The 143,000-nt window shown below is 48.2% G+C and overlaps 3 protein-coding genes and 1 long non-coding RNA gene across 12 annotated transcripts in view; 2 read left to right on the top strand and 2 right to left on the bottom strand.

Moving 5' to 3' along the window:
* LOC119846113 (cytochrome P450 4F22) overlaps positions 1-11,939 on the bottom strand; it is a 20,445-nt gene extending 8,506 nt beyond the window's left edge. Inside the window, exons 1-4 of one of the 4 annotated variants that reach the window (XM_043506772.1) lie at positions 11,801-11,939; positions 9,978-10,200; positions 8,404-8,548; positions 2,547-2,600 (exon numbers count right to left, since the gene is read on the bottom strand). In XM_043506772.1, the coding sequence (XP_043362707.1) occupies positions 2,547-2,600; positions 8,404-8,548; positions 9,978-10,199 (421 nt within the window). In that variant the 5' untranslated portion in view covers position 10,200; positions 11,801-11,939. Of the gene's footprint in view, positions 1-2,546; positions 2,601-4,499; positions 4,645-4,838; positions 6,690-8,403; positions 8,549-9,977; positions 10,201-11,800 lie in introns of those variants that run through there. The other 3 variants (XM_043506773.1, XM_043506775.1, XM_043506774.1) reach the window with 3 other exon arrangements.
* Positions 11,940-80,204: 68,265 nt separating this feature from the next.
* LOC119846037 (IgGFc-binding protein-like) lies at positions 80,205-89,826 on the top strand. The gene is made up of 7 exons (XM_043506771.1): positions 80,205-82,281; positions 84,231-84,307; positions 84,899-84,988; positions 85,524-85,707; positions 86,682-86,798; positions 87,699-87,898; positions 89,118-89,826. The coding sequence occupies exons 1-7, from the start codon at positions 81,222-81,224 to the stop codon at positions 89,370-89,372; spliced, it is 1,983 nt and encodes a 660-aa protein (XP_043362706.1). The 5' UTR covers positions 80,205-81,221; the 3' UTR covers positions 89,373-89,826.
* A 6,531-nt stretch (positions 89,827-96,357) lies between these two features.
* Positions 96,358-128,805, bottom strand: LOC119846000 (adhesion G protein-coupled receptor E1-like). 5 transcript variants are annotated; one of them, XM_038379061.2, is made up of 16 exons: positions 128,652-128,804; positions 126,685-126,762; positions 120,112-121,341; positions 118,086-118,162; positions 117,404-117,493; positions 115,500-115,683; positions 114,409-114,525; positions 113,313-113,512; positions 111,923-112,093; positions 103,167-103,361; positions 102,224-102,459; positions 101,437-101,503; positions 99,983-100,074; positions 97,738-97,906; positions 97,524-97,628; positions 96,358-96,747 (listed from the first exon to the last, which is right to left on the bottom strand). In XM_038379061.2, the coding sequence occupies exons 1-16, from the start codon at positions 128,680-128,682 to the stop codon at positions 96,712-96,714; spliced, it is 3,078 nt and encodes a 1,025-aa protein (XP_038234989.1). In that variant the 5' UTR covers positions 128,683-128,804; the 3' UTR covers positions 96,358-96,711. The 5 variants fall into 5 exon arrangements, with proteins under 5 accessions (XP_038234989.1, XP_043362695.1, XP_043362696.1 ...); XM_043506760.1 differs by lacking the exon at positions 128,652-128,804 and adding an exon at positions 127,929-127,951; XM_043506761.1 differs by lacking the exon at positions 103,167-103,361 and having other exon boundaries at positions 128,652-128,805.
* A 1,560-nt stretch (positions 128,806-130,365) lies between these two features.
* LOC122458373 lies at positions 130,366-142,579 on the top strand. Of its 2 annotated transcripts, none has more exons than XR_006278393.1 (2): positions 130,366-130,387; positions 142,397-142,579. It is a non-coding gene; the product is annotated as an uncharacterized LOC122458373 (long non-coding RNA). The 2 variants fall into 2 exon arrangements; XR_006278392.1 differs by lacking the exon at positions 130,366-130,387 and adding an exon at positions 141,309-141,326.
* The last annotated feature ends 421 nt before the right edge of the window (positions 142,580-143,000 follow it).

The raw sequence follows: 143,000 nt of genomic DNA, 5'->3' as shown, positions 1-143,000 counted from the left end.
AGATCCTGCAGCACAGGGACCCTGCAGCCCACTGGGTCACAGCCAGCTGGGGTGCTCAGTGAGAATCAACCTCCCTGGTGTATGTTGGGCAGGCACGAGAGTGTGTGCACGTGTGCAATGCATGCATGGCTGGGGGCGTGAGTGAAGCATGTGTGTGTGTTTGTGGGGGCACATGTGGGCATGAACATGCAGCATGCGTGTGTGTATGTGCAGGTGCGTGGTGGTATGTGCATAGAGGTACGTGTGCATGCGAAGGCATGTGTGTGATCTTGTGCACACCCATATGCTGGTGCTCACAGCTATGGCATGAGTAGCTCCAGCTCCACACTGACATAAGAACGGACAGACTGGGTCAGCCCAATGGTCCATCCAGCCCAGTGTCCTGTCTGCCAACAGTGGCCATATCCCTCCTTAGTCGTCTCTTTTTCCAAGCTGAAAAATCCCAGTCTTTTTAATCTCTCCTCATATGGAACCTGTTTCATAGCCCTAGTCATTTTTGTTGCCCTTATATGAACCTTTTCCAAGTCCAATATATCTTTTTTGAGATGGGGCATCCACACCTGCATGCAGTATTCAAGATGTGGGGGTACCATGCATTTATATAGAGACAATAGGGTATTTTTCTGCCTTATTATCTATCCCTTTTCTAATGGTTCCCAACATTCAGTTCGCTTCTTTGACTGCCGCTGCACATTGAGTGGATGATTTCAGAGAACTATCCACAATGACTCCAAGATCTCTTTCTTGAGTGGTAACAGCTAATTTAGGCCCCATCATTATTTATGTATAGTTGGGATTATGTTTTCCAATGTGCGTTACTTTGCATTTATCAGCATTGAATTTCATCTGCCATTTTGTTGCCCAGTCACCCAGTTTGGAGGGATCCCTTTGAAACTCTTTGCAGTCTGCTTTAGACTTATCCTGAACAGTTTTGTATCATCTGCAAATTTTGTTACCTGTTTACCCACTTTTCCAGATCATTTATGAATATGTTGAACGGGACTGATCCCAGTACAGACCCCTGGGGGACACCACTATTACCTCTCTCCATTCTGAAAACTGACCATTTATTCCCACCCTTTGTTTCCTGTCTTTTAACCAGTTACTGATCCAGAAAGGACCTTCCCTCTTATCGCACGATAGCTTACTTTGCATAAGAGCCTTTGGTGTGGGAACTTGGCGAGTCACCCCCCTTCCCTTGGTCAGTCAGGGACTGGGATGAGGTAATGCTCACCTGACCCTGAAGGGGTGGGGTGGCATAGCCAAGAGGGAAGAAAGAACATAATAAAAGGTTTCAGAGTAGCAGCCGTGTTAGACTGTATTCGCAAAAAAAGAAAAGGAGTACTTGTGGCACCTTAAAAAGACTAAAATTTATTTGAACATAAGCTTTCGTGAGCTACAGCTCACTTCATCGGATGCATTCGGTGGAAAATACAGTGGGGAGATTTACACACACACACACACACACACACACACACACACACACAGAACATGAAACAATGGGTTTATCATACACACTGTAAGGAGAGTGATCACTTAAGATAAGTCATCACCAACAGCCGGGGGGGGGAAGGAGGAAAACCTTTTGTCGCAATAATCAAGGTAGGCCATTTCCAGCAGTTAACAAGAACGTCTGAGGAACAGTGGAGGGTGGGGTGGGGGGAGAAATAACATGGGAAAATAGTTTTACTTTATGTAATGACTCATCCACTCCCAGGCTCTATTCAAGCCTAAGTTAATTGTATCCAGTTTGCAAATTAATTCCAATTCAACAGTCTCTTATTGGAGTCTGTTTTTGAAGTTTTTTATTGAAGGATAGCCACTCTCAGGTCTGTGATCGAGTGACCAGAGAGATTGAAGTGTTCTCCAACTGGTTATTGAATGTTATAATTCTTGACGTCTGATTTGTGTCCATTCATTCTTTTTCATAGAGACTGTCCAGTTTGACCAATGTACATGTCAGAGGGGCATTGCTGGCACATGATGGCATATATCACATTGGTAGATGTGCAGGTGAATGAGCCTCTGATAGTGTGGCTGATGTGATTAGGCCCAAATCCAAATCTATCTTTGTAGTTAATAAATCTCTTTGTTTATTCTACCTGACACAATGCATTTGGCTTGAAGTGTGTCAGAGACTCCCCTTGGGAGAACAAGCCTGGTCCATATCCATTTCTTTGTTAAACTGATGAACTCTCATAAGCCTGCAGCGTCCAGCGGGCATATCTGGACACGGCAAGACGGAGGTTCCTAGGGTTGTATCTGGGAGCAGAGATATTGGCTCATGTCATTTGGTTGCACAATCCAAGGAGCAGCTTCCATGCCAGAGGCTGTGTGTGTGAACAGCCCAGGAGTGGGGGTTCTCACAGAAGAGCAGGGTAAGACTGGCTCCCAGAGTCAAGGATTGGAGTGACCTAGCTGATCACCGGTCCAGATAACACCAGAGGGGAACATCACACCCTCCATTCCCCACAAGCCCTCCCCTGAGGTCCGGGCCCCACGACACCAAGCACAACAGATCCAAGCCCAGAAGAAAGGGCACTCACCCAGCCAAGGCTTCAGGAAGCCGTAGAACACGTAGTCCTTGGGTGCGATGGCAGCTGTGGGGGAGACCAGAGACAGGGCAGGCCCAGGGGTTAGTGCTGAGACACACATGGCTCGGGGGTGCAGAGATGCGGCACACCCAGAGTTTAGTGCTGAGAGACACACACGGCAGAGTGGAACAGAGATGGGCGCACCCCAGCGTTAGCGCTCAGACATACGGCACGGGGGGGCGGTAATGGGGTGCACCCTGGCATTAGCGCTCACATACACACGGTATAGGACACAGGGAAGGAGTGCAGGACTACTGTTATCAGAGCTGCAGCACCTATGGGTCCCCTTTTGTTCTGGAAAGGGGCAGCTGCAGGAACATGGGTCTGTCCCGTGCCCGCCTGCTCCACAGGCTGTTTCCTAAGGAGCCTTGGCACATCGCCCTGTGAAAGGAGCCCCCATCAGACAAGGCAGAACCCTGCTGGACACCCTGCTCCAGGCTCCACCCTAGCAGCCAGGAGGGTGGCTGCTGGGGCAACAGGACAGGCTCAGTGAACAGCATGAAGGAGCCACACGACAGGGACCAGGCGCTGAGCCACGAGGCCCCTCACACAGAGAAGGCTCTGCTCTGAGAAAGTCACAGACAGGTAGGAGGACACAGGGCACAAGCAGCATCCACAGCCTGGGCCGGGCCTGCGGAGCGACAGAGACTCCACCTGGGGCAGTGTCCGTGACCCACGGATTGCGGGAGCTTGGCAGTCACGTGGGGCCTTCACAATAGAGAGCTTGGCATCTTTAAAACTCCCTATTAGCTGTAATCCCTGGCTCTAAGAGCAGAATGGGGATCCTGTGGCTACAGCAGGGTCTGGAGGGGGCTGGGAGCCAGGACCCCTGGGTTCTATTCCTGTCTCTTACATGGACATGCTGTGCGAGTCCCCTGCCCCCTCTGTGCCACAGCAACACCCCACCTCGCAGGGCTGTGCGAATGGCTGGCGCTCAGGGGGGTGGCACTGGGGATGGGCAAAGGTGGCTTGGCAGGTCCAGCTCCCTGAGACTGAGCTGGCCACAGCTGCTCCTCTCCCTGGGTCAGCCAGAGACAATAGGGACAGAAACTGCCCCCCCCCCCCGCACCACTAGCCCCAGGACCACCCCCTCTCTGCACCATTCTCCAGATTCCCCCACCTCCAACATCCCATTAGCCTCACGGCCATGCACCCCCACAACAGTATCAACCCCACACTCTCTGCTGCTCCCCATAGAACATCGGCCATTTGGTCCTTATGAGTCCCCCTGACCTGTTTCTCCCCCAGACCACCTCCCTCATTGTCCCCTTCACCCCACAGCCCTGCCGTGCCCCCTTTGGGACCATGGATTGAGCTGATGAAGGGCGGAGGGTGTCCCTGAGCCGGCTGGATGCTATCAGATCCACTAGGCTGACCTCCACTCGCCTATCACCAGCCAGGGATGCAATGAACCTTTGCTCCCATGGGTCACTGTCCCAGAGGCTGATGGAAGCTCCAGCTGGGCTTCAGCCAGCAGCCAGGGGGACGTGCTTCTCTCAGGACACTAAGGGATGGCTACAGCCTCTGCCCTAACTCCTCTGGGGCCAGGGGAACTCACTAAGGACCCTGGGTTGGCAGCCCCCAGCCAGACAAGCAGCCCAATGAACAGCCACCTGCTGAGCTGAGCTCAGCCCGAGACCTGATCCCTTCCCCCAGCCCGGCAGCTTCCTCCTCAGCCATGTGGAGGAGGGCTGGTCTCAGCAGCCAGTCCTCCTGGCTGAGGGCTTTTCTAGGGAGCAGCTGTCCTCTCACCACTGGGCCCATGTCCCCAGAGGTCCCGTCATGGCGGGTGCAGCACACATAACAGACAGCTCCAGGCGCCTGCTGGGAATCCAACCCCTGCTGAGCCCCAGGACAGAGACTGACGGACACACAAACCCCTGGCGCTGGGGCCACCCTCACTATCTGACTCCAGCAGCACGAGTCTAACGGCCTCTGGGTGGAAGAGCCGCAGAATGGGAAACCAGGGCCCAAACCACCAAAGGCAGAAGTGGCTGTAGCGCCCGACGAGCTCATCTATGCACTGCATCCCCTCCTCCGTGTTCTGACCCTACAACGAGGGGCCATGAGTTAGCCACGGGCCAGCTGGGACTCCAGCCATGTCTCTGGCCAGGGCAACATGCTGGGCCCAGCGCCCGACTCAGCCCATTGCAGGAGCGGCAGCTCCCCAGGAAGACCCACTGATGGCTGCTCTCAGAGCGCCTCTGGCTTCATTTCTAATGGGGGAGGAGGGACTGCCCTCACCTGGCAGTCGGTTGGATGGGGCCACTTGGGGCTCCCTGTGTTATTGCAAACATGGCTCCCAGCCATTCTCCGTGCAGAGCTGAACCCGGGGGCTCAGTGGGCAGCGTGCATGAGCCCTCAGCTCTGGCATGAACTGGCTACATGCATTCACACAGCCCCAGCACTGCATCCCCACCCTGTGCTTCTCTGCCATCTAGCTGAGCTGAGCAGGAGACTGAGGGCTCCTGAGCCCCAAAGCACCTCTGTCCTGGCCAAGTGACATACAACTCTGCTCCAGGGAGCAACGCTCATTGCTCAGACCCAGCTGCTGGCTTTGAGGACTAAAGCCAGACCTCCCCTCTCTGTGTCCTGCCAAGCCCACCTGGCACTGGGGGAGCAAGCTGGACTCTGTTCCCACTGCTGCATCAGCAACGGGATTGTTTACAAAGTTCCAGCAGACTGCACTGGGTTCCTGGGCACAGTCCCTAGCCGCGGGGACAGTGGGCTATGCAAAGGGCTGGTGGGGTGGGGCTGGATGCTGGGCTGGCGGGGAGATGCAGCATTTCTATTTGTTGCTTTGGCTCTGGACTCAGGGCCCTGGTGAAAACTTCCAGAGTCACTTCTCAACCACCCTGAAGGGCAGCAGTTCACGGATGAGCAAACAAGCCCCAGCGTAGCTCCACATGCCCTTGGCCCTGCGGCCCCAGGCGCCACTTGGAGCAGGGCTAATTGGGAAGAGTGGCAGCAGTACGCTAACGGGAACAGAGATGTCCCCTCCGCAAGGGGAGAGAAGAGGCTGGAGCAGGAGCCCCCAGGCCAGGGAGCACGGACCAGGCTGGGGGCTGGATTCCTTCAGTCTGGCTTCAGCTCATCGTGCGTCCCCCTGCAGCACACAGCCCCAGCAACTCGCTCACCAGAGAGGGGCCTGCGCTGGCGGTGCTAGGGGGGCACAGCTGCACAGAACCCTCACCCTCTGCTGTACCCACTGACTCCTCTCAGCCCCGGGGGTGATTGGCGCTACGAGAGACACCAGAGCACTGGGCAACTGGCCCTGGCAGGGGCTACTCTCCCTGGCCGGCAGGGAGGGGACAGGGCCAGCACGAGCTCCCCATGTCACTGATCATCGCTGGCCATCACTACCCCACCTCTGGAGTGTGTGCATGTCTCTCTTCTCCCCCCCCCCCCGCCCCCCCAAGGGCCCCAGCTGCTCCTGCAAGACTACTAATGATAGGTCCCCAATGGGGAGGTGGCTCTGCTTGCTGCCCCTGAGAAATTCAGCCAGGCAGTGCCCCTTGGCCCTGCTGCCCAGTCTGTCCAGAGCCATCACCCTGCCTGGGCTGGAGGAGTCTTGGCTGTGCAGCAGCTCCCGCTGGGTGCTGCCTTAGGCCTGCCCTGCATGGCTGGGTCTCTCCTGCTGCTGTTCCCAGGAGCCCCCGGCACAGCACTGCTCAAGCCGAGAGCCTCAGTCCCCGCTATGGACCTCTGGCTTTCCATGCTGGAGACAGCCAGTCCGTGTCCCCTGTGCCCAGGAAAGGAGCTGATCGTGCTCAGTTGCCTGGATGGGGTGAGGGACAGTCCATGGCTCTCTGGCAGCACCGGGGGTGGCTATGCTGCAGGGGCTCCATTCCCCCACTTGCAAAGGTGGATCAGGAGCTGCCAGGGAGTAGCTCGCAGGTTGCAGCATCTGGAGGCGTTCTGCCTGCTCCTGCACTCCTCGCCCACACCCCAGTGGTACTCTGCCCCATCCCCTTATGGCAGCAGGCAGCTTTCTGGGTGCCCCTGGATCCAGAGAGTAGCAGGGGCTGGGCTGGACTCCCCAAAGCAGCAAATGACACAATCTCTCAAGAGCCAAACAGGAATTGGCACAAACCAGGGCACAAGGAAGACCCCCACAAACACCTGGCCCCCACATCTACATGGCCCCATTTTATTCCCTGCCTCCCTGCCCAGAGCACGTTGACGGCCTTTGCCCAGGGTGAGCTGATGCAGACAGTGGCCTGCAGCAAGAGCAGTCACATCAAGGGAGCTGGAGAAGCTGGACTAAGGCAGCCTGTCCTCCAAGGGGGATCCAGAACTGCCTGGGGGGGAAAGGGGATTCTGTAGAGCTGCACAGCCCAGCCTGTCCAACAGGGTTTCCATTGCAGCACAGCCCCAGATACAGGCTGAAGCTTCCTGAGGCTGCCTGGGCAGAGCTGTCCCACAATGGAGCAGGGAGGCAATAGCCCCTCCCTCCAATGTGCCCCCACCTCAAATAGCACAGTGACAGCTGAGGAAGGGTCTGGGAGGAGCCACCAGAACACCTCAAGCTCTGGAAAACCTGCCTCTCTGGGGGAGGCTACAGGAGCCCAATGGATTTAATTTCTTCAAGAGCAGGAAAAGAGGTTCCTACATCCCAGCTACCAGCCCCTCCATGGGCAGGGATGCCTGGCAGCAGGGGGCTCTGCCATCCAGCAGACAGCGGCAGAGTGAGATCCAGCAGGAACGAACTTGGACTGGCAACACAGTGCAAGTGTTTAACAGGGAGGGGATTGAGCCCTGGGAACAGCTGGCCCAGGGACACAGGGGCTTTGCCATCCCTGGGAGTCTTTACAAAGGGACAGCCCATCTCTATGTAACACTCCCTCAAGCACAGCCAGGAGCTCGGGGCTGACTGCAGGGATCTCGGGAGCGGGTCTCTGCCTTGTGTGACACTGGCAGTCAGATTAGAGGAGCAGAACGGTCCCTGCTGGCCTGACCCACCCTGCATTCAACTCTAGGCCCCCTGAACAGTAACCCAATCCCAGCGGTCAAGGCCAGAAGAGGCTGCTGGGCGCACACAGTGCAGAACACAGGGGAGAGCAGCCAAGGTGGCAGGGAAGGATTGGTTCATCTGGGCAGAGGAGTGAGTCAGTTGAGCCAAGGGGCCTGCACTGATTATGTATGAGAACGTACGAGGGTTGTGACCCATGGAGCTGGGGGGTTGACCTGGAGCAGAGGGAAACCCAGACTGGACAATGCGGACTCCGAGGAGCTATTGCAGGGAGACGACCATTAGCTCCCCAGGTGGATTGTCCGTTCTGGTGCCTTCCCCAGGACTCTGGTCGGGCTGCTCTGCAGGGCCCCAGGTGACTGGCTCCCAGCCCTGCCCTGGGGAAGTCAGGAAAGCCTTCATACCACCCTGATGTCACACTGGGGGTAAGCCCTGTCCCTTGGGATGTCCACAGCTAGCCTGGCCAGGGTCCTGGAGAACAGATTGCTGGGGCCAGTCCTGCATAGGTTCCCAGGGGACTGGCTAGAGGGGCCCAGCTGGTGTGTCTCCTCTCTGGCCCCATAAATTGTGTCTATACTGCATGTAGACACCTGTGACCTGCCCATGTCAGCTGACTTGGACTCAGGGCTGTAAAACTGAGGTATAGACATTTGGGCTCAGCTGGAGCCCAAGATCTGGGACCCCACAGGGAGGAGGTCCCAGAGGCCAGGCTCCAGCCCCAGCTGGAATATCTACACTGCAGTGTAACAGCCCCACAGTCCGAGCCCGATACAGGTGTCTACGTGCAGTATGGACATACCCTCAGAGCCTCACCACCACCCCCAGGAGTCAGCGTACCTGAGGCTGTTGTGATCGGCTTGAGGAAAACAGGGTGCACCAGGGACAGGACTGGCAGGAAGGGCCCCATCCATGTCACAAAGGCCTGGGAGAACGAAGCCACTGTTTGGGACACCAGGCTCAGCCCCTCCTCACCAGGTATGAACTGCAGGAGGAACGGGGCAGAGTTAATATAGGAGGGACCCAGTCCTACCCTGGATTCCTGAGCAAGTCAGTGCATGCCAGGCAGGGGCAGAATCAGATCCTCTGATCAGAGGCAGGACTACCATGTGCAATGCCTCACCAAGTGTATCTGTCAAGACCCTCACTCCTGAGCACAACCGATGCTCACTCCTGGCCCAGTGCTCACATCCATCCATCTTGGGGGATGCTCCCCGGAGCAGGCAATACATTTCCGAGACTGCCCCTCTCCCCAGGGACCTACAGACTGGCCTGACCCCTGGTGTCAGGGGACCCTCCAACACCAATACTATCTCCCCTCACTGTGCTGGTGGCTGCTCTGAGGGCAAACATGCCTCACTCCAAGCAGCCAGTTGGGTCCCCTAGGTCCCTCTGTGCTCTGAGGGACAGAGTTCTTGAAATGCCTGACATCACAGCACTTGGTGACTGGCTATGCCCTTGCCAAAGCTACACCAGGTGGGGCCATCCTGCCAGGGGCTTTATAACCCTCCCTGCTCCACAGCAAAGGCAACCAAACAGGCCCAGGGGCCACTTGCCACCAATGCAGGCAGAGCTATTGGGGTGCACCTGGCTGGCAGGGGTGTCACGGGGCTGGGCCAGGGAGCATGGCAGGGGCCAGTGGTGAGCAGAGAGGCTTCTATGGATTGGTTCCCTTAGAGCCCCTGCAACTGGGCAAGTGTCTGGGCACCGGAGCCCAGAGCCACCCACCAGGGCACATCCCACACTCAGCCTTGGGCCCTGCCTGGAGAATGTGGCATTTGAGTGCAGGGCACTGAGTGGTTAGGGGGCCATTCGCACCCCCGTCTCATTCTGCATGTGGGCCGGCATCCCACCTGCCCCATCCAGTGCCAGAGATGGATCCCATGGCCCTGCCGTATCGGGGGTGCATTAGAGCCAGCCGCCATAGGAAGGGCTCCACCCACAGGTGGATGGGGAGCCGCAGTGTGGCCAATGCCTCTGCCTCCAGCTCAGGCCCACCTAGTTGGGTCAGGAAATCTGACTGAGTTCAGATGCTGCTCACTCTGGTGCCAGACAGGGCGTGTGCTGAGAACCTGGTGGAGCTGGCCCAGGACCCTCGTCTCCTATCCCTGCTCGGTCCCAACCCCATTCCCATGTGTCATGCAGCTGCAGTGAGCATGACGCCCTGAGCAACCTGCCATGCCATGCTCTCCTTGCCAGCACCAGCTGGGACCAAAGCCCTTCACCTGAGAGAGAGAGGGAGAGGCTTGAACCAGCAGGGTCACCTGCCCCCAGCCTTCTCAGGGGCTATTCTACCAGCCCCTCCCTTGGGGTGGGCAAGGGTGGCTCCTCCCAGCAGGGGTCAAGCCATGTCTCAGTGGCAACAAGGAGTAAGAGGGGAGAGAAGACACACCCCCACAGGACATGACACCTACCATCCCCAAGTGTCCCAGCAGCCAGTTGCGACGCGGGGGCTCCGGGAAGCAGCGCAGCCGCTGACAGTTCACATAGTAGTGGTGCCAGGATCTCCCAAGCTGCAGTAGGGTGCAGAAGAGCAGGGCCAGCAGAGCAAGAAGCAAGGCAGAGATGGTGTAGGAACGGAAGGGGGTCCGCTCCATGCTCAGCAGCTCCAGCACCCAGTCCGTGAGCAGCAACATCCTATGGGGAAAGACAGGGCTGTTACCGGGGGTGAACGGCCACTGGGTCCCTTTGTTACAAGCTGTGTGTATGTTACTGAGCTGCTGAGAGGTAGATACGCTGGAGGGTAGGGAAGGGTCCAGAGTGACCTAGACAAATTGGAGGATTGGGCCAAAAGAAATCTGATGAGGTTCAACAGGAACAAGTGCAGAGTCCTGCACTTAGGAAGGAAGAATCCCATGCACTGCTACAGGCCGAGACCGACTGGCTAAGCAGCAGGTCTGCAGAAAAGGACCTGGGGATTACAATGGATGAGAAGCTGGATATGAGTCAGCAGTGTGCCCTTGTTGCCAAGAAGGCCAATGGCATATTAGTAGGAGCATTGCCAGCAGATCGAGGGAAGTGATTATTCCCCTCTATTCGGCACTGGTGAGGCCACACCTGGAGTATTTCATCCAGTTTTGGGCCCCCCACTACAGACAGGATGTGGACAAATTTGAGAGAGTCCAGTGGAAGGCAATGAAAATGATTAGGGGACTGGGGCACCTGACTTACAAGGAGAGGCTGAGGGAACTGGGCTTGTTTAGTCTGCAGAAGAGAAGAGTGAGGGGGGATTTGATAGCAGCCTTCAATTACCTGAAGGGGGTTCCAAAGAGGCTGGAGCTCGGCAGTTCTCAGTGGTAGCAGATGACAGAACAAGCAGCAATGGTCTCAAGTTGCAGTGGGGGAGGTCTAGGTTGGATATTAGGAAACACTCTTTCACTAGGAGGGTGGTGAAGCACTGGAATGGGTTACCTAGGGAGGTGGTGGAATCTCCATCCTTTGAGGTTTTTAAGGCCCAGCTTGACAAAGCCCTGGCTGGGATGATTTAGTTGGGGATTGGTCCTGCTTTGAGCAGGGGGTTGGACTAGATGACCTCCTGACGTCTCTTCCAACCCTGATATTCTGATTTTACATGTGAGCCAGGAGAGAACCCAGCCCCCTAGCCAGCCAATAACCCTTCCTGTTCCCCAGAGGCAGCGTGTGGGGGTCACATGCCCCCCCCAAGACTTCTACCAGGGTTTATATCCACTGGAGCCACCTGGCTCTTCCGCAGGGCACAGGCTGGGGCTGGCTGATGTATGAGGCTTGCAGTCGACTTCTCCCCTCCTCACACAGGCCTAGGCTCTGCAAAACTGCAGCAAGCTTCCCGTGGGCAGGCAGGGTATGGCACTAGACAGCAGGGCGCTGGCTCCCTCGACCATGCTGCAGAGTGGCTAGTGCTGGCACCTCTTCCCGGCTCCTGCTCCCTCCGCATACAGCCGGCTCTAGCCCTCCGTGCCCAGCACGCTCCTTTCCTGCCCTTCCCCCCTGCACACAGCTGGCTCAGGGCTGCCGCACGGAGCTGGACCTTGCCCCAGCTGCCTGCAGGCTCAGTGCGGTTCCCTCACAGCTAGAGCCCATCCGGGACCCTCCTGCACACAACTGGCTCCAAGCTCTTACTCCCGGCGCCTCCAGCTCCTGCCCGTCTCCCCCCACCACACAGCTGGGGCTGGGCTCTCCGGGGGGCACAACAGCCACTCCCCGCCTGCCTGCCTACCTACCCCAAAGCTGGCTCTTCCCCAGGCCCTGGCTTCCTTACCTGCCAGAGCTCCCTGGACGCCAGCTGCAGCAGCCGTTCCCTTGGGTCCTAAAGCCTGACACGTCTGGTGCTGCCAGGGAAGGACTTTCCAAGCTTGCGTCGCAGTGGGCCCTAACCTCAGGAGCAAGACGGGTCTCCAGCTGAGACTCCCTAGCCTGGCACCAAAGCCGCTCTAGAAACCAACACGCCTTTGTCTCTGGCGCACCTGCCCTGAACCGCGCTGCCCCCAGAGCTTACATCGCTCCGCGCCCTCAGCAGTTACGGGGCACCTCTGCTGCCGCCCCGCCAACAGCCCTCCCCCGGCTGCCCTTCCCAGCCCGGCAGGGGCATTCGCTGCGGCCACGATCGCGGCTCATGGGAAGCCCCGCTGACACCCCCGGGGCTGCAGCGGCCCCGAGCGGGGGCTGGGCCATGCAGAGCCCGGCCCGGCCCGGGCAAGGGACTAACCAGCCGCTCCGCTCACCTGGGCCAGGCACAGGGCTACGACTTCTGGGCTAAGCTCTGGGGGCGGCCTTTATAGCCAGGCGGGCCCAGAGGAGGGGCTCGGCTCGGCTCGGCTCCACGGGCGATGGGCTCCAGGCTGGGACATGAGCGCCCCCTACTGGGGGTCCGCGCGGGTCGGGGTGTCGGGGTCGTCAGGGCCGTCGCTTGGCTCCAGCACCGGCAGAGCCCGGCCCGCCAGCTCCAGAGAGCGGGGCCGCAGCTCACGCTCCAGCCCGCACGGCCCGGGAGCCACCTCTGCTCTTGTATCAGCAGCTGATTTGTCTGCCCGGTTCCACCCGGAGGGCACCTGTGCCGCTGCCCCTCCGCTCTGCCCATAGCGACTCCAGAGGCTGCAGCGCTGTGCTGGTGCCACCCAGGGGCCTTTGTCCCTCTGGCGAGGGGGCAGGGAGCCCAGCCTGATGCTCAGGGCCTCTGCAGCTAGCCGGAAGCGGGAGGGGAAGCCCAGCCTCCCCCCAGCAGCCAGCGTGAATGGCTCTGCACTGGATGAACCTGGGCCCATCACACGAAGTCACTGCACAGACTCAAACACACACCCAGGGAGCCCATCCAGAACAGTGTCATTTTCAGAAAAAGCCCAGCTAACCTGCCACTTTACATCCCGGGAACATCCGACACCCACAGCCTGGGACTGCTCTGTTGTGTGTCTCTGAAAGGGAAGTTAGGTTGTGTAAACAAACAGTAATCCGGGTTGCTCTGACACCGAATTCAAAGTTAAACATGCAGGAAGTTAACACACTGTTAATCTTTCATCAATTTATCTTTACTAGCAAATTGACACTAATTATGGTACAGAATAAAAAACTAGCTTGGAACGCAGTCATAACTCCATATTAATAATGGTGCTCGCTGGTCACTGGCCGTGAGTGACCCTGGGCCTCAGCACATACAAGTGTGAGTCTCTTCGGGAGCCAAAGGAGCAGCTCTGGAGCTTCAGTAGACCTCTAGGGCTATGGCTTCATTGCAAAATCAGATGTGTTTTTACATGGGCATAGCACTGATCAAGTATAACCCTAGTGGAGACAAGGCTCTGGAATTTTTAATTCCATGTAGCTAGGTGAGCTCAAGCTTAAGCGTTTGCGTGGGGGGTCTAGTGTTGATCTCAGCGAGTTACATGGAGGTAAAAACTACCTGTGCCTCATCTCCATGAGGGCTGTATATTGCCATTCAGAGAATTTAAGGCCAGAAGAGACCATTAGATCAGCTTTCAGAGTAGCAGCCATGTTAGTCTGTATTCACAAAAAGAAAAGGAGTACTTGTGGCACCTTAGAGACTAACAAATTTATTTGAGCATAAGCTTTCGTGAGCTACAGCTCACTTCATGGGATGCATTCAGTGGAAAATACAGTGGGGAGATTATATGTACACACAGAGAACATGAAACAATGGGTTTTATCATACACACTGTAAGGAGAGTGATCACTTAAGATGAGCTATTACCAGCGGGGGGGGGGGGGGAAGGAGGAACACCTTTTGTGGTGATAATCAAGGTGGGCCATTTCCAGCAGTTAACAAGAACGTCTGAGGAACAGTGGGGGGTGGGGTGGGGGGGAGAAATAATATGGGGAAATAGTTTTACTTTGTGTAATGACCCATTCACTCCCAGTCTATTCAAGCCTAAATTAATTATATCCAGTTCGAAAATTAATTCCAATTCAGCAGTCTATCGTTGGAGTCTGTTTTTGAAGATCCATAAACCTGGAAATCCTGGATGCTCCATCATCTCAGGCATTGGCACCCTGACAGCAGGATTGTCTGGCTACGTAGACTCCCTCCTCAGGCCCTACGCTACCAGCACTCCCAGCTATCTTCGAGACACCACTGACTTCCTGAGGAAACTACAGTCCATTGGTGATCTTCCTGAAAACACCATCCTGGCCACTATGGATGTAGAAGCCTCTACACCAACATTCCACACAAAGATGGACTACAAGCCATCAGAAACAGTATCCCCGATAATGTCACGGCTAACCTGGTGGCTGAACTTTGTCCTCACCTGTAACTATTTCACATTTGGGGACAATGTATACCTTCAAATCAGCAGCACTGCGATGGGTATCCGCATGGCCCCACAGTATGCCAACATTTTTATGCCTGACTTAGAACAACGCTTCCTCAGCTCTCGTCCCCTAATGCCCCTACTCTACTTGTGCTACATTGATGACATTTTCATCATCTGGACCCATGGAAAAGAAGGGATCCACTTCCTGGACACTATGGTGCCAATAAGTGATGGTCACATAAACACCACCCTATATCGGAAACCTACTGACCGCTATTCCTACCTACATGCCTCTAGCTTTCATCCAGATCACACCACACGATCCATTGTCTACAGCCAAGCTCTACGATATAACCCCATTTGCTCCAACCCCTCAGACAGAGACAAACACCTACAAGATCTCTATCATGCATTCTTACAACTACAATACCCACCTGCTGAAGTGAAGAAACAGATTGACAGAGCCAGAAGAGTACCCTACTACAGGACAGGCCCAACAAAGAAAATAACGGAACACCACTAGCCATCACCTTCAGCCCCCAACTAAAACCTCTCCAACGCATCATCAAGGATCTACAGCCTATCCTGAAGGACGAGCCATCACTCTCACAGATCTTGGGAGACAGGCCAGTCCTTGCTTACAGACAGCCCCCCAACCTGAAGCAAATACTCACCAGCAACCACACACCACACAACAGAACCACTAACCCAGGGACCCATCCTTGCAACAAAGCCCGTTGCCAACTCTGTCCACATATCTGTTCAGGGGACACCATCATAGGACCTAATCACATCAGCCACACTATCAGAGGCTTGTTCACCTGCGCATCTACCAATGTGATATATGCCATCATGTGCCAGAAATGCCACTCTGCCATTTACATTGGTCAAACTGGACAGTCTCTACATAAAAGAATAAATGGACACAAAGCAGACGTCAAGAATTATAACATTCAAAACCAGTCGGAGAACACTTCAATCTCTCCGGTCACACGATTACAGACCTGAGAGTGGCTATCCTTCAACAAAAAAACTTCAAAAACAGGCTCCAATGAGAGACTGCTGAATTGGAATTAGTTTGCAAACTGGATACAATTAATTTAGGCTTGAATAGAGACTGGGAGTGGATGGGTCATTACACAAAGTAAAACTATTTCCCCATGTTATTTCTCCCCCCCCTCTGTTCCTCAGACGTTCTTGTTAACTGCTGGAAATGGCCCACTTTGATTATCACCACAAAAGGTTTTCTTCCTCCTCCCACTTCCTGCTGGTAATAGCTCATCTTAATTGATCACTCTCCTTACAGTGTGTATGATAAAACCCATTGTTTCATCTTCTCTGTGTGTGTATATAAATCTCCTCACTGTATTTCCCACTGAATGCTTCCAATGAAGTGAGCTGTAGCTCACGAAAGCTTATGCTCAAATAAATTTGTTAGTCTCTAAGGTGCCACAAGTCCTCCTTTTCTTTTTTCATTAGCTCAGCATTTCCCAAACTGTGTTCCGCGGAATACTGGTGTTCCACAAGATGTGAATAGGTGTTCTGTGAAAGAATCTAGAATTTAATTTTGACTCTTGCACTTGATTTTTGTACTACTTTATAAGTGCTTTCTAGTTAGAAATTGTTAGTTCAAGTTATTTTGAATTTGTATTTTTGCTTTGTTTTATAAAATAAAATATATTTGAGCATAAATAACGCAATTTTTTATTTGAAAACCAAATGACTACAAAATAATATTACAAGCATTCTGTAATAGGCTAAAAAGTGTTCCGTGGCCAAAAAAGTTTGGGAGACACTGCATTAGATCATCTAGTCTGACCTCAACAGGCTCTTCCATGTCACGCAGCTACCCCTGCATTGAGCCCAGTAACTTGCATTGGACTAAAGCATCTCCCAGAAAGGCCTCCAAGCTGGATCTGTAAACATCAAGAAATGGAGAATCCACCACTTCCCCAGGAGTTTATTTCAATGGCTAATCCCCCTTTACAGAGCTATCACCCCTGTGTAGGGTGACCACATGTCCCAATTTTATAGGGACAGTACTGATTTCTCTCTCTCTCTCTCTCTCTCATAGGCTCCTATTACCCCTCACCCCCATCCCGATTTTTCACATTTGCTGTCTGGTAACCCTACCCCTGTAGAAACAACTGTTTTGTCAGTAAAGATGTAGCCAATGTGTTTCAAAGCTCATGTCCGTGTGTCAAGGCTGAATCCCCACTCTGTCACTCCGAGTGCAGAAGGTGGGGGCCTGCAAGGATTCTAAAAATTAATACTTGCCACTCCAAGTTTGTATTACACTCCCAAGATTACAGCTTTTCTCTGACCTTGACTTGGTAAACGCTGCCACCACCCAAATGCAAAACAAACAAACAAAAAAACCCCCTTGGATCCAGGAAGGAACACTTGGGAATTCCTCCCTGTGGGGTACCGTCAAGCCCTTTCACTCCCCTCTGGGGAAGAGCTGAGAAAGAAAACAAAGGAAATTAGCTGTGCTACCTGCTAATCAAACAACATGCACAAACCTCTTAGGACACCAAAAATCCAATTCTGTTCTTAAAAAAGGTAAAACAGTTTAAAAAGAAAAAGAAAAAATATATCTAGAGCTTAGGCTTTTGCTAGATTTTAAAAGAGCAATTCCAAATATTAAGCACCCAACTAGTTTTTTGGGGGGTTCAACTTAAAGGTTACAAGCAAACACTAGCATTGGGGTTAGCATAGAGGAGATCCACAAGCCAAAATAAAAAAATAAACCTGATTGTGTCTAACTAAACATTCCCTATCCAAATAATTTCTTCTAGGTATGGAAGATGAAATTTCATACCTGGTTCAAGCCTTACATAGCATTGCTGCTCTATGTCTCCTTCTCCAGAGAACAGACAAAGGGAAAGTTTCTTTCTCAATTTTAAAAAGTTCTACCTTCCCATTGGCTCTTGTGGTCAGGTGCCCACTCCTTTTCTTTTACCTGCGGGCTTGTTAACCCTTTACAGGTAAAGCAAGCAGAGAACAGACAAAGAGGCATGTTACAGCTAACTGGCTGGCTGTCTGTTCATAAATGGGGGCTACCCCCACCCTTCATTTATCATACCTTGTTCACTTACTCCTGGTCTCATTGGATTCTAAGGATGTCTGAAAGCAACCTTAACTTCCAGCAAACTAAGTGTGGGGTTGGATTTGCTTCCAGGGCTTTTACAGAAAATAACTGAAAACAGCACACAGTAGCTGAAGACAATTGAAATAAGGATAAAAGATGAGGAGCTTTTCTGAGAGGGGATGCTCCCCAGAAAGGTAGTTTTTAATCTTATTTCTTGTCTTCATGGTTATGAGCTATATAACAACAACTCCTAGCTCTTATATAGCACTTTCCACCAGCAGGTCTCAAAGCACTTTACAAAGGAGGTCAGTCAGTATCATTATCATTATTGCCATTTTACAGATGGGGAAACTGAGGCATAGGGTAAGGAAGGGCCTTGCCCAACATCACCCAGAAGGAATAGAATCCACATCTCCTGAGTTCTTTCCCCCAAGTTCACTTCCTCCAAACCAAGACCCCCATCCTACAGCAACTGCAGCCCCAGATGATGCACAATCTGGCGCAGGATCGGGGCCTACAGTTTTTGTCTGGATAATATTGTTCTATAGAGTCCTGTGGAAAAGAAAACCCTGCCGCCACCTGAACTCTGGGTCGCTCCAGCCCCACCAAACCAACATGGGATAAGTTCCCTTGGTCCTTCAGGGCACTGGTGACTGAATCCTGGGCTGTCCTATGCAAGGTAGATCTGAGCTAGAAGCATGAGTCAGGTTTCCTTTCAGTCATACGACTCTATGTTTAAATGTTTGTTCTATTGAGGTAAAAAGTTAGCAAAATATACATGTAAGTACACAAGCCCTGCATTATCCCTACTGCAACCCAACAAACATTACCTTGCTTTTTCATTATCAAAGATACAATGTTTATGAGAGGGTTGTAAATACAGTTATATTAACCTCATGTTTCATGATTCTGTCTAGTGATAAGGCAGCATATATTTACCTTGGGGCATGCCACCTTTATCCCATTTCATACTCCAGCCTTGGGATATAAACACCTATGAGCCATCACTGGATTTTTTTTCTCCCTGAGAAATTCAAGCACTTTTAACTTCAAGCACCAATTAAATCAGATATATATTTAATTAATAGATGTTAAGGTCAGATTTAAAGACTCCAAGTGATGGAGACCTCACTATGTCCCTAGATCTGTTGTTCTGATGGTTCCTCACTGATAAAAATTTCTAGTCTGATTTTTGTCTCACTTCAGCATCTCATTCAGCCATTGTCTCTTAGATTAAAGAGCCCTAGATCATCAGCAATCTCCGCCATAGGAACAGGATAACAGCAAGTGGCTAAGGGCCAAGTTTCCATGGGAGTTTGTAGAAGAGCGTTTGAAGCCTTTATCGGCACATTACAAGAGTGAACAGCTATTGTAACCTACACTGGATGTGCCACACTCACTTCCTGCCTGAAGAGAGAGAAGACTCCATCTGCATGAGGTGTGAGGCTGGTAGCTTGATGGAGGAGAAGATTTGTGGTCCGGAGGAACAGCTGATCATGTTGCAAAACACCAAGGGTATGGCGAAATTCCTGGATACTCAGATCCAGCCAGCACCACAGCAGATACCACACTGGGAGGCTGTGGAATCCAGTGACCAAGGGAGATAAGAAAACAGAAAAGATGACTGGAAATTTGTTATCTCCAGAGGTAGGAGAACTCCAAGGATCTGCTCACAGCTGGAAGTATCAAATCGCTGCCAGGTGCTGAGTAAGACATCTGAAGAGAGCAATCTCCAAGAATGAACCAGAGGGAAGGACCTACATACATTAGAGGAAAGAACTGAGAACTTCTGCCAGCTCAGACTAGAAAGACCCAGACAAGCCCAAGAGAATATCCACAACTGGCCAAAGAAGACTGACAGTCTTTAGTGGGGGACTGTATGCTAAGAAGAATGGACAGGGCATTCTGCAATAGGTAGAAGCACGGCAGGACAGCTTGCTGCCTTCTGTGAGCGAAGATGAAGGATACCACCACCAGAATAAACTAGATTCTGAGGTCAGCAGGAGAGACCCCTTCTGCAGTGATCTATAAAGACGTCAATCCAGACACACTTCTGCAGATCCTGGAACATGCCTGCACAGGCTGGAGGCAGGGCTTAAAAGGGGAAGCAGAGCATCTCAGAAGGGGGCAGGCAGCGGAAGGGAGCAGACCTCTGCTCTGAACTCTTGGGAAGGGGCATTCCAGGAATTCTTGCAGCCTGAGGCTTGGAGATACAGACCTAACCACGAGGGATGGGGGACTTTTGAAGCTCAGAGACTTTAATTTACCCTGCAGGAAGAGGGGATGCTGGTAGGAAGCGATCCAGGGAGGCAGTTGCATCAGACTCCAAAGTGCGGATCTCAACAGCCTACCACTGGGCCCTGGATCAGAGCCCTGTGGAGAGGGTGTGCCCGAACTCCTCTACCAACCCCTGAAAAGGTGACAATGACAGAAGTCTATCCCTTGGTGGGGAACCTAACTGGGGATGATCCTAAAGGTGCAAAAGTCCAGAATCCCAAACCCCAACCCAAATGGAAAGCCTGGGAAGAAGACAACTCAGTACACCTGGCCTGACCACTAGGTGGAGCTGCCAGCGAGTGTTCCCCTTCACATGGTACAAACACCCAGATATGAAAACCTGCCTAGTGTTATGCATCTGACAAATCCAAGCACAAAGGGGCATGTAAGGAGCACATGTTTAATAAACAAGAGGAGTTGGAGACACTCAGGTAAGAGAGAGGACACACGACATGGCTGGTATTACTGAAACTTGCTGGCTTGGATTTGTGACTGGAACGTTAAAAATCAATAGTTAAAACTTGTTCAGTAAGGACAGAATGGGAAAAAGGGGGAGAGGTGGTACTTTACCTCAAAGATGCTGTTACCTGTCACAGACAATGCAGAATCACAGGACCACAAAGGCTAATGGATTTAAGTTCTCACTGGTAAAAGTAAAACTGAGGATGGGGACGGAGGGGGGATACTGGTGGGCGTCTGTTACAGACCACCTAATCTCACTAGGAAACAGAACAAACTGCTTCTTAAGCATCTGTCCATAATGTGTAGGAAGAAACACTGTTATTATGGGGGACTTCAACCTGGGAAACATTTACTACACATTTCCTTTGGCTAGTAACAAAACTTCCTTGGGGTGTATAAAAATAATAGATGATAATTTCCTAACACACAGAATCCTGCTCCCAACACAAAGGAACTCAGTATTGAACCTCGTTCTGAGGGACAAAGAACAGTTAATCACTGACCTGAACATTAGCAGTTGCTGAGGAACCAGTGATCATGATCCGGTTGCATTTACTTTGTGCGAACAGAATACGGCACCAACTAGGGTCATGTGTACTTGGAATTCTAGAGGGCCAATTTCCCAAAGCTTAAAGCAGCAGCTGGCTTAAATGAGTGGGACCATGAATACATAGTGGGAAATGGTAACAAAAACTGGGAGTTGTTTGGGGAGAACTTACTTGATGACCAAAAAGCTACAATTCTGCAGACACAGAAAAAGTGAGAGTGGGCCAAACCCAGCTTGGATCAAAGGAGATGTGGGTTCAGCGATAAAACACACAAAAATCAGTATATAAGGGGTGGGGAAAAGGGGAAGTAACTGGCAATGAATGTAAGTTACAATGTCAGTATCCTGGATTTCCAGGATGGTCTGTGCCCCCCAGCCTTTACACAGCCATGCTTCATTGTGCTCGGCCTGAGGCCTCCATTGTTTGCCCCATGGCTCTGCTAGTCAGAGATGGAGCCCTTGGGCTCCAGCCCCCCTGTTTTCAGAGGTGCCTCCAGAGGTTGGAGATGATTTAATTATGTTGACAGAAGAGCTCCTCCCACCAGTAGAGAGCGGCTACAAAAGTGATTTTACAGCGGCACAGCTGTATCGGTACAGCTGTGTCACTGGAAACTCGCTACTGTAGACATGGCCTAAATTCCACTTCCAGCCAATGGAGCATGTTAGATTTTTTCTGCTAGATTGAACAGCTGATTATTAAATATTTGTTCCTCATGAAGGTAACTATAGCCTGTAATCAAGGCATCCTTTAACCTTGTTTTTGGTAAGCTAAATAGATTGAGCTCCTTGGATCTATCATTGTAGGCATGTTTTCTAATTCTTTAATCATTCTTGTGGCTCTTCTGAACCCTTTCCAGTTTATCAACATCCTTCTTGAATTAGGGGCAGCAGAACTGGATATGGTATTCCAGCAGCTGTCAGACCAGCGTCAAATCCAGAGGTAAAATAACCTCTCTACTCCTGCTTAAGAGTTTTCTGTTTCTGTGTTTAGCTCTTTTGGCAACAGAATCACACTAGTAGCTCATGTTCACTTCATTATCCACCTCTGCACCCAGCGAATCCCCGTCCTGTAAGTGTGGCCTACATGCTTTGCTCCTAGATGTATACATTTACATTTAACCATATTAAAACACATCTTGTTTGCTTGTGCCCAGTTTACCAAGGGATCCATATCGCTCTGTATCAGTGACTTGTCCTTTTTGTTTTTTACTAATCCCCTTATGTCAGGGTTCCCTCCCCACTCTGAACTCTAGGATACAGATGTGGTGACCTGCATGAAAGACCCCCTAAGCTTATTTCTACCCGCTTAGGTTAAAACTTCCCCAAGACACAAATTCTGCCAGCATCAAGTGATTTAACAAAGAATTAGGGAAAGGACCACTTGAAGTTCCTATTCCCCCAAAATATCCCCCCAAGCCCTTACACCCCCTTTCCTGGGGAGGCTTGAGGATAATATCCTAACCAATTGGTTACAAAGTGATCACAGACCCAAACCCCTGGGTTTTAGGACAATACAGAAATCAGTCAGGTTCTCTTAAAAAAAAAGGTAAAAATCACCTCTGTAAAATCAGGATGGAAAATAACTTTACAGGGTAACAAAAGATTCAAAAACACAGCAGAACTTCCCCTAGGCTTAGTTTCAAAGTTACAAAAAAACAGGAATAAACCTCCCTCCAGCAAAGGAAAAATTCACAAGCAGAACAAAAGATAATCTAATATGCCTTGCTTGGCTTTTACTTACAATTTTTGTAATATGAGAGACTTTTAGGATGGTTTATAGGAGAAGGAGTTTTATGATCTGATGCTTTTTTGCTTCCCAAGAGAACACACAAAACCAAAGCCTTCCCCACCCCAAGATTTGCAAGGATCTTCTTTCTCCATTGGTCCTTTTGGTCAGGTGCCAAGATGAAGTGAGCTGTAGCTCACGAAAGCTTATGCTCTAATAAATTTGTTAGTCTCTAAGGTGCCACAAGTACTCCTTTTCAGGTTATTTCAGTTTCTTAACCGCTTACAGGTAAGGAGGAATTCTAGGCTACCCTTAGCTGTATGGTTATGACACCTTAGGTTTGTGATTTTATGTTTCTTCTAGGTCATTGATAAAAAATGCTAACTAACATAGGGTCAAGAACCGATTCCCTGTTTACTGTCACATTTTGTGACCTATTAGTTAGCCAGTTTTTAATCCATTTAATCTATGGCATGTTCATTTTATATTGTTCTAGTTTTTTAATCAAAATGTCATGCAATACCAAATCAAATGCCTTACAGAAGTCTAAGTATATTATATCAACACTATTATCTTTATCAACCAAACTTGTAATCTTGTCAGAAGAAGCTATCAAGTTACTTTGACAGGATCTATTTGCCATAAACCCATTTTGATTTATGTGACAAAGTGGTAATTTTTTGTAATATTTATATAAAGCCTATGTGTGCCTCAGTTTCCCCTATATGCGGCATTGTTACCTAGTGGGTGGAAAGGGACTGTTTGCTCTCAGGGCAGGCTAAACCAGAGGTATGGGTGTTGCCTAGCTGTCTGGGCCATGCTTCCCATATCAGTGGAGCATCTGAGAAGAAAATGCCAAATCCAGTCGCCAGGACACTGATGCCTAGCAACCAACAACGCAGGGGGATAAGGATGTGACTGGTTCCCCTCAGCTCTTTGAGGTACTGCCTGGAACTGGGGTACCACTGACTCTGCCTGACCCACCAGCCTGGACTCCCTTTCACCCTGTAGTGCTGTGACAAGCTGCAGACATACTCCCGGCCTCACACTTTCACCAGCACACAAGTAGGGACACACCTAGCTGCAGAAACACACAGACACTGAAATCAGCTTTGCATGGGAAGGCTCAGCTAAGGATTTTCCCAGTACTCAAGTGCACACATCCCTCTAGAGGCTAAACCCAAAATTGTTCCGTCTTGCACTGCAGAGAGAACTGTACAGCATAATCTCATGAAATTCACCCCCTCCCTCAGTGTGGAGAGGGCTATACACAGCTTTCTGCCCCAAGTTATGATTTCCACACACTACTTTTAGACAAAACAAGTTTATTAACTACAAAAGATAGATTTTAAGTGATTATAAGGGAGAGCAAACAGATCAAAGCAGATTATCTAGCAAATAAAACAAAAACGCAATCTAAGTTTAATATAATAACACAATTGGATATGAGCAGCAAATTCTCACCCTAAAGGCAGTTTTCAAAGAGTCTTGAAGGCATGCTGTCCTTGCTTGCAGCTTAAAATTAACAGAATCGTAGAAGATTAGGGTTGGAAGAGACCTCAGGATTTCATCTAGTCCAATCCCCTGCTCAAAGCAGGGCCAACACCAACTAAATCCAGCTAAATTCCAGATATTCCAGTCACAGGCGAGGCAACACTCTAGCCTGGGTTCAGCCCTTCCCCCAAGTTCAGTCCTTTTGTTTCTCAGGTGTTTCCAGCAGTCTTCTTTCTTGGGTGGGGAGTCAGTGAAGAACGACTGACGATGATGTCACCCCCCTGCCTTAAATAGTTTTTGCATATGGCAGGGACCCTTTGTCTTCCAGTTTGATTCCCACTCCTGGTCAGTGGAAAAACAATAGTATTATCATGAAGTCCAGTACCAAGTGACTTGGTCACATGTCCCTGCAGCCATAACTCAGAGACTGTTTGCAGCATCCCCAGGAAGGCTTCTCAGGAAGGCTCCCTGGCAGGTGACTAGCATCTTCTAAGACCTATTGTTCTCCCTAATGGCCCTTCCCAGCCATTCATCTAGACTGATTGCATTCTGTCTAGTGGGTGTTCCCCAGATGTAAATACATTTGTAATAGATGCATAGACAATATTCCAAACTTCAGATACAAAAAAGATACATGCATACTCGTACGATAATCATATTCAGTAAATCATAACCTTTCCAATGATCTCTCACATGCCTTATCTTGCACAAAATACATCATAATTATGCCATACTCATATCATAGTAATATTACTATAAAGAATATGGGTCATCATGCCACAATGAACTTCCCCACCTCTTCTTAAGGAGGCTGAACAGCTTCTCCCCAGCTCAAGAACAAAGGACCGGAGAGGTAAGAGGTGTAGGTTAAGGGTGGGCTGCGGGAAGCAGTCGGGACACACATCTGGGAGTCGAACAAAGGGGGTCAGACAGACATAAGAACATCCATACTGGGCCAGACCAAAGGTCCATCTAGCCCAGTATCCTGTCTTCTGACAGTGGCCAATGCAGGTGCCCCAGAGTGACTGAACAGAACAGGTAATAATCAAGTGATCCATCCCGTCGCCCATTCCCAGCTCCTGGCAAACAGAGGCTAGAAACACCATCTCATAATAGCCATTGATGGACCTATCCTCCATGAATTTATCTAGTTTTTTTTTTTAACCCTGTTGTAGTTTTGGCCTTCACAACATCCTCTGGCAAAGAGTTCCACAGGTTGACTGTGCATTCTGTTAAGAAATACTTCCTTTTGTTTCTTTTAAACCTGCTGCCTATTAATTTCATTTGATGACCCTAGTTCTCGTGTTAGGAGAAGGAGTAAATAACACTTCCTTATTGACTTTCTCCAAGCCAGTCATGATTTTATAGACCTCTATCATATCCCCCCTAATTGTCTCTTTTCCAAGCTGAATAATTCCATTCTTATTAATCTCTCCTCATACGGCAGCTGTTCCATATCTCTAATCATTTTTGTTGCCCTTCTCTGAACTTTTTCCAAGTCCAATATATCTTTTTTGAGATGGGGAGACCACATCTGCACGAGTATTCAAGATGTGGGCATACCATGGATTTATATAGCGGCAATAGGATATTTTCGGTCTTATTATCTGTCCATTTCCTAATAATTCCCAACATTCTGTTCTATTTTTTGACTGCCGCTGCAAATTGAGTATCCACTTTTCAGAGAACTATCCATGATGACTCCAAGGTCTCTTTCTTGAGTGGTAACAGCTAATTTAGATCCCATCATTTTATATGTATAGTGGGATTATGCTTTCTGCCTTTTCTGTATTAGAATTGATTATTCTACTATTTCCCTGTACTAATGGTCTGGATCAGGGTTCACTTCCCAATGCTTAGTCCTCTCTGCACAGCTCTGTAATATGCCTCTCAGGGAACTGGTTACATGCCACCTCCTCCACTGTTTTCTGGGACTAAGCTTGTTTCTACTGTTGCGGTCACTTCTTGCAAAACTTTGCTGTTGCATTCAGCATGTCAGCACTCCCGACAGCTGTCGTGGATTTACAGGTTGCTCTGACCCAGCCATTACAGTCACTCTGGGACTGCTCCCTTCATTCATAGATTCATAGATTCATAGATACTAAGGTCAGAAGGGACCATTCTGATCATCTAGTCCGACCTCCTGCACAGCGCAGGCCACAGAATCTCACCCACCCACTCCTATGAAAAACCTCACCCATGTCTGAGCTATTGAAGTCCTTAAATCATGGTTTAAAGACTTCAAGGAGCAGAGAAGCCTCCCTCAAGTCAACCATGCCCCATGCTACAGAGGAAGGCGAAAAACCTCCAGGGCCTCTCCAATCTGCCCTGGAGGAAAATTCCTTCCCGACCCCAAATATGACAATCAGCTAAACCCTGAGCATATGGGCAAGATTCACCAGCCAGATACCCAGGAAAGAATTTTCTATAGTAACTCAGATCCCATCCATCTAATATCCCATCTCAGGGGATTTGGCCTATTTACCCTGAATATTTAAAGATCAATTACTTACCAAAATCCCATTATCCCATCATACCATCTCCTCCATAAACTTATCGAGTAGAATCTTAAAACCAGATAGATCTTTTGCCCCCACTGCTTCCCTTGGAAGGCTATTCCAAAACTTCACTCCTCTGATGGTTAAAAACCTTCGTCTGATTTCAAGTCTAAACTTCCTGGTGGCCAGTTTATACCCATTTGTTCTTGTGTCCACATTGGTGCTGAGGTTAAATAATTCCTCTCCCTCTCCTGTATTTATCCCTCTGATATATTTATAGAGAGCATTGTTCTAGGCCTGAGGCCTCCTCAATTTACAAGGGGGAGTGCCATGGCCCCACAACTCTGAGATGGAGCCCTGGGCCTCCAGCCCCTCTGCTTCTCGCTGGGGCTCCCCAGTGAGTCCAGCTGAGTGTAGACCCCTGTGAGATACTCGACCCCTTTGGCAACGATGCAGCCAGCAGCGTTTGGCAGTGACACCGCACAGCCTGTTCAGACCATGCCCTCTTCATTGGTCACCTGGACTCCAGGACCGAGGGGGGCAGGTTTGTCTGGGAAAGCCAAACTGAGCTCAGAGCCTGTGTTGGGTGCATCCCCTACCCCTCTGCTCCAAAATCCCTGGATTTCAGCTCTCTCTGCTGCACAGCAGTCATCTTAACACCCCACACACCCACTCGGTCCCTTTGTCTCAGGTGCCGTCCTGCTGAGCAGACATGTTCTGCTCTCCTTGATAGTTCATTCAAACCAACCCAGACCTGCCAGCTTATGACCCACACCCCTTGTCTCACCTTGTCCCAGAGGAAATATTAACCCCTTTACACCCAGGCTGTGGCAATACACAGTGAGTGAGGAAACGGAGTCATGCATATTGTTCATAAAAATATTACAAAAATGTCCACATTCTCCACAACAGGTGACTGAGAAGGGAAGTCAAAGGAACCACTGGAATATCAATGGCCAATATGGTGAATGACAATAACATCAAGGAAAAAAACGCACACCTTGTGCTGGTACAAGTCCTTTGCTAGACATAGACGGTTCAGCGTCAGGACCCCTGAGCTTTGCTGCTGACTGGCTGGGTGACCTGGGGTAAATCCCATGGCCTCTCTGAACCCCACTTCAAAATAACCAGAGTTAAAGACACAACTCCTATCAGAGCCTTGCCAAACAGATTTCACCAGACCAAATCACAGCCAGTTCTCTTCTCCACTTCCCAGCCCTCCAGTGACTGATGGGCTGTGGCCACAGACAGAGCAGGAGGGACCGAGATGCCACCAAGGCCTCAGGCCCCTGCGGTGGCAGAGAATTGTTTGGGTGAGACAAGTTCAGATGATCCTAGCAGGATCCCTGCTCTATGCTGGAAAGGAAGCCGAACCCAACTTCCCCTGCCCCCCAAGGTCCCTGCCAGTCTGACCTGGGGCAAAATACCTTCCTGACTCCAAAACTGGCAATCAATGTGACCCTGAGCCTGGGAGCAAGAATCACCAACTGGGCATCTAGGAACAAAGCACTTACTGTAACACCTCAGAGCCCTGGTCCATATCATCCTGTGTCCTTCCTCCAGCTGTGGCCAATCCCTGATGCTTCAGCGGAAGGCGAAAGAAAACCAAAATGCACCAGGCCAACTGTGCATCTGTGGGGAAAGTATTCCTCCCTGACCCCTGCAGGTGACAAACTGAAGCCCTGAAGCATGAGCACTGAGTGTAGAAATTGTCTAAGTACAAAGCTGTGAGTGTTCTCAGCATGGTGAGGGCCATGCAGTGCTTCCTCTGCTCTCCAAGACAAACCAAAGAGTATGGTATTTTGTCCTGGTGCTGGAGCCAGAGATACAGGACAGGGGTGGAGTTATTATAAATGATGTGAACAGTGCCTTGAATGTGCTCTGTGCTTATACCACACAAATCGGACAAGGCCTTGCCCAAAGAGCTCGCAGACTGAATGAGACAAGCAGGACAAATCCATCCCACTTTCTTCTCTGCATTGGGTGAGAGCAGAACACGCTCCCTGCACTGGCTCCGTGGGGCTGCCAGGCTTGGTTGCCGAGCTCCCATCTCTTTCTCTTGCCCGCTCTGGCTGCGTGTGGAAGCAGGATGCTTGTGCACTAGGAGACCTGTGGGAACAGATTTCCTTCTGAGAGCAGGTTTCAGAGTAGCAGCCATGTTAGTCTGTATTCGCAAAAAGAAAAGGAGTACTTGTGGCACCTTAAGGTATGTCTACACTACGAAATTAGGTCGAATTTATAGAAGTCGGTTTTGTAGAAAGCATTTTTATACAGTCGATTGTGTGTGTCCCCACACAAATGCTCTAACTACATGTGTCCACATTACCGAGGCAACCATCAACTTCCAGAACGTTGCACTGTGGGTAGCTATCCCACAGTTCCCGCAATCTCCGCCGCCCATTTGAATTCTGGGTAGAAATCCCAGTGCCTGATGGGGCTAAAACATTGTCGCAGGTGGTTCTGGGTACATATTGTCAGGCCCCCCCTTCCCTCCATCTTTCTGTGAAAGCAAGGGCAGACAATCGTTTTATGCCTTTTTTCTTGAGTTACCTGTGCAGACGCCATACCACGGCAAGCATGGAGCCCGCTCAGCTAACTGTCACCATATGTCTCCTAGGTGCTGGCGGACATGGTACTGCATTGCTACACAGCAGCAGTTTATTGCCTTTTGGCAGCAGATAGTGCAGTATGACTGGTAGCCGTCGTCGACGTAGTCCTGGGTGCTCTTTTAACCGGGTGCCTGGGCAAACATGGGAGTGACTCAGCCAGGTCATTTCCCTTGTTTCATCTCATGGTGATTGAGTCCTACCAGCAGTGCACTGTCTTTTAATCTGCAGCTAGCAGAAGATGATGGCCAGTACTCATACTGCACTGTCTTCTGCTGAGCACCCAGGAGGTGACGATGGCTAGCATCGTACTGCACAGTCTGCTGCCAGCATGGTGGATAAAGATAGATGAAGTGGCTCAAAACAAGAACTAGACCAGATTTGTTTTGTATTCATTTTCTCCTCCCTCCCTCTGTAAAATCAATGGCCTGCTAAACCCAGTTTTCAGTTCTATCCTTGAGGTTTTGAGTTCTATCCTTGAGGCGGCCATTCAGTTTCTCGCAAAGCCACCCCCTTTGTTGATTTTAATTCCCTGTAAGCCAACCCTGTAAGCCATGTCTTCAGTTGCCCCTCCCTCTGTCAGGGCAACAGCAGACAATCATTCCGCACCTTTTTTCTGTGCAGACACCATACCACGGCAAGCATGGAGCCCGCTCAGATCACTTTGGCAATTAGGAGCACATTAAACACCACACACATTATCCAGCAGTACGTGCAGCACCAGAACCTGGCAAAGCAAAACAGGGCGAGTAGGTGACGTCAGCGCGGTGACGAGAGGGATGAGGACATGGACATAGGTCCTTCTCTCTAAGCACAGGCCCTGCCAATGTGGGCATTATGGTGCTAATGGGGCAGGTTTATGCGGTGGAACGCCAATTCTGGGCTTGGGAAACAAGCACAGACTGGTGAGACCGCACAGTGTTGCAGGTCTGGGACGATTCCCAGTGGCTCCGAAACTTTCACATGCGTAAGGGCACTTCCATGGAACTTTGTGACTTGCTTTCCCCTGCCCTGAGGCGCAAGAATACCAAGATGAGAGCAGTCCTCACAGTTGAGAAGCGAGTGGCAATAGCCCTGTGGAAGCTTGCAATGCCAGACAGCTACCGGTCAGTCGGGAATCAATTTGGAGTGGGCAAATCTACTGTGGGGGCTGCTGTGATGCAAGTAGCCAACACAATCAAAGATCTGCTGATATCAAGGGTAGCGACCCTGGGAAATGTGCAGGTCATAGTGGATGGCTTTGCTGCAATGGGATTCCCTAACTGTGGTGGGGCCATAGACAGAACCCATATCCCTATCTTGGCACCGGAGCACCAAGCCAGTGAGTACATAAACCGCAAGGGGCACTTTTCAATAGTGCTGCAAGCACTGGTGGATCACAAAGGACGTTTCACCAACATCAATGTGGGATGGCCGGGAAAGGTACATGATGCTCGCATCTTCAGGATCTCTAGTCTGTTTCAAAAGCTGCAGGAAGGGACTTTCTTCCCAGACCAGAAAATAACTGTTGGGGATGTTGAAATGCCTATAGTTATCCTTGGGACCCAGCCTACCCCTTAACGCCATGGCTCATGAAGCCATACATAGGCAGCCTGGAGAGTATCATAGAATCATAGAATCATAGAATATCAGGGTTGGAAGGGACCCCAGAAGGTCATCTAGTCCAACCCCCTGCTCAAAGCAGGACCAAGTCCCAGTTAAATCATCCCAGCTAGGGCTTTGTCAAGCCTGACCTTAAAAACCTCTAAGGAAGGAGATTCTACCACCTCCCTAGGTAACGCATTCCAGTGTTTCACCACCCTCTTAGTGAAAAAGTTTTTCCTAATATCCAATCTAAACCTCCCCCATTGCAACTTGAGACCATTACTCCTCGTTCTGTCATCTGCTACCATTGAGAACAGTCTAGAGCCATCCTCTTTGAAACCCCCTTTCAGGTAGTTGAAAGCAGCTATCAAATCCCCCCTCATTCTTCTCTTCTGCAGACTAAACAATCCCAGCTCCCTCAGCCTCTCCTCATAAGTCATGTGCTCTAGACCCCTAATCATTTTCGTTGCCCTTCGTTGTACTCTTTCCAATTTATCCACATCCTTCCTGTAGTGTGGGGCCCAAAACTGGACACAGTACTCCAGATGAGGCCTCACCAGTGTCGAATAGAGGGGAACGATCACGTCCCTCGATCTGCTCGCTATGCCCCTACTTATACAACCCAAAATGCCATTGGCCTTCTTGGCAACAAGGGCACACTGCTGACTCATATCCAGCTTCTCGTCCACTGTCACCCCTAGGTCCTTTTCCGCAGAACTGCTGCCGAGCCATTCGGTCCCTAGTCTGTAGCGGTGCATTGGATTCTTCCATCCTAAGTGCAGGACCCTGCATTTATCCTTATTGAACCTCATTAGATTTCTTTTGGCCCAATCCTCCAATTTGTCTAGGTCCTTCTGTATCCTATCCCTCCCCTCCAGCGTATCTACCACTCCTCCCAGTTTAGTATCATCCGCAAATTTGCTGAGAGTGCAATCCACACCATCCTCCAGATCATTTATGAAGATATTGAACAAAACGGGCCCCAGGACCGACCCCTGGGGCACTCCACTTGACACCGGCTGCCAACTAGACATGGAGCCATTGATCACTACCCGTTGAGCCCGACAATCTAGCCAGCTTTCTACCCACCTTATAGTGCATTCATCCAGCCCATACTTCCTTAACTTGCTGACAAGAATGCTGTGGGAGACCGTGTCAAAAGCTTTGCTAAAGTCAAGAAACAATACATCCACTGCTTTCCCTTCATCCACAGAACCAGTAATCTCATCATAAAAGGCGATTAGATTAGTCAGGCATGACCTTCCCTTGGTGAATCCATGCTGACTGTTCCTGATCACTTTCCTCTCCTCTAAGTGCTTCAGGATTGATTCTTTGAGGACCTGCTCCATGATTTTTCCAGGGACTGAGGTGAGGCTGACCGGCCTGTAGTTCCCAGGATCCTCCTTCTTCCCTTTTTTAAAGATGGGCACTACATTAGCCTTTTTCCAGTCATCCGGGACTTCCCCCGTTCGCCACGAGTTTTCAAAGATAATGGCTAAGGGCTCTGCAATCACAGCCGCCAATTCCTTCAGCACTCTCGGATGCAATTCGTCCGGCCCCATGGACTTGTGCACGTCCAGCTTTTCTAAATAGTCCCTAACCACCTCTATCTCTACAGAGGGCTGGCCATCTCTTCCCCATTTTGTGTTGCCCAGCACAGCAGTCTGGGAGCTGACCTTGTTAGTGAAAACAGAGGCAAAAAAAGCATTGAGTACATTAGCTTTTTCCACATCCTCTGTCACTAGCTTGCCTCCCTCATTCAGTAAGGGGCCCACACTTTCCTTGGCTTTCTTCTTGTTGCCAACATACCTGAAGAAACCCTTCTTGTTACTCTTGACATCTCTTGCTAGCTGCAGCTCCAGGTGCGATTTGGCCCTCCTGATATCTTTCCTACATGCCCGAGCAATATTTTTATACTCTTCCCTGGTCATATGTCCAAGCTTCCACTTCTTGTAAGCTTCTTTTTTATGTTTAAGATCCGCTAGGATTTCACCATTAAGCCAAGCTGGTCGCCTGCCATATTTACTATTCTTTCGACTCATCGGGATGGTTTGTCCCTGTAACCTCAACAGGGATTCCTTGAAATACAGCCAGCTCTCCTGGACTCCCTTCCCTTTCATGTTAGTCCCCCAGGGGATCCTGGCCATCTGTTCCCTGAGGGAGTCAAAGTCTGCTTTCCTGAAGTCCAGGGTCCGTATCCTGCTGCTTACCTTTCTTCCCTGCGTCAGGATCCTGAACTCAACCAACTCATGGTCACTGCCTCCCAGATTCCCATCCACTTTTGCTTCCCCCACTAATTCTACCCGGTTTGTGAGCAGTCAGGAGCTGTTCAACTACAGGCTGAGCAAGTGCAGAATGGTGGTAGAATGTGCATTTGGATGTTTAAAAGCACGCTGGCGCAGTTTTCTGACTCGGTTAGACCTCAGCGAAACCAATATTCCCACTGTTATTACTGCTTGCTGTGCACTCCACAATATCTGTGAGAATAAGGGGGAGATGTTTATGTCGGGGTGGGAGGTTGAGGCAAATCGCCTGGCTGCTGGTTACACACAGCCAGACACCAGGGCGGTTAGAAGAGCACAGGAGGGTGCGGTGCGCATCAGAGAAGCTTTGAAAACCAGTTTCATGACTGGCCAGGCTACGGTGTGAAAGTTCTGTTTGTTTCTCCTTGATGAAACCCCCCGCCCCTTGGTTCCCTGTAAGCTAACTTCTACTTCCCTGTAAGCTAACCACCCTCCCCACCTCCCTTCGATTACCGCTTGCAGAGGCAATAAAGTCATTGTTGCTTCACATTGGGATCTGGGTCCCAATTGACTCCATCTTCACTATGAGGTGAACCACAGCCCCAGACCCCGGCAATTTGGGCTGTTAGAGATGGAGCCCAGATCTGAATTTGGTATCTTGGCCCATCTCTTACAGTGACCCATAGCACAGGGTGGGACTAAGGGGACCTTATGGCCTCTTCTTTCACGCACACACACACACACACAAACACAGGGAGCCAGAGAGAGCTGGAGAATGGCCAGTCACCTCCATTTACCCCGTCACGCTGTGTGGAGAATCTCACAACTGTGAGTGCTGACCTCCAGGCAGTCTGTCAATAACAGGGCAGACACCCCATGCTGGTGGTGTGTTCTATAATTAGATTTCACCAAGCCAGTAACAACTGTGAATTCCTGGATCACTATACCAGCCTTACCATGGAGTCACAGACAGTCCCCTTAGACTCTCCAGTCTATCCTGCCACCCAGACAAACTGGACTTAGTGATAAATGGTCACTTACACCAAAAATTGCACCACATTCAGGTTGCTTCCAGTCCCAAGGCACCAATCACTTATCCCAGATCAGTTGGTACCTTCAGTCTTCTACCAAACACAACATCCGCAGCCAGTCCTGTAATAAACTATCTGGAAGTTTATTAACTAGGAAAAATAAATAAATAAAGAAACAAATGAGTTGCAATCTAGATCCTAAGAGTGACAGAGTTGTAGTGATCTGTCAATTCAAAGTGTCTTTGAGGGTGGACTCAAAAGGCAGCCCCTGGTGATCTCTGGCTTCAGTTTGGTGTCTCCAGCCCTGTCACAGTTCAAACAGTGAATTAGGAACTGTTTAAGAACACTTTACTAGATGCCCCAAAAGCCACAATAATGACAGATGAACATACCGGTTAAAAAAAAAAAAGACTTGGTTTAGAGGGGAAGTGAAGGCAACTATATACATATATAGCTCAAATAAATGGAAGAAATGGGGAAGTTGGTAGTAATGAATATAAATCAGAAGCTAGGAATTGTAGAAAATTGATAAGGGAAGCAAAGGGACACCAGGCCAGAAGAGTTAAGGACAATAAGGAGTTTTTAAAGTCTATTAGGAACAAAGAGAATCCTAACAATGGTATTGGTTTATTACTAGGTGGAAATGGTAGAATTATCAATAATAATAGAGAAAAAATAGAAGTATTTGATAAATATTTCTGTTCTATATTTGGGAAAAACACAAATGATGATTCATTTCATATGATAACACTCTTTCCATTCTACTAGTATCTCAGGAGGATGTTAAACAGTAGGGACTCATGTTTAATCAGCAGGTCTGGATAACTTGCAAACAAGAGTATTAAAAAAGCCTGCTGAAAAGCTTGCTTTAATGTTCATTTTCAATAAGTCATGGAACATGGAGAAAGTTCCAGAAGAGTCAAAGAAAGCTAACACTGTGCCAATATTTAAAAAAAGCAAACAGGATGACCCAGGTATACCTGTCATTATATACCTGTCTGTCTGAAATTGATCCAAGGCAAGATAACAGAGCAGCTGATACTGGAATTAAAGAACAGTAATATAATTAACGTCAATCAACATAGATTCATAGATTCATAGATACTAAGGTCAGAAGGGACCATTCTGATCATCTAGTCCGACCTCCTGCACAGCGCAGGCCACAGAATCTCACCCACCCACTCCTATGAAAAACCTCACCCATGTCTGAGCTATTGAAGTCCTTAAATCATGGTTCAAGTCCTTAAAGCATGGTTCATAAACATGGGTTTATGGAAAAGAGATCCTGTCAAACTAACTTGATATCTTTTTTGTTGAGACTATAAGTTTGCTTGATAACAGCAATAGTGTTGATTTAATATACTTTAATATTCTGTAAGGCATTTGACTTGGTACCGCATTCAAACTAGAACGATATAAAATTGACATGATGATACACATTAAATGGACTAAAGCTGGCTAACTGAAAGTTACATTTTGAGACTATATATGGTGAATCATCATCAAACAGGTGTTTCCAGCAGTGCACCGCAGGGGTCTGTTTTTGGCTCCACATTATTTAACGTTTTTTTCAATGACTTGGAAGAAAACATAAAGTCACTGACAAAGTTTGCAGATGACCCAATGAGTAGGGGATATTTATAGCAAACTACATTCAAAAAGCGACATAAAAAGAATCAGTTGCAAATTCGAGCACTAAACAGGCAATGGTTAATTAAGGTTACCACGCAACTTTAATTTGGCCCTTGTGCATATGCATTATGATACGGTTTTTAATGCCATGATCACTCACTATTACTCACAGGACCCTGGCCCCAATACTGGCATTTCCACACTTTTGAGTACATGACTTTGCAACCTGAAAAAAACAAAATACCATCAAGTGGAGCCAAAATAACCCTCCTCATGGGACCACAGGAGAGTTGATGCATTTCAATATACAGCATGGACCTCTGCCACTTGAGCTAACGGAGGAACTGGTAGAAGTGGTAGACTATTATCCTCTCTCTGCACCAGCCTCTAGAGAGGGATGGGATACACGCTTTGCCAGTGGGTTCACAGCTATTTGCCTGACAGCAGAGGAATGCTGAGATACAGGGCTTGTCTATGAAGGTGGTTTAGTCCACACTAATTAGAATGAGTGTGGATTGAAAATGCCTGCGTACACACGACACAAACCCTTAAAGCGTGCTAACTCAGGAATCCTGGGCTCTGTGCCAGCTTTGAGAAGGGCATCTGTTCTGGTGGCTATTGACTCTGCTGCCCCCTCCTCACCCCAGCCTGACCCCTTTTGACCCTGCCCCTAACAGCTCTCTCCTCCTCACCCTCTCCCCTCTGCGCCTATGCTCCTAGCTCTTATCCTTTTCCCTGACTACTCTCCCCTACTTCTCAGCCCCCTAAACAGCTAGCCCCACTGTGCTCCCTTCTCCCCCTTTCTCACCCCTATGGTTAGGCTGTTTCCTCCATCTCTGGAGGAGCACTGAGTGCACAGGAGAGGTAGTCTGGTGCCCAGCACCACAGCATCCCCCAGCAGCCAGGAGGAGCCATTATAGGAAAAGCCCTGCTCATCCCTGTAGCCTGTTTCTGGTGATTTCTGGGCCCGTTTCGCTGTGATGCTCTGCCTTGCTCTTTGCACATCTGAAGAGGTAAAGCATTGCAGCTAACTCTATAGCTTCACTCCACTGCTTCTCTCCCTTGCTTTGGGCCAAACAAAGTCCATGCTGCAGTGCTGGTCATTTTCAGGAACTGCCAAGGTAAGCACTGCCTGGCTGGAACCCACACTCACTCCCAGAGCCTGCACCCCTTATCCCCTCCTGCACCCCAAACACCTGATGCCCCAGCCCTGAGCCTGCACCCCACACCCTAACTCCCTCCCAGAGCTCTCACCCCTCATCCCCTCCCGCACCCCAACCTCTGCTGCCTCTGCCCTGAGTCCCCACCCCACAACCAAACTCCCGCCCAGAGCCCGCACCCAAACTCCCTCCCAGAATCCGCACTCCCTCCTGCACCCAAACTCCCTCCCAGAGCCCACACCCTATCCTGCACCAGAACTCCCTCCCAGAGCCCACATCCCGCACCCCTCCCACACCCAAACTCCCTCTCTGAGCCTCACAGTGCACCTCCCCACACACCCAAACTCTCTCCCAGAACCCACACCCTGCACCTCCTCCTGCACCCAAATTCCCTCCCATAACCTGCACTCTGCACCCCTCCTGCACCCAAACTCCATTTTAGAGCCTGCACCCTGCACCCCCTCCCACACCAAAACTCCCTCCCAGAGGCCGCTCCCCATCCTGCAGCCCAATCCCCTGCCCCAGCCTGGTGAAAGTGAGTGGGGTGGGGGATGGTATCAGGGCCCGCATCTCAGACAGCTTTCCCGGGCCCTGATACCATCCCCCATCCCACACACTTTTCCTCTCTGCCCCATCCCATCTCCCGACCCCATACACTTTCCCTCCCCATCCCAGATCCCATCCCGCACCCCACACACCTGCCCTCTCCACTGCTGAACCCATCCTCTGCCCACACATTTGCCCTTCCCCCAAATCCTATCCATGTGACCCCAGGGACCTCTTGGTGCCAACTGGCAGAGGGGACAAAGTGGATGCACAGAGCTAACATGGATCCCCTGGGCCAGGAATAAGTATAATAATTCACCAAAGGTGACAGGAAAGGTCTCTACCGAAAGCCAGTAGCTCACTGGTCATCACAGTCACTGTGAAATGTATGTACGGATAATAGTTAAGAAGTTACATATAGATGCTGAAAAATATGTGGTTTAAGTTGGGGGCTTGTTACCAGAAGGTGATTGTGACAGGGCGCCTGCCCCGCACTAGCCCTAAGAGGCTTAAAATCCACCTAGGGAGGCTGAGGGGCAGGCAGCCAAAGGATGGGCTGCTGGGGAAACAGCCAATTAGGGCAGCAGCTGCAGAAAATTAGGGTGGCAGCTGGACCAGCCAATCCGGGCCCAGCCGGCCTACATAAAAGGAAGCTGCAGACCAGAGCACATAGTCTGCTGCAGGGAGTCCTAGGGAGAAGACTGGCTTCCTAGAGGGCTACAGAGAGACCAGCACTGGGGGAAGAGCAGGTGCTAACAGGGACCGAGAGAGCTCCTGACAGCCTGCCAGGACTTACAGGCTTGAGGCCCTGGGAAAAGGAGCTGGAGCCAGCGGCAGGAGCAGAAGGAACAGAGGCTGCAGGGAAGTGGCCCAGGGAATAGAGACAGTGAGCTGGAAAGAAGGAGCAGCCTGGCTGTGGACTGCCAAGCTGCTGAGAGGAGTGGCTGGATGCTTGTTGGAGGAGTCCCCTGGAAGTGGGGAACTGGATGGTGACATGGCCAGAGGGCTGTGCCACAAAGCAGATGACAGAAAGGAGCTGCAGGTGGAGGTGAGAATGGGAGAGCCGCCACCACCCGAGTACGCACCTTCTGGACTGAGCTAACTTCTGAAATGACCAGCAGGTGGTGCGAGTGTGGTGAGTGATGCCATGACAGTGATAAGCAGGTTCCTTTCAAGCAGGAGGTGAGAGATGCTTCTCTCTCTGTCTGAGCCGGTGTGTGCTGTAAGACTCGCACTGGATGCCTATTTGCTTTACGGAGTCTGAGCCTAATCAAGAGTTTGTAAAGTCTACAAGAAAGATGCAGACAGGAGAAAGCATCCAGCAGGGGGCATCCTGTTTATGAGCAAAGACAATGGATGTGGGAGGAGGGGTATAACTGCAAGTACTGGGGTACACATGTGAGCCTAAAACTAGGGGACACGCTACCAGCGTGCATGTCTTACGAAAGGAGGGTCCCAGCTGTTAAGTGCTGGGAGAGAGACTTTGGGTGAGCTAAGCTTCATTAGACGGGGAAGTACCTCTGGTTAGTAAAGTTAAGGCTCTAGAAACCATGTTGTGATTTATTTTACAGGTAACAATTTGTTTCAAATATTTGTTAAACCTCTATTCTTAATTAAACTTATACTTGGTTTCACTATATAAAAATGTCTAAGCGCTGTGTTTCAAGTGGAGCTGTGTTCTGAGGTGTAGCTGCTAAGATGCAGTGTCTGGTTCCTTTGGGAACAGTGTAGCCAAAGGCATGGTGAGTGTCCCCTGGCACAGGGGCTGGCCTCTCCAGAGGGATGCTCACAGGGCTTGGGTTGGAGTGCATCTATTGCTAACCTTCACAATTCCTCTGTCCCCTTTTCCCTCCCCAAAATTCCTGTCCCTCCCTCCCTGTCCCTGCCCCCAATTCCACTGTGTCCCTCCTCCACCCCACTATTTGGGTTGCCAACTTTCTAATCCCTGAAAATCAAAACACCCCTGCCCCAACTCTTCCTCTGAGGCCCTGCCCCATCTCTCCCCCACTCTGTCGCTCGCTCTCCACCCCAGCCCCCATGACTCATGCCCCCAGGACTCGCCTGCTGCCTTGTCTCCATGCCTCAGTGGGTCACAACTGAATACCAAATTCAGACCAAACTGCTGAGAAATAGGGCAGATACACCCCAAAACTGGTGGTTATTCTTCCATAAGATATACCAAATCGGCAACAAAAGTAAACTTCTGTCTCACCACACTGGCTAAGAAGAAGTCAGAAATGCAGCCTCCTTAGATATTTCAGTCCTGGATTCAACATCCAGACACTAGACTTCATGATGGTTGATTATTTAAAACCAATTTCATCAAACAAAGGGCTCTTCTGATCCCAAAGGAGCAGCCATATGCCCAGGTCAATATATTACTCAGATCTTACCCAATAATCACGCTGTTGTCAATCCTTTAGTATCTTGTATCTAAAGGTTTATTTATAGAAAGAAAGAGGTGAGAGTTAAAATTGGTTAAAGGAATCAAATTCATATAATAATTGCTAAGTTCTTGAAGCAGGGATGCACTAAACTGCTGGCTTGTTAAATCTCTGGTTGCTTCCAAATGATTTGGAAGGTCCTCAGTCCTTTGGTTAGAATGCTTCCATAGTCCAGAGATTACAGCAGGAACGAGGCAAAATGGAGACATTTCTTGGGCCTGTTATAGTTTCTGCTGTGTGGAGGGAAACCCATTGTTCTAAGCAAAGTCCTCAGCACAGTTTGTGGAAAAGTACAGGCACACAAGAAGGAGTTTAGTATCCCATGATCTAGTCACATGCCCACGCGTGCTTTGATGAGTCATAATAGAGACCATGACCCATATTCTAGCTGGAAAGTCCATCAGGTAGGGATAAGCCTTTTCTATGGTCCCGTGTGAGTTAAGTGTTCTTTGATGGGCCATTCAATTGATATAATCACTTCACAATGTGCTGGCCAGACTAGAAGTAAGATTTCTTGTGGGTGTGACCACAGGAGCAAACACATTTGAAATGCAGGTATACAATCAATATTCATAACTCTAGATATAAAAAGATAGGATAATCATATTCAGCAAATCATAATTTTTGGGGGCACGGTGGGGTGGTCCCTGGAGCGAGGGGCTGGGGAGGGGAAATCAGGGCACAGCAGAGTGAGGGACTGGGGAAAGCGGGGCGGGAGGCAGACAGGTTACCCTGTCACTTTTCGCTTTGGCCAGACCCTCTGACACTGCAAACACAACATGCTGTCACATGTAGGAATAGGGTTGTATCCCTTTAAACAGTCTGTGAGCCTTGAGTGGTGCTCACCATATTCAGTACTTCAGAAGCCGGCTAGAGCAGCGGGTGTGTGCAGCTAGGCCTGACACACCTGTGTACAGATCGTAAACACTGGGATTTGGGGCCTGGCTGTGACACTGAAATGGGGCCCTTATCCCAGCAGCAGGAATCACAGAGCTTGTTACGGGGTCAATCTAATACAGTCATTAGGGACTGGATACCCAGCTGGAATCACTAGCTGAACCTGAACCTTTCACAAGGGTCAAAATCATTCATCTAAAACCAGTTCCCCACCCCCAAACCTCAGCAGGAGCCCTGCCCTCGCCTCGCACCCAGGCACACTGCCCTGCCCCACAATTCTCTACCTCTGGCTCCCCAGTTTATTACACCTGGGTCATCTTCTGCCCAGCCCTTTAATCTACTTGCCTCCCCTCAGCCACTAATGAGTCACCATCCCCTTCTCCCTCCCCCCTGACCCTCCCCTGCTTCAGAAACACATATCCCCTCTCCTAGTTGTCCCAAGTGAATCTAGGGAGAAAGAAACAGTCAGATCCCTCCTCTGTAGCAGCCCAGCCCATGGGAGTCCCTAAAGGCCAGAGACTCCTACAGTGACCGGGAATGCATTTGGGGTGAGAATCCCTGGAACTGAAGAGTGAACTGGCTTCCCCAGTTTACCCCAGTTAGTCACGCACAGTGTGACTGGTACAAGAGGAGCCCTGAGTGCAGAGGCTCTGTGGGCACTGGCTGTGTCCCTGCCCTACCGGTGGGTCACCCAGAGTAGGGCATGGCTCTGGTTTCCAGCCTCGGTGACTTGATCCCAAATGCTGCTTGCTCAGGCTGGCCTGGCGGGGTAGGGTGGAATGGATCCCAAATCGCCATGGGAACTTGGCACTGGGACTCTCCACCCCGCTCTTTTCTTTCTGCTGTTCTCCACCCGCTCCTCTGCCTGAGCCCTGCTCCCTCCCCGCCCGCCCCGCCATGGGCACTCACCTTCCACTCTCAGTGTGGCCTGGTCCGACTGCAGCCTCTTCAGCTCCATGGCCAGCTCCACCTCTGAGAGAGAAACAGGGCTGATCACATTCCTGAGAGGGCGCATCATGGGGACCCAGGGCTCAGCGGGAACAAGGAGGTGGCCAGGGAATGGGGGATGTTGGGGGGAGCTTGGGAGGAGGAGAAGTGACATGACTGGGATGCAGGAGGTTCGTAGATGTGATGCTGGGCTGTAGGTCTGTGAGGGCTTCAGTACGTACCAGTGCTGTGCATGGCGGACTGGTTGAAATGAAGCGTCTCCAGTTGCTTTGCTGTCTTGGAGCCTGGAAGAGACAGAGGCCAGTGAGCTGGGAACTACCCCTCTCTTCATCTCGTGGGGCAGGGCCGTGTTCCCTAGCAGAGCGGGTCTGTCAGGTACTGGGGTCTCCCAGGGCTGGTTTCCTTCCTGGAAAGCGGTGGCGCAGGTGGATTTGCTTTCGTCCCCTGGCCATGATGGTCCATGACTCAGGCTCTGAGATGGAGAGCGACTTGCCCCAGACCAGGTAATGAAGCAAGATTAGAACTCGGGGCTCCCTGACTTGTGCTCATTCTCTCAGACCCAACCTCCAGCTACCAGCCCTGCCTCGGGAGAGCTTGTTAGTGAGTTTAGTTAGGGCCCATCCAGACCAGGGAAATTTGTACTAGTGTCACCGTGGACTGGTGCAAATCCCTAGTGCAGACACATGGCACAAGGCTTGCACAGGTTACCAGGATTAGACCCATTGATGTGAGTCCTACTTTGCATCATCCCAGTGTGTGTCTACATTAGTGCTTTGCATCAGCATTTACCTATCAGGACAAGGTCTGTAGACAAGGGGCAGGTTCTTCATCACCTGGAATTATTAAAAGATCGTCTGTCTCCTCCTAAAAGTTCCACTCCATCTCGACTACCAGATATGGGCTGGAAATAGGAATCGCTGGGTGGGATTCTCTGGCCTCTGCTATGCAGGAGGTTAGACTAGAGGCCCATAACAGTCCCTTCTGGCTGTAACATCTATGAGCAACGATGGTGCAAACTTCCCTAATGCAGACAGGAACCTAGCTAGTTAGATAGACCCTGAGCCAAACACCACTGAAGACAATGGGAGCCTTTCTATTGGTTCAGTGGGTTTCAGATCAAACCATTAGTTAGTTAGAGCAGAACAGAAAAGAAGAGAGGTTTGGTATTTCTTGTTTCCCTCTGCCTGTCTGTCTGTCTCCACCTATCATCCCATGTCTTACACTTAGGTTGGAAGCTCTTTGGGGCAAGAACTGGCTTTGTGTACTGTGTTTGTACAGCACCTCACACACCTGTACAGCAAGTGTTTGTACAGCACCTGGTTCATAACTGGGGCTCCTGGGTGCTGCCATAATACACCTAACAGGCGAGTCTGGGATCCATAGACAATCACAGTCCTTGTTATAGCCAATGAGTGCCAAGTATCCACTTTTGGACACAACAGGAGGAGCAATCAAGCTCATTTATGTAGTGACACAGCTGCATACAATGGAAGTGACCACCCAAGGCACCAGGCTGCATGGCAGGAAAGAGCCATGTGGACTGAGGGGGACCCTGGTTGTAGCCCCAGGTGCTTGGAGCAGCTTGTGTGTGAGGGAGGCTGAAGGAGCTGTGAGCGGGACCCTGTCAGGAAGCATAGATGGAGTTTCTTGGGCACAGAGCTGAAGGAGCAGACGGGGGATTTCCGAGACAGGGAACAGCCTGCAGCTGTTTGTTCCTGCTGTGTTCAAGGGAACAAGATGTTGTAACTAAACAAGATCACAGCGAGAACAGACCTGCTTGGGAGCAGCGATTGCTCCCCCTAACAAAAACAAACCCGACAGCACCTCAGATTTTGGCTTCTGCCAAAGGGGCAACATCAGTAATACAAATACATGTACACTCATAAGTAAACTGAATTGTTACCGTTGCCTCTCAGCATGGATTGACCAGTCTGCAACTGCTCCAGCTCCTTGGACATCTCCGAGTCTAGACAGAAAGACAGACGCCAGCTGTTGTTTATATGGTTTGAGGGGGATGGGGGGCTGAGTTTTCAATTTGGGTTCACAGCGTAGAGCGAGATGCTGCATTTCTATTTTCCAACTTCCCCCTGTGGAGATAATCTCTGAGGGTGATATCCCCAAAGGGATTTTGGCATTGCAATGCTGAGCACCACAGTGCCTAGAAAATCCCAGGAACACCCACAAAGCCGAGTTACATGCCCAGGCTCCTATACAATGATTGGGGAGAGCAATGCATCTGAGTGCAATCCCCAAAACCCAGCACGATAGGTGGGGAGCTGTGCAAGTAGCCAATGGGAGATACTGATGAGCCATCCCCGCCCTTTTCTCAGAGCTAGGCATGCTAGTCCAGGCTGCAGGAATGGGAAGTATCTAGCTCTGCTAGTGATCCACAAACAGGAACTCCTCTCCTAGCTTAGGCACCTAGGTAGTGTCTTTTGGGAATGAGTTAGGTGCCTGCCTCGTTCTACGTAAAATGCAGGGGAGAAGATGCTGCTGCCCACCTTATAATTTATATCCCAATGGTCAGAACACTCACTTGGAATGTGGGCGACCCAGGTTCAAATCCCTCCTCCCTGGCAGAAGAGCAGAAAGGATTTGTATAGGGGCTTAGTTGGGAGACAAGCCTCCAGATGCCTCGAGGGAGGTAGGAGTGCGCATGCCTAGAGGTGTCAAGTGAGTTTAGGCGCCTACAGTGCTCAGTGGGAGTTTTGTGCATTGCAGGAGGAGACTTAGGTGCCTCACTGACTTCAAGAATTTCACCCAGAGTCCCCTCTGAATGACCTCTGCCCTGGCGCAGTCTGGCCAACTCCAGAGGTTAAAAACCAATCACAAGATTGGCTTAAAAATCATGAGATTTATGAAAAATAATAGACTTTAGTTTTCTTTTCTTTGCCTCCTGGTTTCTGAGCCATTATGTCACTTTCCCAAGCTTTTCTCTGCAACTAGAATCCATCTCAGTATTTTTAAATGAAAGCTCAGATTCTCACCTAATCACAAGACTCCTGGAGCTGGGGCTTTAATTCAAACACCATCTAGAATTCACAATGCTGAGGCTGGTATGTGTAACGACATCCACCAATGCTCCTCAGCAGGATGTGAACCCCTGCCACAGCAAAGACCTTTTGAGCTACAGGAGCTACTCTGTTAGCTGGCAGGAGTAGTTAGGCTGTTATCCTGTGTGGAGCAGCTGCTAGGGGGCATCCCAACACACATTGTACTCACTTGTACCTGTGAATACATTCAAGAATCAAAAACCAGCGTGTTCCTGCTCGCAGTGTGGGCTCTGGGAAGGTGCCCCACTGCTGTGAATTGGAGGGCAGGTGGCCTGACTTAATAAGCCTTGTCTTACAATTAGCAGCACTATGGCACAATGAAACACATTGTGGGGGCCTATATCCCTTCTCTTATAGTGTCTTGACACTGGCCATTGACAGACATAAGGGGACCTGGCTGGGAGGGACTCATGGCCTGAAATCCTGGCCTTGCTGAAGCGAATGAGAGTTTGGCCATTGACTTAATGGAGTCAGGATTTCACCCCTGATCTTTTCCACTGGTCCATTCCTGTGTGATAGTCCTAAACGCACTCTGGGATACTTACACTTTCCAATCACCATGGCGAGGAGGATGACCCATAACACAAACGACATGGCGTGCACAGCATAAAGGGCTAATACTGACTTTTCCTCCCCGTTCAGGCCCCTACCACACTGCAGCAAGGAATTCCCTGGAAGGCAGGAGCAGAGACAGCGGGGGTTAGAGCATCAGGCCCTGCCCTATGGCGAACCAGTGCTGCGGGGGCAGGTGTGCTCGAAGCCTCGTGGGGAAGGCACTAGGGGAATTCAGAATTCACTGCAACAATTTCCATCCCACCATCAACCTCAGCCTGGACCAGTCCACACAAGAGATCCACTTCCTGGACACTACAGTGCTAATAAGCGATGGTCACATAAACACCACCCTATATCGGAAACCTACTGACCGCTATTCCTACCTACATGCCTCTAGCTTTCATCCAGATCATACCACTCGATCCATTGTCTACAGCCAAGCGCTACGATATAACCGCATTTGCTCCAACCCCTCAGACAGAGACAAACACCTACAAGATCTCTATCATGCATTCCTACAACTACAGTACCCACCTGCTGAAGTGAAGAAACAGATTGACAGAGCCAGAAGAGTACCCAGAAGTCACCTACTACAGGACAGGCCCAACAAAGAAAACAACAGAACGCCACTAGCCATCACCTTCAGCCCCCAACTAAAACCTCTCCAACGCATCATCAAGGATCTACAACCTATCCTGAAGGACGAGCCATCACTCTCTCAGATCTTGGGAGACAGACCAGTCCTTGCTTACAGACAGCCCCCCAATCTGAAGCAAATACTCACCAGCAACCACACACCACACAACAGAACCACTAACCCAGGAACCTATCCTTGCAACAAAGCCCGTTGCCAACTCTGTCCACATATCTATTCAGGGGATACCATCATAGGGCCTAATCACATCAGCCACACTGTCAGAGGCTCGTTCACCTGCGCATCTACCAATGTGATATATGCCATCATGTGCCAGCAATGCCCCTCTGCCATGTACATTGGCCAAACTGGACAGTCTCTACGTAAAAGAATGAATGGACACAAATCAGACGTCAAGAATTATAACATTCAAAAACCAGTTGGAGAACACTTCAATCTCTCTGGTCACTCGATCACAGACCTAAGAGTGGCTATACTTCAACAAAAAAGCTTCAAAAACAGACTCCAACGAGAGACTGCTGAATTGGAATTAATTTGCAAACTGGATACAATTAACTTAGGCTTGAATAGAGACTGGGAATGGATGAGTCATTACACAAAGTAAAACTATTTCCCCATGGTATTTCTCCCTCCCACCCCACCCCCCACTGTTCCTCTGATATTCTTGTTAACTGCTGGAATTAGCCTACCTGCTTGTCACCATGAAAGGTTTTCCTCCTTCCCCCCCCTGCTGTTGGTGATGACTTATCTTAAGTGATCACTCTCCTTACAGTGTGTATGATAAACCCATTGTTTCATGTTCTCTATGTGTGTGTATATAAATCTCTCCTCTGTTTTTTCCACCAAATGCATCCGATGAAGTGAGCTGTAGCTCACGAAAGCTTATGCTCTAATAAATTTGTTAGTCTCTAAGGTGCCACAAGTACTCCTTTTCTTTTTGCGAATACAGACTAACACGGCTGCTACTCTGAAACCTATAAATAAATAGTGATGGACGTGCCACTGGGGTCAGGAATCTCTGTGCAGCACAGAGCATGCAGCGGAATTCACACCCTCTATCTATCCCTATAGAATCATAGAATATTAGGGTTGGAAGAGACCTCAGGAGGTCATCTAGTCCAACCCCCTGCTCAAAGCAGGACCAATCCCCAACTAAATCATCCCAGCCAGGGCTTTGTCAAGCCGGGCCTTAAAAGGATGGAGATTCCAACACCTCCCTAGGTAACCCATTCCAGTTCTTCACCACCCTCCTAGTGAAAAAGTTTTTCCTAATATCCAACCTAGACTGCAATCCCCCACTGCAACTTGAGACCATTGCTCCTTATATCCACCCTATCTATCTATCATTTGCTCACCTGGATTTCCATTGAGCCTAAGCTCCAGAAGTAAGAGAATCCCATTTCCTGGGAGTCCCCTCTGTTTTCCCATGGATCCTTTGGGGGAGCCAGGCCATGAGATCCATGTGAGATGCTGGGATGATTCCCTGGGGTTTCACCTCCCACCCTTTCCTCTCTCTGCTTTGACTGCCTTCCACCATCAGGATACACAAAGCCCCACAAAGTCACAGGATCTCCTGGTCAACCTCCTCCTGGCCCTAGCTAAAATGGCCATCTATAAAACCAGAGTGAGGAGGTTGGCCGATGGAGTCTCCTGTGACTGTGGGGCCTATTTCCGATCCTCGGTCCGTTCACGTATCCAGGCAGAGTTCTTCTGGGCGGCGTCCACTGACTCCCTTGATGCCTTTGAGGAGCAGTGGGCGCTGTCCGGGGTTCTCTGCTTGGTGTCCCCATCCGGTTCCCTTCGTTTGACCCTTTGACCACACTCCTGTCCCTGATATTTCATTAGTTGTCCCCCGGATTTATTTGGTATCCAGGTCCTGTGGATCCCCCTCTTAGGCTGGGGGGGGATCCTTTAGCAGTGGACAGGCCTCACCCACCCACTTCCCAGATCCCAATAGGACCATCAGGATACAGCTCCGTGGCTGCAACCCCTGCCTACCTCTCCCCCTCACCCCCTGTTCAATCCGTGCTCCCCTCCTGATGGCTGCTTGTACCACCTCCCTATGGCCAGCCCTGGCCTCCCCTCCAGTGCCCTATGCTCTCCCATACACTGTCCTCTAAGATTCTTCCCCATCTTGCTGCAGACTCATGCGCCATGAAGCCTGCCAGGCAGAGAGGCTGCCCCCAGCTCTGTGCTACTCTGTCCCAGCCACTGTAGCCTCCTCCAGGCAGGGACAAGCCCTTGGTTCAGAGTGTTGCTCCATGCACAGTACCATGTACTCACCAGCCAATCTCCCCTTCCTCCACTGCCCCAGCCCACTGTGCTGCTGTCAGCAGCGGGGCTGGGGACGGAAGGAAACAGCTGTGTCTCCAACACCTACATCTCACATCAGTGCCCCCTCCCACACACACACACACACATATCCCCCTTCACTTCCCAGGAATGAAAGTAAAAAAAGAGGAAGAAAAGAAGCACAAATCTGCTGTAAGTCAGAATTGCACGAGGCATGTTCCTATTGCACAACGCAGGGACATCCCGCCTGATCAGCAGAACTCTGGCTCTGAAATGCCTCTCATAACACGTCCACCCCTGGGCCTGGGATAGGGATCAGGGCCAAGGCTCCTGATGGTATAACCTGCAATTGTGTATGATGGGCTCCAGCGCCCAGCAACTCGCACATTATGGACACTAGTCCTGAGTGCAATATGGATGCAAAATCTATTTATCCATTTATCCATTCAATCCCATAAACGCTAGCCATCCCTATACAACCCCCTCCATCCATCTCCATATACCCCCCATCCATCCATCCCCATACACCCCCCTCCATCCATCCCATACACCCCCCATCCATCTATCCATCCATCCCCATACACCCCCTCCATCCATCTCCATATATCCCCCCATCCATCTATCCATCCCCATACATGCACATCCATCCATATGTATCTCACAATCTCCATACACACCAGTTCATCCACATCTATCTATCTATCCTCATACAGCACTCCTCCTCCCCTATACACACTCTCTCTCTCTCTCTTGTTCCCCCACTTTTAAACCCCTCATTGCCATAGTATGCAAGAACCAAACATAAACATCTGATGAAATGCTCCTGAGACAAGCCTGAAATTCTCAGCCTGGCTCTGCCCAGCACCTCCTGCTGTGATGTATGAAATGCCACCCTCCCAGAGTACAGACCTGCCTTCGAGTCTGACTTCGCTGCTGAACACTATGCTGCTCCATAAGTAGGGCCCAATCCTGCAAACCTCGCTGACACCGCCCTCCTCTTGGCTTCACTGGGGTGTGGAGTCTGTAGGATCAGGGCGTGTTATCAAGGAGTGAGCTGATTAGTAGGAAATGATTGCACACTCTCCCACTAATGCAGCTTGGGGTTACCTGCTCTCCCAAAAGCCATTTCTGTTTCCTGTTTCTTGAGTGTCCCTTGGTCGGACTCTTCACACTTTTGGTAAATGCTGCCTGAAGGCATCACTCTGAGCCTCTTCCTACCCCAATGGCTCCACAGGCTTTTTTACCAGCTGAGGCTCTGAGCATCTTTCCTGGAAAAGGAAACACATGTACCCGGCCACTCTTCCCCTCTTCAGAACACAGAGCTCTGTGACCCTGTCACTCTCCTCTAGCGGCTGGGAGCCTTCATCCAATCTGTATTCCTGGTGCAGCTGAAAAATAATAGCCACCCACCCAGTGACCCAAGGGGCACAGACAATCTTTAAGTGGGAGGATATTTTCAGAGCTGGGCATGTCCTTACCCTGGGCCCGGCAAGAGGGGTTCTCGCGTGTGCAGTCTGTGAACATTGCTGTTCAGGAAAACAGAATGGTGAACATCTTGCAAATAAACAAACGGCACTAAGAAAACACCTGACTCCATGTCACCGATTTCTGCTCCAAACAGGAAGCCAATCTACAAGGGCCTGAAAAGCCACTTGTCAAAGGGCACCAACATCTTTCTCTCTTTTCAGGGTCTTTATGCCATTGTTGGCACTTGGCATCTTGTCAGTTTCGCTGGTTTGCAGCCCTGCATAGGCTGGGAGTCAGGTTCCCCTGTTTGCATTGGTCTCTCTCACAGCACCAGGGAAAGGAAAACGAGAAAAATGTAACGGTAAAAGTACAAAAATTGGCAGGAGTACCCAGGGGAGGAGTAGGAGCTGAAACAACTCGTGTAATTAAAATCACTAGGGGGAATATTTTCAGAAGCACCTAAGGGGATGTCTACACTGCAACAAACACCACACGGCCTGGCTGCGGCTGACCCAGGTCAGCTGACTCAGGCTTGTGGGATGCAGCGTGCAGGGGCTAAAAATTGCAGTGTAGACATTTGGGCTCGGGTGGGAGCCCAGGCTTTGAGACCCTGCCCCTCACCATGTTTCAGAGCCGGAGCTCCAGCCCAAGCCCGAACGTCTATACTGCAATTTTTAGCACCATAGCACAAGTCCCAGAAGCACAAGTCGATTGACCCCAGTTCTGAGGCTCGGTGCAGTGGATTTTTTATTGCAGTGTAGACGTACCCTAAGTAATTTAGGAGCATAAATCCCAGTTTCAAAAGCACTTGGGGCCAGATTTTCAAAGGTATCTGGCCCCTAGAGATGCAAAATCACCTCTCCAGCCCAGAGACTTTAACAGTGAGGTGGGTGTCTCAGGGAGTTCTGTTCTGAGTAGAGTTCTTAAGAAAGGGGATGATATCTTGGGTTCTGGTACCTGACCAGGACTCCTAGGTGTTACTGTAATACAAATTAATAATAATCGTCTGTTCCTCAAGAAATGGCTCTAATCTCCAGCTGGCTGACTCCAGTGCCAAGAGAGCTCAGGACAGAGACACTGCCAGTGAGAGAGCTGCAGAATACCTCTGAAAACTGGGCTGAGAGGGGAACCCAGCGGAGGAAGAGGAAAAGGAAGATCTCACCTGGGCCAGCAGGTAAATGATTGGCCTGGCTCCGCCGCCTCTCTGTGGGCTGCTTTGCCTCAGTTTTTGTACCAATGTCATTAAATCGGGTGAAAAACAAAAGAATAACAGCGGGAACATGTCACCCTCCCTGTTCACTGCAGATTCCAGCTCTGAGCTGCCCTCGTTGCTTTTAAATATTTCCAGTCACTTGCTCCAGCTGGCTGCTCGGGCCTAGTGTCTCCCTGCTCCCCATTTCCCACCTGGATCTTCTCTACCCTGTCCCACAATCTTGCTGCCATCAGTGCCAGAGCCTTCTCCTCTGCTGCTCTTGCTGTTCAGCGCACAGTCTCTGTATCCCCCAATGCATCGATTCACCAGCTCTCCTCAAACCCTACTGGGCAGCGTCTCTCCAGCCCACCGTCAACCCCCTCGGACTGTCCATCCTCAGACCCACTGGGGGCGTTGGGCATCGTTCCCATCATGGGGGGTCACACAAAACAGTCTCAGGGAGTGTCAGCCAAAGCACAGGCTCCCAGTTCCAACCCCGCCAGCCACGGGTGTAGACCTTGCTGGAGTCCTAGGCATAACTATCAGTGTGAACCAAAAGCTGTGAACCAGAGCAGGCCTGGCCTTGGCAGCACAACAACACCCTAGGCATTGGCTAACGCCAAGTAAGTGCATTCATGGCCAGAGAGGATGGTATAAAAACACACAGCTCTCTCACACCTTCCCCTGGGTTTGAGACCTCTGGGAGATGGGATGATAAACAAAAGCAATGGGCTGTTCTGGTCAGTCAAGCCTTGGCTCCCAGATGCAATCGATGCTTATGACGACGAGGAGTCGTATGAAAGGAGCCTGAGAAGCAGTGAGGGCAGTAGGCCAGGCGGAGAGTCCAGGAGGCCTCAGCCAGGGGCATGTGAGGGGTTGTTTTCTGAATATTGTCCCAGAAGGGCCCGACAGAAAAGGTTCCTCTATTTCTCTTAGCAAGCAGCCATGCCAAGTGGGGCTCCACTCCGGCTTGCTTGGGCACGGCCCGTCACCTCTCTGGGCCTTGGACCATTCTGTCCCATCCAGTCAGCTCCTCAGGGCATGGGCTGTTTCTCACTAGTTCTCCAGACCAGCTAACGCAGGGTAGAATACAACGTGCCCTGCCAGCACTAGGGTTTGAACACATGCTAGGTGACATGATTTATAAAAGCACCTCTGACCTCCCGATAGGTCTCTCATTACTAAGAATAAGATTATGTCACAGAAGCCATGGGGGAAATTTTTGTTTATTGCCTGTGACCTGTCTGCAATTTTTACTAAAATAACTGTGATAAAATCTTAACCTTACTCATCACCCACCCCCGTTCAAGCAAGGGAGAGCCCTCCCCATGTCACAGATAGGGCTCTGCACAGGGCAGCTGCAGGGATGGGCCAAAGGGCACACAGAGAGCCTGGAGCTGAAGTAGGAATGGAATGCAACCCTCCTCCAGGCCAGCCCAATGGCCTGCCCCCTTGGCCATCCTTCCCACCTTACCCTGCTCTAGGCAAGGCCTTGGTGTCTGTGCAGCAGGGACTCCAATTGTGACTGGGGCCTCTAGGTGCTACCATGGGAGCAGAGCGTTCCTAGGTAACCCACTGGTTCATGGTCACACAACTAGAACCAGTGAGGGGCTGGTAACCACCAGGGCTTCCCTGCTGCAGCTGTGTCAGTGAGCACGCTCCAGCGGACATAACCGCTCCTCTGGGGAGCAGCAGAAGAGGTTTGTGCATTTCCGGAGAAGAGCCTGGTCGCGTGGGTTTCACAGCCTCCTTCGCTGCAGGGATAAGCAGGGATGAAGCTTTCCCATGAATGATGAGTCACGCTGCAACCTGTGCTGTCACTGGTGCCACTGGCAGCTCTTTCCATACAGAGAGTGGGTGAAGAGAGCAATGCTACATCCTGGTGGGGGTGGGGGGTTTCCTTGTCATGGTCAATGTCCCCATTGAACCAGAGGCTTCTAAAATGTAAATTGCAAACTAGGATTGAATGGGGGTGGTGCTTGTGACACTGCATCCCATATTTGCCATGGTGATGTCATTATGGTATGTTTTGTTCAAGGTATACCTTGCAAGGTGTCATTCTAAAAGTCTTGATCTGCTAACTATTAGTATCTCGGTGGATTGTATGCAATACCATTTTATGTGAAGTTATGAAATCTTGCTATGTGTGTGTGACTAAAGTATGATGTGAGGCTGGAAACACCCCAAACCAGCCTTTCGGGTACAACAATGGAGTAGCCAGACAGTGCTAATTGCTGTCATCAGCACCCATCAAGGGAAGAATCCACTAGCACAGGAACTCTATATAAGGAAGCCTCCTCTGAGGGAGCACATAGACCATGGAGAATGTTTGGCCAATGGGTGTGAACCCTCATGTCACATGCATAGACTTTCCAGTAAAAGATGGGGAGTGACATCATCACTTGTCTTCACTCCTCCACAACTCAACACCTGAAAGAACCTCTGGAAGAAAATGGACTTTGAACAGGAGAGGGGAACCCAGCCTGCAAAGCAGATGCAGCCTGTGCCTCAAGAATATGTAAGCCTGCTTGTATCATCCGTCAGGGTGAGATATTGCTGATTCAAGTCCTATCTAGTTTGTATAAGTTTTAGATTGTGATTTTGTTTGATTTCCTGGGTAAGCTGCTTTGATCTATCACTTAAAATTGATCTTTCTGTAGATAATAAACCTGTTTTTAGGTTTTATCTTAACCAGTGTGTTTTTGAGTGTTAGGGAATCTTAGCTCTTTTAACAAAGGCTGGTGCGTATCTTTCTCACATCGAGCAGGGAGAAGACTAATTAAGGAGCTTACACCATACAGATCCCTGAGCAGTGCAAGATGGTATAATTCTGGGTTTATACTCCAGTAGGGGTGCAAGGCTGGAGAGTTGGGAAATTGGTTGATGCCTCCATTGTTGGTCCATGAGTGGCTTAGGTAAAGCACTCAGGTGACTGAGTCGGGAAATTGGTTGATGCCTCCATTGTTGGTCCATGAGTGGCTTAGGTAAAGCACTCAGGTGACTGAGTCGGGCATGTGGCCCCACCTGCTGTCATGTTGGGTGATAACAGGGTCCAGAGGGGCTGGCTGTGTGTCACCAGCAGAGCAGGGGGAGAGGCCAACCCAGCTGAATGGTTTGGGGGCACAGCAGTTCCAACAGCTTCCAGGCTTCACCCCGGGGGTACATCCTGTCACAGTGGTCTTCCAAGCTTCTCCCACAAAATAAGCTCTGCCATGAGACCCAGCTTGCAGAAGATTGTGTAAATGTCCCAGATAGAATCATGCATGTTCTCTGGACACAGCAACACACAGTGGGGTCTAAATGCATCCCTGGGCTCTGCTGGGCTGCTGGGAATTGGCTTCCCTCCTGCTGGTGAGACCCACGCTGGATCTCGAGTCAAGTTCTGGTGTCCACACTTCATGGCAAATTGGAAGGGTGCAGAGAAGGGCTACCAGAATGATTCAAGGTTTGGAAAATCTGCCATAGAGTGAGACACTAAATCTATTTCATTTTTCCAAGAGAAGGTTAAGAGCCAACTTGATCACAGTCTATAAGCACCTACATTCAGTGTTTAATTTGTAATGAAAGAGGTGCTGTGGTGCAAGAAATTAAGTGCTGGGACTTAAGCAAAATTTTTTACATTCATAACTGATGCAGTAAGCCCAGAGGTTCCAAGGCTATGAACTGTCAAGTCTAGAGGTGCAGGGCTCATCCTTGGCACAGCACTGCCTTCCTACATGGGGAAAGGTTTCTGGTAGCCAAGGATTCTGCAATCTGGCAGGCAAAGGCTGAATGAGATCCAAAGGCTGGAAGTTGAGCAGGGAGTTGGACTACATGATCTTCTGAGGTCCCTTCCAACCCTGATATTCTATGAAGTTGAAGCTAGGCAAAGTCAGAGTGGAAATAAGGTGCAAATGTTTAATAATTAGGGTGATTAACCATTGGAAGAACTGACCTAGGGATATGGTGGATTCTCCATCACTGGCAATCTTTAAATCAAAAGTGGATGTGTTTCTAAAAGATACAATTGCAACAGAACATATTAGCTTGATGCCTTGCTCACGGGATGAGGTTCATAGAATATCAGGGTTGGAAGTTACCTCAGGAGGTCATCTAGTCCAACCCCCTGCTCAAAGCAGGCCCAATCCTCAATTTTTGGCCCAGATCTCTAAATGGCCCCCTCAAGGATTAAACTCACAACCCTGGGTTTAAGCAGGCCAATGTTCAAACCACTGAGCTATCCCTCCCCCCATCAGGTTATCTGTGCTCTGCTATACACAAGGTCAGACTAGATGGTCAGAAGGGCCCCTTCTTTAATCCATGAATTTTTCCTACAAATGGTTCCACACATAACTCATATTAAGAAAAGGAGTACTTGTGGCACCTTAGAGACTAACAAATTTATTAGAGCATAAGCTTTCGTGAGCTACAGCTCATGCATCCGATGAAGTGAGCTGTAGCTCACGAAAGCTTATGCTCTAATAAATTTGTTAGTCTCTAAGGTGCCACAAGTACTCCTTTTCTTTTTGCGAATACAGACTAACACGGCTGCTACTCTGAAACCTGTCATAACTCATATTGTCACCGTGCCTCATTGGGTCACAGCTGAGAATACCACATTCAGGACAAACTGCTGAGAAATAGGGCAGACTCACCCCAAACTGGTGGTTACACTTCCATTAGATTATACCAAGGCAGTAACAAAAGTAAACTTCTGTCTCACCACACTATTAACAAGAAGTCAGAAATGCAGTCTTCTTAGACATTCCAGCCCTTGTCTCACCACTCAGACATTGGGCTCTATGATGAGTGGTTACTGAAAACCAATTTCATTACATATAGGGTCCTCTAATCCCAGGAGATCAGCCACATAGCCTGGTCAATATATAACTCAGATCTTATCCAATAATCATGCCATTGCCAATCCTTTAGTAACGTAAATAGACCTTCAGATTTTAAAAGAAAAGTTAAAATGGTTAAGGAAGTCATATTACATACAATCATTGCAAAGTTCTTTTTTCAGGTTTGAAGCAGTGATGGAGTAAACTGCTAGTTTGCAAATGTCTCTCTGGAAAGTACCCAAAAAGCTTGAGAGTCATCAATCCTTGTTAGAAATCCAGTCCAGAAAAATAAATAGGAATTGAAGACAAAATGGAGATGTTTCAAGGAACTTTTATACCTTCTCCCATGTGGCAGGCATGTGCTCAGTCCTAGTTTGTGGAAAATTACAGGCACAAAATGGAGTCCAAGGTCACATGAGCAAGTCACATGCCCTTGCATGCTTTGATGACTCACAGGAGCAGCCATTGCCCATATTCTGGCTAAGGTATGCTCAGAAAGGCTCACCAGGTGGGAAGAAGCATATTCTATGGCCCATTGTGAGAGTTAAGTGTTCTTTAATGGGCCATCAACTTGAAGAGTTCATTCACAATGTGCTGGCCACACTATCCCACGAGCAAACACATTTGAAATATAGAGCTATATAGTCAGTACTTATAACTTCCGATACAAAAATGATACATGCATATAAACAGGATAATCATAACTTTTCCATTGACACCTTACATGATATCATAGAATCATAGAATCATAGAATATCAGGGTTGGAAGGGACCCCAGAAGGTCATCTAGTCCAACCCCCTGCTCAAAGCAGGACCAAGTCCCAGTTAAATCATCCTAGCCAGGGCTTTGTCAAGCCTGACCTTAAAAACCTCTAAGGAAGGAGATTCTACCACCTCCCTAGGTAACGCATTCCAGTGTTTCACCACCCTCTTAGTGAAAAAGTTTTTCCTAATATCCAATCTAAACCTCCCCCATTGCAACTTGAGACCATTACTCCTCGTTCTGTCATCTGCTACCATTGAGAACAGTCTAGAGCCATCCTCTTTGAAACCCCCTTTCAGGTAGTTGAAAGCAGCTATCAAATCCCCCCTCATTCTTCTCTTCTGCAGACTAAACAATCCCAGCTCCCTCAGCCTCTCCTCATAAGTCATGTGCTCTAGACCCCTAATCATTTTTGTTGCCCTTCGCTGTACTCTTTCCAATTTATCCACATCCTTCTTGTAGTGTGGGGCCCAAAACTGGACACAGTACTCCAGATGAGGCCTCACCAGTGTCGAATAGAGGGGAACGATCACGTCCCTCGATCTGCTCGCTATGCCCCTACTTATACATCCCAAAATGCCATTGGCCTTCTTGGCAACAAGGGCACACTGCTGACTCATATCCAGCTTCTCGTCCACTGTCACCCCTTGGTCCTTTTCCGCAGAACTGCTGCCGAGCCATTCGGTCCCTAGTCTGTAGCGGTGCATTGGATTCTTCCATCCTAAGTGCAGGACCCTGCACTTATCCTTATTGAACCTCATTAGATTTCTTTTGGCCCAATCTTCCAATTTGTCTAGGTCCTTCTGTATCCTATCCCTCCCCTCCAGCGTATCTACCACTCCTCCCAGTTTAGTATCATCCGCAAATTTGCTGAGAGTGCAATCCACACCATCCTCCAGATCATTTATGAAGATATTGAACAAAACGGGCCCCAGGACCGACCCCTGGGGCACTCCACTTGACACCGGCTGCCAACTAGACATGGAGCCATTGATCACTACCCGTTGAGCCCGACAATCTAGCCAGCTTTCTACCCACCTTATAGTGCATTCATCCGGCCCAAACTTCCTTAACTTGCTGACAAGAATGCTGTGGGAGACCGTGTCAAAAGCTTTGCTAAAGTCAAGAAACAATACATCCACTGCTTTCCCTTCATCCACAGAACCAGTAATCTCATCATAAAAGGCGATTAGATTAGTCAGGCATGACCTTCCCTTGGTGAATCCATGCTGACTGTTCCTGATCACTTTCCTCTCCTCTAAGTGCTTCAGGATTGATTCTTTGAGGACCTGCTCCATGATTTTTCCAGGGACTGAGGTGAGGCTGACCGGCCTGTAGTTCCCAGGATCCTCCTTCTTCCCTTTTTTAAAGATGGGCACTACATTAGCCTTTTTCCAGTCATCCGGGACTTCCCCCGTTCGCCACGAGTTTTCAAAGATAATGGCCAAGGGCTCTGCAATCACAGCCGCCAATTCCCTCAGCACTCTCGGATGCAATTCGTCCAGCCCCATGGACTTGTGCACGTCCAGCTTTTCTAAATAGTCCCTAACCACCTCTATCTCTACAGAGGGCTGGCCATCTCTTCCCCATTTTGTGATGCCCAGCACAGCAGTCTGGGAGCTGACCTTGTTAGTGAAAACAGAGGCAAAAAAAAGCATTGAGTACATTAGCTTTTTCCACATCCTCTGTCACTAGCTTGCCTCCCTCATTCAGTAAGGGGCCCACACTTTCCTTGGCTTTCTTCTTGTTGCCAACATACCTGAAGAAACCCTTCTTGTTACTCTTGACATCTCTTGCTAGCTGCAGCTCCAGGTGCGATTTGGCCCTCCTGATATCTTTCCTACATGCCCGAGCAATATTTTTATACTCTTCCCTGGTCATATGTCCAACCTTCCACTTCTTGTAAGCTTCTTTTTTATGTTTAAGATCCGCTAGGATTTCACCATTAAGCCAAGCTGGTCGCCTGCCATATTTACTATTCTTTCGACTCATCGGGATGGTTTGTCCCTGTAACCTCAACAGGGATTCCTTGAAATACAGCCAGCTCTCCTGGACTCCCTTCCCTTTCATGTTAGTCCCCCAGGGGATCCTGGCCATCTGTTCCCTGAGGGAGTCAAAGTCTGCTTTCCTGAAGTCCAGGGTCCGTATCCTGCTGCTTACCTTTCTTCCCTGCGTCAGGATCCTGAACTCAACCAACTCATGGTCACTGCCTCCCAGATTCCCATCCACTTTTGCTTCCCCCACTAATTCTACCCGGTTTGTGAGCAGCAGGTCAAGAAAAGCGCTCCCCCTAGTTGGCTCCCCTAGCACTTGCACCAGGAAATTGTCCCCTACGCTTTCCAAAAACTTCCTGGATTGTCTATGCACCGCTGTATTGCTCTCCCAGCAGATATCAGGAAAATTAAAGTCACCCATGAGAATCAGGGCATGCGATCTAGTAGCTTCCGTGAGTTGCCGGAAGAAAGCCTCATCCACCTCATCCCCCTGGTCCGGTGGTCTATAGCAGACTCCCACCATGACATCACTCTTGTTGCACACACTTCTAAACTTAATCCAGAGACACTCAGGTTTTTCCACAGTTTCGTACCGGAGCTCTGAGCAGTCATACTGCTCCCTTACATACAGTGCTACTCCCCCACCTTTTCTGCCCTGCCTGTCCTTCCTGAACAGTTTATAACCATCCATGACTGTACTCCAGTCATGTGAGTTATCCCACCAAGTCTCTGTTATTCCAATCACGTCATAATTCCTTGACATCACCAGGACCTCCAGTTCTCCCTGCTTGTTTCCAAGGCTTTGTGCATTTGTATATAAGCACTTGAGATAACCTGTTGATCGCCCCTCATTCCCAGTATGAGGCAGGAGCCCTCCCCTCACAGACATTCCTGCCTGTGCTTCCTCCCGGTATCCCGCTTTCCCACTTACCTCAGGGCTTTGGTCTCCTTCCCCCGGTGAACCTAGTTTAAAGCCCTCCTCACTAGGTTAGCCAGCCTGCTGGCAAAGATGTTCTTCCCTCTCTTCGTAAGATGGAGCCCGTCTCTGCCCAGCACTCCTCCTTCATGGAACACCATCCCATGGTCAAAGAATCCAAAGCCTTCTCTCCGACACCACCTGCGTAGCCATTCGTTGACCTCCACGATTCGACGGTCCCTACCCAGGCCTTTTCCTTCCACGGGGAGGATGGACGAGAACACCACTTGCGCCTCCAACTCCTTTATCCTTCTTCCCAGAGCCACGTAGTCCGCAGTGATCCGCTCAAGGTCATTCTTGGCAGTATCATTGGTGCCCACGTGGAGAAGCAGGAAGGGGTAGCGATCCGAGGGCTTGATGAGTCTCGGCAGTCTCTCCGTCACATCACGAATCTTAGCCCCTGGCAAGCAGCAGACTTCTCGGTTTTCCCGGTCAGGGCGGCAGATAGATGACTCAGTCCCCCGGAGGAGAGAGTCCCCGACCACCACCACCCGCCTTCTCCTCTTGGGAGTGGTGGTCGTGGAACCCCCAACCTCAGGACATCGCATCTCATGCCTCCCAACCAGCGGAGTCTCCTTCTGCTTTCTCCCCCCAGACATATCATCTGGTCCACTCTCCGCATTGGTACCTGTGGAGAGAACATGAAAGCGGTTAGTTACCTGTGTCTGTGTTACTGGAACCCGGACATTCCGCTTACCTCTTCTGGAGGTCACATGTTGCCAAGCTTCTTCACTGGCCTCTTGGCTCCTCTGTGCAACCTGCTCTATATCTTTAGAGCTTTGTGCCCCTAGAAGGCTATCCTGAGTTTGGTCCAGAAAATCCTCAGTCTCTCGTATACAACGCAGGGTCGTTACCTGTTGCTCCAGACCTTCAATCTTCTCTTCCAATATGGAGACCAGCTTGCACTTTGTACAGACAAAGTCGCTTCTGTCCTGTGGAAGAAAGACAAACATGGCACATCCAGTGCAGGTCACAACAGCTGAACCCCCCCCTTCCATATCACCTACCTACTATGAGCTTCCTCAGAGACGTTGGCAAGATGTAAGCCTCACTGGGCTCACTCCAGGCGAACTCCCAGGCAAACTCCTGCTGTGAGCTGCTCTGCTGTCCCCGCTGCTCAGCTGGTTCGTGAGGCTCTGGCTATTTTTAAACAGCCAGGCTTCCCTGACGCAAACACACAGACACCCTAATGCCCGCCCCCTGCAGGCTAGCAGCCAATCAGACACTCACTCAGGCTCTCTCCCTGCCCTCCCAGCAAACACACGCTCGGATACTTCCTCAGCAAGCAAACACACACACTCGGATACTTACCAGTCCCAGGCAAACTCCTGCTGTGAGCTGCTCTGCTGTCCCCGCTGCTCCGCTGGTTCGCTGCCGCTGAGGGTAGGCATATACTTTGTACAATACTTTGTACAAAGGTAGGCATATACTTTGTACAAGAATTTGTTGCAATTGTCTAACAATGGTAATATTAATGATATAAAATGATCTCATGTTTCAATCATACAGCATCACACCTATTAACCCTGGAGACTGGGGGCTCTGTCACCTACCAGACCATATAAGAAGTTTGAGTCTACAGCTGCTCCTGGCTGATAGGGCTGGCTCTTTAGCTCAGATGACACCAGATCATGCTATCAGATAAAGAAACTAGGTCCAGTCCTTGCTGAGGGTAGGCATATACTCACAACGGGATTAAAGCTCATCTCTTTGGCATCCAGCTATTCCCCTTCTGCAAGCTCCTTGTTTTGTGGTAAAAACAACAAGGAGTCTGGTGGCATCTTAAAGACTAACAGATTTATTTGGGCATAAGCTTTCATGGGTAAAAAACCCATTTCTTCAGATGCATGGAGTGAAAATTACAGATGCAGGCATTGTTATACTGACACATGAAGAGAAGAGAGTTACTTCACAAGTGGAGAACCAGTGTTGACAGGGCCAATACAATCAGGGTGGATGTAGTTCACTCCCAACAATAGATGAGGAGGTGTCAATTCCAGGAGAGGAAAAGTTGCTTCTGTAATGAGACAAAAAGAAAAGGAGTACGTGTGGCACCTTAGAGACTAACAAATTTATTTGAGCATAAGCTTTCGTGAGCTACAGTAATGAGACAGCCACTCCCAGTCCCTATTCAAGGCCAAATTAATGGTGTTAAATTTGCAAATGAATTTTAGTTCTGCAGTTTGTCTTTGAAGTCTGTTTCTGAAGTTTTTTTGTTCCAGTATGTCTACTTTTAAATCTGTTATAGAATGTCCAGGAAGATTGAAGTGTTCTCCTACTGGCTTTTGTATGTTACCATTCCTGATGTCCGATTTGTGTCCATTTATTCTTTTACATAGAGACTGTCTGGGTTTGGCCAATATACATGGCAGTGGGGCATTGCTGGCACGTGATGGCATATATCACATTAGTAGACGTGCAGGTGAATGAGTCGCTGATGTGCTTGGGTCCTCTGATGGTGGCGCTAGAGTAGATATGGGGACAGAGTAGGCAATGAGGTTTGTTACAGGGTTTGGTTTCTGGGTTAGTGGTTCTGTTGTGTGGTGTGTAGTTGCTGGTGAGAATTTGCTTCAGGCTGGGGGGCTGTCTGTAAGCTAGGACTGGCCTGTCTCCCAAGGTCTGTGAGAGTGAGGGATCATTTTCCAGGATAGGTTGTAGATCGTTGATGATGTGCTGGAGAGGTTTTAGCTGGAGGCTCTATGTGATGGCCAGTGGTGTTCTGTTATTTTCCTTATTAGGCCTGTCCTGTAGTAGGTGACTTCTGGGTACCCGTCTTGCTCTGTCAGTCTGTTTCCTCACTTCCCCAGATGGGTACTGTAGTTAAGTTTTGTAGTGTTATTCTCATTACTCCTTGGGGAATTCTGTGCTACTGCGCATGTGCAGAATTCATGTCCCCCTGCAGATTTTTTTCTCTTCAGAAAATACATTTTGCTGGAGAGGCATTGCAGTTATGCCTTTCACCCATCAGGGGCTTCTGTGGCACCAGAATAGAGAGCAGTAGGGTAGTAGCAGGCAGGAAATAGCAGCCGGCTGCAATCCTCAGTGTCCTATCCACAGGGCCAGGTTAGGAGGAATGGGATATGGGGCAAGGAACAGACAGAGTGGGGCACATGGGGCTGCTGGGGGGGGTCACATAGACTGGGGTTTAGAAGGGGGTGAACAGACTGAGGCAGGGGCTGAATGGGAATGGGGGTGCCAGGCCACATGGGAACAGAGGGGTGGGAGGGATGTCTGAGTGGGGGTGCAGGGACACATGGGGATGGGGGCAGCTATGTCTGACTGAATGGGAGAGGCTAGGGGTCAGCCAGGGTCTGCACTGGGGAGGCTCCCCAACTCCCTAACAATCCCTCCCCCTCAAAAAAACCTGTTCCATTCTTCTCCCTCCTACACCCAACAACCTTCTAGGTTCACTCACAGGCTCCTTCCCAGCAATTACTTCCCTTTCCCTCAGCAATTCCGTTACCCCAACTCCCGCAAGCTTTTGCACTGCTTCTGAATGGTGCAGGAAATACATTTCTGTATTGTTGTTTAAAATAATTATTACTCAAAGTTCTGTATTAATATGCCTAGTAAGGAATCTATTTGTCAAAGAACATTTCCTGAATCTTTTTTGTTTTTTGTTCTTGTTGTCTATAACATTATAGGTTTCAGAGTAGCAGCCGTGTTAGTCTGTATTTGCAAAAAGAAAAGGAGTACTTGTGGCACCTTAGAGACTAACAAATTTATTAGAGCATAAGCTTTCGTGAGCTACAGCTCATCCGATGAAGTGAGCTGTAGCTCACGAAAGCTTATGCTCTAATAAATTTGTTAGTCTCTAAGGTGCCACAAGTACTCCTTTTCTTTTTATAACATTATAGACATACTTGCTGACAGGTATTTTGAAATAAATTACCAAAATAATTGAAACTGGCCTGATTATATTGTGTTATTTTGATAAATAAAATATGCAGAATTTTGCAGAATTTAAAGATACTGTGCGCAGAATTTTTTTAAAATTTTTTTTGGCGCAGAATTCTTCCAGGAGTTTACATCTCCAGTTTCTCAGAAGTGAAATAGGAAGAAGCACAGGTTGTGGGTGCGGTGTGGGAACTCTCGGTGGTGCTGGAGAACTGCTGGGGATCTGCTAGACTGGCTGGGTCATTCCAGAGGCAAACAGACCACCCTAAGCAGTCACAGGGCTGTTTCCATTTGAAATGCTTCAGTCCCTTGGCATAGATGAGCCATGAGGAAAAGTCCCTTCTACTGCTCTGCAGCTATCAGAGTTTCTCATGGTAGGAGCTGCAGATTTTGGTACTTGGACTATTGCTCATTATACAACAAAGAGCTATGTGAAGAAACCACAGCTGGGTCCCAAATAACAGTGTTTACACACCAGCTCTAGCTACATACGCACACACGGCTGCTCTGGTGGCACCTAAAGCATAGAACATGGTAAGGACCACTAGAGGACTCACAATCTCTTTAAAGGGATCCCACCCTGTTCCTGTACACTGTGGTATTGAAAGGCCTGGCTCCTATTTCTAGAATGTAAGTCACCACGGCTTTGTTATTAAATGGCACTGCAGATAAGTCTCAGACTTATTTATGGTGTATATTGCAATCAGTGCTGAAAGGTCCCAACAGAGATCGTGGCCCGCGTCTGCTAGGAGCTGCACAAACAGAATAAGAGACAGTCCCTTCCCCAAAGTGTTTATGGGCCCCATTGCCCTGTCCCAGCCGCTGCTGGTCATTGTTGGAGGCTGGGTGGCCCCTCCCAGCAGTATTTTTCTTCCCTAAGCTCACATGGCTGGGGGAGGGGCACCCCATGGGCCTGGTGCCGCTGAAGGTAGGGGGTTTCCCCTGCACAGTTTCAGGTCTGGGAGTGCTGGGGGGAGTGGTAAGTAGTTGGGCCTCAGTTCCCCCTCCCAGCACAGTCCCACAGCTGATTGTCCCTGCTCTGCACTTCTGTGGCTCCCAGCTGCTCAGAGCTTTGTCTATCTGTGAAAGCAGGTGATCTGCTGTCTGGGTGTGATAATGGCTCCGTCTAGTGGCAGAGAGGATAACAGCCTACTATGGCATCTTAGAGTCTTCCCCTGAATTTACAACATGAATATCTGGAAAATACTTCCTTCCAGCGAGATGGAAACAGGCTGTAAATTCACCACCTTCCCCACAAAGGGGAAGAGTCAGATCACAGAATGTCAGGGTTGGAAGGGACCTCAGGAGGTCATCTAGTCCAACCCCCTGCTCAAAGCAGGACCAATCCCCAACTAAATCATCCCAGCCAGGGCTTTGTCAAGCCTGACCTTAAAAACCTCTAAGGATGGAGATTCCACCACCTCCCTAGGTAACCCATTCCAGTGCTTCACCACCCTCCTCGTGAAAATTTTTTTCCTAATATCCAACCTACTCCCCCACTGCAACTTGAGACCATTATTCCTTGTTTTGTCATCTGGTACCACTGAGAACAGTCTAGATCCATCCTCTTTGGAACCCCCTTTCCAATTGTTGAAAGCAGCTATCAAATCCCCCCTCATTCTTCTCTTCTGCAGACTAAATAATCCCAGTTCCCTCAGCTTCGCCTCATAAGTCATGTGCTCCAGCCCCCTAATAATCTTTGTTGCCCTTCGGTGGACTCTTTCCAATTTTTCCACATCCTTCTTGTAGTGTGGGGCCAAAAACTGGACACAGTACTCCAGATGAGGCCTCACCCATGCTGAATAGAGGGGAATGATCACATCCCTCTATCTGCTGACAATGCTCCTACTTATACAGCCCAAAATGCCGTTAGCCTTCTCGGTGACAAGGGCACACTGTTGACTCATATCCCCCATCACCTGAGATTACATAGAGAACTGTGCCACAGTGGAATTGGTGCCAGTGTAGACTAGTGGGCAGAGCACTGGCCTACTTTTCAGGAGAGCTCAGTTCTAGACCTAGTGCGGCTTGCTGGCTGATCCTGAGGCAAGTCACTTCCCCTCTCAGTTTCCCACCTGTATAAGGGGGAGAGTGATATTGAGATCTACTGATGAGAAAGACTAGGGATAAATATTTAGCTTCCTTCATAGTCTGGCAGATCCCAGAGAATGGGCTAACACAGCCCTTGACAGATCCCGTGGTAGCCCTGGAGGGGCACTCAAAGCACGCTGACTGCCATGGAGTTACTCGTGCTTGACATCAGGGAGCTTATGCCTATTTGAAGTCTAAGCACCAATTTCATATATTGATAGAAAATGCTAGCCAAAGAGGTGCCCTTAGAGCCTGGTAGAAGACAACCAAGCATTGCAAGGAAAAGCAGACTTTACTCCCTCAGGGAACTGATGAGCAGGATCCCCTGGAAGAATAACATGAGGGGGGAAAGAGTCCAGGAGAGCTGGCTGTATTTTAAAGAAGCCTTATTGAGGTTGCAGGAACAAACCATCCTGAAGTGTAGAAAGAATAAAAAATATGGCAGGCGACCAACTTGGCTTAATAGTGAAATCCTTGCTAATCTTAAACACAAAAAAGAAGCTTACAAGAAGTGGAAGCTTGGACAAACGACCAGGGAGGAGTATAAAAATATTCTCAGGCATGCAGGAGTGAAATCAGGAAGGCCAAATCACAACTGGAGTTGCAGCTAACAAGGGATGTTAAGAGTACCAAGAAGGGTTTCTACAGATATGTTAGCAACAAGAAGAATGTCAGGGAAAGTGTGGCCCTTACTGAATGGGAGAGGCAACCTAGTGACAGAGGATGTGGAAAAAGCTAATGTACTCAATGCTTTTTTTGCCTCTGTCTTCACAAACAAGGTCAGCTCCCAGACTACTGCACTGGGCAGCACAGTATCAGGATGAGATGACCAGCCCTCTGTGGAGAAAGAAGTAGTTCAGGACTATTTAGAAAAGCTGGACGAGCACAAGTCTATGGGGCCGGAGAGGATTTGGCATCTGAGCGTGCTAAAGGAGTTGGCTGATGTGATTGCAGAGCCATTAGCCATTATCTCTGAAAACTCATGGCGATTGGGGGAGGTCCCGGATGACTGGAAAAAGGCTAATGTAGTGCCCATTTCAAAAAAGAGAAGAAGGAGGATCTGGGGAACTACAGGCCAGTCAGCCGCACCTCAGTCCCTGGAAAAATCATGGAGCAGGTCCTCAATCAATTTTGAAGCACTTCAAGGAGAGGAAAGTGATCAGAAATAATTGGCATGATTCACCAAGGGCAAGTCATGCCAGAATAATCTAATTGCCTTTTATGACGAGATAACTGGCTCTGTGGATGAGGGGAAAGCAGTGGACGTGTTGTTCCTTGACTTTAGCAAAGTTTTTGATATGGTCTCCCACAGTATTCTTGCCAGCAAGTCAAAGAAGCATGGGCTTGATGAATGGATGATAAGGTGGATAGAAAGCTGGCTAGATCATCAGGCTCAATGGATAGTGATCAATGGCTCCATGTCTAGTTGGCAGCCGGTATCAAGTGGAGTGCCCCAAGGGTTGGTCCTAGGGCCAGTTTTGTTCAATATCTTCATTAATGATCTGGAGGATGGCATGGATTGCACCCTCAGCAAGTTTGCAGATGACTCTAAACTGGGAGGAGAGGTAGATACGCTGGAGGGTAGGGATAGGATACAGAGGGACCTAGACAAATTAGAGGATTGGGCCAAAAGAAATCTGATGAGGCTCAACAAGGACAAATGCAGAGTCCTGCACTTAGGACGGAAGAATCCCATGCACCACTAGAGACTGAGTGGACCCAGGGGTTAGAGTGGACGAGAAGCTGGATATGAGTCAACAGTGTGCCCTTGTTGCCAAGGAGGCTAACAGCATTTTGGGCTGTATAAGTAGGAGCATTGCCTGCAGATTGAGGGACGTGATCATTCCCTTCTATTCGGCACTAGTGAGACCACACCTGGAGTATTGCATCCAGTATTTGTCTCCGCACTGCAGGAGGGATGTAGACAAATTGGAAAGAATCCAGCGGAGGGCAACAAAAATTATTAGGGGTCTGGAGCACATGATTTATGAGGAACTGTGATTATTTAGTCTGAGGGAACTAGGTTTATTTAGTCTGCAGAAGAGAAGAATGAGGGGGGATTTGATAGCTGCTTTCAACTACCTGGGGACTGGTCCTGCTTTGAGCAGGGGGTTGGACTAGATGACCTCCTGAGGTCCCTTCCAACCCTGATATTCTATGATTCTAGGAAAGGGTGCAGAAAAGAGGTACAAAAACTATTCAAGAGCTGAAAAAATGTCTGACAGTGAGAGACTTGAAGAGCTCAATCTGTTTAGAATATCAAAATGAAGATCAAAAGGGGAATTCACAAGCTCCCTGAGTCTTCAAATCCAGACTGGCTGCCTTTCTGGAAGATGCTTTACTCAAGCACCCCTTACTGGGCTCAATAGAGGGTAACTGGATGAAATTCTATGATCTGTGTTACACAGGAGAGGAGACTTGATGATCTAATGATCCTTTTTGGCCTGAAAATCTGTGACTCTGTGTACAATTCCTCTTGGCACAGACACACCAGAAGATCTAGCCCGCGGAATCTAAGGGTGTTTCGCTGTCAGGACAGCATCTCAGTTGGTGGAACATTCATATTGGAGGAACCAGAAGTAATTGCAAGTTACATCAATTTAGACCCTTCTGGACTTTCCTAATCCACCCCTGAATTCATCCCATTGACTTCATTCCACACACTGGACAGATTCCCGTCACCTCGGCTTCCCATGGGGACTCAGGAGCTATCAGGAGAGGACGAGTGCTGAGGATTCTGAGCTTTGTAGATTCCTTATCTCAGAAAAATAACACAGGAAGCCAATCTGATTCACATCTTGTTACATGCCATCATATCAGCCAAAAGTATTGCAGACAGGAAAGAGCTATCTTCCCACCATGCCTTGTTCACACTTCCTGCTGCACCACCACACCACCTAGCCTCGGCGCCTCATAATCATTTGCTTCCCCAAGTAACTTATTTCTCATGGGTGAAATTTACCACAGTGCAGAGGGCCCAGCACCATTTCAGTCCTGGCCTCAATGAACGTACGTAATGCCCATACTGAGCATTGCTTACTATCAGAATGGACTGAGATTTCAGTGTCTTGGTGTCTTTAATTAATCTGGTAACTATTCATCCTAAGGTAGTACAAATATAATGCTTAGGTCACTTATATACTCTCTTAAACCCAGGAATATACTTTCTGGAAAGTAAGATATCTTAAGAAAAATCCAGACCTTCATCCAGATGGCAGTGTGGCTCCTTATCAGTGAGAAGGTGTTGTCCGTATCTCAGCTATGGTTATAGCTCACATCTGTAACTGTCACCTTCAAGAAGCAGATAGTCAATGCACCAGATCCCCAGTTGGTGTAAACAGCATCGTTCCATTCTAGTCAACGGGGCCAGATCCCCAGCTGGTGTAAATGGGCAAAGTTCCACTGGAGCCAGTGGGGCATGATCCCCAGCTGGTATAAATCAGGATCACTCCATTGGAGTCAACGGGGCCAGATCCCCAGTTGGTTAAATGGGCAAAGCTCCATTGGAGTCAACACACCCATTCACACCAATTGAGGATCTGGCCCTATATGATGGACTTCCACATACTCGGGCATAGGGTCATGCCCAGAACTAGCCTAGGGATGAGACAGGGCACTTAACGGAATTGAGGAAGCTCTTCAGAAGTGAAATGAGGAAGCTCTTCAGAAGTGTTCTATGTCTAACCTGGGGGAGTTAAACTCAGGCTCAGCACAGAGGCTGTTTGAGCCAAAACACTGAGCTGATGCAGGAGGCCAAGCCCAGACTGCAAGGACTAGTGAGGCTCCCAGCATAGGCTGAGCTACATGTCCCCGCACAACGTGGACCATGCACTGCAGCTGTTCCCGCGCCAGAGCAGTTCTTCCCCAGCAGCACTAGTGTTGTGGATGTTTGATGCAGTGGCTGGTTGTATTGGGAGCACTGAGTGCACCCGGCTGATGAAAGGCTGGCGTTTCGGGGGGGCTTGTGGGGCACGGAAGCTGTGGTAATGACACAGTGTGACTATGTTGGAGAAATTGAAGCCATGTCATGGGAACTGGCTGTGCTTTTTATTTCCTTCCTTTTCTGGGTTTCATTTTCAACGTGTTGTTCATGTTTAACTGCAGATCCCAGTGGGGGAGAAAATTGGGGGGGGAGAAGTGCAGCTGCCAGCAGAGAATATGTTATCCAGCAGCTTCATGGAGCTCTTCTCTGCTGCATGAGACGCTCTGGCCGAACGGTAGCTCTGGCCAGAGAAGGAGTTATATGCCTCTGGTTCTCAAAATCAGGTTTGTGTGCACTCGCCTCCCTCCCCACCCCATCAGTTAGGTTTTGTGCACCCAGGCCCCAACCAACCAATGCCGTTTGTGCACAGCTGGCCTCCATCCATCAGGTTTCTGTACACCAGGAAGAGCCAGTGAAAGTGAACAGAGAATGGCACACTCAAGAGTGATATTTACAATATGCCTGATCCTCTGACCTCCTTCACTGCCTTTGTACGAACACTGATCACATGTCCCCTGGAGTAGGGAGTCCTCCATGGGTGTAGGGCCAACGTAGCTAGCTCCTGCAGCTTCCCCTCCAGCTCCAGCATAGCGGGCGGGGCAGATATTACCAGTTGGCAGCCCCCAGGCTTCACCAGACTCCATCAGGGCTGGTGTAGAACCAGCCAACAAGCCCTAAGAGGTTCCTGGGCACAGCCAAGAGCTTGGGCCTAAGCTGGTTAGTTATGTTTCAAGTTGAAAGGCACCAATAATTTCAAACCCTGGACAAACATTGTGGTTAGCACCACAAATATTTATAAAAAGAAAATTTTAAGTAATAATCTACCACCCCAAAAGGGGTAAAACCACGTTCCTTTTGTCTTTCAAAAAATCAAAAAATGTTGGCACCGGTGAAAAAGCAACCCAAAATGCCATGAATTTACTGTCGCAACAAAAATTGTTTTGTGTTTGTATTTTGTCTTATGTTGTTTGTCTTGTTGCTGGCATTGTTATATATTAGGTTACAAACAAAATTCTGCATTGAGTAAAAAAAAATTAATAAGCATTTTACCTGTATTTACAAAAACCAATACTGCAAAAAGCAAAATTCAAAAAATGCCAGTCTATTAACAACAAAAAATCCTTAAATAATAAAAGCACATTTAGAAGCAAAATATGCATAAAACTCAACGTTTATGTTAATAAAAATAAAAAATAAACAAAAAAATTTTAAAGCACAAAATAAAATTTATATATATATATATATATATATATATATATATATATATATATATATATCTCAAACATTAATTGCTTTAAAAAATTCAATAATAATTAGCAAGTCTTAATCAACGTCCAGCATGCAAGCCCAGCTACATGCACTTGTGTGTTGTATAAAATTAAATATATATTAAAAAAGCTATTGCAACACCTTCCCTAATTACTATAAAAAGAAGTACAATAAAAAAACAATAAAAATATAGCTGCCCTAATACTATCTCAATGTAAACTACTAAAAGTTATTATAAATTTGCCTGGCAGCCAAAAAAAGCTCCCAAAAATGTATTAAACTGCTTTAAATAAAACTAAACTCAAAGTTAAAATACTAAATGCTACTAACATAAAACTAACAGGAAACAAACTAAGTTATGTTACAGGCTAGTCCCGACTTCTAAAAGCGTATTGTCTATCATGTTTCACCTATTGCAAGTTGTGTTAATATTGTCCTGTGTTTGCTTGCTAAAAATGTGTTGTATGTGCTATTAAACAAAAACAAATAATGGTTTTTAAATTACAACCAGAAGCTCAAATTGCCTCTTAATATATCGCTATAAAACAGTTATATAAATTATAACCCATTCAAAAATTGTTCTCAAAAAATCAAAAACAATGTAGTAATAACATTTTTTGTTTACATTTTGTATAATTTAATAAAAAATAAAGACTAATAATGTAGCATGCATTAAATGTATTGGTATATAATTTAACCATATCCTGCCAGCCACCCTTTCTAAAAGTAAAAAAAAAATGGCCTAATGGGCCATTAGCAAAAATGCATCAGCCAAAATCTGTGTCTAAAGCTAATTTCAAAGCAGTGACAGACCTTTAGGGTCACCACTTTGCTGTAAGTTTAGCATTTTAAAATAAGTAAAAAAAATGCAATATAATGTTTCTGTTCAAATGCTCTGGTAAATCAATCCTATTTCATGTATAAATGAAATGTATAAATGAAATATATATATATTAAAAAATAAATATAAAGGCCATCACCAAACCAAATATTCTAAAAAAACCCCAAAACAAACATAAAAGCGCCAAAAAATTGCAATATGCCCCTATTAAAATATCAAAAAAGCAAATTAACAACTCTAAAAATAAAAGAAACACCTATTAATAAAAACAAAATAGTTATAATAAAAACCGCATAAAATAACTCCCTAAAAACTTAATAAAAAAATACAAAATAAATTAAAAAACAAGCACTCAACAAACAACAATTAATTACAGCGTAACAATACAAAATTCATTAGTCCCAATAAAAAAAAATCACTATATAAACAAAATGCCTTACCATAAAACTTTAAGTTCATCCTGCCAAAACTTCCCCAAAGCATCTTATAGCAACCAACAACACCTAGCTCCTCCCTATCCACAATCAACCTACCAAGCCACTAAATTAATCCAAACTCTAAACTAGTAACTATAACATGTGGCGGGACCCTTCAAGCCCGCCTTGACAGACTCGGGTTTGTGCTACCATGATAAAAAGAGCTGTGTAGTCAGCACTTTTAAGTTGTAGTTTGGACCAGCTGAGGCCCATCCCCACCCCAGACTTCAGAGCCTGACCTCCAGTCCAAGTCACAACTTAGAAGCTCTGTGTACTCAGCTACTTTTAGCACAGGTTTCAGAGTAGCAGCCGTGTTAGTCTGTATTCACAAAAAGAAAAGGAGTACCCGTGGCACCTTAGAGACTAACAAATTTATTAGAGCATAAGCTTTCATGAGCTACAGCTCACTTCATCGGATGCATTTTTAGCACAGGAGCACGAGCCCAAGTCTGTCAAGCTGGGTTCTGAGCCTTGCTGCTGCAGTCTGCTGCGCGGTGTAGATGTAACTTCTGTTATCAGCTAGGCTTCACAGGTGGACAGAGAACAGCTGCAGCACCAACTGTTGGCTAAACAGATTAGCAAAATACATGCTCTCCTGGAAACTTATTGTGCATCTTCCCCTCTTTAGGGCGTGTCTTTGTTTCCTTGCCGAGCATTGGGCATGCTGACCCATGAGGAACAGATGGGAGAAGGTTATATCTGACAGAACCCAAATGACAAGGGCAAAGGGGGAAAGCCCTGTGTGGTGATTGTGGGAATTTTGGTAATGATTGATGATTCCTGTGCATGCTTCAGTTTCTCTCTGGCCTTTGCATTTCTGTGTATTGAGCATAAAGGGATGTGATGTGATATTTGACTCAGCAGTCTGGCTGGAGACCAGAGTCATTAACAAACTAAGTAAAGAAAATCTACACATGTGAATGGCGGGTCTGGAAGAGACAACGGAAACCTGAGTGGCCAGGACATTCACTCCTTGTGACCAACAGCTGAGAGGAAGAAGATTTCCTAGTCCCTTGCAGGAGAACAAAGGGGAAAGGTGACAGGGGGCTGAGTTTAGAGCTGAGCTTTCAGAGACACAGGAAACACACCTGGACCTAAAGGAACAGAAATGGTGAGAGAGAGCCAGGATGGTTTGTTCCTATAGCAGCCTGGCTCATGGAAGCCCTGGCATTTGTCAGCATGGACTATGTCTTAACCTGTGCCTCTCTATGCTAAAGTAAGGACTGTCGGATTCTGTAGGCCAGGTGGCTAATACATTCTTACCTTGTTTTGGAAAGATTGCCTGGCATTACTGCAAATACTCACTGAGAGCATTGTTCCCTGCAGGAGTAAAGAACAAACCTCCCCCTGGAGTCTGGCTCTGCTGGACTTTCTACAGGGAGCCATGGAAAATGATGGGGATTGCTGGCACCCAAAGGCCTAGTTTTGGAGGCTACGGGTCTGTCCCTGTGGAACTGTATGGGTTCTTGGGGCCCAGCACACTACAGGGATCTCTCCAAAGGGACTGGTTACAGGCTGCGGCATAGACCAGACCCTGTGACTCCATGACACCCTGCCCCAGGCCATTGAGAAGCCACTCAGACTCCAGCCTCCCAGCGGCCTCCTACAGAGTATCAGAGGATGAGACTAGAATGGAAAAATCCAGTGTCTACCTTCCATTCTCCCCACATCAATGAGGTCTAATGCCCTGATCCTAATTCTGATCTCCTAAATCCCAGGATAAATTCAGGATAACGCCAATAAAAGTAAATCAATGGAGTCATTCCAAATTGACACCAGTGTAACTGAGATTAGGGTCAGACTTATACAAAGGTGCTTAGACTCCTTTATTTAGTAATGTCTCCCTGTGTTGTTTGTTGCCATATCTTAGATTTTAAACAAATTTTGTTCATCTTCTCTCAAGCGTTTTTCCTTCTTGGAATGTTCTGGTTTCTACCACCAGCAAGCGCCCAGACGACAAACAGAATTGGTAAATTCTCAGATTAGTGAAACATAATGACTTGTAAAAAGAAAAGGAGTACTTGTGGCACCTTAGAGACTAACAAATTTATTAGAGCATAAGCTTTCGTGAGCTACAGCTCACTTCATCGGATGCATTTGGTGGAAAAAGCAGAGGAGAGATTTATATACACACACACACACACACACAGAGAACATGAAACAATGGGTTTATCATACACACTGTAAGGAGAGTGATCACTTAAGATAAGCCATCACCAGCAGCAGGGGGGGGAAAGGAGGAAAACCTTTCATGGTGACAGGCAAGGTAGGCTAATTCCAGCAGTTAACAAGAATATCAGAGGAACAGTGGGGGGTGGGGTGGGAGGGAGAAATACCATGGGGAAATAGTTTTACTTTGTGTAATGACTCATCCATTCCCAGTCTCTATTCAAGCCTAAGTTAATTGTATCCAGTTTGCAAATTAATTCCAATTCAGCAGTCTCTCCTTGGAGTCTGTTTTTGAAGCTTTTTTGTTGAAGTATAGCCACTCTTAGGTCTGCGATCGAGTGACCAGAGAGATTGAAGTGTTCTCCAACTGGTTTTTGAATGTTATAATTCTTGACGTCTGATTTGTGTCCATTCATTCTTTTACGTAGAAACTGTCCAGTTTGGCCAATGTACATGGCAGAGGGGCATTGCTGGCACATGATGGCATATATCACATTGGTAGATGCGCAGGTGAACGAGCCTCTGATAGTGTGGCTGATGTGATTAGGCCCTATGATGGTATCCCCTGAATAGATATGTGGCAACGGGCCACAACAGAGTTGGCAACGGGCTTTGTTGCAAGGATAGGTTCCTGGGTTAGTGGTTCTGTTGTGTGGTGTGTGGTTGCTGGTGAGTATTTGCTTCAGATTGGGGGACTGTCTGTAAGCAAGGACTGGTCTGTCTCCCAAGATCTGTGAGAGTGATGGCTCGTCCTTCAGGATAGGTTTTAGATCCTTGATGATGCGTTGGAGAGGTTTTAGTTGGGGGCTGAAGGTGATGGCTAGTGGCGTTCTGTTGTTTTCTTTGTTGGGCCTGTCCTGTAGTAGGTGACTTCTGGGTACTCTTCTGGCTCTGTGAAGCTGTTTCTTCACTTCAGCAGGTGGGTATTGTAGTTGTAGGAATGCATGATAGAGATCTTGTAGGTGTTTGTCTCTGTCTGAGGGGTTGGAGCAAATGCGGTTATGTACATTGGCCAAACTGGACAGTCTCTACGTAAAAGAATGAATGGACACAAATCAGACGTCAAGAATTATAACATTCAAAAACCAGTTGGAGAACACTTCAATCTCTCTGGTCACTCGATCGCAGACCTAAGAGTGGCTATACTTCAACAAAAAAGCTTCAAAAACAGACTCCAAGGAGAGACTGCTGAATTGGAATTAATTTGCAAACTGGATACAATTAACTTAGGCTTGAATAGAGACTGGGAATGGATGAGTCATTACACAAAGTAAAACTATTTCCCCATGGTATTTCTCCCTCCCACCCCACCCCCCACTGTTCCTCTGATATTCTTGTTAACTGCTGGAATTAGCCTACCTTGCCTGTCACCATGAAAGGTTTTCCTCCTTCCCCCCCCTGCTGCTGGTGATGACTCATCTTAAGTGATCACTCTCCTTACAGTGTGTATGATAAACCCATTGTTTCATGTTCTCTGTGTGTGTGTGTGTGTGTGTGTGTGTGTGTGTGTGTGTGCTGTGTGTGTATATAAATCTCTCCTCTGCTTTTTCCACCAAATGCATCCGATGAAGTGAGCTGTAGCTCACGAAAGCTTATGCTCTAATAAATTTGTTAGTCTCTAAGGTGCCACAAGTACTCCTTTTCTTTTTGCGAATACAGACTAACACGGCTGCTACTCTGAAACCTGTCATAATGACTTGTGTAACATTTCTGTGCCCATAATAAGTGATTCCCATATAGAGTGTCTGCAATGAAGCTGGTATTGGCTTGGCAGCTCTCAGCAGCATTATCTGGACTCTAATGTGGGGGCTCACTGCATCTGGGTCATTAGGAGCAGCGGAATGCCTAAAGGGGTGGGTACACCTCAGGTTCTAAAGAGGCCCTGAAGGGAAAACCCAGAATTTTGAAAACAGGGAAGATTGTAATTCCTTCTTCTCTGTGCTCGTTTATTCATTCACTCCCTCTTTCTCCCTCTGTCACTCCTTAGGGTATTCTAGTTTTAGTCTGCTCACACTCTGTCCCATGGTGGACAAGAACCTCTTTCTGCTGCCATGTCCCAGTGAGAGGTCTTTTAATAGTGTCACTAGGCCATACTGAAAAGCCAGAGGTGGGCCCAGAAAGCGGTAGCTGGTGACTTCATATACTGGACTGCAGTCCCTGGAAGTCTGTCAGAAAGGAGCGAGGGAGAATGAAGTAGCAGTAACTCTGGATCTGTCATTTTGGCAACTTCCTCTTTAAGAAGCTGTGAGTATTATAGAATTGCAAATGAAAATTGAGATCATGATCAATTTCATGTAGAAACTAGAAGCACTGGGAAATCCTGCAAATGGAGCTAAATCCTAAGAGGCATTGAGGACCGGCTGCCAGATCTGGCCCTAGACCAAATGGTGTGCGCTGCCCTCCATTTGTTAAACTTTTAAATGCCTTATTTTTTATTACATTTGTAGCCCATGTCATTACTTTGATGCATGATTTGTATGCATGATTTATCCCTGTCTCATTTGACTAGCTGTTGATATTAGGATTGCCAGGCATCTGGTTTTCAACCGGAACGCCCAGTCGAAAAGGGACCCTGGTGGCTCCAGACAGCAACACTCACCGGGCCATTAAAAGTCTGGTCTGCGGCACAGTGAGGCTAAGGCATGCTCCCTGCCAGTCCTGGCTCTGTGCAGCTCCCCAGAAGCAGCCGGAATGGCCGTCCCATAGGTGCAGCGACAATCAGCGAAGTTCCGAGTGCTGCCACCACTCCCAGTGCAAACGCCACAGCTCCCATTGGCCGAGAACTGTGGCCGATGGGAGCTGTGGGGGCGCTGGCTGTGGGCGTGGGCAGCACACACCATGCAGAGCCACCTGGCTGCACCTCCGCCTAGGGGCGAAACATGCTGGCCACTTCTGGGAGCAGCGCGGAGCCAGGGCAGGCAGGGAGCCTGCCTTAGTCCCACTGAGCCACCGACTGGAAGCTCCCTGAGCTAAGCACCGCCCGGCCAGAGCCCCCACCCCGAACCCCCTATGCCAGGTTAGAACCCCCTCCCGCACCCAAACTCCCCCCATGAAGCCAGCACCCAGCATCCCCGCCAATGCCCTGCCTTAGCCCTGAGCATCCTCCTCCACTCCCAACCATTTGGCCCCAGCCCAGAGCTCCCTCCTGCTTCCCAAACCCCTCATCCCCAGCCCCACCCCAGAGTCCACACCCCCTGCCCCAGTCCGGAGCCTCCTCCTGCACCATGAACCTCTGATTTCCAGCCCCATCCCGGAGCCCACACCCCCAGCTGGAGTCCTCACCCGCTCCCACACCCCAACTCCCTGCCCCAGCCCACTGATAGTGAGTGAGGGTGGGGGAGAGCAAGCGACAGAGGGAGGGAGGCTGGAGTGAGTGGGGGTGGGGCCTTGGGGAAGCAGCGGAGCCAGGGTGTTTGATACCGGCTGCCAACTAGACATGGAGCCATTTATCACTACCTGTTGAGCCTGAGGATCTAGCCAGCTTTCAATCCACCTTATAGTCCATTCATCCAGCCCATACTTCTTTAACTTGCTGGCAAGAATACTGTGGGAGACCGTATCAAAAACTTTGCTAAAGTCAAGGAATAACACTTGGAGTATTGCAAAGTTTTGGTCCCCCCACTACAGAAGGGATGTGGACACATTGAAGAAAGTCCAGCGGAGGGCAATGAAAACTTTTAGGGGGCTGGGGCACAGACTTATGAGAAGAGGCTGAGGGAACTGGGGTTAATTTAGTCTTCAGAAGAGAAGAGTGAGGGGGGATTTGATAGCAGCCTTCAACTACCTGAAGGGGGTTCCAAAGAGGATGGAGCTCGGCTGTTCTCAGTGATGGCAGATGACAGGAAAAGGAGCAATGGTCTCAAGTTGCAGTGGGGGAGGTGTATGTTGGATATTAGGAAACACTACTTCACCAGGTAGGTGGTGAAGCACTGGAATGGGTTCCCAAGGGAGGTGGTGGAATCTCCATTCTTAGAGGTTTTTAAGGCCTGGCTTGACAAGCCCTGGCTGGGATGGTGTTGGTTGGTTGGTGTTGGTCCTGCTTTGAGTAGGGGATTGGTCTAGCCCAGTGCTTCTCAAGCTATCTGATGTGGGGGACCGGCAATTTTTTTTTCCAATGTGCGCGCAGACCGGCAGCCGATGGCTTGCAGACCAGCACCGGTCCGCGGACCACCACTTTGAGTAGCACTGGTCTAGATGACCTCCTAAGATCTCTTCTAACCCTAATATTGTATGATTCTATGATCCTACAAATGGAGCTAAATCCCGAGAGGCATTGAGGACAGCAGCCAGGGCCGCCCTAGACTAAATTGTGTGCACCCCCTTCCATTTATTCAAGCTTTAAATACCATATTTTTTATTGCATTTGTAGTTCATTTCATGACTTGGATACATGATTTGTATGCATGATTTATCCCTGTCTCATAAGATTAACTGGTGATAGTAGGGTTGCCAGGCATCTGGTTTTCAACTGAAGCGCCCAGTCGAAAATGGACCCTGGTGGCTCCAGACAGCACCACTCACCGGGCCATTAAAAGTCAGGTCGGTGGTGCAGTGAGGCTATGACAGGTTCCCTGCCTGCCCTGTCTTTGAGTAGCTCCCCGGAAGCAGCCAGCACGTCCGGCCCCTAGGCTCAGTGGTGATCAGAGAAGCTCCAAGTGCTGCTGCTGCTGCTCCCAGGGCCAGCTCCACAGCTCCCATTGGCTGGGAACTGCGGCCAATGGGAGCTGTGGAGGCAGCACCTGTGGGCATGGGCAGTGCACACTGCACAGAGCCACCTGACTGCGCCTCTGCCTAGGGGGCAGAACATGCTGGCCACTTCTGGGAGCAGTGTGGAGCCTGGGCAGGAAGGGACCCTGCCTTAGCCCTCTGCGCCACTGACTGGGAGCTGCCTGAGATAAGCACCGCCCAGCCAGAGCCCCTACCCTGAACCCCCTACCCTAGGTTGGAACCGCAACCTGCACCCAAACTCCCTCCCAGACCCCGCACCGCTACCTGCACTCCAACCCCCTGCCACAGGTCAGAACCCACTTCTGCACCCTAATTCCTTCCCAGACCCCGCACCCTCACCCGCTTCCTAAATCCTTGCCCCAGGTTGGAACCCCCTCCCACACCCAAACTCCATCCCAGAGCCCGCACCCCCGATGGAGCCCTCACCCCCTCCCACAACTCAACTCTCTGCCCCAGCCTAATGAAAGTGAGTGAGGGTGGCAGAGAGCGACCAATGGAGGGAGGGAGGCTAGAGTGAGTGGGGGCAGGGCCTTGGGGAAGTGGCGGGGTCTTGGGGAAGGGGACGGGGGCCAGGGTGTTTGGTTTTGTGCAGTTAGAAAGTTGCCAGCCCTTGGTGCTGCCCTGCTCCGAGTATAGTCACGAGGGCATGGCTGACAACATTCTAGGAGGCTGCAGGAAAATGTAGTTCTCAGAAAATCTGGAAGGCTCCATGAGATCCTATAAAGGTCCAGAACATTCTTGGAGGCTAGTGAAAAATGAATCCACATACGGAATACCTGAAACATTTTACTTCAGACATTCTGTTTTCCCTTTTGTCGCTAACAACAAAAACAGCACCCCGAGCCCGGTGCTCCCCCAAGCCTGGCACCCCAGGTGGTTGCCTGGGTCACCTGCCCCTAAATCCAGCCCTGCCGCCAGCTCCTGTTCAGGCTAAGAATGATGGGCCTCATTCTCTTCTCACATACATCAATGTAAATCAGGAGAAATGCACTGAAATCGATGGCGGCCATATGGTGTAAGGGATAGGAGAAGGAGGCCCAGCATTTCACAATATCTCCCCTCACTGATCATATTAAAGGGCCTGAAGCTAGACAGCCAGATTCTCAGCTAGTGGAAATTTGAGAAGCTATATTACATTTGGCCTTAATTATCTTTCCACTCAGGACAGAGAGAGAGCTCTTGGAGTGAGGGTAAAATGTTTATTGGGAGATGCGATGTTTCTGGATCTCTCTATAAAGAGCCAAGTGGGATGTCAGCTGGGGGGTAATGGGCAGAATCCTCATGTGTTGTAAATCAGCAAAGGTCTGTTGTAGCCAGTGGTGCTACACTGATTTACAGTAGCTGAAGATCTGGCACTGTATAACTAAAAGGGAAATTAAATGAAATTTTTATTGAACTTTTTAAATTGTAATTTTATTAATCTGTTTCTTATGTGTGTTTAATAAAAGATTTTCTCTCTCTCTTTCTCTCTCTCTCTTTCTGTATATATATATATATATATTTAATGGTGGTGGTCACAACAGGAGACGGTGCCAGCGATAACTTGACACAAGACCCAAACCATATTTATGTGTTTAATGTTGTAACAGTACAAAAGGGTTTTATTATCACCTTAGCCAAATAAGCCCAAGGCACCTACCCTTCTCAGCACAACAGACTAAGGTTCTATAGGTTTTAACGCTTGGAGCACAAGAGACTGAGAGTAGGAAACCTGGATTCTATCTTAGTTCTACTGCTGATTTGTGGGGTTACTTTGAGCAAGCTCCTAATCCTCTCTGTCCCTTAGTTTTCCGCTCAGTGCAATGGAGACAGTAATATTGACCCATCTCGTGGTGGGACTGAGAATTATTTAATGTCTATCTGTAAAGTGTTTTGAGTTTAGACAGGAGGTGCTAGCGAAGGGCAAACAATTATTCTTAGAGCTGAGTCCAAATCATTAAGTGTGCATCTGGATCTGACATTTTTCTATGTTTCCATGAGTGTTTGGATCCAGGATTCTGGTTCTAAACTATTAGAGATCAGGGACAATCATGGAGTTCTGGTCCAGACTGAAACATTCCCCGAAGTCATGTTTGGTTCCAAAGTTTTTGTTTGGTTCTAAGCTGTCTAGGTTGTCCTTTTTTATTATTTAAAATAATGTGTACTATTAATAAAAATTATTTTATTTAGATTAAAAATATAATGGGAAAAATTTCTAGCTGCATTAAGATTTTCAAGCTCCATTTCTTTTTACTGGGTCTTAATTTTTGACCTGAACAAAATTGATCCAGTCCCTTTTACTCTATCCACCTCTTGACAGTGTCTCTCTCTACCTCCAATGTTTTATTGCTATTTTTCCTTGCAGGCACATGTCAGACTGAGACTCTGGGAAGAGAATTCATCACCTCCTACATGAAGGAGTGGGAACTCTCGTCAATTTGAATTGCAAATTACTGGTTACTTAGCCTTCACTTCAGTGTCTGTTTTCATCTCCAATTACCTGTTTCACAGGGCAAGGTTAGAGAATAAGACTATGGTAAATCAGGGAGAGATGGTGCAGGTCAGGCTACCAGAGTCAGTGGGAGTTGAGGGCAGTGCCACGTTCTCCAACGTGGTCCTAGTCAAGGCTGACAAAGATATCTCGGTAGTGTCTGTCAGTAACAAACATGTGAGCCCTGAGACCACTGTGCTGTATCCTGTCTCCAGCTTAGGAAATGAACACTACGTAGTGACTCCCTCTACGGAACCCTTAGATAGTTATCCAGAGTTCTCTGTTATAACGTACCAAGAGCCCAACTCCATGGAGATCCATGTGAAAGGCAAGTTACATTACCTAACACAGGTCCACTCCACTGACAGCAAACTGAAATTTAAGCTTCTCAGTTTACAAGGCATCCAGTTACAAGGCATAGAAGATCTGTCTGGCACCAGGATTGTCTCAGAAAAGCCAGTGGCCGTCTTGGTTGGCCAGGTGTGTTTTTGTAATAGCACAAAATGCAACCACATCTTTGAGCAGCTCCTACCAGTTTGCAGCTGGGGTACAACATACATCATTCCTCCCTTACCCTGGCAGAAAGCAGATGAAATAATCTATATCACTGCTTCCCAGAGCACAACTGTGTTGTATCAACGAGGGGAACACCAAGAGAATGTTACTCTAACAGGAGGCAGTGTACACCAACTTCCTGTCAAGCCCTCTATCCCAGTCTACATCTCTGCTAATGTGAGCATCCAGGTGATGTTCTACAGCCTGGGCGCAGCTATCCCTAATTCCTCCCATGCCTTCCTGATGAATGTTCCAGATGTTGCCAGTTACTGCCTGATGTATTCTATAAATAACCAGGAGGGCTTCCAGAACTTTGCCTTGATGGTGGCCAATACATCAGAGACTGGTGCCATCATCTTAGACAATCAGCGTCTAAGGAGTGTGGATTGGAACCAAGTCCGGGGCACTAAGTACGTTTGGGGCATGCATACGCTTGGACCTGCCATGAGATCCCATGCTGTGAAACACGCCAGCTCTCCATTCGCACTCTTGAGTGTTGGCACTGCTGCGATGGACAGCTATGGGATTCCGGGTTCCTGCAGGAAGAGTGAGTAGCCTGGGTTTTAAATCTATTTTGACTACAGTTTCTGTGTATGGCCCTGGTGTAAAGTCTGTTGATTTTGATGGGGCTCCACTGAGTTACACCAGCTGAGAATTTGGCCCAGCATGCCATCCTAGGCCACCACTAGCCACAGTTACTCAGGCTATGTCCATACTACAGAAGCTACAGCAGCAGGTACGGCGCTGCAGCTGTGCCTCTGTAGCACTGTTGTGTAGACACTAGGTACAGCAATGGAAGGGGTTTTTCTGTCACTGTAGTTAATCCACCCCGCCGAGAGACGGTATCTGGGTTGATGGAAGAATTCTTGTGTCAACCTAGTAGGGTCGACACTGGGTTTAGGACGCCTTAACTACATCTCTCAATGGTGTGAATTTTTCACACCCCTGAGTGACATAGCTAGATCTACCTAACTTTTAGGTGTAGTCCAGCCCTAAGATTGTACCTGTGTTGCTAGCTGCACTCAACTAGTTTCCGCCCAGCTCATGCAGTTAAGCAGATGCTCGCCAGCTGTTCTGAATTGGTTTAAGAACCGTTGCAGTTTTGCTCCTACACTTGGTTGTAATGCCCTCTGGGTACCCAAGGGAATTTTGTGCCTGATTCTTACTTATGCCACTCCTGTGCTTGAACCAGGGCACAGAAAGGGTGGAGGAAAAGGTAGCTTTGAGTCACCTTTGTGCTCTATGCATTCTGGGACCATGCAGGGTTGCTGTAATTTACCCTCTGCTTCCCATGGCCCCTGAGAACCAGAAAGTAGCTGTAGCATGGTACATTCTGACCACATCCTTGATCTACCTTGCAGATGAAGTCAAGATCATGTAAAGGCCCTTATACCAGCTCCACACTAGCTGTGGAGGGTCCCTCCACAGGGAACATTCTTAGGAGCCTTTTTCCACCCACTTGAACCGCCTTTTCCAGACCAGAGCAACATAAGGCTTTTAGTGTAACTGGGGCCTGCTCAACACCTACAACTTCAGTCATTCATAAAGCAGCCTAAGCCTCAGGGTAGGCAACACTAGGTCAATAGAAGAATTCTTCTCTTGTCCTAGCTGCCACCTCTCAGAGGTGGATTTACTACAGCAATGGAAGAACCCTTCCATCACCATAGTCAGTGTCTATACTACAGTGACACAGCTGCAGCTGCACAACTTTAGCATTTCTAGTGTAGACATACCTTGATGAGACTCAGGCCTTTTAGAAGTACAATAGCAGGGTTAGAACAGTTCTTGGGAAGGGAAACGTCTCGAGTATTGATGTAACAACTGTCATCTTGGTAATCACTAAGGAACAAACCCAGGACCTTGTAACACCATGACCCACTCCTGATTGAGCTAAGGGACGAACTCCCATAGCTAGGAACTGTAGCAGAACCAGACCCTTGGTGGAGCAGCCCCCGAGGACACATAAGACACACTGATCAATGAGATACACAGACAAAGCTTAAGTGAGTATTAACCAGGTGATGTGTGGACACACATCAGGCTTTTAGGGCTGAGCATATTGCTAACTGATTATAGACTCAGTTGAAAGTTGTCAGACAGGGCTTAAGGGATCAATGGAGTTAAAGGGAGAAAACACCTGCTGGGTTTCAGGAGATCACCAACTTTGTATTCTGGAAGGAAGAAAGGATGGCCCTTGTGGCTAAAATGCTAGGCTAGGACTCAAGTGATCAAGCTTCCATTCCCAGCTCCGTCATAGAGTCCGTGTGAGTGTGGTCTTAGGTATGTCACTTAGGCCAAGATTTTCAAAACCGCCTTGTGATTTTGGTTGCCTAACCTGAGACCTTAAAGGGGCCTGATTTTCAGAGGGTGAGTGCTCAGCACTTTTGAAAGTCAGGGCCCTTTTAAGATGTCTCAAATCATGAGACACTTTTGAAAACCTTAGCCCTGCAGATGTAGACTTGATGTAATTGTCCGTGCCTCTCTTTCTGTTGCTAGATGTTACCTTTAAATGCCAGACTGAGACTCAACAGATAAAAGAGCAGTTGAAGATGTGCAAAGATGTCTTTCAGCAGGTATGTGTAAGGGGTTTATTTGGGCTTTGAGGGTTGTCACAAAGAGTATACAGAAAACTTTGAGCCTGAGGATTCTCTGCTTATCCAAGGTTTACCACTGACTTCAGTGGGAGCAGAATCAGTCCAACACAAAGTGCTTTTGAAAACTCGACCATATCATGCTTAGGGTGTGACGCCCCCAATGAACATCAGAGTTATGCAGTTGAGGCACCAGCCAGAGATACAGGAAGTCAGAGTTCGGTTCCCATCTCTGCCCCAGACTCACTGTGTGACTTTGGGCAATTTGCTCAGTCTCTCTGTGCACCGGTTCCCCACTTGTAGAAGGCGGATAATAATCCTTACAAAGCCCTGTGAGGAAAGGAAGGAGAAATTCATTAATATGAATGAAACCTTCAATAGTATGTGAAATATCAGCATGTCTGTGGGCTTTACCACACTTAGCCTTAACATGTTTTAATCTGTGGGCATTGTAGTGGGACAGCCAGCCAACCAGAGATCAAAGCAAGATCACGATGAGGAACCATTTACCTTAATTTTGGGTGGCTTTTCCATGCTTGTAGAAATAACCCATTTCCTCTGATTGTTCTGCAGGGCAGCACCAGTGAATTTTGCTCCTTCATGAATTCAACCTTAGTGAATTTGGAGACCATGTGTGCAGAGGACAGAGCAGCATCGCTGGAGATTAGAGGTTCTGCCCCTACGTGTGTGGGTGCTCTATGGCCAAATGCCCTGAGCATTGGTATAGCAGTCTCACTTTGGGGGAAATTGTAGCTGCTCTTCAGAAAAGGGGTGTGGGTGTGTATGTGCATGATCTCTAGCTGAAGTGTCAGGGGATCTGGGTTCTGTCCCCACTGGTCCTAGGAAGAACCAAATTGCTTCCAGGGCAACACAGAGAGAACCTAGACGCCTGCTGATTTGTTGTAATGTTCTCTGGCACCTACACTGAAGGCACCAAGGATGAGGAGCGAATGACACACCGTGTTAGACATACCCTGGCTTCAGGTTACTGTGAAGTCCTGAGCAAGCCTCAGTAGCCTCACTCACTCAGTAAAGGGCACCCTCTTTTGAGAATGCTGCAGTCCCTCTGAATGGGAAGGTCACTATGAACCCGTATGTCCCTAAGAGGGTCATTGTTCCCCTGGGAGTCTGAAGAATGTGGCTCATGAACCACTGAAATCCTCCGTCCCTCTCAGGGTATTTCCTTTCCCAATCCCAGGAAGTTGCTTGCCCCTTTGGTTCCTTCTTGAATAGCTCCATCCTCAGTACTGGTGGGAATGAGAGCAAGAGGGAGGTGGCCTCTGCCATGACCCTCCTCTTGCGGAGTGTGGAATTGGCTGCACTGACGGCTGCTTTAAGGTCTCCTGAGAAGAAGACCCAGAACGTCACAACAGAGTTTATGGATGAGGAGGATGGGAGGCTCCCACAACAGTTCGTGGTGGCTGTGAGATGGGGGTTATACTCTTTTCAAGACAGAACACCACTGCAGCCTCACTGCCCCTCTCTCAGGGTTTAAAACCCAGCTGTGGGTGGCAGGTGAATGAGCCACTGAGAGAGGTTAACCATTGAGAGAAACTAGCCCCAGGCCCCTCCTTCTCTGCCCAAGGCCCGTCCCCTCCTCTTCCATCCCCCGTCTTCCACTAGAGCCCAGAGAAACCCGCCTCGCACCCCGCAGTACCCCAGACCCGGAGTGTCAGATGGGTAGTGCAGTGGGGGCACCCCCAGCCCTAGAGCCCTGGGTAGCTGGAGCCTCCCCAACTCCAGCGCTGGGCAGATGGGCAGACAGCATGACGTGGCATGGCCTCAGCCCCAGCGCCCCCAGCCCTGGGCCTTGTGAGCACCGGCCCTAGCCTGCCTGCCCCAGGCTCTCAGCCACGGAAGAGCAGGAAGGGAACTGGAAGCAGGCAGGAGGAGGCCTGGGGGCAGAGCTTGGCAGGGCCATGCCAGGCTGTTTGGGGAGGCACAACCTTCCCCAGCCTATGCTACCTGCCACCCATAAACCCAGCCCTGGGGCTTTGCAGCAATGGCAGCTGCCTGAGAGGGTTTTAAAAGCAATGCAAATCTCCTGTCGCCACAGGCAGCTGCCATAGCTTCCTCCTTTCTCTCCCTGCTCCAGAAAAACCCCTTTTTGCTGCTTCCCTTGCTAAAGCACAGAGGAGAGGCAGCAGGGAGAAGTTACCTTCTGCCTCTTGGCACAGTGGCATCTTCATGGAGGCACAGGCATGACGAGTCACAGAAGGTCAGCCAGAGGGGCTCAGGGAAACACAGAGGCATGGAGGTGAGGAGAAATTGGGGAATGGTGGTGGGATTCAGAGATGGTGGAGCTCCAAATCTGCCTTGCCCTTGCAGCAAGAGGCTTTGCCATTTCCCTCCCCAGCTATCGAGACGCTCCTCGTCCCAGCTGCAGGTCGCTGTGATGAGGTCTTCAGGCTGAGAGGTCAGAATCAGACAATGGACATTCACTGCAATGCTGTCACCAGAGCAGCCACAAAAGGTACTATCCTGGTGCTTCCCAGGCACTCACCTCTTTAGACACCAAACCCCAGGCCTAGTCTCCCCTTCGTCTCACCCCACACTGCCTTGCTTGCCTTTGTTATCCTGACACTAGTGTGGACCTTGTTGGCTGAGCCAGTGTTTCTCAGGCCATTGAGCTCTGCAGAGCCCTTCATTCCTGGCTGTCCCGCAGCATGAAAACCAACCCATGTGGGGCAGGGAGGAGAGAAAAGCTTTGATAGGCATATGAATTGGTCCAGAGAATGGAAAGATCAGAGATCCGTTGGCTCAACACATGATGTCCTGATGATGAGCCCAGCTAGGCCCCAGGTTGACGTGTGTGACTTCCTGGAATGGAAGCAGGATAATATTTACCAATTTTACTCCAATTTTCAAGCCAGTATGACGTAACTGGGACTTGTTCTTAATTCTTTAGCCCCGGGAAAGCTCCTCACTAACCAACTCCTCTGCCTCTCCTAACCAAGAAAAACTATGGCTTCACCTCAGTGCCTTTCACCTAGGGCTGTGTACCAAGCTGGATAAAGTGCAGTATGGGGGTACGATTTCTAAAGAGCACTAACTAACTGTGCATTAATTGGTCCATATAGACCCTATATAGTGTGTACTAAAGGTTCCCTAGTGTGCTTTAATGTACGTTAGTGCACTTTAGGAATCACACTCCCATAGTGCACGCCAGATGTTTCCAACACAGAAGTGCTTCTGTGGAAGAAGAGGGAGGAGGCAACATATTCTAGTAGTTAAAGCTCAAAATGCTATCCAGGACTCTTGGGTTCTTTTCCCAGCTCTGCTCCAGACTCGCTGTGACCTTTGGCACCTGGCTTGCTCTTTCTTTGTCTCAGTGTCCCTGCCTCTATGATGAGGCATCATTTCATGTTTTCAGATCCTTGGGCTGTTGCTTTTATTTCTTACTTCACCCTGGACGACATCATTAACACAACATTTCTCAAAGAGGGAGATCTAATGGCTGATGAGAAATTGAGGAATTTTCACCTGAATTCCAGGGTGGTGAGTGGGGCTATCGGAGATGGGAGGCCCATGAACCTCTCCAAACCTGTGAACTTCACCCTGTGCCATAGACAGGTGAGTGTAGATCCTTTTACTTTGCTGTGTGCCTGGGACTCCAGCTGGTCACTTAAAAGGTGCGTCTCCTGCAGGGCATTTGAGTTCTGCTGCCTTTCTGGACTGAGAAACAGTTAACTGAGAAAGAGAGGGAGCTTCTTCCATCCTGACGCTGGGGAGGACATTACATAGGTTTCACACCAGGCCTGATTGGGTTATGATTCATCATGTAAAATGTTCAGGAGTAACAACTGTGCCTGGCTCACCCCTTAGAGCAGGAATAAATGGAAGGCAGTTCCCTATAGCAGCGGTCCCCAAAGTTTTGAGAGTCGCAACCCCCCCCCACCCCATTCACAGCCCTTCCCCTGAGCCAGGGCCGGGAGTGAGGCCATGGCTCGGGGCAGGGGGAAAGGACACAGACAGGGGTAAGGGGGCCAAGTATGAGACTGCAGCTCGTGGTGGGTCTGGGTCTGGAAGCAGGGCCAGAGCCATGGCTGGGAGCAGGAATGGAGCAGGAGCCACGCTGCGGTGGGGGTCAGCAGCTAAGTCCTTGGCGAGGTGCAGCTCCACTCGCAGCCCCGTCCCTTCCCCCAGCCTGGGCCGGGAATGGAGCTGCAAGAGGCTGGGGCTGGGAGTGGAGCCATGCTGAAGCTGGGGACGGTGCCAGACATGGGACTGGAAGTCAGGGATGCGACCACTGGTGGGACCAGAGCAGAGCTCAGGGTGGGGAGGGGCTGGGTGGTGCTCCCTCTCTGCCCCCCATGGGGACTGACCCGGGACCTGTCATCTCCCTCCAAAGGGGGGTGCACCACACAGTTCGGGGACCTCTGCCCTATAGATAGAAGAGTTCAGGGAAACAGCATGAGATAGTGCCATCTTTGACAAAGTAATGAACTTGCTAGAGTGCATGTGGGTATTTGTGGGGGTGTGTGTGAATGCCTTTTAATGGCTCAAATCAAAACTTCACAATTGTGTGTCATAGACCCCACAGTGCCCAGAGTTAAGGGAATTACCACTTTAGCTCTAGGGTCAGGGACTTGTGCTATTGGAGCTGGAGCATATCACTTGTATTTCCACTGCCAAAGGGAAGTCCCAAATGGCTGTTACGTGCAGCACAATGAGAGTCATGAAGTTGTTGATGACTTCAGGTTTATTATTGTCTATTAGAAACGTGTGACAAAAGAAACAGTATTCTCCCCATGATCCAGTGAGGATGATGATGTGGTGTTTTTGTTTCCAGGCAAAGAAAGAAGAGGAAGAGGCTCGCTGCGTTCACTGGAAATTCATCTCTGGGAAAGGCACCTGGGCTGAGGATGGCTGCAAAATTCTCCAGACGAACAGCACTCACACCATCTGCAGCTGTGACCATCTCTCCAGCTTCGCACTCCTGATGGGTCTCACCGGAGTGGAGGTATCTCAGTGTCAGACTCAGATCAAAGGGCTGGACTCTGAGCTCCTTACGTGGACAAAATCAGTGGGAATTTTGCCTGAATGACCGCTGAGTAGGAACCTCAGGGTATAATCTGTGGCCATACAGGATGGGCGGGGTTTTGATCTGAGGTGCCTAGAGTAGCCCACACTGAAAATGCCAAGGTCATGGCAAGCTGCACAAAGGAGAGCAGATTTCCCCAGAACTGGTGGTTAACACTGTAGTTAGAATCACCAACCAGTCACAATCTGTGCTCCAGATCCCCAACACTGGTTATTGAGAAGCTGAAAAAAAGAAATCACACAGCCCCCTTTATTGCATTCCAGTCTCTGGCTCCCAATCAGCAGATAGGGCCAGTAAAATCAGAAGTTACTTAAAACTCTATTCACTTAACAAAATGTTCTTCTGATCTCCCAAGGGGCAGCCACATTGTCAGGTCAATATTAGTTTGGCTCTTACCCAAAATACCGTGCTGCCAGTCAATCCTTTGGTATCTAAAAGTAAAGGTTTTTATTATAAATGAAAAGAAAAGAAAGAGAAGAGAGTTGTTAAATGATCAAAGCAATCCAATACATATGACTTCAAGGTCCATATATCAGGTTCTTAGCAGCGTTGGTGAGTTTGCTGGCTTGTAAAGTCCCTCTGGAACACATCCAAAGCTTAGATGGGTCTATCAGACCTTTGTTCAAAGCTTCAATTTGTCAAGAAGTTACTCCAGAGGTGAGAAGCAGGATTGAAGACAAAATGGAGGTGATGCAGCTGCCTTTTTCTATCCTTTTCCATGTGGCTTGTACTTCCTCTGTCGGAAACACAAGCTCACAGCACATGGGCATGGAAAGGTACTGGGAGTCCCCTGTCCATGGGCATGTCCTGCTGACTCATGGGCATAGCCCCTGGCTTCTCTCAATGCATTCATTCTAGAGCTCAGCGATTCTCAAACTTTAGCAACCTGAGGACCCCCATTTTGATTTAAAATTTTTCGCAATCTGCCACTCAGCCCCAGGCCCCACCCCCATTCCATCTATTCCCCTAAGGCCCCACCCCACCTCTTCCCACCCCCGGTTCACCCCTACTCCTCCTCTTCCCTGTCTCTTTCTTCCCCCTCCCCTGAGCACCCCCCATGCCCACTCCTTCCCCTCCCTCCCAGTGCCTCCTGCATGCTGCTGAACAGCTGTTCTCCAGCATGCAGAAGGCACTGGGAGCGAGGTGGAGGACTTGGTCAGCAGGGACTTTGGACCCCCTGGAGTGTCCTCGCAGACCCCCGTTTGAGAAACGCTGGTATGTTACACTAATAAAAATGATACCAACAGGATCTTGTAAGAGGGACAAGGCAAATTGCCACATTTTATTGTAAATACAACAAAATATTCTTATATGCAATTTCCATATAGATCCATTCACACACACAGACATTCACACACAGGTTCTACATAAAGGTGGTTATAGTTACCAGCCTAGATGTTGCTCGTGCCAAGTCACTGGCAAGGTGGCCTGGACACGAGAGTGGAGCCGAGTCGTTGTCAGATGCGCATCCGATGCTCCTGGAGGGTGGTCGTAGAACCAAACTCAAAGAACACAGTCCCTGAACCCAATTTTTATAGGTCTCTGGTTCAATACAAGTCTATGGAAGTTGCTTCATCATGCTGAATTTACAATTGAGATGACCATCAATTAGCTCAATCAGCAGGTGGTACATCCATGACAGCTCCATGATGGCTAGGTGTTATCTTCTTGTTCTTCCTTGATGCGTTTTGAGTGGATTCCGGTTCGCCCTCCGGGGGTCATCCGGTTATCTCCACTTTGCATATTCTTCGGCCCATCGATATCAAGGTTGAAATTCTTAGGATTAGGCTGGCACCATTTACTAACCAATTATTTCCCTGCTTCAGGCTCTCAATTCCATGCACTCATCCACTGGAAATTCATCGCTGGAAAGGTACCTGGTCTCCAGCCGGCTGCACTGCTCTGCACACAAACAGCACTCACACCACCTGCAGCTGTGACCATCTCTCTGGCTTCGCTTTCCTTATGGATCCCACAACAGATTCACCTGCAGAGGTGAAGGGGTCTCCCATCTCCAGTGGCCCCACTCACCATCCTGGAGTTCAGCTGAACATTCCTCAGCTTCTCACCAGCTGGTAGATTTCCCTCACTGAGAAATGTCTTGTTAATGATGGAGTCCAGGGTGGAATAAGCAATACAAGCAACAGCCATGAAACCTGTTGGAACAGGAGATGATACCTCGTTCTGGACATAGGGATGCTGAAGTTGAAGAAACAGCCAGCCAGGTGCAGCTAACGGGAATTTCAGAGAGCATAGCTGTAGAGCCTATGGTTGGAGCTAGAGGGACTTGGTGAGCTGTTTGGTGGTTGCTTGTCTCCATGTAGCTGGAATTTGGGGCCCCTGGAGAGGTCGGGTGAGAAAAGTCTGTTCTTGTCTCTGTGGGGGACAGAAGAAGAACCAACATCTGGATGCTGAAGCCAGACTAAACGAAACTGGAAATAAGACACCTCAGCGAGTGCGATTAACCATTGGAACAAACTCCCAAGGGAAGCAGTGGATTCTCCACCCCACGCTGGCTTCAAATCCAGACTGACTGCCCTTCTGGAAGGCACCAGGCAATTTAGACAAGCACAAGTTATTGGGCTCAATTCACGGGGCCAGTTCTATGCAGAAGGCCAGACCAGATGATCCAATGGTTCCTTCTGGCCTTAAACTCTCTGAGACACCCAATGACCAGTGAGACTGTGGCAGAAATGGGTATCGAACTCAGGACTTCTGCCTAATCACTGGACCAGGCTATCTCCCCCGTCTGAGGCCAGAGAAACATTCCATCTTGGAAACATTAAGCTGCAGGAAGCTGAGGCGAAGACATAACTTTTCTCAGTGAAGACAAGCAGAGGAGTTGGCCAGGGAGGAGCTTTCCCTGGTGCTGGAGGATTCGGGAGCAGTATCAGGACTTGTCTACACTGCAAGTTACTGTGCTGCAAGCAAGGTGGAGAATCTATGGCACAGCTTGCTGTGCAATAACATCCCTTGCAGGCACTGCTGTAGCACACTGAACTGCAGCAAAGCTCACAAGGGATTTTACTGACCCCCAATCTGGTACGCTGGAGATTCACAACCTGGCTTGCAGCGCAGCATCTTCCCATGTAGACAAACTCTCAGTTAGGTCATATCACCCCAAAAGTGGGAGTTGAGGGGAAATGTTATTCTGGTTCCCACCCAGGGAGATGCTTATCTCCAGCCTGGGGTTTAGCTGGGCTAAGAATCCCCTCCCCATTCCATTCACTGGGCCCACTTCATACCACAGAGGCCCTCTGCTGAGCCATCTCCCCTCGGAGCCCCCGCCTCTGTGAACAAGCAGAAATGAAGGTGTCTGCACAGTCTCATGGCCAACAGCCTGAGAACCACTGGCACAGTCAGCAAGGTCCCCTCTAGTGCTGGAGCTAGAGACGAGACTCCTGGCCTGGGGATCCATGGGGACAGAGCAAAGATAGAACCAAAGATAGATGGGGTTTGGTGCCTGGGAATCGCTCTGTGCTGCAGTTTGGTCCCTGGGCATCTCCATCCCCTGGATGGTACCTTGTGTGGTTGCCATGGTGACTGTATCACAGTGAATGTCCATTGTCTCCTTCTGAGCTCTCAGCCTGAGGCTTTGCTGTCTGCACTGCAGTTCCTTGTGACACACGGGTCTCAGTACCTGGTGGGAGGGGAGGGGGGGAGAGGAAGTGACAGAGCTTCCCATTGTAAAACTACTTTCCCGAGAATCCGTTCATCTGGCCCAGATCCTTACCCCTCTCCCACTCTGCCTGGGGTGTGAAGGTCTTCGGGGTTCTTCCCTGTTGGGGAAGGGGATGGTTTGGGGCTCCCCCTCTCTGCCTCCCCTTGGCCCATCTCCCCATATCCCCTCCCCACATTCTGGCTGTATCTCCCTGAGGGTTCTGCATCCCCTCTGCACTCACCCAGCTGGTGGAGTGGCGTTTGGGATGGGGGCAGAATGGGGGGAGAAATGCCTGGCTCAGCATGGCTGACCCTAGGGGTAGGGTGCAAGTACTGCATTTAAAACCTAGGCATTTTCTGATACACCTCAGGGAAATGGCTGGGCTGGACTAAAATTCCTGGGGCAGGGGACAGTGCTGTTCTGTGTCTGTATTGAATGCACTGTATAATCTTCTATCCCACAGCAGCTGAGAGCCAGATGGCCCCTTTACCTATAGATCCTGTCCTCCCATTCTGAGTCTTCATCTCTGGAGTCTGGAGCGCAGTGGCCAACGTGGCCTGTTTCACGGCCTGCACCAGGAGCATCACAGCCAATGCCACCTCTCCCTCACTGGCACCAGCCCAGAGGGAGCTGCTGTTCAGGAGGGAGTCGAAAGGGCAAGTTGCTTCCTAGCGATAGGGAAAGACATACCTTGTGAGTGAGGAATCTGGGGGCTCCAGTGCCACATCCCATGTGGGGACAGTGATGTCACTTGAGAACATTGGGGGTAAGACTGTCCTTTCCCAGCTTGGGGTGCTACACAGAAATGTATACTCACCACTAGAAAAAAGAAAAGGAGTACTTGTGGCACCTTAGAGACTAACAAATTTATTTAGTTATTCATAAGCTTTTGTGAGCTACAGCTCACACATCCCCAGTGGAAGGCATAGATATTTTCTGGAGTATCAATCTACACATCCTCCTGTTGTGAGACCCCCTACATGAGCTAAGGGGGCACTGGGCTGTGGGGTGCACCCAGGGCAGACCCTCTCACCTCCAATGATAACGCAATACTCCCATCTCTGCACTTGGATGTCAAAATCCTTACAGTTGAATTTATGAAGGAGTAAACCCCGCAGCTGCAGAGAAATCTCTCAGCAGCAATGATAATGCCGCACTCCCATCTCCGCGTCACTGGATGGGCAGAGTTAAGGTCCTTCACATGCAGACGGAGTGAGGGATTGCAGGAGGGGAACAGCATATCTAGGATCCATGGGAACTAATTCCCAGTATGTTGTCATTGACAGTAACCCTGTCCCACACAGGAAAGCAGGGGCCGGTAGCTCCACCCCACTCTGCCCAGATCCTCCTGACCCAATTGCTCTCCATAGGGTTATTGTAACGGGATCTCTCCATCTGCCTTTATCCAGGTTACTGACCTTTAAAGCCATTGCCCAGCTCTTCATTCTGGGCTGCACATGGAGCTTTGGTCTCCTCCAAGTCGGCCTAGCAGTCATCATCATCAACAGCCTGCAGGGAGCCTTCATCTTCCTGGGTGCACTGTCTCCTCAATCGCCAGGTAACGCCTGTGCCTGTCATCACCCCTGCAGCACCTTCATTGGCCTCGTGGTGGCCATGCCTGATCTCCTCAGAGTTAGTTACACAGTGCAGTGACCGTGTCCCTCACGCTCCAGGTGAGAGAGGCGTACAGGAGATGGATCAAGGGATTCCGAACGTCCAGCATGAAATCTCAGACGTCTGATCTACCTGGGTGGCAGGTTTGTATAATTTTTGGTGGTGCCCAAGCAGAGCCGTCCCACCCATAGGACGGATCGGGGCAACCACCCCAGGCCCTGCACTTTGGGGGCCCCCGCACTTCAGGGGAAGCGGGGTCTAGGGTGGCCTGGGAGGGTCAGCGGGTGTCAGGCACTGGCAGCAGCAAGCAACCCAGCCCCTACTCCACTCCACCTCTTTCCACCCTGCTCCCACTCTACCCCTTCCCCCAAACCCCCGCCCATGAGCAACGCTGCAAGCCAGTGGGTAGAGTGGAGCAGGCTGGGACCAGGTCACTCGCTCCTGCTGGCACTAGGCCCCTTGCTAACACCCCAGGCAGCCCTGGACCCTATGTCCCTCGAAGCACAGGACAGGGGTAGGCACTACCATGTTGTGTGATGGATACTTGGCAAAATTACCGGACATTGTGGGGGTGGGTATTATGTCATTCAGTCATTCAACCCTTAAAATAGCACACAATTTCCCACGCTGAAAAAACACAGTAACCTAATAATAATAATTAATCATAATAAATTCAACTCGTATAATTCATGAGCACACCTCCTTTTTGGAAGTTCATAGCCATTTTTTCTGCAGCTCTTCCAAAATGAGGAAGACACTGCACTGCCTGATACCCTTCCACATACCTTAATGTACAGGGACCATTAGGCAACCCCTCTTTAGAACAACAAAGCTGATTTTCACCAGCTGAATATCTGAATAGTGCTGAGGAGATAGGAGAGAGATGGGAAAAGTCCGTCTTAACCAAAAAACCATCCTAAGGAAGCAGAACTGAATTTAGTTCCTAATTCTACTACAGGCTCCCTATTTGACTTTAGCCAAGTCACCTGATCCCCTCTTCCCCTGCTGTCTAACAGGGGTAATAATCCTTCTGTTCTCCCACCTTGTGTCCATCTCGTCTATTGGGCTTGTGAGCTCTTTGAGACAGGGATTGTCTCTGACTATGTGTATGTACAGCATCAAGCACAGTGGGACTGTACGTGCCCAGATCACATAAATAAATATGGCGAATAGAAGTGGGCTGACACTGTGACTGCTCTCAGTTTGGAGAAGTTTCTTACAGAACGATGACATCAGCGAATTTCATAGTGCTGCGGGGACAGAATGGTTTGAAACAAATGTCCTTTAAAAAAAAAAAAAGGTAGAAGAGCATTTAATGGTGAAGTGACAGCGCTGGAGCTGAAACTCGGTTACAGGCCAGGTCCTCAGCTGGTGTAAACTCGTGCATTTCCAAGGGTCCTTCTGGGCCTTGGGAAGCAGACAATAGCCATGCAGCAGTGTGCTTCAGCCATGCCCTCAGCAGCACCTCCACCCCACCAGTCACAACCCCCATGCCAGGGTTTGGGAGCAGGGCTAATGGAGAGATTTTATGCCAGCTCTACAGCAGCCATGAAAGACTCCTGCCCAGGAGGGGTAATCACAGGGCTATTTCTGCCCACTTTAAAGCCCCTTTAGAGTGCCAGATTGGCATAAAGAGGCTTTAGAGTTGGGCCCTAGGTTTCCAGGACAGGCAGAACCTGATAGCAAACCCTCAAACCAAAGAAGCAACCAAGGTCCATAAGCAGGTTATTTTATTATTTACACATTATAGTGAAACAGCAGAGCTAGCTCACACACATAGCACACGAAGGCTCTGTAAATCGCTTCCCCCCACCGCATGGTGTGCTTTCCCTAAGAAATAACTGCTCTCTGACCTGGGATCTGGCCCTTTAAATCTGGGAGACACACCCAGCTAAAACCCTAGGGTGGCCTTTGAATTCAGTAGGAGTTTTGGATTTGGATCAGAGAGAAGATTTTGTCCAATCCCGCTTCCCCTTCCAGGTAGTTGTGATGAAGAATGGCAACTGCCCAACTGGCACAGCAAAGCCGGCTGTATGATAAACATCGTTGGTTGGAGAAGTGATTGTTTCATGGAGATGAAGTGGACGGCTCTCCCCAACTCACCTGCCAGCAAAACAAATATACATTGAGTGCCAATCCCAGGGGAAAACTCCAGTCAACTTCAATGGGATCAGGACTGGGTCCTCATTCAGGAATAGTGCAGAGTCTGCAAAATTCAGCCAGCCTCCACTGAAGTGACATCACATGCAGGAAAATAAATAAACAAGTGAAGACAAAGCCCGCTCCCTTCCCCAACCCATGCACAGGTAAGCCATAAAGTAGCACTTATTAGAGGCTGCTCTAAATAAACCAGAAAAGTCCACTTCCAGACAAAGGTTGTGGTATCTCATGCTGGGACTGGAGCAGGGAGATTTTCCCAGATATAAGTCTCCACTTTTTCCTCCAGACAAAGATTCTGGATCCTTTTCCAGTAGAGCTAACAGAGCCAGAGGAAATTCCATCCAGTGCTAACTCTTCGTTGGCCTGGCCCATCTGCACTGAGAAGATTTCCACCCAGGTTTTGGTTTGCAAACTTCCCCAATTGGATAATTACCTGAATTTGTATCCCAGCCCATTCCACAGCGAGTGATGCATGGAGCTTGCAAAGAAGCAAAGGGAAGGGAACGTGAAGGTGCGCAAGAAAAGAGGAGTTCTGTGCTGGGTTCTAGGAGACCTGGGATTCCCCCTTGATTTGGATGCAATTGAATCTCACCAAGACTCCCAATGCCGTTCTCAGATGGGTTAAAACAAGCATGTGTCACTCAGGGGACAAGACACCTTAGCAGTTCTGACAGACCCAGATGGATGCTGGTATTGGAACAGAATAGAGGATCTCTTACCATCTTGGTGCCGGTAGTGACAGTGGACACAGACGAACTAAATGTTTGAATTGTGGGGCTGGGTTTTCTTGTGCCTTTAATCCATCTCCTGTACTCCTCTCTCACCTGGAGAAAAAGGGACATGGCCACTACATCATGTAACTAACACCCTCAGATAGGCCACTGCTAGTCCCGTGAAATCACTGGATGGCTGATGACGTGCCATGGGCATTACCTGGCGATTGAGGAGACAGTGCACCAGGAAGATGAAGGCTCCCTGTAGGCTGTTGACAATGGTGAATAAATACGCCATGACCATTTTTGCTGAGCCGACTTGGAAGACACCAAGACTCCATGTGCAGCCCAGAATGAATAGCTGGGCAATAGCTTTAAAAGTCAGTAGTCTGGATAAAGGTAGACGGAGAGATCCCGTTATAACGACTCTACGGTGAGTGACTAGTCAGGGAGCTCTAGGCAGTGTAGGGTGAAACATCTGGCACCCACTTTACTGTGTCTTAAGGTTAGTGTCAAGATGAACACAACGGCAATTTACGCCTATGAATCCAAAATACAATATTGTGCCCAATCATCTCCCCCCACACACACACACACACACCTTAACCTCCCACAGGTGACTCTTCCAAAGCAAATCGTTCAACCTCTCATTACGGTTTTGTTTTTAATCTCTTCACATGTTTTGTTTTTTATCCCTTCACATCAGGCCCTGGCAATGTGACAATCAAGAGGGAACAGGATATTGGGCTCTCGGGAACCCATCTATGTTGTTCCATAGATAGACAGAGGGGTTACTACAGAGCAACTGTAAGCCACATTTGCCTTCCTCCTCAATGGATGGCACTTTACCTTGACAGTATCCACAGCCCCGGGAAAAGAGATGAGTTTCCTCCCTAAGTAGCACATGGCCCAGCTCTGACTACCAGCACAGACTTGCATTTCTCCTTACACAGCACTAGGCACAGGCAGTAACACCATGGCTTTCTGAAGCCTCAACTTTCTGAACTGGTTCCAAAATCTTTTTCCCCTCTCATGTCTCCACCCAGCACTCCCAGCTGGTGGCCCTTATCTTGTTCCTCCCTAACAAACAGATTTCATAATGAACTAATTTAAAGACTATTTGCATGCCACAATCTGAATGTGCCACAGGACTTACTGCAAGAGCCTCACTGATCTAGCCGTCTCTTCCATAACAATACTTCCACTGACTTCGGCAGGCTTTGGAACTGACTGCAATTGTCATCTCAATATCCATCCAGGGACCAACATGATGCACATGGCAGAAAAGTATCTCTCATGATGATCCTTTACTGCCGTAGACCTCTCCTCTCTCCTAACCTGACCCATTGCCACCCTAGCTGTGCTGTGTCTAATTTAAGGTCCAATCCAGCATACCATTATTCATGGAAATTGTCCTTATTTTGGCAGATGATCCCATGGACAACGATAGGACTCATGAGTAAGGGACTGCTGATGTGAGTTAGGGTTTATCAGCTCCTTGGGCAGTGAGACTATTACTCTCTCATCAAGCAGAAGGTAACCAAGATAACCCGGAAACCCTACAGTGGCATTTGCTCAGCTGTATTCTAGCAGCACTCTGGGGGAATCCCACAGGAATTCCCATACAGGAGGCTCACTGGACCCTTCTAGTACAGGGGTGGGCAAACTATGGCCCGCAGGCCAGATCTGGCTCATCAGAGCTTTGGATCCGGCCCGCAGATTGCCACCCCCGTGGTGCTACGGGCCCCGCACCACTCCCAGAAGCAGCTGGCACCAAATCCCTGCAGCCCCTGGAGGAAGGGGAGAGGAGAGGGCTCCGCATGCTGCCCTCGCCTGCCAACACCGATCCTCTACCCCTCCCCGCCCTCCCCCGCAGCTCCCATTGGCCAGGAACAAGGAACCACAGCCAATGGCAGATTTGGGGGAAGTACCCACAGATGAGGGCAGCGCACAGAGCCCTCTGCCCCCCCCAGGGGCTGCAGGGATGTGGTGCTGCCCCCTTCCGGGAGCGGTGCAGGGCCAGGGCAGGCAGGCAGGGAGCCTGCCTGAGCCCCGCTGCCACCCCGGAGCCACTCCAGGTAAGTGGCGCCGGGCTGGAGCCTGCACCCCGAACCCCTCCTGTAACCCACATCTCGACTCCCTTCCCTGAGTCCCCTCCCTCACTCTGGACCTCTCCCTTCACCCGTGCCCTGAGCTCTTTCCCGCACTCTGCAGTCCCTCCTGCACCCCAACCCCCTGCCCTGAGCCCCATCGTACACCCCACACCCCTCCTCCACCCCAACCCCTTGCCCTTAGCCCCTTCCTGTACACCACACCGCCTCCCACACTCTGCACTCCCTCCCGCACCCCAACCCCCTGTCCCACCCCTGCTTTCATGGCCCTGCATGCAATTTCCCCACCCAGATGTGGCCCTCGAGACAAAAAGTTTGCCCACCCCTGTTCTAGTAGATATAGTGCTGTCCTACCTGGTGTCTTTGACAGTGGACACATCTTCATTAAGGGAGGAGAGTTTATCTCTCAGGATCCACAGGGTTACAATAAAAAATGTTAAATTTATCTGTGGAAACAGCATGAAATATTCCTTGTAAAACATCTGGCCAAGGCCAGTCTCTCTGGCTGAGGCACAGAACAATCCTATGAGATCAGACTGCTGCAGACCAGTGACTGCTCGTTAAGGTGGGTCATATACCATTCGCTACCAGATCTTGGTCCCAGGCCATGCAGGGAACTGTTGGCATAGGCAGGGCTGCAATGCATCACATGTGATCATACATCCAGAGGGCCACATTCTGTTCTTATCTGAATCTGGAGTGACTCCACTGATTCCAGTGGGGTCTACAGTTATTCCAGATTTAGAGCTGTGTGATTTGGCCCAAAGCTTCTAGATCCTGTCTATAGAGTATTCCCTTCAATTCTGAGACTGAAATTAATTCTTAACCCACTGCCTGAGATGGGGAGGAATCTGCAAGGACATTTGCTACCTTTATCTCTTACAACATATTTTCCCTTCCTTCCTCAAACTGCCCAGCTGCAGCCACTTTCCCTTCCCCCATCACTAGGGTTCTTTACCAGCCAGGCTGGACAAGGCACGGGACAAAACTATCCTCATTCCAGCAGAGGTCCCACTTGCTTCCATGGCAGCATTGCATGAGAATTGACATATTATAATTAATCATATTATGGTAGCACCTAGAGGCTCCAACTGAGACGGCACTGGGTTCTGTACTCAAACCTAGAAAGGGGCAGCCCCTGTCCTGGAGCATTTGTTTGCAAAATAACTAGGCAAGACCACAGGCACCAGCTTCCTCTGGGCCACTCAACCCCCCACCCCACCCCAAGCCCCGCCCCCACCCCACTCCTTCTCCAAGCCCCCGCCTCTTCCCACCCCCATCCCACCTCTTCCCACCCAGTTCCGCCCCCTCCCCCACAGTGCGTCCTGCACACCACAGAACAGCTGACTGTGGGAGGCGCTGGGATGGAGGGGGAAGAGTTGATCGGCATGGCGAAGAGTTGATCGGCATGGCCGCTGGCAGTGGGGAGCTGGCTGCCAGTGCGTGCTGAGCATCTGCTATTTTTTTCGGTGCCTATGGGCAAGACAGACAAAGGGTGGGAGGAGAAACAGAGGTACAGCAAGGGGAAGCTACTTCTCAAGTTAACACAGCAGGCCAGTGGCAGATTCAGGTCCCCTGACTCACAGCCTCGTGCCCGACCCATTCGCCCTGACTGCCTCCATAGAATGTAGGCTATTGTGTGAGTGGGAAATCCTGCACCGGCCAAAGAGGGATGAATGAAATGGGATCTTCTAGGACACTTTCATCTTAAATTCTCTGGGAGATATTCCTCTCTTGGCTCCACTGGAGTCCACAGGGTTGCAGAGGTGAGAGGAGAATGGGGCCCTGTGGTTCTGTGAGGTACCCACCAGGATTATGGCACAAACTGGTCCCAGGAAGCTCCAATGAAATCCTCTCTCCAGGCTGAGCCAGCAGCTACAGGCAGGGAGGAAGAAGAAGGTGACTTTAATGGGATTACTACTCTTTTTCAGCACTGGCAGCAGAGAGAGGGTGTCACAGGGCAGCTGGCTGTCAAAAACGAGATGGATCTCAGCCTGCCTGTGACATGGCCAACTCTCCTGTGGACAGCAGGCAAACAGCCCTCCCCATCTACCTCAGCATCTCCTGCTTTCGGCCACCACTTCCTCTTCCACCTCCTCAAATGACCCTTTCTGGTGGATGGGCACAGTATTGAGGGAGGGCCAGACATGCAGCGGATGTACATTGGCCTAGCTGCACTGAAGGAAGTGGAGCTACCCTGATTTACACCAGCTGAGGATCTAGCCTGGGGTGTCTAGAACTCGCCACACCCTGTTTTAGTGGATTTGTTCACTTTAGAGAGGGGATCTTCAGGGATTTGCCCACAGTAAGAAGGTGCGTTTGTTTCCTACCCACCAATGCCACAAACCCAGCCTGGGAGCTGGAAGTCAAGCTGGGATCTTTCTGGCTTGTTCTTCCACATCATCGGTGGGGTGAGGAGTGTAGATGTCTGACAGGTGGGCAACTCAACTACAGCGCTCAGGGCAGCCTAGTGTCACATTCAGCTCCCAGGCAGGGTGAGCAGGGAAATCTAGGTTCAAGTCAGACCTGGGGTGAGCCGGACAACCACATGGAAGCCACATCCCAGGTCCCCTGCAGGATGGGCACTGCACTTACTGTTTGGAAGTTCCATAGCCTCCAGGTTTCACTGCTGCAGAAACAGCCACCACCAGAGCTGGGAATCCGTAGCCAAATGGGTACATAAATCTCTTCTTGAACCGGCTGACGCTGGTGTAATTGACGACCTTCAGGTTCCTGACGGTGAGGAAGAGGTGCAGCCCCTCCAGGAACATCCAGGTGAAGCAGGCCAGGAAGAGGTAGTGTAGGAAGCCAGCAATGACAGCACACACCACCTGAGGACAGGATGAGAGAGAGCTCTGGGACACTGCTTCTGGGAAGGGAAATACTGAATTTGGAGGTGGGGGGACTTCTGTGAGGATTATATAGGGTTTTTTATTAAGACATGTCTCCAGTTATGGCTCTCTCCCAGAGAAAATACGTTCTTCTGTCTACAGGGTTTGTCTAAGGGCAAGCTGGCAACCCTTTCAATCATTTAGAGTCCAGCCCGGTCCTGATCTCCACTTAGAAAAGATGGTTTCTGGGGGTTGCAGTTCCCAAATGAACTGTGGAAATTGTTGGATACTGTGAGGAATCCTAGGATAGGGAGCAGGGACATAAACAAGTTCCCTCATAATAGGGAGAGACCTGGAGGGTGTAGGTTCTCTTCTCTGTATCTGCTTCAGGGTATAGGTGTCTTGTATCTGCCCATCAGTGTGGGGGCAGAGAGGACAGGCAGGGGACTGTGACTCTGGAAATCGAGGTTCCTTTGTCTGATGAAGGATGGAGCCCACAAGGGAAAGGGAAGGACTGGTTTCACCCACAGAGATTTCTTCTGGAGGGGAACAAATAATTATTTCTGCGCGACTAAAGAGCATGGAATAAATGTTACCGTCCAGCTGAGGGTATAAAAAGGTGCTGGAGTGAAGGGAGCTTTAGAAATGCTGACAGAGGATCTGGACACAGCTCAATTTTAAACCAAGAATACAAGTCGATAACAGACCCGACTGCGGGTGCGGGTCACCGCGGTGAGGAAGAGCATGTCGGCCAGGAAGAGGCAGAGGCAGAGCTGCAGGTGGAGGGAGGTGCTGACGTTGCGGATGGAGTGGCACAGCAGGAAGGTGAGGATGGCGAGGAGGAGGCATAGCAGAGAGAAGGTGAGTCCCACGTAGGTGATGATGGTCAGTGGGTCACTCTCCTGTAACACAGCAAAGGGAGACTCATGAGTGAGCCCTGTGATGCTATATGGGAAATAAAGGGAAGTAAGGACACCCCGGGGAATTACAGACCAGTCAACTTAACTTCCGTATCCAGAAAGATAATGGAGCAAATAATTAAGCAATCAATTTGCAAACACCTAGAAGATAATAAGGTGATAAATAACAGTCAACATGGATTTGTCAAGAATAAATCATGTCAAGCCAGTTCTTTGACAGGGTAACAAGCCTTGTGGATGGTGGTGACCAGGTAGATGTGGTATTTCTTGACTTTAGTAAGGGCTAGTCTACACTGGCAATGCTAAAGTGCTGCCATCGTGGCGCTTTACCATGGCTTGTGTAGTCGCGGCAGAGCGCTGGGAGGGGGTTCTCCCAGCACTTTAAAAAACCCACCTCCACGAGAGGTGTAGCTATCTGGTGCACTGTTTCACTGGCGCTATATCGCGCTGAAACTTGCTGTGTCCCAGGGGGTGTTTTTTCACACCCCTGAGCAAGAAAGTTTCAGCGCCGTAAATTGCCAGTGTAGACAAGCCCTAAGGCTTTTGATACTTCCCATAAACAAACTAGGGAAATACAGCCTAGATGGAGCTACTTTTAGGTGGGTGCGTAACTGGTTGGAAAATCGTTCCCAGAGATTAGTTATCCGTGGTTCACAGTCAAGCTGTGGGTGGGGGGAGAGGGACGAGGCAGCAAGGATACTGAGCCACCCGGCCTGCCTCACACAGGTAGAGAGTCACAGTTCCCCACAGAGACCCCCGTACTCCCTCCCTATGCAGAATGCGCATGTGACGTTGCACTCCATAATGTTTTATGAAAACATGCTTATGAGTGTAACTATGATGTTTCTGAAATATGCTTTATGCAAAAGTTCTCTTGTAAGGTATCATTACAAAGCTTAGGATCTACTGAGTGTGTTCATCCCATTTGTTTGCATGTATAATTTCTATGTTTGGAGTTAGGAGAATAAGATATAAACTTGTATCACTGATGTACACATGTTAAGTGGAAGCCATTAAGGGTGCTTCAGAATCAATCATCTGTAAATGGCTCTATTTACTTGCAAACCTTCCGGGTACGTGTGGACCAGCCCAGGAGGAATGGAGACTAGGGGTCTCACAGGACATATGACCATGTCACATGATACTGGAATCCATCTTAAATCTGGTACTTTCCCAGATTTAATCTGGTACTTTCCCAGGGTAGCTCCCCAGCCCACCTCTTCTGCCTGTGGCCCCGCCCATACTTCACCCCTTCTCCACCCCAGGCCCCGCCCCCACTCTGTCCAGGCCCTGCCCCTCCCCACTGTCTCCCTCCTCTCTTCCCTCCCACTCCCTGCTCATCCCCTTCCAGCCAAATCCCTGAACCCAAATGAAGCAAATGACATTAGAAAGAAATTGCAGAAGAGTGGGGGGGGGGGGGTTTTCAAAAGAAAATGGAGCATGTTTTCCACTGCATGCCAGAAGGTGAAGACTGGACATGCAGAAGGTACCTAATTAAAAGCACTAAATTTAGGAATAAAAAATGTCAGTCTCAGGTATTTTGATATACCCTGAAGTTTGTCAGAGATTTATTTGAAAAAACTTTGTAGTAAGGGCAAGTCAGCTGTCCTGCCGAATACAACATTAAATATTATGGAATACATGATGCAGCTCTTCTCTGTTTTACATTTTCTTAATCAGTATTTCTATGCTCATTTTATATTTTAAATGTACTCTTAAGCCTTCATAAAGTAATCATTCCAGATTACTACATATTTAACTCACTGAAACAAAGACATTATTTTAAATTAATCAGTCACAGAGGTTTAGTGTGTTCATAACAACGTTCATTGCTTTTAGAGAAAGGGAAAACTAATTTACTTTGTAAAAAGAAAAGGAGTACTTGTGGCACCTTAGAGACTAACAAGTACTCCTTTTCTTTTTGCGAATACAGACTAACACGGCTGCTACTCTGAAACCTTAATTTACTTTGTGTGATATCCATAACAACAGACACGTTTATGAAATTTCACCAACTTTAAAAAATATGTTTCCAAAGATTTTAGGCATAACAAAGGATTTTATATCTTACTAAGGTACTGATTTTGCTGGGGAGTTCTCTTAAAACTAGTTCATCAAATACAAGTAAAGAAAGGGAAACTCGTTTGTCCAGCTATCTGGAAGGAAAGGGGTGTTGTCCCTTTAAGAGCTAGCCTCTCTTCAATGGGGGGCAGGGGGGAGGGAGAAAGGGATGGACAGGAAGACTTTGGAAGTAAGTTTTCTGTACTGTAGTAATTAAAATTAAAATGTGTATTTTAGATAAGAGTGGTTGTTTGAAGGATTTATTTAAAAAACTAGATGTCTGATGATCCAAGCATTTAAAGCTAAAGATGAATACTCAGATTGTTTTCAGAGTAGCAGCCGTGTTAGTCTGTATTCGCAAAAAGAAAAGGAGTACTTGTGGCACCTTAGAGACTAACAAATTTATTAGAGCATAAGCTTTCGTGAGCTACAGCTCACTTCATCGGATGCATTACTCAGATTGTGGATCTAAAAATCTATGCAAGGATTCTTTAGAGATGTGATTTTATAATCTTCAGCAATCTTGTAATGAAATATTTTTAAAGCAAATTTTAAACTAAGGTCCTGTAGACTAACATGTTCTGAGTAAATATTACAGTAATGCACCACTGTTTTTGTCAGTAAATTCAGAAACTGACGATATATACCTAGGGGTTGCCAAATGCCTGTTAAATGGCTTCATTACCACTTGAATGGCTCTTTAACAGTTTCAATGTTGTGCTAATAGATCTGGCAGCCTGGAGGCTTTCACTTCACATTTGGGGACAATGTATACCTTCAAATCAGCGGCACTGCGATGGGTACCCGCATGGCCCCACAGTATGCCAACATTTTTATGGCTGACTTAGAACAACGCTTCCTCAGCTCTCGTCCCCTAATGCCCCTACTCTACTTGCGCTACATTGATGACATCTTCATCATCTGGACCCATGGAAAAGAAGCCCTTGAGGAATTCCACCATGATTTCAACAATTTCCATTCCACCATCAACCTCAGCCTGGACCAGTCCACACAAGAGATCCACTTTCTGGACACTACGGTGCTAATAAGCGATGGTCACATAAACACCAGCCTATATCGGAAACCTACTGACCGTTATTCCTACCTACATGCCTCTAGCTTTCATCTAGATCATACCACTCGATCCATTGTCTACAGCCAAGCTCTGTGATATAACCGCATTTGCTCCAACCTCTCAGACAGAGACAAACACCTACAAGATCTCTATCATGCATTCCTACAACTACAATACCCATCTGCTGAAGTGAAGAAACAGATTGACAGAGCCAGAAGAGTACCCAGAAGTCACCTACTACAGGACAGGCCCAACTAAGAAAATAACAGAACGCCACTAGCCATCACCTTCAGCCCCCAACTAAAACCTCTCCAACGCACCATCAAGGATCTACAACCTATCCTGAAGGACGACCCATCACTCTCACAGATCTTGGGAGACAGGCCAGTCCTTGCTTACAGACAGCCCCCCAATCTGAAGCAAATACTCACCAGCAACCACACACCACACAACAGAACCACTAACCCAGGAACCTATCCTTGCAACAAAGCCCGTTGCCAACTCTATCCACATATCTATTCAGGGGATACCATCATAGGGCCTAATCACATCAGCCACACTATCAGAGGCTCGTTCACCTGCGCATCTACCAATGTGATATATGCCATCATGTGCCAGCAATGCCCCTCTGCCATGTACATTGGCCAAACTGGACAGTCTCTACGTAAAAGAATGAATGGACACAAATCAGACGTCAAGAATTATAACATTCAAAAACCAGTTGGAGAACACTTCAATCTCTCTGGTCACTCGATTACAGACCTAAGAGTGGCTATCCTTCAACAAAAAAGCTTCAAAAACAGACTCCAATGAGAGACTGCTGAATTGGAATTAATTTGCAAACTGGATACAATTAACTTAGGCTTGAATAGAGACTGGGAATGGATGAGTCATTACACAAAGTAAAACTATTTCCCCATGTTATTTCTCCCCCCCACCCCACCCCCCACTGTTCCTCGGATATTCTTGTTAATTGCTGGAATTAGCCTACCTTGCTTGTCACCATGAAATGTTTTCCTCCTTCCCCCCCCCCCCTGCTGCTGGTGATGGCTTATCTTAAGTGATCACTCTCCTTACAGTGTGTATGATAAACCCATTGTTTCATGTTCTCTGTGTGTGTATATAAATCTCCCCTCTGTTTTTTCCACCAAATGCATCCGATGAAGTGAGCTGTAGCTCACGAAAGCTTATGCTCTAATAAATTTGTTAGTCTCTAAGGTGCCACAAGTACTCCTTTTCTTTTTGCGAATACAGACCAACACGGCTGCTACTCTAGATCCCCTCTGGAGTAGAGTCACCAGGCTGCAGCAGCTAGCTGTGTGAGCCTGCAGGAAGGGTCAGAACAGGGATAGGAAGAGGCAGAAGGGTGGACACTAAGCCCGAGCAGTGCCCCAAATTTTCAGGTGCCCTACACAGCCACCTATGCAGCTACATATGCCTAAGGATGGCCCTGAGTGGATCACAAGCTAAATATGAGTCAACAGTGTAACGCTGTTGCAAAAAGCAAACATCATTCTGCGAGGTATTAGCAGGAGTATTGTAAGCAAGACATGAGAAGTAATTGTTCCGCTTTATTCCTCACTGATTAGGCCTCAACTGGAAAATTGTGTCCAGTTCTGGGCACCACCTTTCAGGAAAGATGTGGATAAATTGGAGAAAGTCCAAAGAACAGCAACAAAAATGATTAAAGGTCTAGAAAACATGACCTATGCGGGAAGAGTGGAAAAAAATGGGTTTGTCCAGTCTGGAGAAGAGAAGACTGAGAGGGACATGATAACAGTTTTCAAATACATAAAAGTTTGTACTAGGAGGAGGGAGAAAAATTGTTCTTAACCTCTGAGGATAGGACAAGAAGCAATAGGCTTAAATTGCAGCAAGGGCGGTTTAGGTTGGACATTAGGAAAAACTTCCTAACTGTCAGGGTGGTTAAGCACTGGAATAAAGTGCTTAGGGAGGTTGTGGAATCTCCATCATTATTTTTAAGAGCAGGTTGGACTAATGTCTGTTAGGGATGGTCTAGAAAATACTTAGTCCTGCCTTGAGTGCAGGGGACTGGACTAAATAACTTCTTGAGGTCCCTTCCAGTTCTATGATTCTATGGAATATGGGTGACCATTTATATGTATAACAATATTACAAAATTTCAATGAATCTTACCAGATATACCATCTAAGGTATCAGTCGAAAAGTTACAATTTGTAAGTATGATCATCTTGTTTATATGTATGTATCATCTTTGCATCGTGAGTTATAAATGTGTGATATGTCTGTGCTGTGTTTCTGGGTGACACCCCCAGATAGGTTTCAGAGTAGCAGCCGTGTTAGTCTGTATTCGCAAAAAGAAAAGGAGTACTTGTGGCACCTTAGAGACTAACAAATTTATTTGAGCATAAGCTTTCGTGAGCTACAGCTCACTTCATCGGATGCATTTGGTGGAAAATACAGTGGGGAGATTTATATACACACACAGAGAACATGAAACAATGGGTTTTATCATACACACTGAAAGGAGAGTGATCACTTAAGATGAGCCATCACCAACAGCAGGGGGGAAAAGGAGGAAACTCTTTCATGGTGACAAGCACGGTAGGCCATTTCCAGCAGTTAACAAGAACATCTGAGGAACAGTGGAGGGTAGGGTGGTGGGGGGAGAAATAACATGGGGAAATAGTTTTACTTTGTGTAATGACTCATCCATTCCCAGTCTCTATTCAAGCCTAAGTTAATTGTATCTAGTTTGCAAATTAATTCCAATTCAGCAATCTCTCGTTGGAGTCTGTTTTTGAAGTTTTTTTGTTGAAGGATAGCCACTCTCAGCTCTGTAATAGAGTGACCGGAGAGCTTGAAGTATTCTCCGACTGGTTTTTGAATATTATAATTCTTGGCGTCTGATTTGTGTCCATTTATTTTTTTACGTAGAGACTGTCCAGTTTGACCAATGTACATGGCAGAGGGGCATTGCTGGCACATGATGGCATATATCACATTGGTAGATGCGCAGGTGAATGAGCCTCTGATAGTCCCAGACAGATTGGCATCAGCACTATCCAGTTTGTTTGATGGCCCATCAAGGGTAATCAGCTATACCTGTTGGGTCGCCCTCAGAGTTATATAAGTATGATAGAGTTATAATTATGTAGTAGTAGAAATAAAGATAGACAAAAGAGTATATAGGTATTGTAAAAAGGTATGAACATCAGTTCCATGCTGTTGAATTTCACTCTGTAACAAATGCAAGGCCAAAGTGCTAATTATTTCAGGCCGGTACAGGACAAAGAGTCTGTGCTGGAAAGTGATAGGAACTTTGAGGAAACAATGCTGTTCTTTAAAACAACACCCTGATGCTCTTCCCCCGCCAGGTCCCCTTGTCATGCCTATGTAAAGCTTGGTACCCAAAGAGGGAAAAATATATAGTGGGATAAAACTTGTTAAATGAATCAAGAGTCATAGATTGTGTTGTTAAGTAAAAGAATGAATGATGAGTGCATGGAATTGAGAGCCTGAAGCAGGGAAATAATTGGTTAGTAAATGGTGCCAGCCTAATCCTAAGAATTTCAACCTTGATATCGATGGGCCGAAGAATATGCAAAGTGGAGATAACCGGATGACCCCCGGAGGGCGAACCGGAATCCACTCAAAACGCATCAAGGAAGAACAAGAAGATAACACCTAGCCATCATGGAGCTGTCATGGATGTACCACCTGCTGATTGAGCTAATTGATGGTCATCTCAATTGTAAATTCAGCATGATGAAGCAACTTCCATAGACTTGTATTGAACCAGAGACCTATAAAAATTGGGTTCAGGGACTGTGTTCTTTGAGTTTGGTTCTACGACCACCCTCCAGGAGCATCGGATGCGCATCTGACAACGACTCGGCTCCACTCTCGTGTCCAGGCCACCTTGCCAGTGACTTGGCACGAGCAACATCTAGGCTGGTAACTATAACCACCTTTATGTAGAACCTGTGTGTGAATGTCTGTGTGTGTGAATGGATCTATATGGAAATTGCATATAAGAATATTTTGTTGTATTTACAATAAAATGTGGCAATTTGCCTTGTCCCTCTTACAAGATCCTGTTGGTATCATTTTTATTAGTGTAACATACCAGCGTTTCTCAAACGGGGGTCTGCGAGGACACTCCAGGGGGTCCAAAGTCCCTGCTGACCAAGTCCTCCACCTCGCTCCCAGTGCCTTCTGCATGCTGGAGAACAGCTGTTCAGCAGCATGCAGGAGGCACTGGGAGGGAGGGGAAGGAGTGGGCATGGGGGGTGCTCAGGGGAGGGGGAAGAAAGAGACAGGGAAGTGGAGGAGTAGGGGTGAACCGGGGGCGGGAAGAGGTGGGGTGGGGCCTTAGGGGAATAGATGGAATGGGGGTGGGGCCTGGGGCTGAGTGGCAGATTGCGAAAAATTTTAAATCAAAATGGGGGTCCTCAGGTTGCTAAAGTTTGAGAATCGCTGAGCTCTAGAATGAATGCATTGAGAGAAGCCAGGGGCTATGCCCATGAGTCAGCAGGACATGCCCATGGACAGGGGACTCCCAGTACCTTTCCATGCCCATGTGCTGTGAGCTTGTGTTTCCGACAGAGGAAGTACAAGCCACATGGAAAAGGATAGAAAAAGGCAGCTGCATCACCTCCATTTTGTCTTCAATCCTGCTTCTCACCTCTGGAGTAACTTCTTGACAAATTGAAGCTTTGAACAAAGGTCTGATAGACCCATCTAAGCTTTGGATGTGTTCCAGAGGGACTTTACAAGCCAGCAAACTCACCAACGCTGCTAAGAACCTGATATATGGACCTTGAAGTCATATGTATTGGATTGCTTTGATCATTTAACAACTCTCTTCTCTTTCTTTTCTTTTCATTTATAATAAAAACCTTTACTTTTAGATACCAAAGGATTGACTGGCAGCACGGTATTTTGGGTAAGAGCCAAACTAATATTGACCTGACAATGTGGCTGCCCCTTAGGAGATCAGAAGAACATTTTGTTAAGTGAATAGAGTTTTAAGTAACTTCTGATTTTACTGGCCCTATCTGCTGATTGGGAGCCAGAGACTGGAATGCAATAAAGGGGGCTGTGTGATTTCTTTTTTTCAGCTTCTCAATAACCAGTGTTGGGGATCTGGAGCACAGATTGTGACTGGTTGGTGATTCTAACTACAGTGTTAACCACCAGTTCTGGGGAAATCTGCTCTCCTTTGTGCAGCTTGCCATGACCTTGGCATTTTCAGTGTGGGCTACTCTAGGCACCTCAGATCAAAACCCCGCCCATCCTGTATGGCCACAGATTATACCCTGAGGTTCCTACTCAGCGGTCATTCAGGCAAAATTCCCACTGATTTTGTCCACGTAAGGAGCTCAGAGTCCAGCCCTTTGATCTGAGTCTGACACTGAGATACCTCCACTCCGGTGAGACCCATCAGGAGTGCGAAGCTGGAGAGATGGTCACAGCTGCAGATGGTGTGAGTGCTGTTCGTCTGGAGAATTTTGCAGCCATCCTCAGCCCAGGTGCCTTTCCCAGAGATGAATTTCCAGTGAACGCAGCGAGCCTCTTCCTCTTCTTTCTTTGCCTGGAAACAAAAACACCACATCATCATCCTCACTGGATCATGGGGAGAATACTGTTTCTTTTGTCACACGTTTCTAATAGACAATAATAAACCTGAAGTCATCAACAACTTCATGACTCTCATTGTGCTGCACGTAACAGCCATTTGGGACTTCCCTTTGGCAGTGGAAATACAAGTGATATCCTCCAGCTCCAATAGCACAAGTCCCTGACCCTAGAGCTAAAGTGGTAATTCCCTTAACTCTGGGCACTGTGGGGTCTATGACACACAATTGTGAAGTTTTGATTTGAGCCATTAAAAGGCATTCACACACACCCCCACAAATACCCACATGCACTCTAGCAAGTTCATTACTTTGTCAAAGATGGCACTATCTCATGCTGTTTCCCTGAACTCTTCTATCTATAGGGCAGAGGTTCCCAAACTGTGTGGTGCACCCCCCTTTGGAGGGAGATGACAGGTCCCGGGTCAGTCCCCATGGGGGGCAGAGAGGGAGCACCACCCAGCCCCTCCCCACCCTGAGCTCTGCTCTGGTCCCACCAGTGGTCGCATCCCTGACTTCCAGTCCCATGTCTGGCACCGTCCCCAGCTTCAGCATGGCTCCACTCCCAGCCCCAGCCTCTTGCAGCTCCATTCCCGGCCCAGGCTGGGGGAAGGGGCGGGGCTGCGAGTGGAGCCGCACCTCGCCAAGGACTTAGCTGCTGACCCCCACCGCAGCGTGGCTCCTGCTCCATTCCTGCTCCCAGCCATGGCTCTGGCCCTGCTTCCAGACCCAGACACACCACCAGCTGCAGTCCCATACTTGGCCCCTTACCCCTGTCTGTGTCCTTTCCCCCTGCCCCGAGCCATGGCCTCACTCCCGGCCCTGGCTCAGGGGAAGGGCTGTGAATGGGGTGGGGGGGGGGTTGCGACTCTCAAAACTTTGGGGACCACTGCTATAGGGAACTGCCTTCCATTTATTCCTGCTCTAAGGGGTGAGCCAGGCACAGTTGTTACTCCTGAACATTTTACATGATGAATCATAACCCAATCAGGCCTGGTGTGAAACCTATGTAATGTCCTCCCCAGCATCAGGATGGAAGAAGCTCCCTCTCTTTCTCAGTTAACTGTTTCTCAGTCCAGAAAGGCAGCAGAACTCAAATGCCCTGCAGGAGACGCACCTTTTAAGTGACCAGCTGGAGTCCCAGGCACACAGCAAAGTAAAAGGATCTACACTCACCTGTCTATGGCACAGGGTGAAGTTCACAGGTTTGGAGAGGTTCATGGGCCTCCCATCTCCGATAGCCCCACTCACCACCCTGGAATTCAGGTGAAAATTCCTCAATTTCTCATCAGCCATTAGATCTCCCTCTTTGAGAAATGTTGTGTTAATGATGTCGTCCAGGGTGAAGTAAGAAATAAAAGCAACAGCCCAAGGATCTGAAAACATGAAATGATGCCTCATCATAGAGGCAGGGACACTGAGACAAAGAAAGAGCAAGCCAGGTGCCAAAGGTCACAGCGAGTCTGGGGCAGAGCTGGGAAAAGAACCCAAGAGTCCTGGATAGCATTTTGAGCTTTAACTCCTAGAATATGTTGCCTCCTCCCTCTTCTTCCACAGAAGCACTTCTGTGTTGGAAACATCTGGCGTGCACTATGGGAGTGTGATTCCTAAAGTGCACTAACGTACATTAAAGCACACTAGGGAACCTTTAGTACACACTATATAGGGTCTATATGGACCAATTAATGCACAGTTAGTTAGTGCTCTTTAGAAATCATACCCCCATACTGCACATTATCCAGCTCGGTACACTAGGTGAAAGGCACTGAGGTGAAGCCATAGTTTTTCTTGGTTAGGAGAGGCAGAGGGGTTGGTTAGTGAGGAGCTTTCCCTGGGGCTAAAGAATTAAGAACAAGTCCCAGTTACGTCATACTGGCTTGAAAATTGGAGTAAAATTGGTAAATATTATCCTGCTTCCATTCCAGGAAGTCACACACGTCAACCTGGGGCCTAGCTGGGCTCATCATCAGGACATCATGTGTTGAGCCAACGGATCTCTGATCTTTCCATTCTCTGGACCAATTCATATGCCTATCAAAGCTTTTCTCTCCTCCCTGCCCCACATGGGTTGGTTTTCATGCTGCGGGACAGCTAGGTATGAAGGGCTCTGCAGAGCTCAATGGCCTGAGAAACACTGGCTCAGCCAACAAGGTCCACACTAGTGTCAGGATAACAAAGGCAAGCAAGGCAGTGTGGGGTGAGATGAAGGGGAGACTAGGCCTGGGGTTTGGTGTCTAAAGAGGTGAGTGCCTGGGAAGCACCAGGATAGTACCTTTTGTGGCTGCTCTGGTGACAGCATTGCAGTGAATGTCCATTGTCTGATTCTGACCTCTCAGCCTGAAGACCTCATCACAGCGACCTGCAGCTGGGACGAGGAGCGTCTCGATAGCTGGGGAGGGAAATGGCAAAGCCTCTTGCTGCAAGGGCAAGGCAGATTTGGAGCTCCACCATCTCTGAATCCCACCACCATTCCCCAATTTCTCCTCACCTCCATGCCTCTGTGTTTCCCTAAGCCCCTCTGGCTGACCTTCTGTGATCCGTCATGCCTGTGCCCCCATGAAGATGCCACTGTGCCAAGAGGCATAAGGCAACTTCTCCCTGCTGCCTCACCTCTGCGCTTTAGCAGGGGAAGCAGCAAAAAGGGGTTTTTCTGGAGCAAGGAGAGAAAGGAGGAAGCAATGGCAGCTGCGTGTGGTGACAGGAGATTTGCATTGCTTTTAAAACCCTCTCAGGCAGCTGCTATTGCTGCAAAGCCCCAGGGCTGGGTTTATGGGTGGCGGGTAGCATAGGCTGGGGAAGGTTGTGCCTCCCCAAACAGCCTGGCATGGCCATGCCATGCTCCGCCTCCAGGCCTCCTCCTGCCTGCTTCCAGTTCCCTTCCTGCTCTTCCATGGCTGAGAGCCTGGGGCAGGCAGGCTAGGGCCGGTGCTCACAAGGCCCAGGGCTGGGGGCGCTGGGGCTGAGGCCATGCCACATCATGCTGTCTGCCCATCTCCCCAGTGCTGGAGTTGGGGAGGCTCCAGCTACCCAGAGCTCTAGGGCTGGGGGTGCCCCCGCTGCACTACCCATCTGACACTCCGGGTCTGGGATACTGCGGGGTGCGAGGCGGGTTTCTCTGGGCTCTAGTGGAAGACGGGGGATGGAAGAGGAGGGGACGGGCCTTGGGCAGAGAAGGAGGGGCCTGGGGCTAGTTTCTCTCAATGGTTAACCTCTCTCAGTGGCTCATTCACCTGCCACCCACGGCTGGGTTTTAAACCCTGAGAGAGGGGCAGTGAAGCTTCAGTGGTGTTCTGTCTTGAAAAGAGTATAACCCCCTTCTCACAGCCACCACGAACTGTTGTGGGAGCCTCTCATCCTCCTCACCCATAAACTCTGTTGTCATGTTCTGGGTCTTCTTCTCAGGAGACCTCAAAGCAGCCGTCAGTGCAGCCAATTCCACACTCCGCAAGAGGAGGGTCACAGCAGAGGCCACCTCCCTCTTGCTCTCGTTCCCACCAATACTGAGGATGGAGCTATTCAAGAAGGAACCAAAGGGGCGAGCAACTTCCTGGGATTGGGAAAGGAAATACCCTGAGAAGGACGGAGGATTTCAGTGGTTCATGAGCCACATTCTTCAGACTCCCAGGGGAACAATGACCCTTTTAGGGACATAAGGGTTCATAGTGACCTTCCCATTCAGAGGGACTGCAGCATTCTCAAAAGAGGGAGCCCTTTACTGAGTGAGTGAGGCTACTGAGGCTTGCTCAGGACTTCACAGTAACCTGAAGCCAGGGTACGTCTAACACGGTGTGTCATTCGCTCCTCATCCTTGGTGCCTTCAGTGTAGGTGCCAGAGAACATTACAACAAATCAGCAGGCGTCTAGGTTCTCTCTGTGTTGCCCTGGAAGCAATTTGGATCTTCCTAGGACCAGTGGGGACAGAACCCAGATCCCCTGCCACTTCAGCTAGAGATCATGCACATACACACCCACACCCCTTTTCTGAAGAGCAGCTACAATTTCCCCCAAAAAGAAAAGGAGTACCGGTGGCACCTTAGAGACTAACAAATTTATTAGAGCATAAGCTTTCGTGAGCTACAGCTCACTTCATTGGATGCATTTGGTGGAAAAAACAGAGGAGAGATTTATATACACACACACAGAGAACATGAAACAATGGGTTTATCATACACACTGTAAGGAGAGTGATCACTTAAGATAAGCCATCACCAGCAGCAGGGGGGGGAAAGGAGGAAAACCTTTCATGGTGACAAGCAAGGTAGGCTAATTCCAGCAGTTAACAAGAATATCAGAGGAACAGTGAGGGGTGGGGTGGGAGGGAGAAATACCATGGGGAAATAGTTTTACTTTGTGTAATGACTCATCCATTCCCAGTCTCTATTCAAGCCTAAGTTAATTGTATCCAGTTTGCAAATTAATTCCAATTCAGCAGTCTCTCGTTGGAGTCTGTTTTTGAAGCTTTTTTGTTGAAGTATAGCCACTCTAAGATCTGTGATCGAGTGACCAGAGAGATTGAAGTGTTCTCCAACTGGTTTTTGAATGTTATAATTCTTTACGTCTGATTTATGTCCATTCATTCTTTTACGTAGAGAATCAGACGTAAAGAATTATAACATTCAAAAACCAGTTGGAGAACACTTCAATCTCTCTGGTCACTCGATCACAGATCTTAGAGTGGCTATACTTCAACAAAAAAGCTTCAAAAACAGACTCCAACGAGAGACTGCTGAATTAATTTGCAAACTGGATACAATTAACTTAGGCTTGAATAGAGACTGGGAATGGATGAGTCATTACACAAAGTAAAACTATTTCCCCATGGTATTTCTCCCTCCCACCCCACCCCCCACTGTTCCTCTGATATTCTTGTTAACTGCTGGAATTAGCCTACCTTGCTTGTCACCATGAAAGGTTTTCCTCCTTTCCCCCCCCTGCTGCTGGTGATGGCTTATCTTAAGTGATCACTCTCCTTACAGTGTGTATGATAAACCCATTGTTTCATGTTCTCTGTGTGTGTGTATATAAATCTCTCCTCTGTTTTTTCCACCAAATGCATCCGATGAAGTGAGCTGTAGCTCACGAAAGCTTATGCTCTAATAAATTTGTTAGTCTCTAAGGTGCCACCGGTACTCCTTTTCTTTTTGCGAATACAGACTAACACGGCTGCTACTCTGAAACCTGTAATTTCCCCCAAAGTGAGACTGCTATACCAATGCTCAGGGCATTTGGCCATAGAGCGCCCACACACGTAGGGCAGAACCTCTAACCTCCAGCGATGCTGCTCTGTCCTCTGCACACATGGTCTCCAAATTCACTAAGGTTGAATTCATGAAGGAGCAAAATTCACTGGTGCTGCCCTGCAGAACAATCAGAGGAAATGGGTTATTTCTACAAGCATGGAAAAGCCACCCAAAATTAAGGTAAATGGTTCCTCATCGTGATCTTGCTTTGATCTCTGGTTGGCTGGCTGTCCCACTACAATGCCCACAGATTAAAACATGTTAAGGCTAAGTGTGGTAAAGCCCACAGACATGCTGATATTTCACATACTATTGAAGGTTTCATTCATATTAATGAATTTCTCCTTCCTTTCCTCACAGGGCTTTGTAAGGATTATTATCCGCCTTCTACAAGTGGGGAACCGGTGCACAGAGAGACTGAGCAAATTGCCCAAAGTCACACAGTGAGTCTGGGGCAGAGATGGGAACCGAACTCTGACTTCCTGTATCTCTGGCTGGTGCCTCAACTGCATAACTCTGATGTTCATTGGGGGCGTCACACACCTAAGCATGATATGGTCGAGTTTTCAAAAGCACTTTGTGTTGGACTGATTCTGCTCCCACTGAAGTCAGTGGTAAACCTTGGATAAGCAGAGAATCCTCAGGCTCAAAGTTTTCTGTATACTCTTTGTGACAACCCTCAAAGCCCAAATAAACCCCTTACACATACCTGCTGAAAGACATCTTTGCACATCTTCAACTGCTCTTTTATCTGTTGAGTCTCAGTCTGGCATTTAAAGGTAACATCTAGCAACAGAAAGAGAGGCACGGACAATTACATCAAGTCTACATCTGCAGGGCTAAGGTTTTCAAAAGTGTCTCATGATTTGAGACATCTTAAAAGGGCCCTGACTTTCAAAAGTGCTGAGCACTCACCCTCTGAAAATCAGGCCCCTTTAAGGTCTCAGGTTAGGCAACCAAAATCACAAGGCGGTTTTGAAAATCTTGGCCTAAGTGACATACCTAAGACCACACTCACACGGACTCTATGACGGAGCTGGGAATGGAAGCTTGATCACTTGAGTCCTAGCCTAGCATTTTAGCCACAAGGGCCATCCTTTCTTCCTTCCAGAATACAAAGTTGGTGATCTCCTGAAACCCAGCAGGTGTTTTCTCCCTTTAACTCCATTGATCCCTTAAGCCCTGTCTGACAACTTTCAACTGAGTCTATAATCAGTTAGCAATATGCTCAGCCCTAAAAGCCTGATGTGTGTCCACACATCACCTGGTTAATACTCACTTAAGCTTTGTCTGTGTATCTCATTGATCAGTGTGTCTTATGTGTCCTCGGGGGCTGCTCCACCAAGGGTCTGGTTCTGCTACAGTTCCTAGCTATGGGAGTTCGTCCCTTAGCTCAATCAGGAGTGGGTCATGGTGTTACAAGGTCCTGGGTTTGTTCCTTAGTGATTACCAAGATGACAGTTGTTACATCAATACTCGAGACGTTTCCCTTCCCAAGAACTGTTCTAACCCTGCTATTGTACTTCTAAAAGGCCTGAGTCTCATCAAGGTATGTCTACACTAGAAATGCTAAAGTTGTGCAGCTGCAGCTGTGTCACTGTAGTATAGACACTGACTATGGTGATGGAAGGGTTCTTCCATTGCTGTAGTAAATCCACCTCTGAGAGGTGGCAGCTAGGACAAGAGAAGAATTCTTCTATTGACCTAGTGTTGCCTACCCTGAGGCTTAGGCTGCTTTATGAATGACTGAAGTTGTAGGTGTTGAGCAGGCCTCAGTTACACTAAAAGCCTTATGTTGCTCTGGTCTGGAAAAGGCGGTTCAAGTGGGTGGAAAAAGGCTCCTAAGAATGTTCCCTGTGGAGGGACCCTCCACAGCTAGTGTGGAGCTGGTATAAGGGCCTTTACATGATCTTGACTTCATCTGCAAGGTAGATCAAGGATGTGGTCAGAATGTACCATGCTACAGCTACTTTCTGGTTCTCAGGCGCCATGGGAAGCAGAGGGTAAATTACAGCAACCCTGCATGGTCCCAGAATGCATAGAGCACAAAGGTGGCTCAAAGCTACCTTTTCCTCCACCCTTTCTGTGCCCTGGTTCAAGCACAGGAGTGGCATAAGTAAGAATCAGGCACAAAATTCCCTTGGGTACCCAGAGGGCATTACAACCAAGTGTAGGAGCAAAACTGCAACGGTTCTTAAACCAATTCAGAACAGCTGGCGAGCATCTGCTTAACTGCATGAGCTGGGCGGAAACTAGTTGAGTGCAGCTAGCAACACAGGTACAATCTTAGGGCTGGACTACACCTAAAAGTTAGGTAGATCTAGCTATGTCACTCAGGGGTGTGAAAAATTCACACCATTGAGAGATGTAGTTAAGGCGTCCTAAACCCAATGTCGACCCTACTAGGTTGACACAAGAATTCTTCCATCAACCCAGATACCGTCTCTCGGCGGGGTGGATTAACTACAGTGACAGAAAAACCCCTTCCATTGCTGTACCTAGTGTCTACACAACAGTGCTACAGAGGCACAGCTGCAGCGCCGTACCTGCTGCTGTAGCTTCTGTAGTATGGACATAGCCTGAGTAACTGTGGCTAGTGGTGGCCTAGGATGGCATGCTGGGCCAAATTCTCAGCTGGTGTAACTCAGTGGAGCCCCATCAAAATCAACAGACTTTACACCAGGGCCATACACAGAAACTGTAGTCAAAATAGATTTAAAACCCAGGCTACTCACTCTTCCTGCAGGAACCCGGAATCCCATAGCTGTCCATCGCAGCAGTGCCAACACTCAAGAGTGCGAATGGAGAGCTGGCGTGTTCCACAGCATGGGATCTCATGGCAGGTCCAAGCGTATGCATGCCCCAAACGTACTTAGTGCCCCGGACTTGGTTCCACTCCACACTCCTTAGACGCTGATTGTCTAAGATGATGGCACCAGTCTCTGATGTATTGGCCACCATCAAGGCAAAGTTCTGGAAGCCCTCCTGGTTATTTATAGAATACATCAGGCAATAACTGGCAACATCTGGAACATTCATCAGGAAGGCATGGGAGGAATTAGGGATAGCTGCGCCCAGGCTGTAGAACATCACCTGGATGCTCACATTAGCAGAGATGTAGACTGGGATAGAGGGCTTGACAGGAAGTTGGTGTACACTGCCTCCTGTTAGAGTAACATTCTCTTGGTGTTCCCCTCGTTGATACAACACAGTTGTGCTCTGGGAAGCAGTGATATAGACTATTTCATCTGCTTTCTGCCAGGGTAAGGGAGGAATGATGTATGTTGTACCCCAGCTGCAAACTGGTAGGAGCTGCTCAAAGACGTGGTTGCATTTTGTGCTATTACAAAAACACACCTGGCCAACCAAGACGGCCACTGGCTTTTCTGAGACAATCCTGGTGCCAGACAGATCTTCTATGCCTTGTAACTGGATGCCTTGTAAACTGAGAAGCTTAAATTTCAGTTTGCTGTCAGTGGAGTGGACCTGTGTTAGGTAATGTAACTTGCCTTTCACATGGATCTCCATGGAGTTGGGCTCTTGGTACGTTATAACAGAGAACTCTGGATAACTATCTAAGGGTTCCGTAGAGGGAGTCACTACGTAGTATTCATTTCCTAAGCTGGAGACAGGATACAGCACAGTGGTCTCCGGGCTCACATGTTTGTTACTGACAGACACTACCGAGATATCTTTGTCAGCCTTGACTAGGACCACGTTGGAGAACGTGGCACTGCCCTCAACTCCCACTGACTCTGGTAGCCTGACCTGCACCATCTCTCCCTGATTTACCATAGTCTTATTCTCTAACCTTGCCCTGTGAAACAGGTAATTGGAGATGAAAACAGACACTGAAGTGAAGGCAAAGTAACCAGTAATTTGCAATTCAAATTGATGAGAGTTCCCACAGTCCTTCATGTAGGAGGTGATGAATTCTCTTCCCAGAGTCTCAGTCTGACAAGTGCCTGCAAGGAAAAATAGCAGTAAAACATTGGAGGTAGAGAGAGACACTGTCAAGAGGTGGATAGAGTAAAAGGGACTGGATCAATTTTGTTCAGGTCAAAAATTAAGACTCAGTAAAAAGAAATGGAGCTTGAAAATCTTAATGCAGCTAGAAATTTTTCCCATTATATTTTTAATCTAAATAAAATAATTTTCATTAATAGTACACATTATTTTAAATAATAAAAAAGGACAACCTAGACAGCTTAGAACCAAACAAAAACTTTGGAACCAAACATGACTTCGGGGAATGTTCCAGTCTGGACCAGAACTCCATGATTGTCCCTGATCTCTAATAGTTTAGAACCAGAATCCTGGATCCAAACACACATGGAAACATAGAAAAATGTCAGATCCAGATGCACACTTAATGATTTGGACTCAGCTCTAAGAATAATTGTTTGCCCTTCGCTAGCACCTCCTGTCTAAATTCAAAACACTTTACAGACAGACATTAAATAATTCTCAGTCCCACCACGAGATGGGTCAATATTACTGTCTCCATTGCACTGAGCGGAAAATTAAGGGACAGAGAGGATTAGGAGCTTGCTCAAAGTAACCCCACAAATCAGCAGTAGAACTAAGATAGCATCCAGGTTTCCTACTCTCAGTCTCTTGTGCTCCAAGCGTTAAAACCTATAGAACCTTAGTCTGTTGTGCTGAGAAGGGTAGGTGCCTTGGGCTTATTTGGCTAAGGTGATAATAAAACCCTTTTGTACTGTTACAACATTAAACACATAAATATGGTTTGGGTCTTGTGTCAAGTTATCACTGGCACCATCTCCTGTTGTGACCACCACCATTAAATATATATATATACAGAAAGAGAGAGAGAGAAAGAGAGAGAGAGAATCTTTTATTAAACACACATAAGAAACAGATTAATAAAATTACAATTTAAAAAGTTCAATAAAAATTTCATTTAATTTCCCTTTTAGTTATACAGGGCCAGATCTTCAGCTACTGTAAATCAGTGTAGCACCACTGGCTACAACAGACCTTTGCTGATTTACAACACATGAGGATTCTGCCCATTACCCCCCAGCTGACATCCTACTTGGCTCTTTATAGAGAGATCCAGAAACATCGTATCTCCCAATAAACATTTTACCCTCACTCCCAGAGCTCTCTCTCTGTCCTGAGTGGAAAGATAATTAAGGCCAAATGTAATATAGCTTCTCAAATTTCCACTAGCTGAGAATCTGGCTGTCTAGCTTCAGGCCCTTTAATATGATCAGTGAGGGGAGATATTGTGAAATGCTGGGCCTCCTTCTCCTATCCCTTACACCATATGGCCGCCATCGATTTCAGTGCATTTCTCCTGATTTACATTGATGTATGTGAGAAGAGAATGAGGCCCATCATTCTTAGCCTGAACAGGAGCTGGCGGCAGGGCTGGATTTAGGGGCAGGTGACCCAGGCAACCACCTGGGGTGCCAGGCTTGGGGGAGCACCGGGCTCGGGGTGCTGTTTTTGTTGTTAGCGACAAAAGGGAAAACAGAATGTCTGAAGTAAAATGTTTCAGGTATTCCGTATGTGGATTCATTTTTCACTAGCCTCCAAGAATGTTCTGGACCTTTATAGGATCTCATGGAGCCTTCCAGATTTTCTGAGAACTACATTTTCCTGCAGCCTCCTAGAATGTTGTCAGCCATGCCCTCGTGACTATACTCGGAGCAGGGCAGCACCAAGGGCTGGTAACTTTCTAACTGCACAAAACCAAACACCCTGGCCCCCGCCCCCTTCCCCAAGACCCCGCCACTTCCCCAAGGCCCTGCCCCCACTCACTCTAGCCTCCCTCCCTCCATTGGTCGCTCTCTGCCCCCCTCACTCACTTTCATTAGGCTGGGGCAGAGAGTTGAGTTGTGGGAGGGGGTGAGGGCTCCATCGGGGGTGCGGGCTCTGGGATGGAGTTTGGATGTGGGAGGGGGTTCCAACCTGGGGCAAGGATTTGGGAGGCGGGTGAGGGTGCGGGGTCTGGAAGGGAATTAGGGTGAAGAAGTGGGTTCTGACCTGTGGCAGGGGGTTGGAGTGCAGGTAGCGGTGCGGGGTCTGGGAGGGAGTTTGGGTGCAGGTTGTGGTTCCAACCTAGGGTAGGGGGTTCAGGGTAGGGGCTCTGGCTGGGCGGTGCTTATCTCAGGCAGCTCCCAGTCAGTGGCGCAGAGGGCTAAGGCAGGGTCCCTTCCTGCCCAGGCTCCACACTGCTCCCAGAAGTGGCCAGCATGTTCTGCCCCCTAGGCAGAGGCGCAGTCAGGTGGCTCTGTGCAGTGTGCACTGCCCATGCCCACAGGTGCTGCCTCCACAGCTCCCATTGGCCGCAGTTCCCAGCCAATGGGAGCTGTGGAGCTGGCCCTGGGAGCAGCAGCAGCAGCACTTGGAGCTTCTCTGATCACCACTGAGCCTAGGGGCTGGACGTGCTGGCTGCTTCCGGGGAGCTACTCAAAGACAGGGCAGGCAGGAAGCCTGCCATAGCCTCATTGCACCACCGACCTGACTTTTAATGGCCCGGTGAGTGGTGCTGTCTGGAGCCACCAGGGTCCATTTTCGACTGGGCGCTTCAGTTGAAAACCGGATGCCTTGCAACCCTAGTATCACCAGTTAATCTTATGAGACAGGGATAAATCATGCATACAAATCATGTATCCAAGTCATGAAATGAACTACAAATGCAATTAAAAAATAAGGTATTTAAAGGTTGAATAAATGGAAGGGGGTGCACACAATTTAGTCTAGGGCGGCCCTGGCTGCTGTCCTCAATGCCTCTCAGGATTTAGCTCCATTTGTAGGATCATAGAATCATACAATATTAGGGTTAGAAGAGATCTTAGGAGGTCATCTAGACCAGTGCTACTCAAAGTGGTGGTCCGCAGACCGGTGCTGGTCTGCAAGCCATCGGCTGCCGGTCTGCACGCACATTGGAAAAAAAAATTGCCGGTCCCCCACATCAGATAGCTTGAGAAGCACTGGGCTAGACCAATCCCCTGCTCAAAGCAGGATCAACACCAACTAAACCATCCCAGCCAGGGCTTGGCAAGCCAGGCCTTAAAAACCTCTAAGGATGGAGATTCCATCACCTCCCTTGGGAACCCATTCCAGTGCTTCACCACCTACCTGGTGAAGTAGTGTTTCCTAATATCCAACATACACCTCCCCCACTGCAACTTGAGACCATTGCTCCTTTTCCTGTCATCTGCCATCACTGAGAACAGCCGAGCTCCATCCTCTTTGGAACCCCCTTCAGGTCGTTGAAGGCTGCTATCAAATCCCCCCTCACTCTTCTCTTCTGAAGACTAAATTAACCGCAGTTCCCTCAGCCTCTTCTCATAAATCATGTGCCCCAGCCCCCTAAAAATTTTCATTGCCCTCCGCTGGACTCTCTTCAATGTGTCCACATCCCTTCTGTAGTGGGGGGACCAAAACTTTGCAATATTCCAAGTGTTATTCCTTGACTTTAGCAAAGTTTTTGATACGGTCTCCCACAGTATTCTTGCCAGCAAGTTAAAGAAGTATGGGCTGGATGAATGGACTATAAGGTGGATAGAAAGCTGGCTAGATTCTCAGGCTCAACAGATAGTGATAAATGGCTCCATGTCTAGCTGGCAGCCAGTATCAAGCGGAATGCCCCAAGGGTCGGTCCTGGGGCTGGTTTTGTTCAATATCTTCATTAATGATCTGGAGGGTGGCGTGGATTGCACCCTCAGCAAGTTTGCAGATGACACTAAACTGGGAGGAGTGGTAGATATGCTGGAGGGTAGGGATAGGATACAGAGGGACCTAGACAAATTAGAGGATTGGGCCAAAAGAAATCTGATGTGGTTCAACAAAGACAAGTGCAGAGTCCTGCACTTAGGAAGAATCCCATGCACTGCTACAGACTAGGGACTGAATGGCTAGGCAGCAGTTCTCCAGAAAAGGACCGAGGGGTTACGGTGGATGGCAAGCTTTATATGAGTCAACAGTGTGCCCTTGTTGCCAAGAAGGCTAACGGCATTTTGGTCTGTATAAGTAGGAGCATTGCCAGCAGATCGAGGGACGTGATCATTTCCCTCGATTCAGGATTGGTGAGACCTCATCTGGAGTACTGTGTCCAGTTTTGGACCCCACACTACAAAAAGGATGTAGAAAAATTGGAAAGAGTCCAGCGGAGGGCAACAATGAGGAGAGGCTGAGGTAACTGGGATTATTTATTCTGCAGAAGAGAAGAATGAGGGGGGATTTGATAGTTGCTTTCAACTACCTGAAAGGGGGTTCCAAAGAGGATGGATGTAGACTGTTCTCAGTGGTAGCAGATGACAGAATGAGGAGTAATGATCTCAGGTTGCAGTGGGGGAGGTGTAGGTTGGATATTAGGAAATACTGTTTCACTAGGAGAGTGGTGAAGCACTGGAATGCGTTACCTAGGGAGGTGGTGGAATCTCCTTCCTTAGAGGTTTTTAAGGTCAGGCTTGACAAAGCCCTGGCTGAGATGATTTAGTTGGGGATTGGTCCTGCTTTGAGCAGGAGGTTGGACTAGATGACCTCCTGGGTCCCTTCCAACCCTGATATTCTGATTCTATGTGTGGCCTCACCAGTGCTGAATAGAGGGGAATAATCACTTTGCTCAATCTGCTGGCAATGCTCCCACTAATACAGCCCAATGTGCCACTGGCCTTCTTGGCAATAAGAATTTCCCAGTGCTTCTAGTTTCTATATGAAATTGATTATGATCTCAATTTTCATTTGCAATTCTATAATACTCACAGCTTCTTAAAGAGGAAGCTGCCAAAACGACAGATCCAGAGTTACCGCTACTTCATTCTCCCTCACTCCTTTCTGACAGACTTCCAGGGACTGCAGTCCAGTATATGAAGTCACCAGCTACCGCTTTCTGGACCCACCTCTGGCTTTTCAGTATGGCCTAGTGACACTATTAAAAGACCTCTCACTGGGACATGGCAGCAGAAAGAGGTTCTTGTCCACCATGGGACAGAGTGTGAGCAGACTAAAACTAGAATACCCTAAGGAGTGACAGAGGGAGAAAGAGGGAGTGAATGAATAAACGAGCACAGAGAAGAAGGAATTACAATCTTCCCTGTTCTCAAAATTCTGGGTTTTCTCTTCAGGGCCTCTTTAGAACCTGAGGTGTACCCACCCCTTTAGGCATTCCGCTGCTCCTAATGACCCAGATGCAGTGAGCCCCCACATTAGAGTCCAGATAATGCTGCTGAGAGCTGCCAAGCCAATACCAGCTTCATTGCAGACACTCTATATGGGAATCACTTATTATGGGCACAGAAACGTTACACAAGTCATTATGTTTCACTAACCTGAGAATTTACCAATTCTGTTTGTCGTCTGGGCGCTTGCTGGTGGTAGAAACCAGAACATTCCAAGGAGGAAAAACACTTGAGAGAAGATGAACAAAATTTGTTTAAAATCTAAGATATGGCAATAAACAACACAGGGAGACATTACTAAATAAAGGAGTCTAAGCACCTTTGTATAAGTCTGACCCTAATCTCAGTTACACTGGTGTCAATTTGGAATGACTCCATTGATTTACTTTTATTGGCGTTATCCTGGATTTATCCTGGGACTTAGGAGATCAGAAATAGGATCAGGGCATTGGACCTCATTGATGTGGGGAGAATGGAAGGTAGACACTGGATTTTTCCATTCTAGTCTCATCCTCTGATACTCTGTAGGAGGCAGCTGGGAGGCTGGAGTCTGAGTGGCTTCTCAATGGCCTGGGGCAGGGTGTCGTGGAGTCACAGGGTCTGGTCTATGCCGCAGCCTGTAACCAGTCCCTTTGGAGAGATCCCTGTAGTGTGCTGGGCCCCAAGAACCCATACAGTTCCACAGGGACAGACCTGTGGCCTCCAAAACTAGGCCTTTGGGTGCCAGCAATCCTCATCATTTTCCATGGCTCCCTGTAGAAAGTCCAGCAGAGCCAGACTCCAGTGGGAGGTTTGTTCTTTACTCCTTCAGGGAACAATGCTCTCAGTGAGTATTTTTAGTAATGCCAGGCCGCCTTTTCAAAATAAGGTAAGAATGTATTAGCCACCTGGCATACAGAATCCGACAGTCCTTACTTTAGCATAGAGAGGCACAGCTTAAGACATGGTCCATGCTGACCAATGCCAGGGCTCCCATGGGCCAGGCTGCTGAAGGAACAAACCATCTTGGCGCTTTCTCACCATCTCTGTTCCTTTAGCTCCAGGTGTGTTTCCTGTGTCTCTGAAAGCTCAGCTCTAAACCCAGCCACCTGTCACCTTTCCCCTTTGTTCTCCCGCTCAGTGCATCTGGTTTGCGGCCCTGCAAGCCTCCAGGAAATCTCCTTCCTCTCAGCTGTTGGTCACAAAGAGTGAATGTCCCGGCCACTCGGGTTTCTGCTGTCTTTTCCAGACCCGCCATTCACAGATGTAAACTTTCTTTACTTAGTTTGTTAATGAGTCTGGTCTCCAGCCAGACTGCTGAGTCAAATACCACATCACGTCCCTTTACGCTCAATGCACAGAAATGCAAAGGCCAGAGGGAAACTGAAGCATGCACGGGAATCATCAATCATTACCAAAATTCCCACAATCACCACACAGGGCGTTCCCCCTTTACCCTTGTCATTTGGGTTCTGTCAGATATAACCTTCTCCCATCTGTTCCTCATGGCTCAGCATGCCCAATGCTAAGCAAGGAAACAAACACATGCCCTAGAGAGGGGCAAGATGCACAATAAGTTTGCAGGAGAGCATGTATCTTGCTAACCTGTTTAGCCAACAGTTGGTGCTACAACTGCTCTCTGTCCACCTGTAAAGCCCAGCTGGTAACAGAAGGTACATCTACACCGCGCAGCAGACTGCAGCAGCAAGGCTCAGAACCCAGCTCAACAGACTCGGGCTCGTGCTCCTGTGCTAAAAGGAGCTGTGTACACAGAGCTTTTAAGTTGTGGGTCGCTTGGACTGGAGGTCAGGCTCTGAAGTGTAGGGAGGGGGATGTGCCTCAGCTGGTCCAAACCACAACTTAAAAGTGCTATCTGCACAACTATTTTTATCATGGTAGCACAAGCTCGAATCTGTCAAGGTGGGTTTGGAGGGTCCCTGCCACAGGCTGTGTAGATGTACCCTGATAGGCCAGGGAACCGCCGAAATACCTGAGGACAGAACCCTTCTAATTTCCCTTCCCTGGGATCTCCAGTAAGTTGCCAGCTGAGTACTCCCAGGTATTCAGAGGATAGCGGCTTGCCTGCCACACTCTCCCATACATCGTGGCTCTGTCATTACTAACTCGGTTCTACTTACTTGGAGGAAACGCGAAGCCTCTGCATCCCATGGCTGCTCAGAAGACAAGCTCTGGGATTCTGATTCTTACAGCTTCCTTATTAACTGAAACAAAACCAAAAGCAGAACCGACACACACTCGGTCACAGCATCTTCCTCTTTAGTCCCCTTATCTCTGGAAACAGAATCTTTGGGCCAAGTTCACCTCACTGAAGTCAGTAACTGATCCCACTAAGGGTGTGGGCCCTTTATTATCTTCCCTCATCCCTGCAGTGTGCTAGGTGCCCTCACAGGGCAACAGGGAATCAGACAGTCCTTATGCTGCAGTTTACACTCTCATGGGAGATCTGACACACAAGGTAAGAGTTGTATACAATTGATGCTTAAATAAGATGAGCAAACAAGGGTTACAAAACTAAGATCAGACCATTACTTATCTGTAACACATGTCCACTTCCTCCCCAGCTCTTTCAAGGTCCCCCCACTCCAACCACTTTCTACCCTCAAGTAACACACACTAGGGAAATGCAATTCTTTAGTTATTTTCACATAAGAGAATAAGAATCTACTACTGCTGCACACTAGAGAAGCACATCCTTTAGCTAAAGAGGTACAAGGTTCATGCTTTTAGTGCAGAAGATTCTCGGTACAATCCCTGCTGGTGACCCACAGTGGAATTTAAATAGCTAAATTCACTCCACACTGCAACCCAACAGCCACCTCTCTCTCTCTCTCTCACACACACACACACAGCAGGAACACACACAGCCCTACCTCAGAAAGAGTCTTATTTCACATGTACAAAATGGAAAATGAGTGCCTAGAAAGGATGAATGACTGCCTTTTCCACAGAAAAGGATCTGGAGGTTATAGTGGATCACAAACAAAAATCTGAATCAACAATGTACTACTGTTGCAAAAAAAAAAAAGCAAACATAATTCTGGAATATATTAACAGGAGTGTTGTAAGCAAGACATGAGAAGTAATTCTTCCACTCTACTCAACACTGATAAGGCGTCAACTGGAGTAGTGTGTACAATTCTGGGCATCACATTTCAGGAAAGATGTGAACAAACTGGAGAAAATCCAGAAGAGAACAATAAAAATGATTAAAGGTCTAGAAAACATGACCTGTGAGAAAAGATTGAAAAAACTGGGGTTGACTAGTCTGGAGAAGACTGAGGGGAGGGGAGAATATGGGGGAGACACACATGATAACAGTCTTCAAGTACATAAATAGGAGGGTGATAATTGTTCTTCTTAACTACTAAGGACAGGGCAAGAAGCAATAGGCTTAAATTGCAGCAAGGTAGATTTAGGCTGGACATGAGGAAAAACTCCCTTATTGTAAGGTTAGTTAAGCATTGGATCTAATTACCTAGGGAGTTGTGGGATTTCCATCACTGGATGTTTTTAAGAAGAGGTTAAACAAACACCTGTCAGGGATGGTCTAGATAATATTTAGTCCTATCTTAGTGCAGGGGAACGGACTAGAAGACCTCTTGAGGTCCCTTCAAGTCCTACATTTCTATGATTCATCACTTCTGACTTCAGAGGCTTCTAGGGCTGTAAAGGCAGTATGTGACATTCTGTACCTCGGGGGAACACTCTGCACCCCCATGTTCATCCTTATAAAATGATTGTGTGGTATCCATTGCAAAGTTTGTCATGTCAGGTGTCTTCGGAAGGCTCATGATTCACTGAGAATTTTTGTTATAGTGATGTTATAGTAATTGTTGTTACAGTAATGTTATAGGTTATAATTTCATGTATATAGTTATAAGGCTGAAAATGTGTCCTCATGGCTTAAAGCAGCCCAGGCAAAAATCTTAAAGAGCAGAGGGGCAGTTCACACCTCATCAGGGCAAGTATGGGACAAACCCAGCCCAGCTTCACAGGAACAAAGGACACTGGCATAGACAGCAACAAAGGATCTGTCGGGAGGAAACACAAGGAGGCGGGTGCAACTGGGGAAGAGGGGGCCTCCTGATTCATACTGAGAAAGCAGGGCAATCAGCTAGTTATCTTAGGTGCATGTACACGAATGCAAGAAGCCTGGGAAACAAGCAGGAAGAATTGGAAGTCTGGCACAGTCAAAGAGATATAATGTGATTGGAATAACAGAGACTTGGTGGGGTAGCTCATGTAACTGGAGCACATCATGGATGGGTATAAACAGTTTGGGAAGGACAGGCAAGGGAGGAAAGGTGGAGGAGTTCCACTGTATGTAAGAGAGCAGTATGATTGCTCAGCGCTCCAGTATAAAACTGGAGAAAAGCCTGTTGAGAGTCTTTGGATTAAGTTTAGAAGTGAGAGCAATAAGGGTGATGTCATGGTGGGCATGTGCTATAGACCACCGGACCAGGAGTATGAGGTAGACGAGGTTTTCTTCGGATAATTAACTGAAGTTTCCAGATAACAGGCCCTGGTTCTAATGGGGGACTTCAATCACCCTGACCTCTGCTGAGAGAGCAATACACCAGTGCACAGACAATCCAGGAAGTTTTTGGAGAGTCTGGGGACAACTTCTGGGTGCAACTACTGGAGGAAAAAATCAGGGGCCGTTCTCCTCTTGACCTGCTGCTTACAAACAGGGAAGAATTGGTAGGGGAAGTAGAAGTGGGTGGCAACCTGGGCAGCAGTGACCATGAGATGGTTGAGTTCAGGATCCTGAAAAAAGGAGAAAAGGAGAGTAGCAAAATACAGACCCTGGACTTCAGAAAAGCAGACTTAGACTCCCTTAGGGAACTGATGGGCAGGATCCCCTGGGAGGCTAACATGAGGGGGAAAGGAGTTCAGGAAAGCTGGAGCTGTATCCCCCTTTTTTAAAGGAGGATTTTAAAGGAGCCTTATTGAGGGTGCAGGAACAAACCATCCCAATGTGCAGAAAGAATAGCAAATATGGCAGGCGACCAGCTTGGCTTAACCGTGAAATCTTCGGTGAGTTTGAGCACAAAAAGCTTAGAAGAAGTGGAAACTTGGACAGATGACTAGAGAGAAGTATAAAAATATTGCTCAACCATGCAGGGGTGTAATCAGGAAGGCTAAACCACAACTGGAGTTGCAGCTAGCAAGCGATGTGAAGGGTAACAAGAAAGGTTTCTACAGGTATGTTAGCAACAAGAAAAAGGTCAGGGAAAGTGTAGGACCTTTACTGAATGGGGGAGGCAACCTAGTGACAGAGGATTTGGAAAAAGCTGAAGTACTCAATGCTTTTTTTGCCTCGATCTTCACAGACAAGGTCATCTTCCACACTGCTGTCCTGGGCAACACAGTATGGGGAGGAGGTGAGCAGCCCTCAGTGGTTAAAGAACAGGTTAAGGACTATTTAGAAAAGCTGGACATGCACAAGTCCATGGGTCAAGATCTAATGCATCCAAGGATGCAGAGGGAATTGGCTGATGTGATTGCAGAGCCATTGGCCATTATCTCTGAAAACTCGGGGAGGTCCCAGATAATTGGAAAAAAGCAAATATAGTGCCCGTCTTTTAAAAAGCGAAGGAGAACTTGGGGAACTACAGCCTCACCTCAGTCCCTGGAAAAATCATAGAGCACTTCCTCAAGGAAACCATTTTGAAGCACTTGGAGGAGAGGAAGGTGATCAGGAACAGTCAACATGGATTCACCAAGGGCAAGTCATGCCTGACTAACCTGATTGCCTTCTATGATGAGATAACTGGCTCTGTGGATATGGGGAAAGCAGTGGACATGATATATTTTGACTTTAGCAAAACTTTTGATATGGTCTCCCACAGTATTCTTGCCAGCAAGTTAAAAAAGTATGGATTGGATGAATGGACTATAAGGTGGATAGAAAACTGGCTAGATTGTCAGGCTCAATGGGTATTGTTCAACAGCTCAATGTCTAGTTGGCAGTCGGTATCAAGCGGAGTGGCCCAAGGGTCGGCCCTGGGGCCAGTTTTATTCAACATCTTTATTAATGATCTGGATGATGGGATGGATTGCATCCTCAGCAAATTTGCAGGTGACACTAAGATGGGGGGAGAAGTAGATATGCTGGATGGTAGAGATAGGGTCCAGAGTGACCTAGACAAATTGGAGGATAGGACCAAAAGAAATCTGATTAGGTTCATAAAGGACAAATGCAGAGTCCTGCACTTAGGACAGAAGAATCTCATGCATCGTTACAGGCTGGGGACTGACTGGCTAAGCAGCAGGTCTGCAAAAAAAGACCTGAGGATTACAGCGGATAAGACGCTGGATATGAGTCAGCAGTGTGCCCTTGTTGCCAAGAAGGCTAATGGCATATTGGGCTTCATTAGTAGGAGCATTGATAGCAGATCAAGGGAAGTGATTATTCCCCTCTATTCGGCACTGGTGAGGCCACATCTGGAGTACTGTGTCCAGTTTTGGGGCCCCCACTATAGAAAGGATGTGAACAAATTGGAGAGAATCCAGCGGAGGGCAATGAAAATGATAAGGGATCTGAAGCACATGACTTACGAGGAGAAGCTGAGGGAACTGGGCTTGTTTAGTCTGCAGAAGAGAAGAGTGAGGGTGGGATTTGATAGTAGCCTTCAACTACCTGAAGGGGGGTTCCAAAGAAGATGGAGCTCAACTGTTCTCAGTGGTGGCAGATGACAGAACAAGGATCAATGGTGTCAAGTTGCAGTGGAGGAGATTTAGGTTGGATATTAGGAAACACTGTTTCACTCACAGGCTGGTGAAGCACTGGAATGTATTACCTAGGGAGGTTGTAGAATCTCCATCCGTAGAGGTTTTTAAGGCCCAGCTTGACAAAGCCCTGGCTGGGATGATTTAGTTGGTGTTGGTCCTGCTTTGAGCAGGGGGTTGGACTAGATGACTTCCTGACATCTCTTCCAGCCCTAATCTTCTATAATTCTATGATTCTCGAGTGAGTCACCCCCCCATTCCTTTGGTCGGTTTGGGATTGAAATGAAGTAATGCTCACCTGACTCTGAAAGAGGGGGGCAAAGCCAAGAGGGAAGAAAGAATGTGATAAAAGGAAGAGACATTTGCCATGCTCTTCCTCTCTCTTCCACTTCCATCTAGAGACATCACCACCAACTGACTGAAGCGCTGATCAAAGGGCAGATCATGGCTGGTGGGCAACCAGTCAGCCTGTGGTGAGAAGCATCTAAGTTTGTAAGGGCACTGAAAGTTTTAATATCATCTTAGAAAGCTTTTTGCTTTTATTTCATTTGACCAAATCTAACTTGTTATGCTTTGACTTATAATCACTTAAAATCTATCTTTGTAGTTAATAAATCTGTTTGTTTATTCTACCTGATGCAGTGTGTTTGATTTGAAGCATATCAGAGATTCCCCTTGGGATAACAAGCCTGGTACATATCAATTTCTTTGTTAAATTGACAAACTCATATAAGCTTGCAGCATCCAGCGGTCATAACTGGACACTGCAAGAAAGAGGTTCCTGGGGTTGTGTCTGGGGCTGGAGATATTGGCGAGTGTCATTCGGTTGCACAATCCAAGGAGCAGCTTACATGCCAGAGGCTGTGCGTGAACAACCCAGGAGTGTGGGTTCTCACAGCAGAGCAGGGTAAGGCTGGCTCCCAAAGTCAAAGATTGGAGTGATCTAGCAGGTCACCAGTCCAGATAACACCGGGGGGAACATCACAGCTTGTTACTCCAAGTGGAGTTCACACTTGAAGCACTGATATTTGTGATTTTAAATGAGTCTTAAGAGCAGTGGCTAAGAATGGTCAGGAGGAGGTCACAGTTCTGTTATTTTCTGTTTACTTATTTAGGGAAAGGGAAGTTGGAACAGAAAAGCAGGAAAATGACTACCAGTGAGGCAGCTAAAAAGCTAGAGCTGGCCAGACTGGAAGTGGCAGAGAAGGAAAAGGACCGCAAGTCTCAAATGTAGCAGGCAGAAATGAGGCTCAAAGAAGCAGTGGTAGCCAGGGAAATTATGGAGGCAGAGGCAGCCAGAGAGGAGGCTGCACACAGAAGGGCCATGGAAGAAAAAGAGAGAGAGAGAGAGAAGAAAGAGAAAGAGAAAAAGAGCAAAAACATCAACTGAACCTTCTAGAGAAGCAGAACCAGAACCCCCCTGACCCCAATGACTCCCATCACTCCAAAAATCCACAAACAGGAACACTTATGTCCTGCATATAGTGAAGAGGATGATATTGCTGAATATCTGACTACCTTCAAAAGGTTGTGTGTAATACATGAAATCCCTGATAAGAGAATTCATACCCTGATTGCAAAATTAACTGGTAAAGCTCAAAATGTATTCAATGGAATGCCTATTGAAGATGCTTTAGACTATTGTAAAGGTAAAGATATTGTTTTGCAAAGTTTACAGATTACCCCAGAGTTAAATTAGGAGATCTTAAGAGGAATATTGGAATGAGTAATGAGGATATGTAAACAAAATGAAAGATTTGTTCGGAAAATGGGTGAGGGGTAAAGAGGTGGCAAGTTTTGAAGGAATGTTTGATCTTTTTGCTCAAGAGCATTTCTTAAGCATATGTAAGGCTGAAGTAAATCAGTGTCTATAGAACAAAGATAAGAACATGGAACATGGCTGTGGATGAGATGGCTTTTTTACCCGATGCCTTTGAACAGACTCAGGCATCTGAGGGCAGGCCACAGAAAGAGGGTGTCACAGGGCAGCATAAGTTTCCTTCCCCTTGTCCCCACGCCCTGTGCTTGGGTTGGCAAAAGAAAGGGTCTCAGACACCTCTTGCAGGTTCTTCACCTGTGTTCTTTTATTTACAGTGGCAGTACAGTCCCACTTCCCCCAACACTGATCCCTGCTCCTGCTCCGACCCCTCGCCCGAGCCCGAGCCCGAGCCCTCCTGCCAGACTAGCCTGCCCCACTAAGCTCTTCCCTGGGTTTATATTTTTTCCCAGTCAGCAACCCAGCTGGTTCCACTTGGCTCAGCAGATTACACTGAGCCTGCCCTCATTAGGGCCTACAGCTGGGCTCCCAGCTAAGGGTCTTGGCCTATGTTCCTAACCACCCTACAGGGAAGCAGGGTCTTTAGCAGGGCATCCAAATTTTATACCTCTGCCCTGCAACAGAGGGGTTTAAAACTGGTGGGAAGGGAAGATCCCATTTTGTCCCTGGGAAGAGACAAGAGATTAGGAGCCTAAACATTCTCTTACCCAGAAACATTCCTCTAACCTTCACCCAAATCTCCTGTAAAAGTAGATGAGCCTAAAAGATGCTATCAGTGTAATTCCACTGATCACCTGAGGAATAAATGCCCTGTGCTAGGAAGAAGCAGGCAACCAATAGCTCATGTTAGTTCTGCTGTCCTCAACACAGAAACCTCCCAAGCAATTGAAACCTATCATATTGATTCTGTGAGGTTAGCCTCTGCAGAACCAGATATGGAGCATGTTAAGGCTGTCCAAGTTGATGGCAGGGAATACTTGGGGCAGAGGGATACAGATCTCTCTGGTTAAGCAGAGTGTGGTCCCAAAGGCCAGTATGCTACCTGGCCAAATTACAGAGATTGTGAGGGTGGGTGAAAGCAGATTCCTCATACCACTAGCTTAAATCCAAGTGGTGTGGGAAGGTTTGGAAAGTGTTTTGACTGTGGGGTAATAGAACACATTCTAGTCAACCTGCTTCTTGGTCATGATCTTTACCGTGTAGCTCAGGCTAAAGTATTTGCCTGCAGCAGGAAGGAGTTTTATGCTGGAACACCCTAGGGAAAAGGTCTCAGGAACTGCTGAGAGAATGGGAGAGAGTCTGCTTGGTTCTTCTGCAGCAGGGGGAAGCCATATGCTTCTAGGTGGGAGGGTGGTTGAGAGCAACTCCTACACTGCAGCTGGGGGCAACACCACATCAGGAAGGGATGGGGGTGTAATGCTTGTCAGGGAGAGAACTGTCCAGGTTGTTAGCTGCCAGCAGGTTGCAGCTGAACCAGAGATAGACCCAGCTCAACGGAGCAGAGAGAAATGTGTCCCAGAGGAGAGCCCAGAGAAGGGATGGAGAATCTCAGAAACCACTGAGGTGGGTGAGGATTCCTGTGACTCTGTAACACAGCGAAGCAGGGTGCTTCCAAGTATGGAAGAGGCTGAGACTAGCTCCTTTCCAGCAGAAGGCAACATGCCCTCAGGCGCAGGGGTAGGAGAGGTGTTGTCAGTGATTAAGGAAACTTTCCCAGTTTTTAGCTGGCAGAGTATTGCAGCTGAACAACAAACAGAACCTTTCATAGGGAGCACAGAGAAATGTGTCTTAGGAGGGGGCCCAGAGGGAGAAACTGGGGAAGGAATAATGGGGGTACAGGAATGTCTCCTCACTAGTCACTCGGGGCAGGATGCCCAGGACACTAGGAGGATGACTAGGTCAGTATCTATGCACCCAGGCACTCAGCCTGTGACCCAGGTTTTGAGAAGGAACTGTGTAACTGACCTCCTGGAGGGGAGCAGTCACACAGCTGACTTCTCAGGGACAGAGAAAGGGGTGGCGGAGGGTACCCCAATCCAGGTCCCTGTTTTTCAGGATGCTATTTCTGATAACAGGTTTCGGAGTAGCAGCCATGTTAGTCTGTATTCACAAAAAAGAAAAGGAGTACTTGTGGCACCTTAGAGACTAACAAATTTATTTGAGCATAAGCTTTTGTGATTTTTTCAAATGCATCCGATGAAATGAGCTGTAGCTCACGAAAGCTTGTGCTCAAATAAATTTGTTAGTCTGTAAGCTGCCACAAGTACTCCTTTTCTTTATTTCTGATAAGTTTTTGGAAAGTAACTGTGTCTCTTTAAATCAAGATGCAGCTCCAATGTCCATGATAACAGAGGAGTTGGGACCAGGAAATTGCCAGGGGATAGTTTGCTGGAATACAAATGACCCAATTGACAGAGAAGGGTTTTTTTTCCCCTCAGACTGGTGAGAGATAGGGAGCACTTACGGTGTCTCGGCTGCCCAAGAAGGGTTTTATTTGGTGTATGGACCCTCAGTGGTATTAGTAATATGGAGGGAGACTTAGCATCTCTCCCTCCAGCCCAGGGAGGGGTGAACATTGTGAGCCCCAGTGCCGTCGTGGGCAGCATAAAATCTCAAGTGACAAAAAAGACATTAAGAGCTGTACTAATAAATTGTAACAAAAAAGTTATAAAGGTAAAAAAAAATTCATAAAAAAATATTCAGGTGGTATTTTCTATGTAAAACCCAACTCTGAAAAATATAAGAGTGTTGGAAAATAGTGGTAGCACCTGTGTAAAAAGTGTTTTAAAAAAAGCAATCCAAAAATAATACTTGGTTCACAAAATTACTGCTTTTAAACAAATCTTGCTCTGGTAAACCAAACTCTGAAGGATATAGAAGTTTGGGCAGTGTAGTATTTCTTGTAAGTAATATTGTGGTGATTTTACAATTTTAAAAGAAATGTTTAAGGAAAGGGACTAGGAGGGTTGGGGGCTAGTTAAGGAGCCCACCCTCCTTGCTAAATTGGAAATGAAACAATGTACCCATGGAAAGAAACGGTTAGGCGAGAAAAGCAAGATCGGGCCCGAACAAGCAGGCAGGGAGCAAATAAAGAAATTGGAAAATAGGTTGGAAGCCTTGAGGGCATAGTGGCAGGAGTAATAAAAGCAGTAAGAACAGGCATGGAAAATTCAAATCCCTAAAATAGTACTTGGAATGGTAAAATCTAAGTTAATGAAGGTGTCATTTTGGGAGATAAGCAAGTGATTTAAGGAAAGAGAGTGAGAAGTTAACTCTGCAAAGGCTGGAGGGAATTAAGCAGTTAACACTGTAACAGTGTTAAAAAGGAAAAGTATTATAGAAAGAAAATTCCTGGTTTCTTTGCAGCCACTCTGAAGAAAAAATGGGTCCTTTTCCAAAAAAAGGTCTGTAAATAATCCAGGCAAAAAAACTATCTAATTAAAATCATTTGACTATAAACAATTTAGTCAAATTTGTCAAAAAAAATATAAGGGGGTTCTATTAAAACTTAACTGCCACAGGAAAACACAGAGTAACCCCAAAAGGAGAGCTGGATTTTCTGCATATGTACAGTCCTGGAGTTGGCCCAAAGGGCCAGTCAGTGTGCAGGATCCCCCTGAATACCATCTTGCCAGACCCTGTCTCAAACATACAGCTAAGGGTAAGCATAAAATCCCTCCTTTATCTGTAAGGGGTTAAGCAGCTCAAATAACCTGGTTGGCACCTGACCAAAAGGACAAATAAGGAAAGAAGATACTTTCAAATCGAGGGGAGGGAGGTTTTGTTTGTGCTCTCTTTGTGTTGTTCCCTCTGATCAGAGAGAGAGATCTAGCAGGTAACAAAGCTCCTACTGAATGATGCATCTAATATTACACAAATTGTAAAAAGAAAAGGAGTACTTGTGGCACCTTAGAGACTAACAAATTTATTAGAGCATAAACTTTCGTGAGCTACAGCTCACTTCATCAGATGCATTTGGTGGAAAAAACAGAGGAGAGATTTATATACACACACACACAGAGAACATGAAACAATGGGTTTATCATACACACTGTACACAAATTGTAAGTAATAGCAAGGAAATGTGTTAGATTATCTTTTGTTTCAGCTTGTGAATTTTCCCTATGCTAAGAGGGAGGTTTATTCCTGTTTGTAACTTTGAAGTTGAGCCTAGAGGGGAATCCTCTGTGTTTTAAATCTTTTTATTACCCTGTAAACTTACCTTCCATCCTGATTTTACAGAGGTGCTTCTTTTACTTTTTTCTTTATAATAAATTTCTTCTTTTAAGAACATGATTGGTTTTTAGTGTCCTAAAAACCCAAGGGTCTGGTCTGTACTTTTATTAAAGACAATTGGTTGGTATATTATTCTCAAGCCTCCCCAGGAAAGGTGATGAAGGGGTTTGGGGGGATATTTTGGGAAAATAGGAACTCCAAGTGATCCTTTTCCTGAGTCTTTGTCTAAATCACTTGGTGGTGGCAGCAATATCATCCAAGGACAAGGAAAGGATTTGTGCCTTGGGGAAGTTTTTAACCTAAGCTGGTAAAAATAAGCTTAGGGGGTCTTTCATGCTGGTCACCACATCTGTACCCCAGAGTTCAGAGTAGGGAGGGAACCCTGATACCCTGAGCGATGAAAATTCCAGAAACATGATTAAATTAAGAACTCACACAGAGGGGAACACTGGAGGGAAAGAAAGGCCAGTGACTGATTACATGGGAGAGAGTCAAAGGACACCATGGGAAATGAACAACCTAACTTCAAACAAGAATATCTGAACAGAGAGTGTGATATCATAAACATACTTGTAAATGCACATCTGAAATACAAATTTTGGTACTAATGTTAAGTTTTAGAGATGTCAGGGTTCCTTCCCCACTTTGAACTCTAGGGTACAGATGTGGGGACCCGCATGAAAGACCCCCAAAGCTTATTTCTACCAACTTAGATTAAAACTTCCCCAAGGCATCAAGTTTTGCCCTTGGATTAGGTAAACGCTGCCACCACCAAATGATTTAACAATCAGGGAAAAGACCATGTGGAGTTCCTATTTCCCCAAAATATCCCCCTAAACCCTTACACTCCCTTTCCTGGGGAGGCTAGAGAATAAACAAGATGAGCACAAACCAGCCTTGGATTTTTAAGACCCGAAAAACCCAATCAGATTCTTAAAAAACAGAATTTAGAAGAACAAAAGAGGATAAGAGAACAACTCTGTAAAATCAGAATGGAAGATAATCTTACAGGCAGTCAGATTCAAAACATAGAGAATCCCTCTAGGCAAAACCTTAAGTTACAAAAAGACACAAAAACAGGAATACACATTTCCTCCAGCACAGCGAATTTCACAAGCCAAAACAAAGAAAACCTAACACATTTTCTAGCTAGATTACTTACTAACTTTACAGGAGTTGGAGGGTTTGCATCCTTGATCTGTTCCCGGCAAAGATATCACACAAACAGACAAAACCCTTTCCCCCCCCCCTCCAGATTTGAAAGTATCTTGTCCCCTCATTGGTCATTTTGGGTCAGGTGCCAGCCAGGTTACCTGAGTTTCTTAACCCTTTATAGGTAAAAGGACTTTGCCTCTGGCCAGGAGGGATTTTATAGCACTGTATACAGAAAGGTGGTTACCCTTCCCTTTATATATATGACAGGAGACAAGAATTTTGACATGGATGTTAAATCTTATGATAATGCTACTTTTCAATTAATACCTGTAAACAGGGTTAAAGCTTATCACAGCAGAGAAACCATAACAAACCTGGTTTGCTATATGTGAATGGGGAAACTGAGGCACACCGCCTGATGGCCTTGATGGCTGGGTGCCAAGAAAACTATAACACAAACTGCCTTCAAGTTAGTCAGTGACTAACCCTCTTGCAGTAAACTAAGGGGGGAGGTGTGACATTCTCTACCTCGGGGGAACACTCTGCACCCCCATGTTCATCCTTATAATATGATTGTGAGGAATCCAATGCAAAGTTTGTCATGTCGGGTGTTTTCGGAAGGCTCATGATCCCCTGAGCATTGTTGGGAAAATGATGTTATAGTAATTGCTGTTACAGTAATGTTATATTTCAGAGTAGCAGCCGTGTTAGTCTGTATTCGCAAAAAGAAAAGGAGTACTTGTGGCACCTTAGAGACTAACAAATTTATTTGAGCATAAGCTTTCGTGAGCTACCGCATCCGATGAAGTGAGCTGTAGCTCACGAAAGCTTATGCTCAAATAAAATTGTTAGTCTCTAAGGTGCCACAAGTAATGTTATAGTAACATTATAGGTTGTAATTTCATGTATATAGTTATGACGTTGCAAATGTGTCCTCATAGCTTAAAACAGGCCCAGGCAAAACTCTCCAAGAGCAGAGGGGCAGTTCACACCTCATCAGGGCATATATGGGACAAACCCTGCCCAGCCTCACAGGAACAAAGGACACTGGCATAGGCAGCAGCAAAGGATCTGTCGTAAGGAAACACAAGGAGACAGGTGCAAGGCAATCAGCTAGTTATCTTAGGTGCATGTACATGAATGCAAGAAGCCTGGAAAACAAGCAGGAAGAGCTGGAAGTCCTGGCACAGTCAAAGAACTATGATGTGATTGGAATAACAGGGACTTGGTGGGCTGGAGCACTGTCATGGATGGGTATAAACTGTTCACGAAGAACAGGCAGGGGAGGAAAGGTGGAGGAGTTCCACTGTATGTAAGAGAGTGGTATGATTGCTCAGAGCTCCAGTATGAAACTGGAGAAAAGCCTATTGAAGCAGGATACCCCTCACAGCTACTCCTGTTGCTATGCAGCCAACACATTATCTCTTGATCATGGCTAGATGTGCAATTTTGACAGAGAATTTCAGGTTCAAATTCTCAAGACAGAGGGGGCTGTGAAGTCCAGTGAGAAAGGAAGAAATTGGTGTCAAGATAAATGAGAAGACGCAGGGTATTCTGAGAAGAAAGACTTTTCCTGTTTTCAGTTTCAGCGGATAGGATCTTATGACACAACAGGGCCCACTGTCTGCTTAATTTCCTTTTTAATTTCTCACTAACAAGGTTGCTGCAAGGCTTAGAATTCCAAAACTCATCCTCTTCTGATAGGCCCTGAGCATCCATGGGAAGCCTTGTATTCTCTTCAGGTACATGGGACAAACTCAATGAATTATGGAGCCATGACTCTACAACTAAAAACTAACCTAGGGACAGATTCTCTGGAAGGGATGTGACACTCTGTACCTTGGGGGAACACCCAGCACCCCCATGTACATCCTTGTAAAATAATTGGGTGGTATCCAATGCAAAGTTTGTCATATCGGGTGTCTCAGAAGGCTCATGATGCACTGAGCATTGTTGTTATAGTAATATTATAGGTTATAATTTCATGTATGTAGTTATGAGGCTGAAAATGTATCCTCATGGCTTAAAATAAGCCCAGGCAAAAACTCTCCAAGAGCAGAGAGGCAGTTCAAACCTCAACAGGGCATGTATGGGATGAACCCAGCCCAGCCTCACAGGAATAAAGGACTCTGGCCTAGGCAGCAATGAAAAGATCTGTTGGACTTTCGAGTGAGTCACCCTCCTGCCTTTGGCCAGTTTGGGACTGCGATGAGGTAATGCTCACGTGATTCTGAAGAGGGAGTGTGTGAGGTACAAAGCCAAGAGGGAAGAAAGAACATCATAAAAGGGAGAGATGTTTGCCATGCTCTTTCTCTCTTCCATCTACATATACAGACACCACACCAAGTGACTGAAGCGCTGACCAAAGGGGAGAGTCTGGCTGAGGAGCAGCCAGCTAGCCCATAGTGAGAGGTATCTAAGTTTGTAAGGACATTGAAAGTGTTAAAATCAGCTTAGAATGTTTTGTTTTTATTTAATTTCACCAAATCTGACTTGTTATGCTTTGATTTATACTCACTTAAAATCTATCTTTGTAGTTAATAAATCTGTTTGTTTATTCTACCTG

This window comes from Dermochelys coriacea, chromosome 20 (genome assembly GCF_009764565.3).
Source record: "Dermochelys coriacea isolate rDerCor1 chromosome 20, rDerCor1.pri.v4, whole genome shotgun sequence".
NCBI classification, from domain to species: domain Eukaryota; kingdom Metazoa; phylum Chordata; order Testudines; family Dermochelyidae; genus Dermochelys; species Dermochelys coriacea.
This window is presented reverse-complemented; position numbering and strand designations above follow the sequence as displayed.

What these genes read in the sequence shown, in the direction of transcription:
- LOC119846037 (XM_043506771.1), top strand. Translation starts at nt 81,222, where the DNA reads ATGGTAAATCAGGGAGAGATGGTGCAGGTCAGGCTACCAGAGTCAGTG. An exon ending in ACAGAGCAGCATCGCTGGAG is followed by an intron (nt 84,989 to 85,523) that starts ATTAGAGGTTCT and finishes TCCCAATCCCAG; the next exon opens with GAAGTTGCTTGCCCCTTTGG. An exon ending in TCACCCTGTGCCATAGACAG is followed by an intron (nt 87,899 to 89,117) that starts GTGAGTGTAGAT and finishes TTTTGTTTCCAG; the next exon opens with GCAAAGAAAGAAGAGGAAGA.
- LOC119846000 (XM_038379061.2), bottom strand. Translation starts at nt 128,682, where the DNA reads ATGGGATGCAGAGGCTTCGCGTTTCCTCCAA. An exon ending in ACAGAGCAGCATCGCTGGAG is followed by an intron (nt 115,684 to 117,403) that starts GTTAGAGGTTCT and finishes TCCCAATCCCAG; the next exon opens with GAAGTTGCTCGCCCCTTTGG. An exon ending in GGCTATGGAACTTCCAAACA is followed by an intron (nt 101,504 to 102,223) that starts GTAAGTGCAGTG and finishes CCCTGCCTGTAG; the next exon opens with CTGCTGGCTCAGCCTGGAGA.